Below are 121,557 nucleotides of genomic sequence, written 5' to 3'. Positions count from 1 at the left end.
ATGCAGACCGGCTGGCTTCTTGCCAGCTCAGAATGTCATTTTCTAAGGCTATTATAAAGGGATTTGACAAGATGCTGGGGACTATTGGTAATTTAATGTGGATTCATACCATTAGTGACGCTGCATTGAGAGGCTTTGCTTAATTACAATGTAAGCCGTTAAACACATCCACTCAGATAGACTGCATTAACATTAATACTTAATTGTGATAAACATAATCAGCTGAGACTCAGCCACATGAGACCCCCCTCCCCCCCATTGCATTTCTAGTCATGTCATACCCCGCTCATCTCCCATTTTAGGAGCTATGCATCTGCAAGGCCTGTTAGAACAAAACCAGGTACGCAATGGGGCTTATTCTCATTGGTTACTAGTTGTCTCACAGCCTCAACTATCAGGGAAGATAAATGCAATTCTTGTAAGTGAGGGGTGTTGTAACAGCAGAGGAATAAATTGGACATGGTTGGCTAAATTCAGGCCTGTGTGCAAGTGCTCAGCTCCCATTGACCTCAGTTAGGAGTTGGAAATTGGTCCAAAATATCAGTGCTTCAGTGTGCTCTACATAGGTTTATTGCATGAATGCTACAATACTTAGGACCTAATTCACCTTCCATTTACGCTGGTGTAACTCCATTCACTTCAGCAGTTTTAATCCTGATTTACTCTGGAGCAGAATAAGGCCCATAATGATAGATGGAGCTGGTTAGTGCCATCTAACATTAAGGTTGCCAGATACTTCCCATTGTAAGACCCTGCCTTCAGCTGTTTATAACTTTGCCAAAATGGGATTGGCTGGACAAGGAGACCGGGACTGAGAACTGAGTGGGGCATGGGGAAGGAGAGATGGGGAGTGGAGACTGAGCTGACAAAGAGTTGGTGTGCAGGGCAAGAACTGAGACTGGCTGGGCAAGGAGACTGGGCCAGGAAGCTGGGGTGGAGGGCACTGAGGTTGGAAGAGGAGCCTGGGTAGGGAGATCAGGGCTGGGAGACAGTGAGGATGGGGAACATGGGCATTGGGGGCATGAGTGGAGGCCTGGGGGGGGGCATGAGTGGAGGCCTGGGGGGGGCTCAGGTGGAGGAAACTGGGAATGTTAGCAAATATCTGTGAAACCCACTGGCAGAGTGGCTCATACCCTGCTAATGCTGGTTTACACAGGGGCGGCTCTAGGCACCAGCAAAGCAAGCACCTGCTTGGGGCAGCCCATTTGCAGGGGCAGCATGGGAACCAACAGGGGGCTCTGGGAGTTGTAGTTCCTTGGTTAGCTCCCTACCTATAGAGCCAGCCCTGGAGCAGGGAAAGAACTACATTTCCCAGCATTCCCTTGGCCACTACCAACTGGAAAGGAAGGAGGGGGACCTCATGTGGCAGCCTGCTGTGAGTGCTGTGAATGGTAAGGAGACCATATTTTAACATTAAAAAAACAGGACACTCCAGGGGGAGGGTAGCTCCACCCTGCCACCATCCACTCCCTCCGACTGCCCCCCACAGAAACCCCAACCCATCCAACCCCCCCCCCCGCTCCCTGTCCCCTGATCACCCCCTCCCGGGACCCCTGCTCCTAACTGCCCCCCAGGACCCCACCCTCTATCTAAGCACCGCTGGTCCTTGTCCCCTGATTGCCCCCTTCCGGGACCCCTGCCCCTTGGGACCCCACCCACTATCTAAGCACTGTTGGTCCTTGTCCCCTGATTGCCCCCTCCCGGGACCCCTACCCCTAACTGCCCCCCGGGACCCCACCTCCTAGCTAAGCCTCCCTTCTCCTTGTCCCCAACTTCCCCCTCCTGAGACCCCCCCAACTTCCCCCCAAGACCCCACCCCCTACCTGTCCCCTGACAAACCCCTGGGACTCCCATGCGTATCCAACCGCTGCCTCTCCCCTGACTGCCCCCCGAACCTCTGCCCCATCCACCCCCCCTGCTCCCTGTCCCTTGACTGCCCCCCTGGAACCCCCTACCCCTTCTCCAACTCCCCATCCCCCTTACCGTGCCACTCAGACCAGCGTGTCAGGCTCCGCGCAGCTCCAGACACGCTGCTTCATACATGTTGCCGTGCTCCCCTGTGGAGCCACAGCCCCCCCAGCACTTGCCTTCCAGATTTGAACACCTCAAAATTCAGGAGTGCTCAAGCTCAGTTTGGGCAGCTGTTACTTCATTTCTCCCAAATCAAATATACTGATCCACTGTAACTTGCTGTAGAAAAAGTAGGATAAAATTGAGCAAGAAATGCTTCCCAGTGGTTATTAGGACTGGAATTGCTATTTTCAACAGCCATTGCCTTTTTTGTTTGTTTGTTTGATTAAAAGGAAGACAGTGATATTGCACTGGCAAATTCCCCATAGAAAGAAAGAGTGGAACAAAAGAATAATAAAGGCACCTCAACTTTTCCTCATTTATGGAGGACAGTCTTATAATATGCATCCAGATATCCTCCAGTCACACGAGCTGAAAATTGTTCCACTTTACTGCAGCTCTTTAACCATATGGGAACCAATCCTGTCTGTGTTTTGTGCACATCCAAAATTCCTGCTGAATGACCCACCCTCGGAATGAGTTACCAGTGACCCAGGGCTGCGGCGGGAGGGTGCAGGTAGGGGGGGGAGAGCCCAGGGCTGGGGTGGCAGGAGGTGTGTTGGGGGGGCACTGGTGGAGGGGAGGGGGGAGCCCAGGGCTGGGGCGGCAGCGGGGTGGGGAGAGGGCACTGGTGGGGTGAAAAGGGGGAAGCCCAGCGCTGGGGCGGCAGGGGGTGTGGGTGTGGGGGAGAGCCCAGGGCTGAGGCAGCAGGAGGGTAGGGTGTGGGGGGAGCCCAGGGCTGGGACGGGGGGCAGCCAAAATTTGTTTTGCTTGGAGCAGCAAAAATCCTAGAGCCGGCCCTGGGTTTACATACAGGATGACAACCTACTACAGCTCATTAAGTGAGCGCTTGTCCATCCTGTGCACTGACTGAGTCCCAATCCTGTGTAAAATACAGTATGTATTTATGTAATTATTAAAGACAGTATCATAAGGCATATGCTTGGGCTTGGTCAACCTTCATTCTGGCATTTCCTAACTTTGATTGCTTGACTTTGCAGCCTTAATAACGGGAGGTGGGGTGTTAACACCATTTGTGTGTGTGTGTGTGTGTGTGTGTGTGTGTGTGTGTGTGTGTGTGTGTGTGTGTGTGTGTGTGTGTGTGTGTGTGTGTGTGTGTGTGTGTGTGTGTGTGTGTGTGTGAGTGAGTGAGTGATATTTTTTGAATAGACTCCGACCTGGCTATATTTCCCAACTAGTTTGCGTCTTCCCATTGGGTTCTCCTGTCAGACTTGCTGTGCACTATTTCAAAGCTGCCACCTTCCACCACAGAGAAGGGGCTCATCGTTCTTCCTTATGAGACATGAAACTGAGCTCCTGGCCACTTGTGGTTATTAAAGAGGATTATCAGTGTGGTTTACTGTACTGTTGTATTACTTATAAGACGTGCAAGGCGCTGCACAGACATACAGGAAGCCACAAGTGCTTGCACACACAAACTAGCTGCTGTGGATTTCTGCATGCTTAATTCTGAAAATCTAGCTCTCTGCCTCTCCTTGCTCATCTATTTTTAAAGGGAAGGAAAAGTCTGCTCCTGTGCTGGCCATTAGTTTACCTCCTCCTTTAGGCTGTGGTTATCTACTGGCCTTACATTTTAGGATCCACGGAGATCTGGAATAGGTAGGTGGTAAATGATGAGTTTAGGTCTCCACACACTTATGTCTCTCAGACTCGGATCATTTCCAAACCACCATCCTATTTTGGATTTAGCTAAATTACAGGCTAGATCCATGGAGTTGTCTATGAAATAACCCTCTACACCTAATAATCAGCACAATAACTCAGATTTATGGCACAATATGTCTGAGTCCCACCTTCTCGCCTTAGCCTAATATTTTGTGTGTGTGTGTGTTGAGGAGGGAATGAGGGAGTGACCCAATGAATTAGTAATCCCCCCTGTGGAACTCCCATTGAAGCCAATGGGAATTTTTCATACAAACTGACGGCAGGATCAGGCCCTCTGTTTTTCATCTGAGGCAATGCTGGCTGGATTGAGGCTCTTGCAGAGCAGAGAAGGCTTAAATCAAAGTGCCCTCAGAGCTTGCTAGAAAAGAAAGTGAAAATGAAGTGAAGGGAGAGGAAAAGTCAAACCTAAAGCATCCGCTTGTGGAGCCAGGGCCTGATCTCTCCCTTGTGATCCGTGCACCAAAGTGAAGGGGAGGTTCAGGTTTGTGTAAATGTGTGCAAGGCTGGTTGATGTGCTTCCCTGAACTACCATTGGTGCAGCATTTATACAAACCGAGTCTCACAGGTTCAGGAACATAGAGCCTCATATTTCGTGTTTCTGCTTTGCCACAGGCTTCCTGTGTGATCTCTGGTAAGCTCCTTAGGGTTTGACTAGATGAATGGATAGGTTGTGGTAAGCTGGAGTGTAAACCCACCTTGCACTAGTCTGCTGCACACTCACTGTCTGTGTGGACCCTGCTACCACGCACAAAAAATTCCCTAGTGTGCATTGACCTCCTTTGCTTTGGAACGGCAGTAGATCAAAGTGCATTAGGGAACTGTGGGGAGCAGGGAACTTGTGCGGCAGGCTAGTGTGAGGTAGATTTATACTCCAGCATGCTGCACACTTTGTCTAGACAAGCCCTCACTCTCTCTGTGCTTCAACGTCCCACCTGTGAAACGGGGATAACAACACAGCCTTTCTCTCACTCTTTGTCTGCCTTGTCTGCTGAGATTGTAAGTTCTTCAGAGCTGTCCCTGTCTCTAACCATGTGTATGTACAGCGCCTAGCACAGTGGGGCTCTGATCTTGGTGGAGGCTTCTAATTTTCTACTGTCATATATAATAGTTAAATCATAGTAATGATCCTTTCCTCCACTTGTGTGAAACAATCATCCCAAGATTGTGACAGTGAAAAATGCAAAGCACCCCTCTTACCATCACATAGTTCCTATTAGTAGACATGCATTTTGCTGCCCAGTGACTTTCAGAACAAGCACAAATTATATAGTTAACCAGACTAACAGAGTTGTTATGCACGGCTGATTTTTTCCCTACATGGCACCGCCATTTGGTTTTTCCCAGGCCCTGACCTTTCTGTCAGGGCAGTGAGCAGCTGTTTGAATGAAAGTTGTGTTGTTCCGATAGTGCTTGGCCGCAGCTGAAAGTATGTGCTGAAGGGCCTGAGTCAGCACTTTGCGACTGCTGCTGTTACCCGTGTTTGTCACCACAGAGCTGGGTCAAGACAGAGCACGTTCTGCCTTTGTTTACCCTGGCCTTTGGCCACAGTCAAGTAAAGGCAGAGATGCAACTCAGCTGGCTATGAAGTGGGAAAAGAGAAAGAGAGGCAACCGAGTGGCTCAGAATGGCAGTTGTCTGAAGGCTCTCATCTCTCACTGAGACGCACGCCATTGTAGATCAGAACGCAGCTCAGAGAAACACCTCTGGTGACAAAGGCCTGGTTCAGTGAGCTGACTGCTAACTCTGCAGAGTGTTCATAGAAAGGTGGAGAGGGGGTGGACAGTATTGTCTTCAACCTACCCAGTACGGCGGCGGTGTGATCTCTTCTTCGGACTTGCATCCGAAGAAGTGGGTATTCACCCACGAAAGCTCATGCTGCAAAACGTCTGTTAGTCTATAAGGTGCCACAGGATTCTTTGCTGCTTCTACAGAACCAGACTAACACGGCTACCCCTCTGATACTTCCCTCCCTCGCCACCTTCTCTGGCTGGGAGAACCATGTGTTCCCTACCCTCTGACTAGGAGCATTGCCCCTCCTTTAGCTAGTGGCAATAACCCTCTAGTCTGGACAGGTGTTCCTCCTTCTGCCGTCTAGTTAACAGTATCAGCCTTTCCCTGAGTAGATGCCCTTTCCTGTCTAGCAGCATCCCCTCCCCTTTGGCTCGAAATACTCGATGGTAATTAAACCCACTCCGTCAAATTCTGCTCTCGTTTATAATGGCCCAAATCTGGTGTAACTTCCCTGACTTTATGGAGGTACTTTCCATTTACACCATGGTAAACTGAGAGCAGAATTAGGCCCACTGTTTCCAGTAGCGAGTGAGCAAAAGGGTGCTTTTCCACAAGATACTGAGTCCAATTCTGATCCCACTTACGCTGGCATAAAACTGGGGTGAGCACTGAAACAGGCCCATTGTCTTTTCAGTTTGACACTGGGAAGTAACTATTGGCAACCAGAAACCTGATGCACGGAATTGCATGAAAGGTGGACATTTCCACACATTGGAATGCGGCTCAGTGTATGCAAGGGGCTGAATTCACTGATTTAAAGCTGGAGTAAAGTTATTGACTCTCATGTGGTTATTCCAGATTTACCACGATGATTTACCCAAGAACCTCGGTGTCAGTCACAGCTACAGTTTTGTTTTCTTTATTACATTTTCAAGGTGAAAAGAATCTGGGATCCTGAAACATTGTCATCGGAACATCCAGGCTGAGCTCCTGTTCTTACTGAACGAATGCACCACAAGGGGAAAAAATGCTAGGAAAAGTTCTGCCAAAATTCTCATGGAATGTCACAAAACGCATAGTCTCCCTATGGGCCCAATTCAAAGCTTGGTGAAGTGTGTGGAAAGACTTCCATTGCCTTCAGTGGGCTTTGGATCAGGCCCCATAAAATCAAATGCAGACAGCATTCACTGTAAATCAGAGAAGCATGGGATATATCTTAACTGCCACTAATGATCCTGCCTCCAGCTCTGCTGGGGATGAATCAGTCTACACTGGATCAGTGTTTTCATTCTCACTCTGCCAGCTGCAGTGGAGGTGGCCACGTATACCCAGGACCGCTGTGGTGCACAAGCAAAAACTGCATATGCACCCACACTTGTAATTGCCTTGTTGCAAATCAGCTCCTTTTGTGCCTGGCTGCCCATTTGCACAGACATTTTTGTGGGCACATGGAGGCTGCAGCTGAGGCTGGTGGAAAATTTGGCTCTGATCATTTCTTCTACGAGAATTATTTGGCATTGATTGCTCCATTTCTAGATGGGAAGAAGATCAGGGGTTTTCCTAGCTGCTGCCATTTTAAGACACAAAAGAAGACCAACATGCAATTTGACTACAATAAATATGGCACAATCTCTCTGCCATTGTAAACTGGCATTGTGTTGCCCCAAAAACCCGGAGAGGAGAGATGATCTTGTGGTGAAGGCTCTGGACTAGGACACAGAATAGCTGAATTTAATTCCCGGGTGCGTCACAGACTTCCTGGGGTAGTTCACTTAACCTCTCTGTGCTTCACTTTTCCCTTTGAAAAATGGGGCTAATACTACTGCTTTGTCTAGTCTATTTTGATTGTAAACTCCCCAGACCAGGGACTCTCTCTTATTATCTATACACTGCTTAACATAGTGGGGACGTTCTCAGCAAGCAGCTGTCAGCTGTGGAATTGTTCCATCCAAGGGGGTGTTCCCCTTCAGGGTATACCACAAGGCCCAAGTCAGTCTTGAGGCAGTGGTGTGAATGAGATGAGTTCTTTTTAAGCAGATATTTATCACTTTTTGGTGATACTGTTGTATGACTGTCCAAATGCCCAGAGATGGTTGATGGCTGCATATTTTACAGATCAAATAGATACTAGATAGAATCAGTGACCAGCCCTTGCACCTTCTCTACACCTAACTTCCAGCTGTCAGTTATGAGTAATTTGGATAAATAATGTTTTCGGGAAAACCAGAGTCTTTGATCCCTGCCACTTACCATACCAGAAATGGAAGGGGGAAGAGGATTTAATGGCTGTTTGTTTATCTTTTTTTCCAGACAATAACCTAGTAGGTAGGTCCAGGTTGTTTATATTGGGATCAGGCTGTACAGTGTCCTGTGAAAGGAAAATGACACATCTACCTCTGTTTGGATAGAAGTGTAAGAAAAACAGAGTTGGCCAAAGGATTGATCTCAGTGCAGAGACACCAGGGATGAATTTGATTGGATATATATTTTAGCACAGGCGCAGGCTTCCTCCGGGTCCCGGGTGCTCAACCCTCCACTCCGCCCACACCCACTCCCTATCCCCCAAGCCGGCCCCCACGCCCTGCCTCTTCCTGCCCCAGCTCCACCCCAGGCCCCGTCCCTAACCCACCCTTTCCTCCAAGACCCCACCCTGCCCTGCCTCTTCCCGCCCCCAATCTGCCCCCACCCTACCTCTTCCTGCCCAGTTCCGCCCCCTCCTCTGAGCGCACCCCCTGCTCCTCCCCGCACAGCACCTCCCGCATGCAGCAAAACAGTTGATCACGGCGGGTGGGTGGGAGGCACTGGGAGGGAGGAGGAAGAGTTAATTGGCAGGACTGACAGTGGATGGGATGCATTGGGTGGGGAGGGAGGGAGCTGGCTGCCGGTGGGTGCTAAGCACTCATTACTCTTTTTTCTGTGGGTCTCCCATGGAGTCAGAGCCTATGCACTTGAGGCCTGAACCCCCATTAAGTGCCAAGCCCGAGATGACAACGAATAAGAGGAGAGCTGTGTAACCTTGTTTTTCCCCATTTGCAGCATTAGGCTATTGGGGCAAACATGCAGGAAAGGTAGAGTTCGACCACAAGCCTGCATAGAATCATATGAGCTTTGACATCACCCACTTTCAACCTCCTCCCCCCTTCTGAGTGCATGTTTTTGTGGGCTGAAAGTCCTCTGAACACATCCAAGGAAATCTGGAGGCCCTGAGTCTAGTGGAAAAACAATGTAACCCAACCTGCCATCATCAATCTCAGTGGTGCCAAGAAGTCACCCCTTCCCCTTCCTCCCCTCCCCGTAAATGACATTGTTTCAGAACACACTGACAGTAAACCAGAAACCAATACCCATTTCCCATGCTATTCCAAGGACACATCACCAACAAGAATGGAGCAGGCAGGCAGAAAGACCCACACAAGTTTATATCACATGCCTCTAATACCAGGTGGTTCCAATACCTGATCTTCTACTCTTTCAGGATCTTGAGATCAACTTTACTTGAATCACTGAAGTACCTAAACATCATCAAGAGATATGGGCTTAACCTGCAAAATTCACTTCTGGATCCAGAGCTGAGTTCCCCCAATGCTCAAAGGTGTTTTGATCTTGGGTTTTGGGCTGATCCATCAGAGAGATAAGGCCCAGCAGTGAATTTTAGAGCCAGACCCAGACTGAGTTGCAAAGTTCAGCGTTGTTAATATAACAATATTAAAGTATCAGATGAGTGCTCTGTGTTAATGAATTAGGCCTTGGATCAGTTAGTCCACACCATTTATCTAACTGCCAACAATACTGTCTGAAAAGCCAGCTTGGTGATTATTCTTTGTGTCCCTCAGTTTGGGTCAATTAATTTTCTTTTTCTTTGCACATTAGTAGGTGCATCTGTTATCCTTTTATACTGTGGTATCGCTGGCCCCTGCGTCCTCGTGTTGGATGTAACCCCATTTTACTGCTCCCTCTAGCTTTTCTCCCCTGTTTTTCTTCATTCATCCTTCTGTAAATAAATATTTCCTTTTGTATATTCAGCCTACTATTCATTGTGGGTGTGGGTGTTTGATCCTGGGGGTTTGGCACAGGTACCCCTGGGTTAGAAGGGAGTTTCCCTGCTGCATTCCTGCGCGTGCCTTGTCTTGGCCAGAAGCCCCACTCCATCTTAGCCACAAGGTCGCTACAGTTTCCCTTGAAAACAAAAGCTGGTTTGTTTTGTTAATGAACCTCCCCCCCATTTCATTTAAATCAGACATTTCCTGTGGAAATTGACCCCCCAAAAGCCATTTTTTGCCAAAAAAAAAAGTTGTGAATGAAAAATCTCAATCCACCCTAATTGCCTCTCCTGTGCTATTGTGCAGTTTAAAAGCTGCTGCTGCTGCTGCTGCTGCTGCTGCAGTGAGCCTCAGAGATGGCTCATTTCAGAGGTGCATGAAGAGATGTGCATATGCTCTGTGTGTGTGTAAACTCATTAACCAGTGTGAGGACTATTTTGGGAGCTTTGGATATAAGGAACTATATATATATGTGTGTCACTATCATTTATCTGTCTTGTTTAGTTGACAGACAGAGAATCAGCTCATCACAAATTTTCGCATCACAAAGCTGCCTCCAGGTCCTTGCTGCGTAGAAGGGTGTTGCTAGCACTGTAAACAGTGCACTACTGTAAGGGGAATATATAACTGCTCCCTTTGTCCTCTCTCATTCATGTTATTGCTTTTCTTTCCATGCTGCTCCCTACACTTAAAACAGCCTGTCACTTCCCTATGCCCAGTGTTCACCCTCTCTTACTCCCATTCCCCCCCTCAAATCCTGCATGTTCTATAAAGGCTTTGTCTATGCCACTTTTCTCACTCACAAGGATCCTGGATTTTTCCCATGCTGTCACTGAAATCTTATGGCATTGTATTTGCCTCAGTAAAGACTGATCTTTGTGGCAGGTGGCATGTCTCTGTGTACCTTGGAAAGCGATGTGTGTGTATTTATGATGCTAAACAATAACAATAAGTTGCATTATCCATTCAGAGACACAATTGCTGCATTCCCCCCCACCCAGGGCAGCCCCGCCTACCCAGAGTTGTGAGTTCAATCCTTGAGGGGGCCACTTAGGGATCTGGGGCAAAAATCTGACTGGGGATTGGTCCTGCTTTGAGGAGGGGGTTGGACTAGATGATCTCCTGAGGTCCCTCCCAATCCAGATACTCTATGACCTATACAACATGTGTGAACAGACCTTGTGATGGGGATAATCAGCCTTATTACATTCTGTAGTTATTTATCCTGGGATTTTAGAGGTGTCTCAGGGAGCGAGATACCCAACCCAGATCACATTGAATTCCAATGGGAGATGGGTTCATAACTCCCAGAGGGTCCTTTGAAAATCCCAGCTTTAGTGGAGATGAGCCTGAATCCAAGCCCTAGATCTGAACACCCTGCACAGACCAAGAATAATGTTTTTAAAAGCCCCCAAATGACCTAGGAGCTTAAGTTTCATTTTCAAAAGTGACTTAGGCACTTAGGAGCCCAAGTCCTATTTTGTCATTTAGGTGCTTTTGGAAATTGTACCCCAGATTTTGAAGGGTGATCCTATTTTTAGGTTTGAAAATAAAAGGGGAAGCACTCCCCTCTTCCCTGTCCCTATCAGACTGCCTTTATTGAGCTCCATTTTGGTGTCATAGTAGGTGAGTCAGTCCTTGCTAGATCTATCAATACAAGTTCATGACCTGTTACTGCATTATGGGATTGCAGGGGATCTGCCTAGAAAACTCATAATAGAAACCAGCCTAGTTTTTGTGATTGGCATAACGAGATCAGACATTAAAATGCAGTGATGACATGTTCAGAGGATCAAAGTCTTATCTTTTTACTATCAGATTTGACAGCAGCGCATCACTGTTGATGCTTCAGAGTTTCCACTTACTCGGTCTCAGTGCTAGAATAAAATATTTTAATTTTGGTAGCAAGTGCTACTGACATATAAAGGGGATCTGGAAAATCACACACACACACACACACACAAAGATGCTATAGATTTAGTAGAGATGGGCCCCTCATGGAGAAGTTCAGCCCTGAAAGTGGTTCTAACTGCAAACGTTCTCAAACTTTTTGGGTCTTTGGAGTCTGGTCTGGTTTGGCCAATTAACAGAGAATTGGTAAGTTTGGATCATCGTGAAACTTTACAAAATATCTTTCTGTCTTGCCACGGTCTATTGTGAAGCCCAGAATTTTCTCCCAGAGATAGTGGGCTACTGAGAGGCTGTTCTTATCACTGTCTTCTCTCTCCCTCTTCCCAACATTCAAAATGGCAGGAACAAGATTTCTGGCGTTGTCCTAAGGAGACATTGTTACAGCACACTGCTTTCAACTCAGGTTTATTCCTGAGCCACCTGAGCACCTGATTCTCTTCTCACAGATGCTAATGTGTGCTATTGACTTCAGCGCACAGGCTCCTGATTTAAACCAGTGCGAGCTGGAGGAGAATCAGTGTTTGTGTGTCTGGGGAATCACCAATGCGAGCAGTAAGAGCAGGATCGGGCCCTCTCATTGACTTCAGCAGGAACAGGTTTGAGCCATCACTGCCTATGATGCATTTCAGCATTCATCGTTTATCTACAGTGTATAAGAATCAAGAACTTTTTCTGCTTAAAAACAGACATATACCTTCCATTTCCCCAGGCAAAAATACCAGCCCTTTCCCATTCATCTCCAGGAGCAGGTGAGGAGGTTACTAGGACTTGAGAGAAGTTTCCTTGTTAGAGGCCTGAGAAAAGTATGACCTATTTCTGTGTATTTCTGGTTCCTCTCCTTAGCTCTTAGACTGGCTATGACAATTACCTCACTGGTAACAGGGACTGCAGGGAAATTCAAGCAGAAGAAATGCCCAGTAGTGAGCAGAGGCTGGTGAGTGAAAGATTCTTGATAGCAACAGTCACTTGCAACTGTTTCTTTCTTATATAGTTAATTCTGATGTTATTAGTGGCTTTTCTATATGGTTACCTGTTCAGCAAGGATCTGGACTGAGAACAGCTAACTCATTTCACCCAAGCTGCTGAAGAAGATAACAGCTTTCTGTGCCTAACCACCTACATTGTGTGATACCCGGAGCTTTGAAATTGGGAGATCTTTGTTTCCTGTCCTGCATTTAAAACATTCTGTTTGCAGAGACAATAGCCACTTTCTTGTTTTACGCCCCATCCTCATCACCCAAATTCTTGTTATGTTTCTCCTTAGGCAAGGGCAGCCATGTGCTTTCCCTCCAAATGGCTCTCTTTTAGATTAAAGAAAACAACAGCACTAAAAAACATCTTCATGGGAGACAGCACAGTGTTTGGGTTTCCTTTGCAAGTGGCTGCTGCGAGTTGGAGGACAAAATGGCTGCTTTCTCTGTGCACAGGCAGAGTGCTTAGAGTTTAAAGGTGGAGTACATCAAAAACAAAGGCATCACAGTTCCATAGCTACTATGTCCTTGTTTTCCATATGTGGTAATAGAGACTGTGCCTTTAAGGAAATTGAACATCACGCTTCTGGGAATGTTCTAGAATTAGAACATGACAGTCATTGGACATCATGTCAAATGGCAGACTCAGGTACTTGCATACCTAGCAGAGTCTGGTATTTTTCCAGGGATCTTTGAATGGTGTGGCAAGTGGTGTTTCCCACACCTGAAACGTCTCTCTCTGTGTTATTTACCTACTAAGTCTCAGGTGATTTAGAAGAGAAAGCTCCATTGTCTCTGATCCTTTATGAAAATATCTAATCCCGGCTCCTCAGGATGGCCTGGCTCAGTATTAAAAATAAAAATGGTTTTCTCAGACCAGCTGAACGCCATCCTGTGAAGACTGCTGCACAACTGGCTGAAGAGCATGTGCCCCTTTCCAATTTATAAATCACACTGGTTTATAAATCCTTCAGATTTGTATATGGCGCTATAACACAGAAACACTAACAGCAGATTAGAATAAACAGATGTAAGAACTGTGCTGGATGGGGCTTCCAGACAGTAGGGCTGCACAGGAGACTGTTCAGCCCTAGACTCTCACAGTTTCATCAGTCTGGGCAGAGAGAGAATGCAGGAGACAGAAAGAGACCTGTATGATTAATGATGAAATCATACATGCAGGCAGTAGTTGTGAGTTTAGCTGCATAAATAGCCAGGCGTAATATGGAATGGGATGACTGATTAATCTATGGACTATTCTAAAATGCAATATGCAGTAGATATTTTTTCCTAATGGAGCTCCTGTTGAAACCCTGACCAAAGTTTGGGCAACAATTCATACCCATGAGGGTGGGGTGGGATGGGGAGAGGGTGTCCAAGTTCAGGATCCTAATTTGGTATCAGATTTCTGCATCCAGATTTAAGATCCAAGTTCTGCATCCAAATTTTGGATCCTGTGTTATCCACATTTTGGATCCAAGTTTGGAATCTGAGTTCTGGGGCTAAATCTGAGTGTCAAGATCTGAATCTAAACTGAGCAGGACCCTGATTCTGCTAACACAGTGGAGTAACTTTTTGCCCCTCTAGCACTGCCATGTGTGACGTTACTCAGGCCCAGATCCACAAAGCTGCCTGGGCTCCTTACCGCCGTTCATTTCAATTGACGTTAGAAGCCCAAATACCTTTGTGGATCTGGGCCCCTGTATCCACAGGCTTGTGGCCTAAATTTAGGTATCTAAGTTCGAGATCCAGACTTAAGATCTGAATTCTGGATCTGAATTTGGAGTCCAAGTTCAATCTTCTGCTTCTCTCATGACAAACCTGGCAGTGCTGCACAGAGGGAAACACTCAGCCCTGATGATGGGAGACAAACGGGAGCGACGTATTGCTCTCCAGTGGACCCATGGAATAGCACTGAGGGGCAGCACCCTGCTTGTAGGACTGTCCTGGCCTCACACATCCACTGAGGAGTCTGGGAGCCATGGTGCAGGGGAGGGGAAAGGGTGGGAAAGAAAGACAATATTCTTCTGTGCTTATATATTTCCCCTCATATTAATTACTGACATTGAAAAGCAGGATGCGCCCACCTGGAGCTCATGATGCTTTCTTTCCCCCACACAAATACTTACCTGGTCAGAATGCAAAAACAAACCCTGCTACTAAAAATACTCCACCAATCAGAGTTAAGGGGAGAGATTTTCCAAAGCACAGATTGTTCCGGAAATTCGTAATCCCATTATAGTTACTTTGGGGGCAGTACTGCTTGTTATATTTAAGGAGACCATGAACAATGCAAATAACAAATGCGATTCCATCCCCTCCTGAATACTGTCACCCTTCGGAGAGTCCATCAATAACCCTGCAACTGCCGGCTCCCCAACCAGACGGAGCAAAAACAGGATTTTCTTATCGGCGCAACAGGAAATTCTATTTTTACTTTATGTTTGAATTAAAAATACAGGAGAAAGACACAAGCACACGTGCTCGCGTAAGGGTTGTGCTAAAATTAAACCATTCTGCTTGTTCCTGGTGTCGTCCTCCATGAGCAACCGGTGCTGCACTACAAGGAGAATTGTACTGCAAATTAACACTGCTATGGTATTTCACCTGTTGTGCCTTTCCTCTGAGCATCTATTCTCAAAGTGCTTTATGAGCATGAATTAATTAAAATACCCCATACCCCTGTGAGGAGGGGAAGTATCATCATCATCCTACCATTGTAGGTGGAGACAATGATGACTTTCTAAGCCCATCCAGACAGCCACTAGCCAAGCTGGGAATAGAACCCAGGCCCGTGTTCTAAGATGGTCTACCACCTACCTTACTTATTGTCAATTGGCAGGTGGCAACTACTGGTTCTTCTTGGAGATATTCTAGTGAGGCCAGGCTGTGATTTTAAAGGTAGGCTAAGGCCTTCTCTAAAGCTGCAGGCTATGAGTTGGGTGCAAAGTCTCTAGGGTTTTGATGCTTCAGGACAAGCTAGAAGATGTTTTCCCTTCCCAACCCCCCAAAATCATTCAGACAGTAAATAGCCGCACAGCATTTCACTGTGCTAGGTGACCCCAATTCGGCCGGTTCAATTGAGTAATCCTGTGTACTCCAGTGCCAGCTTACTGAGCGCAAAAGAGATTTTGCTGGGGCAGGAGCTATTGTGGAGTTTTAGGGCACTGGGATTATGCTGGGACTGGCTGATATATTTGGGTCAGAATTGGGAGGGAGTTATGGAAAGGTTGGAGGGGAGGTTGCAAAGGTGGAAGTGGTGTTTGCCTCAACTCTCCTTCCAAGGGCGAGAGTTAGTCATTAAGAATTGAATTGCCTCTGTGTTGTGGCATCAGTGTATTGTTTTGGATTCCCCTCCACAAGTTTAGAAAAAGTTCAGAAGTTCCTTATGAATTTTTTCCGGGGTGGCCATCGTTGGCAGAGGCAAAGTATCTTGTATCTGCCCATTGTGGAAGGAGCTCAAGGTCTCATTGATCTTTTCACCAGAGTTACTTTTCGGTCACTGTCTTTGCAGCGCCTGTTGTTTGTGAATGAGCCTGTTCCTTGGAAGCAACTGGACTTTGCTTTTCTTCGGTGGGTGGGGGATTTGGGGGTTTTGATTGGGCTCTTTTTTGTTGGATCATGGGTGCCTCCATTTTGAGGTGTTACTCAGTTTTTATCAAACTCCTTTTAATGTTTGACGATTTTTAAAGTTGAGGCTTCAGGACAGGTGGCTTGCTGCAACTCCTTGTTTATAACCATGCTGTGAGGATTGGTAGTCTTGATTCTAGGAGTCTTGTCTCTTCCCTTATGGCAGCAGGTGTAACAAAACTGGTTCGTTTAATTGATTTTACTAATTTTACATGGGTCTCGGTGGCTAACTTGGCTGTCAAGCTTGGTTTTTATTCCATTCGCAGGGTTTCTTGTTTTTTATCAGAAGCGGAATCAGCCCTTCTTAGGGGCAGTATTGCCAGGCTGGCCAGTTGCTTCCTTGAGCGAGCCATTCCTGAATATACTAATGTTTCCATCTTCTTGCCTGTTGTTCCTGCTGAGGATTGGGATGTTGACAGGCCTTGTAGCTTACTTGCCCTTAATGGGTCCTCTTCATAGCGTAAGCCATAAGTCATTGTATATGCTTGTTGTAAAAGAGTCATCATTTTCAAATGCTTGTTGGTTATCCAGATATGATATGGAGGAGACAGTTGCTGGTAATGGGCTCCAGCCATCCAGCCTAGCGAACTGTGTGGTGTCCCTAGCCTCTGTTTGCCAGAAGCTGGGAATGGGTGACAGGGGATGGATCACTTGATGGTTACCTGTTCTGTTCATTCCTTCTGAGGCACCTGGCATTGGCCACTGTCGGAGGACAGAATACTGGGCTAGATGGACCTTTGGCTGTTCTTATGTTCTCACATGTGCAAGCCTCTGATTGCAAAGAGGATGGGTGATCTCCAATGGAGAATTCTTCACGAGGCTATTGCCATGAATGTGTTTGTGCATCATCTGACTCCGGAGGTGTCAGTGTCATGTCCTTTTTGTGACATGGAGGAGACTTCTTTTCATATGTTTCTTACTTATTTCAGGTTTCAGACATGATTTGTTTTATTTCAGGGTATTTTCTGGTTATTGTCCCTTCATTTTTCTCATACTGTGTTTATTTTTACTGTTAAGTATAGGGTCACAAATAGATCGCTGGTATGCCTTGCAAACTTTATCTGAGGCAAGCAAAGACAACCATTTTAAAAAGCAGATGATGTAAATTATTTGGTACTGAGGCTGCCGTTGTTCTTCAGTTTTGTAGGTTTTTATTGGTTTTACACCTTCATGTGGAGTTTAGATATTATACTCCTATAAGTGATTTGGATCAATTTATTCAGCAGTAGGCTATTGGAAAGGCACTTTGTACTGTTTGGGATGGGCAATTGTTTTGGATTTATAATTGATCTTGTTTTTACTGGGTTGCTATACTAATTTTGTGAAAAGTGTTTTAAATGTCAAAGTCTCTCTGTCTCTTTCTTACCCAATGATTATGTATTTATCCATAAAGGAACAGTTGGTGGGCCAGAGATCCCATTCATGGATGACTAAACAGAGATAGGTGTCTTCCTGCAGCATGGACTTAGGCACCTATGTCCGAGACAGGGGTGAGGCTAAGGACACACTCCTCTACTTGGGGTGTTGCAATGGTTATTGTAGGTGCTTTCCCCCTTGGATGCTGGCTTTTGTGGACTGCATTCTAGGACAGGTATCCCTCTCCATTCATTGCATAGTGAGCCTAGGCACCTAACCTGCCTTTCTGGAGTGCACTGTCGTTCCTGTGATTTTCTAGGCATTTAAAAGTTAGGGGCTGGGATACCCAGCGTTGCAATGCCAAAGTTTGTGGATCTGGGCCTTCCTTCTTGTGTGCCATCACTGGCAGCAAAAGTTCTGCAGACTATATTAAGCCCTCAGTGACACTTGTGCAATTTCATTAGCACCCATGGGTTTGCTCAGGTGTAACTAGTGGTACTTAGCAGGCAATTCTGTTGATCAGAGAGAAGAACAAAGTGAACCCAGATCATTCTCTCTCATTTGTGCTGACTCTGCAGGGCTATTAGGAGCAAAAAGCAGCTAAAACTTACTCACTAAAGTCAGTAGATGTGACTGATTACACCCAAGGGGCAAATCTGTTGAATGACTTATAAAATGCCATTTGTACATAATCTCTTTTTAGAGATCCCTGAAAGAATCACTTTAAAATGACTTTTGAATACAGAAAGGTTTTTAAAGGCCTCGGGGGGGGGAGGGGGTTGTCTGTGGTAAAACAGGATTTTCAGTCATGAATGAAAGATGGCTTAAACCTGCTGACCCTGTGAACAGTTGGCTGACTGGGCGCAGAAGTGGGGGAAGGGTCTCCCACACACATGACACTGATGAGTACAGCTCAGTTTAAAAGAAGGAGTTAAAGCAGAGAAGGGGGTGGGTGTTTTAGGAAAGTGAGTGTAAGCACAAAGTAGGTATTAGTTACATTAAAAGAGCCAGGAAAGTAATGAGTCAAAGAAGTGACTCAGAAAAAACAGGGTAGAGAGGGAATCACAAAAGGTTCAGATCTGATATACAGCAGGCACCAAAAAGTTTGGAGGCCCAAGTGAATGTGTTTGTCTATGTACTTGCATAGTCGTGTTGAACCCAAAGCAGATCATAGGTCTCTTCTGTCTGGAATGGCTTGATGACATCTTTACCCCCACATGATCTTAAAAACTTCTTAATGTAAGTTCAAACCAACAAATTGTTAACTGTTTTTTGTACTAACGGGGAAAAAAGAACATGGCTGAAGTGAAAGTGATAGTGGGCAAATTCTTTAATTTATTAAACTCAATGTGCTCACTCTTTTTTGTTCTTTAATGCATTACTAAATCTTGACTCTACCCTCTCATCTGGAAGCTCACTCATTCCATCTGTTTGCCATATGTGTTTAAAAACAATCCTGCACAGGCTGATGCGTAGCTTGTTCCCTTAACTTAAATTGGACTGGAAATCCTATGCTTTGTAGTGAGATTTCAGGTGGGACATAGACCTAGATGACCAGAAATGTCATGAGAGCAGCCTTTCTCCTTGCATTGGAGTATTTGCAGTCTTAACTAGAAAAGGCAAATGCAGAAACAAATGAAAATGACATGGGGACGGTTTTGGTCAACTAAAGTCTATCAAAAGTTTTGGCAGTAAGGTGGCTATGGTGCACAGAGAGATCTCCCTGTGGTTAGACACTAGTGCACAGAGCACTGGCCTTGGGAAGAGAGAGAGAAATTATGAATTCTGATTGGGTGGGAATAGAGCCTGAATTCTGTAATTACTGATCATCTAGCTGTTTGTTTGGCTACACTTGAGGGGAGAAAGCGGAAATCTATATCTGAAAATGATATGGATGATACAATACAAAGGCCCCTATTACTATCTGATCTTTTAAGATGCTTACTTTGCAACTTAATGGTATTGTTCATTTTATATATTTTTTCCCTCATACTTTGAATTAGGTATGTGCCAAGTGACTTCATCATAAATATGAAACTTTCAGTTACCAGAGCAAGCAAGAACTTGACTCACGCTAGGAAAACCCAGTCCATGCGCCTGGCCCATGGATGGAGAAGAATGAAAGCCTGCTACCAAATGAATGAAAATGAGAGTGCCCCAGCTACAGCATGTGAGTAGTTGCTTGCTTAGTCATGCACTACACAAAAATTCACAATTTATTTTAAAGGAGGAATAGAACAAAGTCTAATCTCTTCTGATTTAAAGAAGCACTAGTCAAAAGGGTGTTAAGACTTCCTTGGGGGACAACAGCAACTTAAAAATCAGGCTTCTGTCTGAAATATTTTAAATCTTCTGTGGTTAGAAATAAACCTAAAATCAGATATTTTCATTTCTTTTTAATTCATTTTGTTTACTTTTGTGCATTTGACCGCACTTTGTTGGCAGAGTCCCTGTTTCCCCTGTATATCCAAAAGAACTTCTTCTTTTTTTGCTTTTGTGGGTCTTTCATATAGCATCTGGGGAGAGAAAAACACAGAGGAAAATAGATACATAAACCCCACAAAACTTGGCTGGGTGACTCAGGGACAGGTGTAGTACCTGAAACTGCTCTTACCTCATTTCCAGCACTGGACTATATTTAAAACTGACTTTGTCCCTTTTAATGTATAACAGTTTAATGAGTTTATCTGGAAAATGTAATGGTTTAGTCTGATTGCCCCAGTATTTATTTTGATTTAAATAACTAAAAATACAACAATGTATTCAAAGAGAGGGAGGGTGGTCCCGTGGTTAGGGTACTAGTCTAGGCCTTAGCAGACTTTCGTTTGAGACTGCCTCACAGTGACGTTGTGAAGTAAATGCTTTAAAAATTGTGAGCGGCTCAGACACTATGGTAACACTGGGCCATAGATGTACTTGAGGCCAGGTCTACACTAAAAAGTTAGATCAATCCAGCTATGTTGCTCGGGGGTATGAAAAATCCACGCCTCTAAGTAATGTAGCTAAGCCAACCTAACCTCTGGTGTAGACCGTGTTAGCTTTTGTTCAACCTAGCTACCGCCCCTTGGGGAGATGGATCCACTGTCAAATGTACAAAGCTATGGCTGAAACAAAGTCCCCAGGATCTGATACATGCACCTCCTGAGACGTACCTATTCTGTTGAAGGAAGGGCACTTGAAGTGCTTCTTTCTCTGGGAGAAGGGGCTATCCCTGGTAGATGCTCAATCTGTCAGTCACTTTTTCTCTACGAGGACACAGAAGACAAGAGATGCAAATCCTAAACCTTTTTCCCTGGAGCACTCAATGAGAGCCCCCTCAGGACCAGAGGAAGGTGCCTACTGGGCCTGAACAGGCTTCATCTGTCAGCAGGGCCGGCTCCAGACCCCAGCGCGCCAAGCGCACGCTTGGGGCGGTATTTTGCCGGCAGGGCGGCAGGCGGCTCCAGCGGACCTTCCGCAGTCATGCCTGCGGGAGGTCCACCAGAGCCGCGGGACCAGCAGACCTCCCGCAGGCATGACTGCGGAGGGTCCGCTGGTCCCGCGGCTGTAGTCGACCTTCTGCAGGCATGACTGCGGACGGATCGCTGGTCCCGCGGCTCGGGTGGACCTCCCGCAGGCATGACTGCGGATGCTCCACCGGAGCCACGGACCAGCGAACCCTCCGCAGCTGCGGGAGGTCCACTGGAGCCGCGGGACCAGCGAACCCTCCGCAGTCATGCGTGCGGGAGGTCCGCTGGTCCTGCGGCTCCGGTGCACCTCCCGCAGGCATGACTGCTTGGGGCGGCCAAATTCCTAGAGCCGCCCCTGTCTGTCAATGTTCCTGTGAACTACTGCCCAGCTCTCAGGCCTGCTCTTCAAAAGCACCTTCATCCACAGAAACTGGCAGAGCACCTATGTCATCCTCCACCCAGTTATCTGAAAGGAGTGGGAAGGAACATCATTCCCACAGTAAGCACAGGCCTAGGTCACCCTCCTCAGGACTTAGTTAAAGAACGCATAGATGTCTTCAGGCTACTCAGCCAAAGGGTAATGGCCCAAATCGGGTCCTTCAGAGACCAGGTTTTGACAAGGTGTCAGAGCACATATGGTACTGTCACAGGCCAAGATCCGCACTTCAGCTGGCACTGACTTCTTGTTACCAACATTTGTGCACCCCAATGCCCTTGGTGCCCATGATTCCAGTGTTGACCCCTATGATACAGATGGTCTCCGCACTGACTTTCTTGGCATCAAAGTTATTTTTGGTACCAAGTGGTGACCATGTGGCCTAAATCACCATTACTATCCTTAGCTGTGAGAGTGCCTGTAGCAGGGTCCACTCAGCGCAAGAAGTCTCCTCTTGGCCAGGCGTGGCAGAGTGGGTAATTCCTATACAGCTCCCCCTGCCGATGGTCACTTCATCACTGTAAATGGCCTCTCTTCCTGTAATTCACAGTGCTGCCTCTTCCTGACTCAGCCCTCCGGCTAAGTTGCTACATGGTCCCCACTTCTGGGGTTTCAAAGTCTGGCTGGACCAGCTGTTTGGATGGTGCCTCAGGCTGACCTATGCCACTTCCCAGTGGCTGGCAGGGGAACCCAGGCCCTCCCACTACCCTGGGTTTCAGCCCAGGGGCTCTATAATCAGCAGGCAAAGGCTACACAATCTGCTTCCTTGCTGCTGTTTCCCTGGCGTCTTCCTACCCTGCCTTCTCAGGCTTTCATTCTCCACAACTTGTCTGGGTTTGACCCTTTTTCCATGGCCAGGATCCCAGGGCTTATTCTCCCCCTGCTCGGGTTTCCCCCTCCCCCCTTCTCTGCTCTCAGTGAGAGACAGGGGACTCTCCCCCTGCAGCTCCTCCTGTTTATATTCCTTACCTAGCTGGGCTTCGTCAACAATGAGTATTTGTAAATTCCTGGGCCTCCCCTCAAATGCAACTGTGAAGGTTAATTGGCCTCTTCTGGGCCACCTTAATCCCTTCAGGGCTGGTGTGGGGTGAACACCCCATCACTGTGCCCTGTATAGCACGGACAACTAATACTATCGCAGTATCAGTCACCTCTTCAGTTACAGTAGTGGCGGACTTAACCTCACCTTAGGAGTTCCTGCCTGAGTGCAGGGGATGGACTCACTAGATGACCTCTCCAGGTCCCTTCCCGGCCTACATTTCTATGATTCTGTGAAATAAAAAATTGGGCTCTTAAGGAAATAGAGATCAGTAGGTGACAAATGTAGGATCTACAGGCCATCCGCATTCTAAATCCATTCACTGGAATGTGTGATGGACCTGAATCGAGAACTTCTTACCTCTTCCTGAATTGTCCTGGTGGTCTGTGTATTTAGACTCAATTCTTAATTGAGACTTAACAAACCCAAATTAGTACATGTGGCATGAAAGGAATATGGGGGAGAAAAATACCTAGTGGTGACTCTTGCTGTCCTCTCTCAGAAGTCTGAGGGAGTCAATTATTTTAAAAAACCTCAAAACAGGAAACTCTTATCAGCTCAGCAGGAAGTTCTATTGCTTTGTGGAAGTGTTACTTTAGGGTCATTGCTACTTTAAGGAGCTGTTTGTGAGTAATTTATGGTCTGAGATAGGCGTCAAGCCTTCCATGAGCAGGAGGAGTGGCTCTTTGCCTGGGAGGGGTAGTGGCAGAGGGGTGGAGGAAGGGGGAAATGACAAGGGAAATAGCTTGTATTATCTTACAATGTACATTCACATTGATAATATTTTCATTGTCCTTTATGGTAAATTACGATCCTGTTTTTGTTCCATATTCAGATACAGGAAGCAGGGAACCTGTGTCTTTTAAAAAATACACACTTAGCCTTTTTGTACATTATTATTCAATAGAAATCAGTATGTATAGAATGTGGGATCTGGAGGGATGCAGGAAGATATAAAATTCTCTGGAAGAGCATCTGCTAAACTCTTAGCATATAAAATAATGTGCCTGTCTGTGTGCTCCAAACCCAAAATATGTGTATGTGTATATATACTGTGTATATGTATAAATATATATATGTATATCAAAATATATAATGGCTAAGATTTTCATAAAGGACTGACAAGTACTTTTGGGCACCTCAATTTTGAAATGTCCAACATGAGACTGCTTAAAGGGGCCTGACTTTTAGAGGCTGAGTGCGATGTATTCTTTGGGTTTGGAGTGTACCTAATAATTCTTACTGAACAGGCAGCACTGGCTCACTACCCAATATTAGATCCCTTTTGTTATATTTGTTTGACTATTTTGGATTGTTCTCATCACTGTGGTCAAGCCTATTATGAATATCTTTACAATGGAATTATTTGCAAACTGTGTTGTGCATGTGTAATAAAAAGAAGAGACCCTATTAATAGCATCCAGTTGCTCAGTTACCATTTTCAAAGCTCTGAGTGGCGAGCAAAGTGTCTGTACATTGTTTGTTCATCTTATATTATCATTAAGCCTGGGAAATCTGTTTGTGTTAAAAATATGAGCTGACTCTTTTTATTGAGGTTTTAAAGGTTTGGTTAAGTGATTTGGGCTTTTTAGGGTTTTTTATTCATATGGGCCCAAAGTAGTATTCCAGATCCAATTTGCCATATTTCAGCACTTTCAGAAAGTGAATATTCAGAGCCAGCTTCCCCTCCCCAGCTCCATATGAACTCAATGCAGCTGAGGCTTTATCCCATTCACTTTAAGTAGCTACTTCCAACCATGACACTTCAACTACATGTTTCAGAGTGACAGACGTGTTAGTCTGTATCAGCAAAAAGTACAAGGAGTACTTGTGGTACCTTAGAGATTAAAAAATTGAGTTGAGCATAAGCTTTTGTGGGCTACAGCTCACTTCATTGGATGCATGCAGTGGAAAATACAGTAGGAAGGTAGGGGTGTGTGTGTGTGTGTGTACGTACACAAACGTGTGTGTGTGTGTGTGTGTGTGTGTACGTACACAAACACACACACACAGAGGACATGAAAAAATGGGTGTTGCCATACTAACTATAATGAGTAATCAGCTAAAGTGGGCTATTAGCAGGAGGAAAAAAAAACTTTTGTAGTGATAATCAGGATGGCCTATTTCCAACAGTTGACAAGAAGGTGTGAGTAACAGTAGAGGGGGGGAAATTAGCATGGGCAAATAGGTTTTACTTTGTGTAATGACTCATCCACTCCTAGTCTTTATTCAAGCCTAATTTAATGGTGTCAAGTTTGCAGAGGGGCTTTACTGGCACATATCACTTTTTTTTTAAAAAAAATAATTGGAGATATACCTATCTCCTAGAACTGGAAGGGACCTTGAAAGGTCATCAAGTCCAGCCCCCTGCCTTCACTAGTAGGACCAAGTACTGATTTTTGCCCCAGATCCCTAAATGGCCCCCTCAAGGATTGAACTCACAACTCTGGGGTTAGCAGGCCAATGCTCAAACCACTGAGCTATCCCTCCCCCCATTAGTATATGTACAGGTGATCGCACCTCTGATAGTATGGCTGATGTGATTAGGTCCTATGGTGGTCTCATTCACCTGCACATCTACCAATGTGATATATGCCATCATGTGCCAGCAATGCCCCTCTGCCATCCAAACCAGACATTCTCTACGCAAAAGAATAAATGGACACAAATCAGACGTCAAGAATTATAACATTCAAAAACCAGTCGGAGAACACTTCAACCTCCCTGGTCACTCAATTACAGACCTCAAAGTCGCAATACTCCAACAACAAAACTTCAAAAACAGACTCCAATGAGAAACTGCAGAATTGAAATCGATTTGCAAACTTGACACCATTAAATTCGGTTTTACTTTGTGTAATGACCCATCCACTCCCAGTCTTTAGTAAAGCCTATTTCCCCATGCTAATTTTTTCCCCTACTGTTACTCACACTTCTTGTCAACTGTTGGAAATGGACCACCCTGATTATCACTACAAACCTTTTTTCTCCTGCTAATAATAGCCCAGCTTAACTGATTACTCTCGTTATAGTTAGTATGATAACACCCATTTTTTCATGTCCTCTGTGTGTGTGTGTATATATATCTTCCTGCTGTATTTTCCACTGCATGCATCCGATGAAGTGGGTTTTAGCCCACGGAAGCTTATGGTCAAACACATTTATTAGTCTCTAAGGTGCCACAAGTACTCCTTGTTCTTTTTGCCTTCAAATACAGTAATCCCACCAGGGGATATTATTTCTCTTCCACTGGATGTCTCATGTCCAATGTTCTGATGATTCTCACATGAATCCTTTGGAGTTGGTCTCCGTCACCATCTTAACTGGGGACCTTTCTAGCTGAGTTCCCCAGACGAGTAGTAAAACTTACTACCTCCTGTCCCAATAGTACGATTTACTTGGAGAAAAATTACTGAGCAGAAATGATTTAGTACAGGAGTTTGCCAACTTTGTCATAGTGTGGAACACATCCTAATAGGGAGAGTGTCTTGTGAACACCTCCTCTTTCACTGTAAATTGTACAGTCCACCTCTTCTCTCATTGGTGTTTGAATATCATCTGTGGGGATTCCTCACTTTTGAGTGCAGGCCACCTATATAGGTGCCTAAATATGGATTTTGGAGCCTAATTATAGTCTAAACTTTGGGTTGTTCAGAATCTTGGCTTATGTGTTTTTAAATAAGTTGTTGATACAAAAAAATGTGCAGCATAAAAATTCCCATTGTATGTGCATCTTCTGCTTACCTCTATACTAGGCTTTTTGAAGAAACATATCTCAGGCTTAGTAAACACAGCTAATGGCTTTTTTTGTCCTTGGATTAGATAAGAGGTTTCCAGTTGTACTTATCTAGGAAGTAAATAGCTTTTTGCTGGGGCTGTAAAATCACTCTTCCTCTCCCTGTGCCTCAGGGCTTTTTCCTCTGTCAAGTGTCAAGTGCTGCTTTTCTGAGTAAACAATTGAATAAGAATGATTCAAAGGGTGTAACTTCTCAAGTAGCAGCTCTCCAGATATGAACATGCAAAACAAAAGGTTGTGATGACCTATCTATGTGGGAAATGGTCTCTCTCCCAATGACATACCACCACAGTTGTGGTCAGCATTGATGTCTAAGCTGGAGCTTTATTGGTATGAGAGAGGGTTGGCTGGCAGGCCATTCTCTACAAAGGCTCCAGACCTCCAGAGCTCACTTCCCCTTGTGCATAATAGCTTGAGTATATTAGTCCTCAGGGTGCATGACTGGATCCAACTTTTCTCCCCTGCCCTTGAGGGTAAGGATGTTGGGTTGGGCTGGGTAGAGATTTTGTGTGGCAGCAGATTCAGATGGCTATGATATAGCTGTGGTGGTGCATAGAATGGACTTTTAAGTTGAATTGTCCCTTGCAAGACTTCTTCCTTTGACAATATGGAAGGCTTCTTAAATCCTTCAGAATTGCATCTTCTAACCTTGTTCATGATCATCCTCCTGCTCTGCTTCCTTCAACCTCCGCTCTATACACCTTCTATAAAAGCATACCTTCTTCTGCATGTGGGACATGACTCTGCCATTGCAGCTGTGCTATTCTCAGCTGGTGCTAGACTGTAACTTGCCAGGATCTTCTGTGTATCTCCTTGTTTGTGACAAAATCAAACCGACATGCTAAGAATACAGCATAACTTTTGACACTGAAAACTGTTTCGTTTCCTCTCCTCAGTTGTTTTTAACAGCCATACTTCTGCTCCATGTAACAGGGTTGTCATCATTATCACGCTGAACAGTTCTATCCTAGTTGTCACATAGACATCCTGCCGCCCAAACAGAGGCCTTTGAAGACTCTGAAATGCCATTGAAGCAAGACTGAATTAACGTGTAAGTTCTGCAATTATAGAACCGCCTGTTGTCAACCAACCACCCAGATAGATAAAACTATTCACCCCATTCAATGTCATTGCCATCTACATGCAGCATCAGCAGGTCATTCATTTCCATTTTATAGGAGGCATGCGTAGCTTTGCTTTTGTCACCACTGATCTTAACGCCCATAGATTCTTCTTTTCTTTTCTTTTCTTTTCTTTTCCTGCAGCTATTCCAGCATTAGCTGTAGTTGGTCAGTAGTCTCTCCAAGTAAGTCAATATCATCCTCATACTTAAGATCCTGTAAAGATGATTCTTAAATTTCACACCACCTACTTTCTTTGGCTTCATTCACCTTTGTCCTCAGCTAGTATAGTAGAATGCTAAATAACATAGATCAGAGTATACGTCTCTGGCATACCCTTGATTCTACTGAAAGTCAGTCTGCAAGACAACCATTGTCCTTCACATGGCTAAATTTACCACAACACAATTCTTCCACTAGGTGTGCTCAGTCGTCAGGCACCCTGTACTGGAATAGCAGTATCCACTGTGCTGATCAATGTACTGAGTCAAAAGTGGCTGCAGAGTCTATAAATGCAGTGTTACCTTCCTTTTGTTGCTCCGGTTGTTTTTCAGTAACATTCCACAGAGCATATATAGCATGGATTGTAGAACAACCTGTACAGAAACCACACTGGTTATCTCATTTTAGGGTTGAGACAGTATTTCAGTTGGTTCAGAAGTATGATCATAAACACCTTCCTTGGGACTGACAGTAGTGTAATTCCCCTATAACTTGAGTAAGCTGAGTGTGCTCCTTTTTTGGGGAAAGAAGGGATGATGCAGCCCCCTTTCCAGTCTTCTAAGATAATGCTATGAAGCCAGTGAACTAAGTCCAGGCTTCCATGTTTCAGCAGGTCTGATGAAATATTGTCAAGACCAGATGCGTTACCATTTTGTAACTGTTTGACCTCTAATGTCACCGGTCTTTTTCCTGCTGGGTAGGTTCATTTTTGGATGAAGCTGTAGTTTGCAGCTAGTTGTGCATGGAGGTTATGTTTATGCTGGGGCTGGGTTATTTGTTTTGAATTTATCTGGGATAAGTGACACTTCTGATTGTTTGTTTGTGAATTTTTAGAAGACTGTCCGGGGTGCTCTGATCATTACAGAGTAGTAACAATCACATAAATCATTAAATAATTAAGAATTGACTGTGAACATGAAAGACCAGTCTGAACAGCCCCATACTTGAGGGAACTCCAGATCTGAATGTCCCTGTGCCGACTTCATCCCCAATTCTATAATGAATGAAACCAAACACATGAGCCCTGAATGCTCTGACTTTCTGGAGCACTGGCTGCAGATCTGAACTCTGAGGTTCATGCTTGTCTCTAGTGAGAATCTAATAAACTACATTTCTGCTGCATGGGATCTCAGGGGTTTTTGCAGACTGCATGGAGAGTGCTTGCTTGCTTCCTTCACCTGTGGGATATTCTAAAGCAATCTAAACCTGGAAGGGAATAATATCCCAGGTTTTATTCCTAACCATGCATGAAAAGGAGGCAGTGAAAAAATACTGCCCCTTTTTAATCTAGCTGTAAGAATTGTAGAAATGCAGCTAGAAATATACATGCTATTAAAGGAGCTACAGGGTTAAGGCAGGGACACTCAAGATGGATAAGAACCCTGGCAAAGAATCCTCACTGTCATGTTGGGTGCTTTTCTTCCCACACTCCAAACCCAACTACTTCCTCTCCTGTGAGGAGGGCTGACCCTTTTCTCATGACAGGACGCAGCCACTCAAAAAGGCCTGGTCCTGGCAGAGACTCTTTAGGGCTGTGTGAAATGCCTGAGTCTGCGTGAGTGGTTCACTGATGAACTGTGTCTCAGCCAACTTTCACAGGTTCACAAGCCACCCCTCCATTCTCCACTAGCTGCCTTTGACATCTCCAGTGGACCTCTCTGAGTTTTGGTCTGAGAAGCCACCTCTGCCACATCCCAAGCCCTTCTGGGCATGCCAGCTGGCTGCTTTCCCACAGGTGGGCACTCTGAGGGGTCACTTGGTGAGGACCACTGCTTCTGCCAAGCCTAAGGGGTCTCCTGTGGGACAGGATGCACACCTCTCTTGTCTCACCACATCTGCTGGCGGGGAATGTTTGTGTCACTACACTTCTACCATAGAAAGAAGTAAAAAGAGACCAGAAAGGTGTTCAACCTGGGGGTATATAGGGAAGATTTTTTTTAAAAAAGGTGTCCATGGTCACATTTGAGGTGCCCCATCCCATCAGGGTGCTCTGCTTCCACTCCAACAGCCTTTTTTTTTTTCCCCTGAAGCAGAAATTTCTTTGTATAGCTGTGCTGGAGGCTGACATCAGTGGCAATGCCAAGGAAGCAGCTGCAGATAAAGAACTAGAGCAATGGTTTTCAACCTGTGGTCTGTGGATCCCTGGGGGTCTGCAGACTCTGTCTAAGATTTCTAAAGGAGTCTGCACCTCCATTTGAAATTTTTGGGGGGGTCTGCAAGTGGCAGAGTGCTTTCCCGAAAGGTGGCTGCATTTCAGTGGTCGTCTTGATTAGAAATGCCCCCCCCCCCAAATTCAAACGTTTATTCAAATAAAAACCTCAGATTCATTTCAATGGTGTGACAATTTGGAGAATCTCTGTTCCACTTATGAATTTCAGTTTGATTTTATGGAGTGTCTGTATTCATATATCTTACAAGAGTCTTTTACTGTGTACTGCCTCATGTCCGTTGTGCTAATGAATAGGGGAATGCTGCCTACAAATCTGTCTTTGAAAGAGATAGTGGTTCAGGGCTATCAACTAGTGAACTGATCTGGCCCACAGAGAACAATAGGAAGGATGAAGTCTGGGGGAAGTCAGTTTTCTCAAATTTCCCTGCAGGGGGTTTGGACAGAGCAATGGAATTTCCCAGCAGCGGACAAAGGAACCAGGTATTAGTGACAGGACTTACAAACTCGAGCGACTCTCAGGGCAAGGGAGAGAGGAAGCCTTTGACACAAGATAGGAACAAAACGGCATGTTTTTGTATCATGGAGGACTGGTTTTGATGGAGGAACTAGCCAAGACCAAAGGAAGCTAATTTGGAGGAGGGAGAGAAAGAGACTCCATGATTCAGAGGAGAAGTCATGAACTGTAGGGCAAGGATCTTGAACAATCTAGAGGACTCTGACCTAAGCCCAGATAATGCTCCAGAGTGGTGAGGAAACTGAGGTAGGGAAATGTCTGTAGGTGTGTTTATTATTTTTGTCTGGCTCTGTATATATTTTGTGTTATATAAGGTAAAGAATGATTGTGTTTAGAAACCTTTGCAAAACCATTGGGTCTATTCGCTTCAATGATCACGTCATAGAATCATAAGGTTAGAAGGGACCACAAGGGTCATCTAGTCCAACGCCCTGAATGTCCTTAATGTCCCTGGAGAGGTGAACTGTAAACCCAGAGTACCCACAAGGTTAGAGTTCTGGGAAAGGCTGTGCTCCCAAGCTACTGGAAGGTTTTTTTTTTTGTTTGGTTTTTTTTGGTGTGGGGGCAGGGGCAGCTCTAGATATTTCGCCGCCCCAAGCGGGGCGGCATGCCACGGGGGGCACTCTGCCGGTTGCCGGTCCCGCGGCCCCGGTGGATCTCCCGCAGGCGTCCCTGCGGAGGGTCCGCTGGTCCCACGGCTCCACCGGACCCTCCTCAGGGACGCCTATGGGAGGTCCACCGGAGCCGCCTGCTGCCCTCCCGGTGACCGGCAGAGCGCCCCCTGCGGCATGCCGCCCCAAGCACGTGCTTGGCGTGCTGAGGTCTGGAGCCGTCCCTGTGTGGGGGCAGCATTGGTCCTGGAGACCGAGGGTAGTTGGTTTATAGGGCCTGGTTTCTGTGAAGGGGTAATGGAGAGCCTGTGCCTGGGGAAGGGTACCACAGAGGCCAAGGGGAGAGACAACACTGCCGCCTACTCAGATCAAGAGATGCTTAAGAGCATACGGGCCCCGTGTGTGAGGCCCAAACACAGCAGGCAGGTGAGTATCCAGCCGAGGGGTGCTCAGTCAGGGCTGTGGGTGACAAAGGGTGTCGGCAACCCCTTTAGTCCCTTTCTATAAATGTTCTTGTCAGTACATTTTTGTTCACAAGAATATTCACAGAAACAAAGCAGCAGCTGGCACCCATCCTGAGAGCTCATGCAAATGTTGTACTTGCACCATACAGGTCTGGCAGCTATCTTGGAAGTGTTTTGTGGGTTTGGGAATCATCCAATAGGGAGCAGAGACATTATCCTGTGACTGCTGTCCAATCACACAGCACAAAGGGTGCCCATTCAAGCAAATACTCAAGGAGTATTGCTAATTTTGCTAGTGTAGAGGGCCTAAGGCTCAGAGGGTTTGGCCCATTATGTCAGTATTTTATTTAGGGCTCACTGTGACATCTGGTGGTAACAGTCCACCAATTTCAAGAAGTCTAGTTCTATAGGTACTCCTTTCCAGCCACATGTGTATTAGTGAGCCTCTGAGATTTCATTTTAAATTACTAGCGATCCTCCGTAGCAGGTGCTCTGTTAGCATCAGAATTAGGACATTTTACTCCAACCCAGAAGCAGACACTTACAGCTCAAAAGCCATAGACTGAGACTCAAGGATCAAAATTAACACTGCTTGGGGTCCCGGAGATTTTCCTTAAAGCATTAGACACTGAGTTGTTGTGTGTCAAAAAGAAAAGATCATATATATGACTTTAAAAAAAAAAGGAAGGGGTCAATGAATGCCCACAGCTAGCAGATCCTGGCACCTGCTAATAAGAAAGCTTGGATGAGTTAGATAATTTTTATGGCTGAACTTACAAGCTGTGACTGCCAGAGAATTATCACCACTGTCCTTTTGTTTGCTGACTTTACAGATACTTTTGTTATGCTAGATTTAGATGGATGCATAAAATGTGCATTGGATGTAACATTACCGTAGCGTTTCAGGGTGTACAGAGAAACAGAATGTCCTACCAGGAAGAGAAAAATTAACTTGCAGACTGAGGAAATCTGTACCTGGCTATATGTGCCTTCCGTCAAAATTTTGGGTCAGTTACATTCAAGCTCTTGAGAGTCTTACACAGTGGGACTGGAACAATTTGCATAATGGGTGGGGGGTGGAAGAGCCATTGAACCAAACTGTAAACCCTGTATATGATGGAAACCACTTCAAGCCAGGGGGTACAGCACAGGGCCACCCAGAGGGGGGGGCAAAAGGGCAATTTGCCCCGGGCTCCGCAGGGGCCCCCAAGAGAACAGCTGAGGCTCCCGCCTCCGCCCCTCTCCTGGAGCCCTAGTGCATCAAGCGGCATCCTCAGACAGCGCCGCAGCGTGTCTCCGCCGGGGCCCCTGAGCCCCGCCCCGCTCAGAGCCGCGTGGTGAGGGGGCGGGGCTGCGAGCTCCGGGCTGAGCTCAGCTCCCTCCGCTCGGCGTGGAGCTCGCAGCCCCGCCCCCCTCACCACGCGGCTCGGGGCGGGGCGGGGCTCAGGGGCCCCGGCGGAGACACGCTGCAGCTGTTCTGCGAGGCGCTGAGACTCCGGGTGAGGAGGGAGCCGGGGGTAAGAGGCTGGGGCCGGGGGGGTTGGCTAAGGGGCAGGGAGTCCTGGGGACAGTCAGGGCACAGGGAGGGGGCAGAGGTTGGGGGAGCGGTCAGGGGGCAGGGAAGGGGGGGGTTTGGATTGTGGGTGTTCTGGGGGGGGTGGATAGGGTCAGGGCCACCCAGAGGGGGCGGGGCAAGAGGGCGCAGGAGCTTCTTCGCTCCCGGTCTTCGCCGACGGGGGGTCCTTCTGCTCCGGGGCGGAAGGACACCCCACTGGCGAATTACCACCAAAGCGGGACCCGCCACCGACGTGCAGCCCGGTCTTCGGCGGTAATTCGGCAGCGGGGGGCCCTTCCGTTCCGGGACCCACCGCCGAAGTGCCCCGAAGACCCGCGGCGGGGACCCCCCCCCGCCGCCGAATTACCGCCGAAGACCAGGCTGCACTTCGGCAGCGGGTCCCGCTTCGGCGGTAATTCGGTGGCGGGGGGCTCCCGCCGCGGGTCTTCGGGGCACTTCGGCCGCGGGTCCTGGAATGGAAGGGCCCCCCGCCGCCGAAGACCCCGGGCCCCTGGAATCCTCTGGGCGGCCCTGGTACAGCAGCACCTCTAGTTCCAGCCCCTGTGGTCTTACATATCTGGAATTTGAGAGTCCACTGACATAGTTAGGGTATAGATTAGAGATGGGCCCAAGCTACAAGCCTGAGATGTAAACTTTGAGGGTGTTTGTATCTGAACAATTCCCTCCGCTGTATCTGTGAATCTTTTAAATAACACAGATGCAGATGGATCTGACTTTTATTCCTGCTTTGTATCTTTATTTCCAAAGAGTTTAAAATTCTTGACTTCAGAAATAATAGTGTCCAAGTCAGTGGAAAGCTAGTGAGATAGCTTAATCCTATCCCTCCGAGTGACTGCAATTTCTTTCCCTACATGTGCTATATTTGTAGGCGCCTATTTCATTCTCATCTTACTGGTAAGGACATAGTTTCATAGGCCAAGTAGTGTGTACAAAGCTATAGATAGAAAATCTCCACTTAGCATTAGTGTTGCAATCAATTTAGGGCTAAGGCTGAGGAGAGGAATTTTACACTCAGACCCTACAGCTGATTTAATGCAGTGTTCACTACGACGGGGGTAAGAGACCGACAGAAACCACACACACACACACAGAGGACTATTCCTAAAAATGCCTCCTGTGGTTTGTGGCAATAAGACCATTTAAAATATGCTACTGGAGCCTTTTATTCTAATTTCTTTACATGACATATTGTTAGGTAGAAATGGGCCTGATCTAAAACCCTGGAAACTTTTGCAGCGTTCTTAGGCCCATGCCAGCCAAGGGACCAGTACAATATAATAAAGCCCAGAGGAGGCAGGTCACATTCACAGGGGATTTACTTCTCCCTAGGCAGAGATTAGCTGTTTTAGGAACACTGCGTCTCCCTTGAACGAGCAGATTCATTGTTCCATTTGACCTGCCTGCAGGAATAGGAAAATGACATGCTGAGTGAATTGCCCACGTTAGCCTTGAACTTTCTCTGTGTGCAGAGTTCCCAAACTAAACTCTGGTCTGAACATCCCCAGTCCAGCCTTGAGAAGGGAAAGACGGAGGGAGAGACTTGGAAGCACAAGGAAGGAAAGGGAAAGACCAAAAATAACAGATGCATGCTGTATTATGAAAGCATCATAAAAAATAACCCGCGAGGTTACTGTCCGGCTATTCCTGTGTAACAATTCAGTATCCTCCTCCTCACCACAATTCTTTCCTAGCACAGAAACTCCAAACTTAGCAATCCTGAGGCTGGGGAAAGATTTCACTGGGTCTGCAATGTTCTCTTGACCTGCCAAAGCCCAGATAAATAGCCACACAATCTCCCTTCCCACAGCTAGCCCCATAATAAGGGAAGCCATGAAATAATAGTGGAGGAGACAACTGGAAAAGCGTCAGAATGTGTAGCACTCGCCTAGATGAGTTTTGCAGACACTCCGTCCGGTATTCCCCCAGTGCTGTATTGTGGGTGGTGCAGATCATGGTCTATGTAAAGTCAGGTCACCCACAGCTCTATGCAAAGGCAAAACGTTTAGGCATAAGAACGGGAGTTACCAGAGGGCAGTTTTCAGCCTTAACGCTGAATTTCTTGGTTGTATGCAGTTTATGCCAGTTAGTTAATATGATGTAATACAGGTTCTGACTGTTTTTTTGATTAAAGATCCACTGCAGTGTAGGAATGTTGACCTCACTGACAAAGCACCAGGTTGGCTAATTAACTGCATTCTGCCAACCTAAATGCACCCTAAAGTTTTAATGGAACAATTTATTCCATTTATTTACATTTTCTTCTCCCGAAACAACTTGTTGTGTAGTGGTGTCGGTACGAAGTGGCTGTCTTACCCTAGCGATACCTCCAGCAACCCTAAAATGCAGCTATCATCCATAGGGCCAGATAGTCCCCTCTGAGAGATGTCCAGAGAGGAATGGAAGTAGAGGGAAAACCCATTACAATGGCTAAAAATGGGAGCAATAGGAGTAGAGCCAAATAGCATCTTATCATCCCCTCCTTCTGAGTTTGTGGAACATTCCTCTGTCTGCTTGGGGCGCCTCAGATTTAGGAGGGCATGACTGGAGCAGAGAGGAGAGTGGCTGAGTATGGTGGTAGAAGCATTCCCCTGCTTGGGATCATCTTCCAACAAACCAGAATGAACGAATGAATGCTGAGCCCTCCACAGAAATTCTTGGGGTCTTCTTGCCCCACTCTGGCAAACATCTCCTGGAAAGAGGAAGTGGGGACAGGTACAGATAGGGAGGCAATGGCAGCATGGCTCAGGCTGGAGAAGAACTGCCAAGGAGACCTGGGGCTTGGAGTAGCATGAGTGTTGAGCTCCATGAGACTGCCTAGTGGGTTTTGAGGCAGTCATAGGTTTGGGTGGGGGCCACTCCACCTACTCAGTGGTAGAGCTGGTCAAAAACATTTGCAAGAATTATTTTTGAAAAGTCTTTTTCCTGTTTTTCATCCAATTTACAGCTTGGCCAGACTTTTTCAAATAGCCAAAATTTCAACACTTTATTTTAAAAGTTTTCAATTTTTATTTATTTTTGACTGGCTCTATTTACCAGAGAGGTTTGTATGTACTTTATGTATGCAGACGTGTGGGGTTTAAGCATCTTTTTACCCTCCAAGGGGTTTGTTCTGTCTCATAGTTTGCAGGGCATTTTGGAACCCATGAGGATGAAATGTAACATGTAAATGCAATTTAGTATTATTTGTACATGGATTTCTTTTTATTTGTAACTTTCCTGTTTGGCATCCTGCCCTTTCATACCGTCACATTTTCATTGAATGCTGAGGGTGCTTCACCTCTTCTGTCTTGTTGTTAAACCATAATGCATAATAAATCAGATCTCAAAGCAACTAAACTCACGTCTGTTTAGTTTTTCTTCTCCAAATGGCCTGAAAAGTTACATTTGAACCAAGCAAAGTGGTTTTTGCGTTACAACCTACAAATCTTCTGTGTTTTGGGCACTTGTAACAGTTGGTAGAGCTCTTCTGTGGACCCCTCCTGTTAGCATTTTTAAATGAGAGCTGATGAAAGCTACCAGATTGGCTATCATGGAGACTGAAGTCCTCTGTATATCCAGACAGTGGATACAGGATGGGCAGTGGCCATGCCGCATGCCAGTCTGCTGACTTGTCCTCAGTTGGGGACAAAATCTGTCTGTGCTGCCAGCCTGTTCAATCCTTGGCTTCTTTTTCGGAAACTGCTAAGATCAAGTGGCCAAACATGGTGTGATGGTTTTTGTAATGTGGACAGAAACCACTGACTAATTTCATATGGACAGCTCAGCAACTGAAGCCGCTAATGATGTTTCAGTCAGTACAAGGCTGGACTGAGTTGATCCAGAATGGAAGGCTTTGTATCGCTGGAGCCCTCCAGTCCCCACTAGAGTGAAATTTATGGCTAACCTCAATACTCCTGCCAGTGGAACTTTATACTGAAAGAAATGTTGATAGACACTCTGCTTTTAGCAGCAAAAATCCCAGGTCCCAACATCAAAAAGCTAATGTGTCACAACTTCACCACAAGCCCTTCCAGATTAGAGCCCTCCTCTAGAGCCAGTCCCCAGAACTCTGAACCAGCCTGGAGGTGGGAATGTCATTAAGGAGTGACACAAGGTGCTTCCCTCTCTTTCCCAGCCAGCCCCAGCCCCTGTTGAAATCTAACAGAAACTCGGGGTTTGGAGTTAAGTGAATGCAGCTTCCTTGGAGGAAACTAGTAACATGCAGCCGACATGTGAATTGCAATGCAAGTTAATTGGAGAACAGTTGTTACTGACAAAATAGTGGAGCCTGATAATGGAGTGGGAAAGCAGACACAGCCTACTTTAGCATATAACCTTGTGTTAATTGCTGTTCTGTTTACACTACCCCCACAGGCTATATCTACTGTGATCCCCAGCTTGCGCATGTATACTCGCATGCGCTGGCTGAGAGCTAGCTGGTGTACAAATAGCAGCGAAGGCAGCAGAGGCACGGCCTTGCTGGGCCATGTACATACAGACAGGGTTCTGGGCCATGTACATACAGACAGGGTTCAGGTGGGTTTGTACGTGGCTTGGCTAAGACATGCTGCGGCTGCCTGCGCTCCTGTGGCTACACTGCTATTTATACTCATGCTAGCCCGCATTGAGCTAGTGCGACTATACATATACACGCTGGGAATTACCCTAGCTCATGGTGTCGGGACAACATTAGATATACTCACTGAATGCTAAATCTGTGCTGTGTTACTGCTTACACCCACTTTCTACACGTTACCAGCATTACACCAGCACTCAGATGGGCCCTCACTGTGTTATTACCTGGGATAAAGGTCACTCAAATGAAGTATCACATCTCACAGTGGTCGATTGTAATGCAAGCTCAGAAGAATATGTGAGTGGCTGTGGGACTATGTGGTTTGGTTCATTTCCGGTCCCTGTGAAGCTGTGGAGCTTTGGCACCTTCTCCTTCCATGACTGGCAGGAAAGAAATTACTTGGGACCATTCCTGCTGCTCCTGAAGCTAGTGGCAAAACTTCAACTGAGCTGAGCAGAAATCAGCTTATTTGGGTTCTACCCTTCCCAGATATTGAGCTAAATTAATCCTGGGTGCAATTTCACTGGCTCCAGTGATGCTGCACCTGTGATTACGATTAGATTCCCAGAAAGTAGCAGGAAATTTTAATGCAGATATTAACCAATCATGACCCAACACAAGCCCAATAAGGCTGTTCTCTACACAGGCAATACAGATGGTACCTGGGATGGTTTGCTTCTATTGTAGCCTCCAGGCAGGAACAGGGGGTCTCTTTAAGAAACCACCGATATTTTATTCCGTTATATAAGGGAACAGAGAAAGAAACAGTCCTGATTTTTACTTTTTTAATAATGTTTTAGGACCAGGGTACAAAAAGGTTAATGCGTTAATTTGTAAAAGATAAATGCACTGCAGTAAGCACATCCTACATACATGGAATATATTTCTCTATATAATATCAACACAGATATAAAATAAGTTATGCTTGTCTTGTTTTTTTCATCACAGTAGGAGCTCAGCATATATCAAGTGACAACAAGAAGTGGAGCCATACCCCGTCCCAAATGAAAAAAATAAAAGGGGCGAGGGGGAAAACAAACCTAAAATGGAGGGATTATTACCCAAGTAAAATCCCAGGAAACCAGAAATGTCATAGTGAATGAAAGGAAGAGTTGAACATTTCTTGGCTCAGGATGGAAGTTCTGGATGGAATAAAGAGTAATTGTGTGAGGGCTAAGCAAGGGCTCATTGCCGGTCTCCAGGCTATTGCTCACAAGGACACAGAAAATACAGCAAGCCCTTCCTACTGCTACATGGTGCCTCTGTACTCATGATAATAGATGATTCATCTGACAGTGTTGGATTTTTTTTTTTTATAAGATAAGAACATGAGCTTGCGGTTTTCATTGTACACACTTCTGTGATAACAGGTAAACATATCACTTTCTAGGAAGGATAAATACCATCCATTGTCCAGAAAGCTTTCAGAAGGGGAAAATACTGAGCAGTTCCATATGACACATTCAGTGGATTATTTGAGGATGATGAAGCAGGGAAAATTCCTCCCCTCTAAACCATCTGATCTCTGCCTCTAAACATTCAACTATTTCCATGCCTTTGTCCCCTCCTTCTCTTTGTTTTCCTGTGGGTTGTATTATCATTTGCTTGGCCATGCCCTGAGTCGGAATCTCCCACTGGTGTCAATGGGAGATAAAGGTGCTCAGTAGCTTGTTGGATCTGACCCACTGTGGTTAGAGGAATTCAAACTGCCAAATTCAGATCCAGATGTCAAAAGCACTGAAGTTTGGGCGTATTCAGATGTGCTGTTTTTGGCTGAGCCCGCCCTAACGACAGGGGCCACTTGGAAAATTCAGAACTAGATCTGGATCCAGATTGCAGACACCTCTATAGACCCTGTCCATGAGGGCTTTTATCTGGGGTTCCAGTGGGGGCTCATCACTAACGGGTGATGTGCTCTTTTACTTTGATCTGCAGCTCAGGGACTTTTGAGTCGCTTCTCCTTTCCCACCAGGAATTTCACAAATCTCAGGCTGCATCTGAAGCCAACTAAATAGCGTGGATGAAGTTCAGGACTGATTCTGGAGATTATCCTCAGATAACTTGCGCCTAATCCAACCCCAGAAGACACAGCCTACTTGATACTTCCCTCCACCCCCTTCTGTCAGCTTCTGCCACTGTCTCCAAGCCTTTCCTTTCCCTTCATCTTTACAGACTACACATTAGGAAGCAAGGATATTACATAGGAAGAGTTAGTTGCATGTTAGGATGAGAAAGGGCTGGGCTTTTTTGTTTTGCTTTAGGTTTTCCTTTGTACATTAAAATTGTTATAAATCCAAAGGTGACCTCACATCTAAAGGTATAATTTAAATAAACATGTCTCTGGGTTGTCTCTCTTTCCCCCTCCTCCCTCGTGTCTCTCTGGTGACCTTCTTTTCACTCTGTCAGTTTCCTCTTGGATGGAGGGAGGAGATGGGAAGGAAGTTCATTTGGGAGCTCGTGACCTTCCAACTTGACCTTAATGAGATGATTAGCCAAGGCAAATTCCTCATCATCCAGCATCCCGTCCTTGTCGATGTCAGCTAGTTTCCATATCTTGCCCAGCACGGTGTTGGGCAGCTTGGATCTCACCATCTCCCTCTTGGCGTTGGCCCCAGTTATTTTACCATCGACGGGTGACAGTGTGTAAAAGATCTCATCATACATGGGCTTGTCTCTGGCCACCACCCACTCTGCATCATCGATTCCTTCTCCCGCTCCTTCGCCGTAGCCGTGTCCGAATGGGCCATGTAGGGTGCCCTCAAAGGCACCTCCCTTCACCATCTGCATGGGCCTTTGGGACTCCTCCTGGCGTACCAGCACCATGAGCTGTGCAATGTCATTGGCCAGCATGTCTTCCACTGTCTCCAGGAGTTTACTCTTCAGTGGCTGGAATTTGCTGAAATCTTGACCCTGCAGCTGATCCTTAAAGCAGGACAACAACAAAGAGAGGGTAAGCTGCAAGCATTAGTGAGACTTAGCTGGGCTGCCGGGCAGGAGGTGACACAACAGCAGCGCTCAGTATGCCTCTTTTCTGCCACAGATCCCAAAGCACTTTCATAAAGGGGTGTGTGTAAAGATCAGGGACTTGAGTAAGGGGGACCACGGGAGAACACGGCTCCCTCTCCTCTAGGGTGACCAGATGTCCTGATTTTATAAGGACAGTCCCAATTTTTGGGTCTTTTTCTTATTTAGGCTCCTATTACCCCCCCCCCCCCCATCCCCATCCCAATTTTTCACACTTGCTGTCTGGTCACCCTACCCTCCTTTGCCAAAAGCAAAGGGAGAGCTCTCTTGTCCCCTTGGCTGGTACTGCTAATGCAGTAGGTAGACAGACCCCTTCCTTCCTGGCTGATGTGGCAAAAGCTCTCACTCCTGCTTCATCAACTTTAACCCTTGGTAAAGATTATTATCCCCGTTTTATAGATGGGGAGAGACAGGGTGCAGAGAGGATCAGAGACTTACATAAGGACCAGGAATAGAACCTTCTTGCCAAAAGCAGGCACAAGTAGTACTATGCAGAGCACCCTCGCCGCAAGCCAAGACTGCTTGACCCATTCAGCCCACGTCTGCCTCTGTGTCTCAGAGCACTTCTGCATGGCTTGCTACACCCCAGCTGGTCTCTCTGATGCTCTGCACGGCAGAGCTCCCTCACCCATGCTCCACAGAGGAGGGAGGCCACCGCTGGGACATAAGAATTGTTTATTTATATGGCTTTGATTTTTGCCACCATGAACCACAATTTCAAGACATGAAAAAGAGGCCAGTACTTTATGGCGTGTACTACGGAATTACTACTCCATATTACTGTGTGGGAACATACAACCCTAGTATTGCAGGGGAATGTACTATCTCATATTACAATAAAGAGAGGCACGGTTCAATCTACATCCAAATAGTTTTAGAAGCAACTGCGACATTTCAGGAGTAATCCTTCCTTTAAAAATGCACGAGTGCCCCTCTCCATTATCTTATGGAGCAAACTGAGGGCGTGCCTGGCGTGAGCTATAATTTCATTCTACCCCTTGTATTTCAGGGCATAAACTGATTGCCCATGAGAATAAGGAGAGGGGGGGTTCCCCTTAAGTGCAGCATTGTACAAATGGCTGAGTGTATACTTGTTTTCCTCTGAAACATCAGATACCAGTCACTCTCTACACCTGCGTTCTGGCCTGGAACTTATCTGATGTGACAAACTCCACTGGCCTGACTTTTCACAGCCAAGTAAAAGTGCTTAGAGCAAGTGTTACTAGTTCATCCTCTACTGAGAGAAGCTAAGTGACATACATCTTTATCCCCAACCTCCACTTCCTTCTTAAATAGCATCCATTTACTCATAACAGTGGTATAAAATTCACATCTTAGCAACTAATGAACTAGATCCTCCAGCTGGAAACAGGCTGCAACCTGGATTGAAGCCAGTCACTGGTTTGAACATCTCCAACATGGTTAGCATACACTATATGAGGTCCTGATCCAGCACTCACTGAAGTCAGTGGAAAGGCTCCCATTGACTTACATGGCCGTTGGCGCAGTCCCCAAATGTGTAGCACAGAAAACCTGCTTGTCCTTTTAAAAACAAAGAGGGATACTTTAATTGTCACATCCACTTTCTCTACAGGAGTCTTTCTTTGCCAGAAATAAACAAGCAAGGGAGCAGAGAGCAAAAAAATAGCCCCTATTTGAATACAGAATATTATAAATATTACATCAGTAGTATTTGTGAGGCCAGGCTGGTCCTGAAAGCTGTAAGCCTGAGGTCTGAAATAAAAGACAGAAGGAGCTAAGTAACTCACTGTAAGAGCTGTTTGTGCCATAGACTCGAGTGAAGGAATCTTCCCTCTCTTGTGAGGGCGTTAACCTGCCATTGTTGAAATATCTATGTCTAAATATAGCCTGGACATAACACAGGTTTCATTTCTGCCTTACAAAAGTCCTGACACACTTGTAACAGCATCAGTTCAGCGTTGCTTCTGACCGACTCCCTACAGCTGCTATAATGCTCTTGTCTTGGTCAATTATCCGGCCTTGTTATTCCAGCGCTTACCTGCATCTTTCTGAGATTCGGGAAGTCTCCTGGTGAGATCTGATGCTCCCGTTCGATGCGGCTATAAATCTCCCCCAAATTGTTCACAAGCTCCTTCTTCTTATTGTCTTTACCAAACACTGATGGCATTTCCTTCTTCAGGGAGCTAATGATGTAGGCGTGGACCTGACGGGCATAAGAAAGAGATGGGAAAGAAGACCAAGAGGAGCATTAATGGGTACATCTGAGTATTATCTTCAGCAGATGGTACTCATGCATCCAAGCTTTGGAGTAAACCCTATCCTCTCTCCCTTCCCCTTCACTGAGCTCTTCCTCTCTGCCTGCTCTTGCTGGTTATCACTACTGCACAACACATACCATTCTGAATTGTGCACCCTGATTGGTCTGACACAAGAACACTGTGCATGCTGGGAGATGTTTGAAAGTCACCTGTCACAGGGAATTGTTTTGTTTCATTTTATACCTCCCTTCAGGACAAAGCATCCTTCCAGCTAGCGATGCCAATTGGGATAGCAGATACCATGCACTTTGGATCTAGTTAGAGTTTAATCTTAAGGTTCATATTTTCTGTGTGGCCGACTTTAATATGAATACATAAAATGAATATCTTATGTGCAAGGATTCTGCCGATCCAGAGGAACTAATTCCACTGATGTCAACTTATATCAATGTGACTAAGGGCAGAATCTGTCCCAGTGCCTCCATTGCTAACCTGACCTACAGTATTGGGTGAGGCCATCCTTCTATTTCCTCCCCTAATAGTATGGTGTGTTATGCTGGTCCAGATAGGATACAAAAGCCTGAAGTATCACCTGGTCCCTCTTTTCAGCCAGAGCAGGACTGTAACCTACCATATATTTTCAAGAGCTACTTCGGCCCAGTTCAAATAGTTCCAGTGAGGGGGTTTCCACCACTTGCTTTGAGCAACACTTCCACAGGGTGCTACTAAGCTCACAGTATGGTTTAGCAGTTTCAGTGAATTGCACTGTATCTCCTTCTCCGGTGTGCATTGTTCTCGTGGGTCTCCTCTGAGCCAGATTTGCTCTGTTAAGACTATTCAGAATTGGAAGCCAAAGGCCCAGAGCTGCCCAAGCGCCGGTGTGTGTTGTTAAGTCTGGTGATCTGGGGTGAATTTTAAAGTTGCTACTTTAAAGCAAAGAGACTGTAAGGGATGGTGTCCATCGCCTGCCACTTCCTGTGCTGACAGCCTCCCTGATATGATTGCTTTTGCTTCACCCTACTCCCACCCACATTATTATAACAGTACCTCTGGGTACAGCAACAAGGGCTAGTCGCTGCTAGGACATTTGTTTTTTCATATACACAGTGCCCCTCCCCACCCACAGTGCAACATGATGGACAATGGCTATGACCCAGTGAGCTGAAATAGCCAAGACCTCTCCTTCATCCTCCCCACCATAAACTCTACAAGGCTGAGTTTCTCTGGCAAGACCCACCTTGGCCAGCCGTGCCCGCTTGATGAGATCGTTCAGCTTCCGCAGGGCTGCATTGCGGGGCAGGCTTTGAATATCCCTGAACAGGTCCTGTTCCTCGGCCTCAAACAGCTTGCGGTTGTCAGGGATCAGCAGCGGATGGGACCAGAAGGAGCCGATATAGACCCTGATCACCTCGGGCGTGTTGACAATCTTCCCCAGGGACCACATGAGGGCGCCATATACGCGCATCAGCTGCTGGGTCTCAATTTGGTCAGCCTTGTTGAGCACCACCCTCATCTTGTCCTCGTGGTTCTTCAGCGCCTTGATGACGTCAGAGAACTCGTCCGAGATGTCCAGCTTGTGGGCATCGAAGAGGAGAATGATGCGGTCGACCCGCTCTGCAAACCACTCCAACACGGCTGCAAAGTCATAACCTAATGGGGGAGGAGGAAGAGCAGAGAGACACATGGGAGACGAGAGAGGCAATGCGGTGCCGTATTCATTGACAGGCTGAGAAAGAATAGGCAACATGCTGCAGGTTGTGCAGAGCACTGTGGGAGCCAGATAAGAAAGGCACTGGAGACATCACTCTCCTCTCCACCATATCCCTGACTCCAAGGTGTGTTCTTCCCACACCTCATTCTGACCAACACTGGTTCACCGAAGACATGCACAGTTTCTTTTACAGACAATAGTCCTCTCCTCTGGACTGGCTATAGGGGAGCACTCAGACAAATCTTAAAAGTCACACACAGAAGAAACTGCCATGTTCAGAATGCAAACTGGTATATCCAGTCACATGACAGGAAAGTCTAGCCTCTTAATTACTTTTCATCAAGGTAACCCACGAAGGCTGCAGGGTTCTGGATAATTATAACCTGTACCCTGCCTGCTCTGAGGTGTATTTCTTTCACCATATTAACAATACTTAGCCGGGGCAAAATTCAGTTTGTATTTTTTTTATATATATATACAATTTTGAGGGATAATATGGATGTTTACTTTTAAACATTTTTTTTTTTAGATTTTTATCCATGTTCATAGTTGCAGGAAATTATAGGAGGGTATCAGACAATAATTTAATGATAACAGATGCTGAGATTCAAAAAGTTAAAGCTTTCTAACTAGTAAAACAAAAACTGCCAACATCACATGTCAAAATATACAAATATATAAATATCCTTAAATCAAACTCTAATTTAAAGTTCTCAAACAGCATTTCTCTTATGTTGCCTATCTGTAAATGTTGATTATCAGTGGAAATATTTTTTCAGCGGTTTGTGTGTGTACGACGTTTACTGACATTTAATGACCTTGTCAGGACCCAAATGAAGGGAGTAGCTATAGCATCAACTCGGTCATTTCTGCAGCCAGCCTTGGTTACATACCCATCTCCCCTTTTCCTTTTCACAGATCGTCCTGTGCTGTAGAGTGCAGGATTTCCCACCCGTCTCTTTTCCTCCTCTCTAAACTCTTTTGTCATTTTTTTTAAAATCTCCCCCCACCTGCGTGCGTTTTCCTTCTGCGTCTAGCTGTGCCTGTCAGTGCACATGACTACAGGGAGGACTGGAATGCAGCACTGGTGCACGCTAGAGGGCTATTTATCACTCTGCTTGGCACAAATAGGAGCTGTGCTCATAAATTCCTTTGAGTGTCAAATGCAATGCAACACAGCTGAGTAGAATGTAATTCCTTTGGGCTTTCCATGGCCTGCTTGAGTTCGTGAGTCTCGTGGTGCTGATTGCTGGGACTTCACTGGCAAAACGTAGCAAGAGATATAAGCAGATGCCCTGCCCCAGGCATTTACTCTAGTGCTGAAATCACATTCCCTTGCCGCTACGTAAGACTCGAGCATGAATGGAAAATGAGTCCCGACAGTGGAAGGGGAAGCAGACAAGATAAACAGGAAAACTATTTGCTTCCATCAGATGTTTCTTCTTGGGACAGGTTTCCTTCTGCTAGCTTGAGAGGCAGTCAACAGATTTATCCCAGCTCCAGGACTGACAAGCATTTCAAATCGGCAAGTCTGATGGGATTTTTCATAGGGCGGACTAAATTTAAAGATCAGAGGGGTAGCCGTGTTAGTCTGGTTCTGTAGAAGCAGCAAAGAATCCTGTGGCAACTTATAGACTAACAGACGTTTTGCAGCATGAGCTTTCGTGGGTGAATACCCACTTCTTCGGATGCATCCGAAGAAGTGGGTATTCACCCACGAAAGCTCATGCTGCAAAACGTCTGTTAGTCTATAAGGTGCCACAGGATTCTTTGCTGCTTCTAAATTTAAAGAGATACAGGTCCTGTTGTGAACACCTCCGTGGCCAGCCCCAGCTCCACACTCTCTGTGGCACTTGATCTTATTTCCCCATGTAACTAAGCTCTAAGAGGGGATAAAATAGACAAGCCATTTATTCACCCCAAGTTGCCTTTCGTAGTCAGCAGCCTCCACTGTGCTAAACAGTGCAGCTTCCTGAGCTGTTTGGCTCCGTCCACCAGTGTTTTGGTGACTTCCACCCCTGCACACCTCAGATTTTGGTGTTGCCTGCAAATTTGAATCTGGCCACTGAATTTATACCAATGAAAACCGTAAGGAAGTGAGATTGCATCTTCCATCCATGGAGAGATTGGTTCTGAGTCAAAAAGCTCCTCCTGGATACCTAAGGACATCCTACACTGGGCTACAAACCCGTGGGGCGTATCATGACTTGAATACTAATAGGCTCAACTGCTGTGACAGTATATCAGCTCTGGGGAACACCTGGGATTGCTCTGTAGGTCAGTCTTCAGCACTAGTCTAGGCCCTTTTGCATTTTGTACTGGCACTGCCCATGCTAACGCCAAATGAGTTCCTACCAGGCAACCTAAGCCTGTTTCCATCAGCCTACTTTGGAGTAATCCCTTCATTGCATCCCCCTCCGCCTGTGATCTTATCAGATGTCACCAGGTAGGAGGGATCGGTCCTAAATAATAATAATACTTGGCACCTCTAAAGCAAGGATTTCAATGCATTTCCAAAAATTAATGAACTGAGTCTCATAACATCCCAGGAAGGGAGAGACGTTTTATCATGCCCGGTTTACAGATGCGAACACTGAGGGACAGAAAGGTTAAGTGACTTGCCCAAGGCTGCACAGTTAGTCAGTTGCAGAGTCAGAGAGGGGCACATGAGCACTGTTGAAGGAGCGGAGATGATGGTCAGGAGAGGGAGCAGCCACATGAAGTGATCAGAGTTTAGTGAGAAGATTGAGTGAGTACCCACTTTGGTCAGGGAGATGATCTAGGGTTTGAAATCAAATGAGGTGGTGAGGAGGCAGGATCTAATGGATCAGACAGGACATCAACCTGGGAGCCGAAACCACCAGGGTTGAGGGCAGGAAACGGGGCAGCGGAAGGCGAGGCAAGAGGCTGTGTTGGAGAAGTGGGCAGGGAGTCAGGTGGGTGTAAGTGATGGCTACATGGCGGGGCAAATGGAGAAGAGCTGGATGGAGAGTTCTTCAGAGAAGAAGGAGTGAGAAGGGGAAGAGGAAGGGCCTAGAGGTGGAAACAGGAGGAGCCCTGTGCCCTTGCCATGGCTCTTTGTCATGAACCAAGGTAGGGAGTGTGCAAAAATGCTGCGGAGACAGTAGCCGCAGGGACATGGGAATCTAGGTTTCAGCCGGAGCCAGGAGAGGGAGGGAGAGCTGAGGAGGTCATGGAGGGTGGTGATCGTCTCTGAGGTGGAGTGGCTGTTCCAGCTGGAACAAAGGGTGGAGGCATGGGGGTGAAGTCTGAAAGGGAGGAGACAAAGGTGAGAAGGAGGGCAGGAGGGCAAAGGCTTGGGCAGATGCCTCTCGAGATGAGGATAAGTGGATTTATGGGGAGAAGATAGGGTGAGGAGTATAGTTAGAGCTGGGGGGAGCAGCAGCAACAGGAGGGCAAAAGGGAAGATGAAAACAGAAGGAGACATGATGGATCCTATATTCTTCTTCACATCTTGTCCTAACCTATTGTTTTAAACAGCTGCTCTGTTCCTCCACAGAGGTGGCTGCATTTCAGTGATGGGTAAAGATATTTCTCTCTCCCTCTCTAGATGTACTTGTAGAGTGCATAGGAACTCTTCAGGATGAAAAGGCTTATATGAATGTAACATGTCATCGTTCTCAGAGCAGGGCTCATCATGATACTTCCACCCTTCCCTGTGTTTAAGGAAATAATCCAACACAGAGCTAGCAATTTAAAGCACTAACAGTGCATGAAAAATGGCGGGTGGGTGGATGTGTGTGTGTTAGAGAGAGAGCGAGAGAGAGAGAGAGAGAAGAAAAAAAAACCTGGGTAGTGGAAACCTCTCACACATCTTGGATATGTAAATGTTTCCAAAGCAAAGGTACAAGTGACCACACTGCAGTGCAAGTCTCACTGCTTTCTCAGTCAGGAATGATGTGTTAACGTGAACTTTATAACACTAACATTTACATTAACAAGTATCTGGAATGGAACAGAGCAATCTCTGCTTTTGAGGTGTTTATTGTAGTGGCTTCAGGGCTAAAAAGAGACCAGGGGCCTGATTCTGTTCTCACAGGGTAAATCAAGAATAATTTCAACAACAGCATTTGAGTCAGATGGGTGTAAAACTTGGGGGAGATGAGCCAGTTCTCATGTTTCTAAACCGAACCCACATTCCTGGCAACAATCTGTTTATTTCTACACAAAATATAATTGCTACTTTCTTTAAGTGTTCTATCTCATCGTTTGTACCAGACAGACTAAGCATTTCTTGGTACTTGGAACCACATTTTGAAAAGAGTTCAAAGTGAGATTTTTAGTGCTCAGCACCCACAACTGGGACCAAATTTTCAGAAGAACGAATTTCCCATTTAGGCACATAAATAAGGTCCAGATTTTCAAAAGCGCTCAGCATCCAGCAGCTCCTAGTGTGACACTTGTGGCCAGATCTCTTTTGAAAATCTGATCCCATTTACGAATATTGACTTCTGAAAATCTGGCCCCAACTGAGAGTGCTGAGGCCTTGGAAAAATCTAGCCCTTAATGACCATCTGCAGTAGGAACCTTCACTCATCCAGCCACAGCTACTGACAACTTCAAAATACCTTCACCATCAATCATTATTCAGTGCATTGAAAGAAAAAGTGATCTGCTTAAATACTATGAATTGATTTCAAATCTGATTCATAAATATGGTAGAACATTCCCTGATTAATAAATGAGACACTTATAGATGTTTTCTAAGTCACTATGGTTATAAAAATAAAATAGCTCACAGAAACCTATTAGGAATTAAAATGTTGCTTTATTTAAAAAATGCAACATTTGCCTCTCCGCTGTTGGTGGAAACACAACACAACTGCAGCATTTCCATCACTGAGCATTCAAAATTCATGCGTAAGGCCGTGAAAAAAATCACGAGACTGGCTTAAAAATTATGAGACATTAAAAATAAATCTTGGGTTCTTTTTATTTGTTCTGGTTTCTGAGCCTTTAGTGTCACATTTTCAAGCATTTCTCTGCAACCAGGATGGTTACAACTTGCTTTTTAAAAAAGAAACCTGAGTTTCATGTAATCATATGACTCCAGGAGCAGAGGCATTTGGTAAAACACCAAATATTGTGATAATATTACAAGAGCTGGCAATACTGTAACAGCATTGTGCTAATGGATGAGAATGAGGAAGTTGAAATTGACCAATATAGTTTCATCCTGGGAGTTGAATGAAATGCAAAATGTAAGCAAACAGCATGTGTGGTGAAGACTAGGCACAGGTTTAAAATTCTTCCCTTTTTAATTTTGGTTATCACACTGTTCTTGATATTACATAAGAACATAAAAACATCCCTACTAGGTCAGACCAAGGGTCCATCTAGCCCAGTATCCTGTCTTCCGACAGTGGCCAATGCCAGGTGCCCTAGAGGGAATGAACAGAACAGGTAATCATCAAGTGATCCATACTCTGTCGCTCATTCCCAGCTTCTGGCAAACAGAGGCTAGGGACACCATTCCTGCCCATCTTGGCTAATAGCCATTGATGGACCTATCCCCCATGAACTTATCTAGTTCTTTATTGAATCCTGTTATGCCTTCACAACATCCTCTGGCAAGGAGTTCCACAGGTTGACTGTGCATTGTGTGAAGAAATATTTCTTTTTATTTGTTTTAAAACTGCTGCCTATTAATTTCATTCGGTGACCCCTAGTTCTTGTGATACGAGAAAGATTAAACAACACTTCCTTATCTACTTTCTCTATACCAGTCATTATTTTATAGACCTCTATCATATCCTCCCTTAGTAGTCTCTTTTCCAAGCTGAAAAGTCCCAGTCTTATTAATCTCTCCTCATGCAGAAGCTGTTCCATACCCCTAATCATTTTTGTTGCCTTTTTCTGAACCTTTTCCAATTCCAATATAACTCTTTTGAGATGGGGTGACCACATCTGCACACAGTATTCAAGATGTGGGCGTACCATGGATTTATATAGAGGCTATATGATATTTTCTGTCCTATTATCTATCCCTTTCTTAATTATTCCCAGCATTCTGCTTTTGTGACTGCTGCTGCACATTGAGTGGATGTTTTCAGAGAACTATCCATGACTCCAAGATCTCTTTCTTGAGTGGTAACAGCTAATTTAGACCCCATCATTTTATATGTATAGTTGGGATTATGTTTTCCAATGTGCATTACTTTGCATTTATCAACATTAAATTTAATCTGCCATTTTGTTGCCCAATCACCCAGTTTTGAGAGATCCTTTTGTAGCTCTTTGCAGTCCACCTGGGTCTTAACTATCTTGAGTAGTTTTGTATCATATTGGTAAAGAAACTTTTTGTAAAATTAGTTCCATGTTGATAGTGTCCATTTAACTTAATTTTTCATGCAGGATAGGAGGTGAAAAGCCCTCTGGCTTCTCTCCTTTCTGCTCCAAGCACAGCCATTACAGGCAGAACCTATCGGTGGGTTCTGTAGTCACATAAGATTGCTATTGATTTCAACTTTACACTGTACCATGAAAATGCATGACTCTCATGGACAGACTTGCTTCTAAAAAGAATGACTTTGCCCTGAATTTCTCATCACTGATGCTTATTCTTCATAAGAGAGACATCTGGGCTAGAATATACATTTCCTTGGCTGTGCAGAACCCTGGGCTGGACTTGAGCCAGTAAAAATGGACGTGGCTAAATGCATGTGTTGGAAATGAAACCTAAAGCCAATTTACCAGCTCTCATCCTTTATCTCCAGGCTAGGCTCTCAGGGCTTGTCTACATTACCCACAGGATGGACGGGCAGCGATCGTTCCAGCGGAGGGGGGCGGGGGGGGGGATTTATCGCCTCTAGTCTAGAGGCGATAAATCGATTGCGGAGCGCGCTCCCGTCGACTCCGGGGTACTCCACCAGAGTGAGAGGCGCAGGCGGAGTTGACAGGGGAGCATCAGCCGTCGACTCACCGCAGTGAAGACACTGCGGAGAGTAGATCTAAGTACATTGACTTCAGCTACGTTATTCACATAGCTGAAGTTGCGTAACTTAGATCGATCGCACCTTCTCCCCCTTCCCCCCCAAGTGGAGACCAGGCCTCACACTCAGCCGCTAGTGGGGGAAGAAAAGCAGACTGGCTTAAAGGATTTTCACTAGGAGAAGATTTAGTTCAAACAAGCACTCAGATTTCTGGATGTCTATTCAAACCTTACCTCAACCAGGAGCCCAATACAGCCCAGCCAGAACACCACTGCATTCAGTGGAATTCCATTTGCTTAGCCGAGGGCTATCTTTAGGCCAGTGTGAAGCTGTCAATCATTGGTTAGCAAAGTGTGCAATGCTTAGCCCTCCAGTGCTGCGCTGCTATAGCAGAGGATGAGTAATTGTTATCAGAGGATTATTGGCTTATTTAGGAGTGTTGTGCAGTTTACAGCTCCATGCAGGGCATCGCTGCAAAATAAACAGAGGCAGCATGGCCTAGTGATTTGCACATAGGGGCAAGGAGGCAGAAGCCTCTGACTCCCGGTCCCTACTCTGTTACCAAGTCGTTGTGTGACATGGCACAAGCTGCACCCTCCCCCCTTGTGTCACAGTTATTCACATTTTACAGGTGTGCATAAAACTCCCCTCCCAGGAGCGTGGTGAGGATTAGTTACGCAATATCTGAACAATGCTTTGAAGAGACAAAGTATTCAGTATTATTATCAAATGATCAAAGCGGCCAAGCCTACAAAACGACCGCTGCTTTGGTACGAATACCTCCATACAGGCATCTACGCAGACTGCTATAGCCCTCCTCTTGAGCTGGAGGAAATAAAAGAAAGGGGAAGGAAACGGAGTGAGAGACAGAGCTAGATAATGACAAACACTTTAAACGTGGACACCGACACCCATCTCAGCAAGGGAAAGAGAGAACAAATGACCACTCTTCTCATGCCCAGGAGAGTCCAGAGCAGTGAAGGGATGCCCTGTGCTGTGGCTTCCAGGCAACACTTCCCTCAGGTCCTTTAAATCAAGCCACCTTTTACCTCCCAGTGAGGTAGCTCCACCCCTGAAGCACAGCAGCATTGACCCTAGTGATCCCTAGGCAAGGAGCGTGCTATGCTCCAGGAGTGGAACAGGGCAGATTGCTATGGGCAACGCATCGGCAAAGTTCCACGCCATTCCTGATTTCACAGCCATCTACCTCCTGCTGTGTAATTTCCCTCTGGCACTCAGCCTTCTGACTCTGGCCCTGTTCTGCTTGGCAGCACGAGCGATGGAGTTCTTACTGCACACTTAGACGCCCCGGACCTTTGCACTGGCAGACAGTATGGGCCTTCAGCTCCTCAGCGTCCTGCGCCCGACTGTTCCTACATCCAGAATCTCATGGACTCTCAGGACTTTCTTTTGGTAGGGTGACCACTGGTAACGTTGGCAACTAGCTACAAGCCAATGCTCTTCCTTTCTGTTTACCCATAGCACAGCTGCAGCGTGGGCTGTGATACTGCACTCATGCATGCCTCATCCCTGCTTGGGAGGGGCCACCCCTAGGAGTGGGTGAGGTGCCTAATCTCCAGGCTCTCTCTACTGAGAGTGTCAGCAAGGGGGCAGTTAGTGCTAACATGTGCTGGTGTTCTGAGGGGTCACCTGCCTACTGGAAATGGACTGTGACCCCCCCCGCACACATTTGACAGTGGCTGTTCAGTAGCCTAGAAGACAGCAGTGAGTTTTGGTCAATGTGACCCTTCGCTGGGTTCAAATTAGTAAGAGGCTCCATACCTCACTCTCAGTCCCCTGGGCCACGCAGACCCCAACGTGAACTGATTCTGCCTTGAACCAGTGTGTCCCTGCGGCACCCAAGACTCCCTGAACCACTGGGACAGGGATTATTTCTATGCTTCTTTTCTGAGGACTAGTGGAAACACGCCAGGCCCCTGTGGGTTAATCCCCTTCAACACAGCATGCAGGAGTCTCCTAGTGTAGTTCTGTTCTCCGTTTTCCCATAATGTCCGCTCTGCATCAGTGGGAGAAGGAGATCTATAGATGCCAGGTTGATGTTACTAGCTGGAAGGAGAGCCCCTAGCTTTAAGGGTTTTTTAAAAAAAATAAAATGCTGGTTTAGTTCAATCAAGGGGAGAAATAAATCAGCTGCATCCTACGTATTTCACCACCTTTATTATCAGCCTTATTTTCCCCTTCAAATAGTTTTCAAATATTGGATCCATGGAAGCTGCCCCTTCAGGATCCTACACCACAGGTATGCTGGGGTGAGGAAAGCAAGGCTTCATAGTCGTTACAAGCGAGCTCCCCGAACGAAAGCCATTCCTTCCCTGCTCCTAGCTATTTCGATGTCCCAGCTAAGACACTTCAAGGTCTCCACTGGGAAACATCTGCCAGACATTTGTCTCAAATAGGTGCCCAAGTGAAATCTCAGTGAGTGTGGGGAAAGCATTTTGCTATGTCAGCAATTCCTGGCACTTTCCCATTCTCTTTCCAGAAACCTACACTGCTACTCCACCTGCCTCTGACACCAGCTTGCCAATGAGAGCAACTGGCTAGCCAGGTGGGTGGGGCCAGCCTCCCCACCTCTTCTTGTTTCTTCTCCATCATACTTGGGAGTTAAAATTCCCCTTTTCAAAGATGGCTTCCTTGAGAAGTGCTGTGCATCACAGAATATCAGCGTTGGAAGGGACCTCAGGAGGTCATCTAGTCCAACCCCCTACTCAAAGCAGGACCAACCCCAACTAAATCATCCCAGCCAGGGCTTTGTCAAGCCTGACCTTAAAAACCTCTAAGGAAGGAGATTCCACCACCTCCCTAGGTAACCCATTCCAGTGCCCTCCTAGTGAAAAAGTTTTTCCTGTGGGCAGCCTCTTCCCTCATGTGTCACACCCTTTAGACCCTTTCTGTGCTGTAAAGCAGATCCTTTGGTGGTGCAAGTCACCATAATGGCATTGATTTCAAGAGAGCTACACTTATTTGCACTAGTGGAGGATCTAATCCTACAACCCTACCCAGGTCATTGTACAACGTGCTACAAGATGAATGTAGACACAACCCAGCCACATACCCATAATTTGGCTGAAGCCTCAGATGGTCCTGGATTTTAATTCAGTTATGGGAACATTAGGTCTCTTCTACACCGTACCCTTTGATTGGGTGGTGGTCAGGGGACAACCACGCTGTCACTGCTTCCCTTGACTGGTTACAATTTTAGTGTAGAAAGGGCTTTGGCATGTGGGACAATTAGCTGCTCAAACAGCAGCAGATGGCCACGTTCTTCCTTACACAAACTGTGTGGCAGGCGGTTGTTGGTGATCCAAGATGCAACTGGAGCAGTACCCTTGATTTTTTACTTCAAGTCACAGGCCCAATCCATCACCACCTGACTGCATTAGAGTCAATAGAGTCAAGGGAAGAACTGGGTCCCATGTGCTGAAGCAGTCCTCCAGCCTGTAATCTGCAAACGGGTACTGTGTGAAGAACTCACACAATGCTCCAAGCAAGAGAGCTCCCATTATGCTGCCTGCCATAGCTAAGATGGGGGGATAGGACACAGGGTACTCTGCAATCAGAGTAACCCATGCTAGCTGTACCCTAGCTAGCGCCGATAATCCTGGGCAGCATGGGCTAGCTACTCGAGTACATACACAGGCTCCTGGGTGGGGTTGTACAGCCTGCACTGTCATGGTTTTACTGCTGTCATTATTCAAGCTAGATAGATCCAAGCTAGCTTGGAAATAGCCACAATACTGCAGTCACGTCTCTGATTGCAGCATAGACACACCCTCAGAGGCACATAGAAAAGCTGTGGGGAAATTTACAGCAGAGATTGCAGAAAACACTGGTCCATTTTGCTACAGGATATTGTCTGTGTATCTTATACCTCTGTTGGTTTTTCAACTGAGAACTTGCTACTGGGTGTCAGCAAAAAGCATTAAACCTTGTTCATTGCAGAGTTGGTTACTCAATGACAAGAGAAAGTGAAATGCACAAGAAAAGCCCTATTTATGGGATGGAGACGAGTGTAATACTAGAAAAGGCATTCAGGGCATCAGAAACATTAGGGGAAGGGCATGCATTAAGGTGAGGGAGAGGGATTAGCAAGACCTGCAGAGCGATTTAATTAGCAAGCATTAAAACATGACTTTCACAAACATTTATTTTTTCAGACCTGTGTTTGGGGTTGTCGGTATTGCTTACTAGGTTATTCATCCTAGTGCCTGCATAGCGCTTTCTGTCATCAAGACACTCTGCAGACATGAACTGCTGTATCACCATAATCTCAGGAAATGCAAGTGTCACCAATCCCACTTGACAGATGAAGAAACAGATTCCGAGATGTTATGGCCAAAACATTGAAGGCTAGCCACAATTTTTGGGTGCCTAAGATGAGGCATCTGCATGTCTCAAGCTGGGCTCCCAGAAATGGAGACACCCAAAATGAGTGGACACTTTTGCCATTTCTGTCCTAAATGATTCCCCCAAGAGCACATACCAAGGGGTAGAGAAGCAGAGCTGGGGTTAGCACTAAAGAGTCCTGAATACCACTAAACCGCATTGCTCTCTTGCCACTCTCTGCTTTGAGTCAGGTCAGACACCTGTCAGTTACAGCCCGCACTCCTGCTGAATGCCCACCCAGAACCTGCAGTGCAGAAAATTAAATAAAATTTTAAAAAATGGTGAGGAAATTACCAGGCGACCAGACCTTCTCAAGCCGCAGAAAAGTTCAGCTTAGGTTCCAGGTCAATGCTTATTCCATTTGTATAGGTTCTCCCATCTCTGCTTGGGTGAGATGCAATTAATTCAGTCCCTGTTGGCAGCCCATTCTGGGACCATTTCCGGTACCGTATAGGATACTGCACACTAAGTCCAATATTAGATCAATATGACCAGAAGGTAACTCTGAAGACTCCCATTATGGTTACCTACCTCTTGAGTTTTAATAGTTTGAAAAGAAACTCTGAATACTGGTCTCTATTTGTGTCTCCAAGCCAGAAGATGGCCTAGCCCTTACCTCGGCTAATTCTTTGCTTCTCTCCTGAAAGGATCCCCGGAGTATCGATCACACTGATGCTTTCTAGAACTGGGTTGGGCAGCTGGGCACATACAAATCTGTGTAAAAAGAAGAGGAAAAAAATCTGGTGAGAAATTGATACCTCAGGATGGATGTATAACTCAGCTCCTGGTCTCATTTACACTGCGGTAAATCCAGAACTCTGTTGTCATCAATGGAGTTCCTCTGGATTTACACAGGTAGAAATGAAGCCAGAATCTAGTCCCTTCTATGCTTATTTGGCGCTTCTGGAAAATATTTTTATGTTCACTCTGTTGGCATGCGGCACTTTTTCCATGTGGGCCCCAAATGTAGATTGCTAAAGAAAAACAAACAATGTGTGAATTCCAACGTGGAGAAAACTATTTTCTTTTGTTGTTTAGCTTGCAGTGAGAAAGGATTGTTGTTTTTCTTCCTGTAAACATTCCCCTGCAGGGTTCTGGACTCAACTGAGCTGAAACAGCAACACATCTGAAAAAGCAACAGCGTAGTGCTAATGCCAGGAAACCCAAAAGCAAAGCTGGCTATAAACGGAAACCAAAACTGACCATTCTAACCTCACTGATGAGAAAGCCAAAAGAAGACCAAACGCATACACTGTTATTTATCTTGTTGGCCCATGGTAGCATTGCATGGGTGCCCCTTTTGCAATCATATCACAAGGGAGGGGAGTTGTGTGTGGGGCAAAGCGGAAGGCAGTGGAAGTTGGCATGAAAAGTAACAGCCATGCATTGTCATGGAAGGAAGCAGCAGCACCAGGAGAACTTTTGGCCCAACCCAGAAGTAAATTTGGCACACCAGATGGCTGGGTGCAGTCAGGATGGGGGAACACAGTCCAACAGTGCTGCTGAAGTCACCGTGGCATCTGGACAAACTAGTGCCATTGCTATAGGTTGTTTCTTCAACACCTTTTCACTCTGAAGTATGACCCAGCTGTTTTTTATAGGAATGAGCTTAGTCATCTGGCAATGGGAGTCCCACAAACTTCTGCCCCACACTATTAGAGATTTCAGTTCAAACACTAACCCAGCTTGGCAAGTGAGCATTCCTCATTGCATGATTGTTAGCTAACAAAACTGGAGTATTCAGCAGCATTTCTGGCATGGCTTTCTCACTGCATAGCTTATGTATCAACTGTGCAGTCAGAGCTAGAAAGACCCATTAGGACATGTCAGGGCTAGTTTTAAATGACCCATATAATGGGACTTTCAGCACTTTCCTTGGGGAAGCTATTCCACAGAGGAGATCGGATCTGAGGCCAGAAGAAGGGGATTTAATAGAATGCCAGTACATGTAATTGCATCCTGGCGGCTCTTGCAATCCTGTCGTTGTGTCCAGTGGGGTAAGTTATGCCTCACTAAAACGTTGTGTGGGCAGCTGTTCTGTGCCAGCAATATGTTCCACTGCAGAGATGGTTGTGTCTCAGTAGTTATGTAGCTGGGAGGGAGGGGTTGAGCTGAATTTTACTTACTAGCACACTCACCTCAGGTACCGCTTTCTCAAAAAAAAAAAAAAAAGCAGGCCTGTCTATTAAATATTATCGGTTTTCTGCATCACTTGGAGGTAGCCACAATGTATTTTCCACAGTGTAGTTGCTATGATTCCACTGCTAAAGTGATCAATGAAACCAGAGTTTAAAATGTGGTTATACCAGGGAAAGGAACCACATACAAGTGACACCTTCTTACTCCACAGATAATGCTTGATTAGTTGTGCTAAGCACTTCACTTGCTTAATGAGACATAGCTCCAGCCCACCCAGAGCATACAATCTAATACCCATCGTTGTAGAAACCAGGATGGGGTTAAACACTTTCTCTGGGCAAGCAATGTTGCTAGATCTGGCGGAAAGGGCTGGCAGGTGTGGCTTGTCAGACTTTGAGACTGAGAGGAGCAACTGACAGCTGTGCTAGGGTGGGTGTGAAGCAGCCCGTAAAAGGGAAGCAGTGGGGTGTGAGGAGGAGAAAGGAGTTTCTCCTCAGGCAGTGGCTGTCATAGTCCTAGGCTGAGAGGAGAATAACTGTGGATGTTAAGACCTTCTAAGACCCAGGAGGCTCAGATTATCATGGCAAGACTATTTCTGTTTTGTTTGGACACAGCGGTGAGGTGGAAGGCAGCTGCCCTGCAATTGGTTCATGCTTTGGGACCTAAGGTTAGGAGGAACCATGCCTGGGCTGGGCTGTTTTCTCAGGACTGAGTCTGTAATGTTTCTTTTGGTTCCTTGCTGTTTCCCTGCTGGGTTTTGATCTGCCTTTCAGAGGGTGTGACTGTGACTCCATCTGCTACCCCCTCTCTATCCAGAGAGTAAGAACACCCCTCTGATGGTGGAGGAAGAAAGGGAGGGCTGGATTCTCTTCTGGCCCAGGCATTGTTAGCTAAATTCCAGATGCAGGACCAAACCTAGGTGAAGACGGTAGGGATTGCATAATTGTATCATATGTAGGGGGCAGACTAGCTTCCAGAGTGTCTCTTACTGCTGACAATACACAAACAAGGAGACCCAGTTTGGCCAATGGTGCAAACTTGGTGTGAAAGTGATAGGCCGGATTTTTGGTCCTGCTCCATTCCCTTTGTGCCATTCAAGTGCCCTAGGTGTGGGCACTACCTATACCTTCTCTGCTGGGGATACTTCCAAGAGTCTGGGAGCCCCAGCTGATGCAGAGTGCATGTGTGTATGTGTGTCCCTCACTTCAGCCCCCATGGCATGTCATGGTCAAGGAGGGGCCAGAGCATGATGTTGCCTCAGTGATTACCAGCTGGTGGAGGGTCCTGCAGCTGGTGCTCTGTAGAAACTGAGAGCAACAGTTGTTACCTGCTTACCCTGTCTCTGCTGTGGGAGCTGAATGCAGCAGAAAACCTGGCCCAATACAACAACAAAAATGAACCCCTATGACAGTGGTCCCCAAACTTTTTACCTCATGTACCCCCTTGCCTCTGTCATGGCTCTGGCTTGGGGGGAGGGGGAAAAGGATGTGGTAAGGGGGCTGAATCTGGCCTGGACCCTTCCTTTTGGGGGCTGGCCTGGCCAGCTGTGGGGCCCCCCCAAGCATTTCTCTTCGCTTCCCACAGCTTGGGGACCTCTGCCCTATGCTGTCATGTGGATACCACTTTTCAGAATCGAACTTCACTATAAGGTGAAATGAAATGGCACCAGGATCTTCATCCAGGAAAAATTCCAAGCACATTACGCAGCTACAGCCCTGAAATGCAAGGGCAAAGGAGAGGTAGTCCGATCTTCGTGGTGATTGGCTGACATTTATGATTGACTAGTCCGATGACTCATTCACTAGACCAAGTTATATTTGCTACCTTCTTTAACAGGCTGGTGAAATTCTTGTCTTAGTTAGAAATTCCACCCACTTCAGACATGGGTTGATTCTCTTAACTTGCTTAAAGAATGTTACCATGGGGAAAAGGGGGGAAAAAATAGTATCATTGGGCAAGAGTTCTACAGGCAACTGATCATATGTGGCAGAATGATGGCTTAAAATCAGGGCCGGCTCCAGACCCCAGCGCGCCAAGCAGGCGCGTGGGGCGGCATTTTCCCGGCAGGGCGGCATTTGGCTCCGGCGGACCTTCCGCAGTCATGCCTGCGGGAGCTCCACCGGAACCCCGGGACGAGCGGACCTGCCGCAGGCATGACTGCGGCGGGTGCGCTGGTCCCGCGGCTCGGACGGAGCTCCCGCAGGCATGCCTGCGGATGCTCCACCGGAGCCGCGGGACCAGCGCACCCGCCGCAGACGCTTCTGCCCCGGCCGCGGGACCAGGGAAGGGCGGCGAGCGCGCCGCCCTGCTTGGGGCGGTGTAATTTCTAGAGCCGCCCCTGCTTAAAATAACCAGCCACAGTTCACTACAAATACAGGGGATTGCCAGGGATGCACTATGAAATTTGGTTCAACAATAGAAATACATGCAGGACAGAATATAATCTTTCCCAGTCTTGACTGGGACTTTTGGGTGCCGCTGCAATATGGCTGAACAATCACAGCCATCCGGTGGTAGCCACTACTTGCCTGGGTTGGATTTGAACTCCAAGAGGCTCTGTATCTGCATACCGTTCTCCTTAGATTGAACATACTGAACCAAATTCACCTTGGTGTTACTAGGTTGGCAGAATTAGCCAAGCAGGGTGGTATTTGGCTCTCTGTTTCCCCCGCTTTCACTATTCATGGCCGGACTGTCAGAATGTAAGGTATGTTCTTTCCAGAAGTGTGTTTACTGAAATCCTGAAAGGCTAATGAACTGAGCAGTACGTTGATTCTCTGGAATGACCCATGGAACACAATGCAAAGGGATGGAGCAGCCAATGCCTCCCTGGATGATGACAGCCCCATCTCCCCTGCATATGCAGATCCTGCAGGTGTTCACTGGCAGAGAGATATGTACCAAAAGCAGGATATTCCCCAACTGTAGCACTTGCTGCACTTGGAAAATTAGCTTCCTACTTCTTTTAGGGACCCTGCCTCTCTCTGGCGTGTGGGCCAGATCCTCAGCTGGTGTATACTGGTATAACTGTTCACTTCACTGAGGATCTGGCCCATGGCCTCTTGCGGATAAAGCAGCAGGACAATTCTTTTGGGTACTTATCTTCAGAAGCAGCTGGCTGTTACTTTATATAGTTGTATGCACTAGGCGAAATGCACCTTCACCTCTGCCATGTGCACTGTACCAGACTACCCCCTTTGAAGTCTCTACAGCCAGCAGTTCAGAAAACACTGCCCCTTTCTATTTACTGCATGGTGTTGGCAAAGAGGGGTTAATCACATTTCTTGGCTACTCCCTGAATTAACTGCAGGACCTGTGCTTCTCCTCCTGTCACTGAATCACTGGTACAGACAAATGCCCCCATGCACCCCACATGCACACATCCAGCTCCTTCAGCACAGAAGGATGATAGAGAACAGAGCACAGTGTAATGAGATGAGCTAGTCCGCTGGAAGCTTAGTACAAACCATGACTCTTCACATTGTTGCTAGGTCATCAGCATAAGTCAAGCAGCCAAAGTAAGGTGGCATTTGTATTTCACACTTTGTGTAGCCTCCTTATTACTGCTCCTGTCCTCTACCCTGAATGTTTCTGGCAGCAAGGGCTCTCCTGCATTGTCTTTCTGTGGTGAGGAAGCTTCTGCAACTCTTTTTTGAGCTGCTCTTAATGGTGCTTTTTTGATCCAATGCCTCTGAGCCCTAAGCAGGGGATCTGTTGTTTCCACAGTGCAAACCACCCCCTATCCTGGAGGAAAGCGTGGGTTGGCACAAGTCCCAGTCATTGGCTGGATGCAGATGTTCTGGGCCCTGTGGGACACTGAAAACAGCTGGAAATCTCTCTGGAACTAGTGCCACATCACATTGGCATTGTCAGAGTGCTGTGATCAAATGTCACTTTCACAGTCAACCAAAGGCATAGCGAGGCTCTTTGCAAACTGACACCTATAGGAATCCATCTAACTCTCTGTGTCACAGGACACCTCTCCCCCCCTGCCCTGTATGCCCACAATATCTCCTGCCCAGCTGCAGCAATACTCCCATGTTTCTCTCCTAGTGGCAACACTGCTGCTTTTTGATTACCTTCACGGCCTGGGAGCCAGGAGTGGAGCCAAAGTGCAATGCTGCAGAACATGTGGCAGAGTGTCTGCGTACCAGGAACCATCAGGGAAAGTGAGGAAGGGCAGTTAGAAAACTCAGTTTCTGCTGCCAATGCTAGCACTGGAGTCAGTCAAGGCCATAGGAAAGGCTGGGACTGGTGCTCTGTCTGGATTAGGGTTTGTGTGTTGCTGGGCCCCTGGGGTGTGGAAGGTCTGTGTGGCTGCCTAGACCTAACGCTCACACTGGCTGTCTTGGGCCTGGAGAAATGAGCCCAAACCAAGGACCTTGAATTTTGGAGCAGTTAAGATCTGAACAGCACAGCTTAGGGCCCCCGTCTAGCTGTGACACAGCATAGATCCCTCCTTGCAGAGGTTGTCCCAGGGGAAGTTGGAACCCTAGTCAGTTTGTATCTGTAACCAGTGCAACAGAAGGGAGAGATCCATATACTGTTTCAAGTCATGCTCAAGCAATGCTGAAATCCAGAGATGAAACATGAACACATTGGGCCAGTTTCATAAGAACGGCCATACTGGGTAAGACCAAAGGTGCATTCAGCCCAGTATCCTGTCTACCGACAGTGGCCAATGCCAGGTGCCCCAGAGGGAGTGAACCTAACAGGTAATGATCAAGTGATCTCTCTCCTGCCGTCCATCACCACCCTCTGACGAACAGAGGCTAGGGACACCATTCCTTACCCATCCTGGCTAATAGCCATTAATGGACTTGACTTCCATGAATGTATCCAGTTCTCTTTTAAACCCTGTTATAGCCCTAGCCTTCACAACCTCCTCAGGCAAGGAGTTCCACAAGTTGACTGTGCGCTGTGTGAAGAAGAACTTCCTTTTATTTGTTTTAAACCTGCTGCCCATTAATTTCATTTGGTGGCCCATTGTTCTTATATTATGGGAACAAGTAAATAACTTTTCCTTATTCACTTTCTCCACGTCACTCATGATTTTATATAACTCTATCATATCCCCCCATAGTCTCCTCTTTTCCAAGCTGAAAAGCCCTAGCCTCTTTAATCTCTCCTCATATGGGACCCATTCCAAACCCCTAATCATTTTAGTTGCCCTTCTCTGAACCTTTCTAATGCCAATATATCTTTTTTGAGATGAGGAGACCACATCTGTACGCAGTATTCAAGATGTGGGCGTACCATGGATTTATATAAGGGCAATAAGATATTCTCCGTCTTATTATCTATCCCCTTTTTAATGATTCCGAACATCCTGTTTGCTTTTTTCACTGCCGCTGCACACTGCATGGACGTCTTCAGAGAACTATCCACGATGACTCCAAGATATTTTTCCTGATTAGTTGTAGCTAAATTAGCCCCCATCATATTGTATGTATAGTTGGGTTTGTTTTTCCCAATGTGCATTACTTTACATTTATCCACATTAAATTTCATTTGCCATTTTGTTGCCCAAACACGTAGTTTTGTGAGATCTTTTTGAAGTTCTTCAGTCTGCTTTGGTCTTAACTATCTTGAGCAGTTTAGTATCATCTGTAAACTTTGCCACCTCACTTTTTACCCCTTTCTCCAGATCATTTATGAATAAGTTGAATAGGATTGGTCCTAGGACTGACCCTTGGGGAACACCACTAGTTACCCCTCTCCATTCTGAAAATTTAACATTTATTCCTACCCTTTGTTCCCTGTCTTTTAACCAGTTCTCAATCCATGAAAGGATCATCCCTCTTATCCCATGACAATTTAATTTATGTAAGAGCCTTTGGTGAGGGACCTTGTCAAAGGCTTTCTGGAAATCTAAGTACACTATGTCCACTGGATCCCCCTTGTCCACATGTTTGACCCCGTCAAAGAACTCTAATAGATGAATAAGACGTGATTTCCCTTTACAGAAACCATGTTGACTTTTGCCCAACAAGTTTTCTTCTATATGTGTCTGACAATTTTGTTCTTTATGACTGTTTCAACTAATTTGCCCAGTACTGACGTTAGACTTACCTGTCTGTAATTGCCGGGATCACCTCTAGAGCCCTTTTTAAATATTGGCGTTACATTAGCTATCTTCCAGTCATTGGGTACAGAAGCTGATTTAAAGGGCAAGTTATAAACCATAGTTAGTAGTTCTGCAATTTCACATTGGAGTTTCTTCAGAACTCTTGGGTGAATGCCATCTGGTCCCAGTGACTTGTTAATGTTAAGTTTATCAATTAATTCCAAAACCATCTCTAGTGACACCTCAATCTGTGACAATTCCTCCGATTTGTCACCTACAAAAGCCAGCTAAGGTTTGGGAATCTCCCTAACATCCTCAGCCATGAAAACTGAAGCAAAGAATTAATTTAGTTTCTCTGCAATGACTTTATCATCTTTCACTTCTGATATTTTTCCGCCGGCTTCAGTGGAGTTACACCAGAGCCTAATTTGGCCAAGGAACTGAAGTGATTGCGTAGTAGAGAACTCTAGGAACATAAAATCAGGGGAGAGCAGAGTGGTATGCAGTGATCCTTCAACCTTGTTAGTTTCAAGGCAGTATATGACACAAGGCAAGTTTGGTGTCCTCAGGTCTCTGTAGTGAATGCTTGTTCGTGTTACAAAACAGCTCAGCCCAGGCCATTATGCTTGGTGGTCTGGCCCATGACAAGGCATTGTAAGGCAGGAGTGCTGCCCAGTGTGACTGGGGTGGCTTCACAACAATGCAATGTGGGGAGAAGCTTGGGTGATGTTTTACCCCCATGACACTCATCGTACTGTTCGCCAGGGACTCATTATGACACTGCAGAGCAGCTCTACCTTGGTGTATAAGAGCAATACACTGACCTGTTCAAAAAGGCATTGCCAAAAGCATTGAGTTTCCTGAAGGGTTTTTTCGGATCCACCACCAGTGCATTACCAGGAATGATCCCCTCCACGTCCCCCTGCATCACTGCGATGAAGGAGTCAGTCGTAGGCTCTGGTCCAATTCTCATCCCTGGGAAATCCTGTTCCAGCAGGTACCTTGAGAGAGAAAACAGGGCAGGATGATGCGTGAGATCTGAGCTGTTGAATTCCTATCAGAGCTGCTGCTGAGGTGCACGGTGCAGCCCCTTGAGACTATTTTTAGCACTGGAAATCTGCAAATGCAATGGTAGGTTTTCACTTGGGATCTCAGAGCTATGGCTGCCTCAGCATAATCAGATGAAGAAACTGAGAGAATGTCAGATGCTGTGAAGAGATTCTCATCATTATTAGTCATTCTGTAAGTCTGTGTCACAACCCCTTAGAAGTTTAGAACCGATCTTTCTTTATCAAAGAAAAGCGTAAAAAGCCCCATTCATTGCAAGCGGGGCTGTTAACTCTGAAACCTAACAACATTCAATATTAACATTACTTCACTGCTGATCATTTTAGCAGAAGTGTTCAGCTAATGGGCTCAGCCCACAATCCAGAACTGCTTCTCAGATGCTGAAAGCCACAACTATCCCATACTCTGCTGTCAAAATCTCTCTTCCCTTCCTCCATGACAGCTTCTACAATGCAGTTCTTGTTACAATAGCACACTGAACATTAAAAGGATAGGGGGCAGTGTTACAAAACCTATGTAGAGGGGAGGTAAGTCCGTTTACTTACCACTTCTGTGCTACAGAACATTCCTCAATAAAACCCTCAGGTTTTTTTTTTAATGTAGACAAAGCTGGAACGCTGCAAAAATTAGGGCAAGTTTGTCACAGTATATGGGGCATTAATTATAAGGCTGCTGGTGAATACAGGGCTGCACATACTGACTTGGCATTGCCTAGTTTGTGAGTACTGGATTGCTACAGGTGATAGAGTGCTGGACTGTGCACATTTAGTTTAATATTGTATTGATCATCAAAGCCGGGTAGCTGGTACTTTGTTTTTTCCCGTTGCTTAAAGCACACCATTGAACCTTGTCATGAGGTGGGGAAAATACATATTGTATGGACTTTGCAAGTCAATACAGCGAAAAAATAGGCTGCATTTTGAGATTACTGTCTTTAACAGCTAGTGGAGAGACGAGGAGGAGGAGGTTATAGCTTTTCACAGCTATGTTGTTTTAATATGGGATGAGTTTTATGAAGGAGGGTGATACTGGGCATGCCACCATAATCCATCCTCCATGTGAGAGCCTATGGGCCAATCGTTTGGGTGAATTCTCATCTTCTCATCACCTTAATGAATGTCATCTCATCCAGCAAAACCATATAGACATATTAGGAATGGCAACCTTTATGCTCATCTGGATACACTGTACTCCTGGGACCTGGGCTGGAGCTGCATTTTCCACTCTCGCTGAGCAAGGAGGAACTACAGTACAGACGAGTATAAGATTTAAAAGCCAATTGAAAGGCCATGTGGCAAGGAAGCATGCAAGATTGATGGCTATTGATCCTGTAAGGGATTAATTAACAAACAGTGCAGCTACAGCAGCATTAACTCTCTAGCGGTGAGCCTCCAGTTTCCAGCAGGAGCAGGTCTTGCCCTGCTTCTCCTGTCACAATCATTTTGTCTTGCATGCCTTTCATCCCAGTGCTTTCGAAGCTCTGTACGGACTAGAAAGATTCACCTACTGCTGAAATATAAGGAGCTTTGGGGTGAAATGTGGAAACTGCTTAACAGTTCCCAGCAACACTAAATAATTTAGGACAGGAAGAGAAGAAAATACAACAGCCCAATAGCTCCTAGATGAGGCTACCTGAAATTCCTGAGCAGTTGACTATTGCAGAGGTTCTCAAACTTCTCCAGAATAGTAGAACCTCAGCGTTACGAACACTTCGGGAACGGAGGTTGTTCATAACTCTGAGCAAAATGTTAGGGTTGCTCTTTCAAAAGTTTACAACTGAACGTTGCCTTAATACAGCTTTGAAACTTTACTCTGCAGAAGAAAAATGCTGCTTTTAACCAATTTAAATGAAACAAGCACAGAAAGTTTCCTTACCTTGTCAAAAAAAAAATGAAACTTTCCCTTTATTTTTTAGCAATTTACATTTAACACAGTGTACTTGTATTTGCCTTTTTTTTTTGGTCTCTGCTGCTGCCTGATTGCATATTTACAGTTCCAAATAAGGTGTGTGGTTGGCTGGTCAGTTCGTAACTCTGAGGTTCTACTGTAGATGGGCCACATCTTAAAAGAGAGATTATCTCATGGGCTCAGCTCCCCTCTCATTCATGATCGTATGAGCCACCTCCCTTCCTGATCATGATCACAGAGGTTCTCTGTGGCAGTTACAGCAGCTCTTTACGTACAAGAATATTAGGAAAACATGGATGTATGTTTTACTATCTCTACTGGGATTTAGCAGCACTAGATGACCAGTCAACTTTCTACCACCAAGTGCTTCATGGACCTGGATTCAATTCCTTGGGCCTATCTCTCTGCGCCAGGAAGGGCTAGCTCACTTCTTGGAAAGCTCATTTTAGCATCCCTGTTAGACAGTTCGGAAGCTGTACTGATGGATTCTAGAAACTGAACATAAACTTCCTGTGTGGCAGGGCAGAGCTCTAGCCCCTAGACCAAATGTAGGCAACCTATGGCACATGTGCCAAAGGCGGCACATGAGCTGATTTTCAGTGGCACTCACACTGCCCAGGTCCTGGCCGCCAGTCTGTGGGGGGTTCTGCATTTTAATTTAATTTTAAATGAAGCTTCTTAAACATTTAAAAACCCTCGTTTACTTTACATATAACAAGAGTTTAATTATATATTATAGACTTATAGAAAGAGACCTTCTAAAAATGTTAAAATGTATTACTGGCATGTGAAAGCTTAAATTAGAGTGAATAAATGAAGACTCGGCACAGCACTTCTGAAAGGTTGCCGATCCCTGCCCTAGACCAATAGCATAGCCCTAAGATACTTTTATTTCTATTGGCTTTCCTCTGATCTTTTTGCAATGTTTTTTATCTGAGCCAATATACACAAAAGCTCTCCCCACACAGACCTAGATTGAATCCAGAGAGTTAGATATTTTAGAATTCCTACTTTAAAATGCGACAGGAAAATAGATATTATAGTCTGAGGAGAAAAGGCACAAAGAGGAGTTAGGCGCCTTTTGAAGACCTCCACCCTGGCCTTTAACTTTGTAATAAAATCATTTTTACACTCCTTTCTGTGATGCACAAGCACCATGACAACATGCAACTATTGTGTGAATACAGACTTTAAAAAAGCCTGTGGTTTCACCTTTCAGTTATAGACAAGACCTCTAAGAGAGAAGAAGCAAATAATGATCCTCTTCTAATCACCTGGAATGGATGCATTTTATCACATCCCCACTCATCTAGTAATCCCCCCAACTGTTTTTGTTTGTTATATAAAACACTTTTAAAAAAACCCAAGCACTCAAACAGCTACAAAAGAAGTTACAAGTTAAAGCTAATTGATGTACAACAAGTGGTATGAAATCAAACCGACAAGTGGATTCTAAGATACTTAAGAATTTACACTGCCCAGGGAGAACTCTCCGGGAGTGGGCGCATTGTACAGCAGGGCAACTCAAGGGTTCTGCTATGCTGTGGGCAAACACAAGGTGATCTATTGAAGTGCTGCGTACACTCGTCTGATGGGCTGATGGTCAGTGAAGCAAGGGGCCTGCACTGAAAGAAGAAAACCAAAGCACACTTGTGGGGGTGGGAATCCTATAAATACACAGGCACAGTGAATGTAATGGCTTGTAAAAGGTGCTGGGTGACAGCACCAGCGTTCTCGACCCCTTGAGACTGGGCAGCTGCAGTGCAAGCTTCCCCCAGCAGCCACTGTGCCTTAACCCTCAGCTGTGAGACCCCCTGCTAGGGATAAAAGGGAAGACAAATCTCCACTGCCCAGTGGTCTATCAGGTCCAGACTGTCTTGGCAGCCTCTCCAAGGTATGCTTGCAGGCTCCTCTGTTCTAACCCCAAGACATTGCTGCCTCCTGCTAGAAAGGGCAGAAGTGCTGATCTTCATGCAAGGATAGGGTGACCAGACTGCAAGTGTGAAAAATTGGGACAAGGGGTGGGGGGGTAATAGGAGCCTATATAAGAAAAAGACCCAAAAATCGGGACTGTCCCTGTAAAATCGGGACATCTGGTCACCCTATGCAAGGATGCTGCAGGATGTGTGTGGGGAGAGGAGGGTTGCTTTAGCGATGAGTCAGGCAGGATGCTGTGGAGAGGCAGAGATGATGTAGTGGTTGTAGAGGGGAGGTGGGGAGCAGTGGCTGGAGCAGCAGCTTGGAACTGGCCTGGGGAGCAGAGCATGAGAATGTTTGGAGTGAGGAGATGGCTGCACCAAAAGCAACCTGTGCTGACCGACAGCAGGGCTCTAGCCCCTCGTTTATTTTATTAACAGGGAGGCTGGAGCCAGGCCAGAGCTATTTTTAGCAGAGACTACAGCCCACTAATTAATTAAAATAGTAACATCCTGCCCTGCTGTCCCCTCCCCAAGCAGGAAACATAAAAGGTAATAATGTTGCAGAGCCAGACTCTGATGGGATCCTGCCGTCACTGCTAACATCAGACTGGGCTGCTAGTGGTTAAAGGAAGCATTTTTAACTTCCCAGGTAAAAGTGCCAGCTCACTGCGTCTCTTTGGGCACGTATGCCCTTTCTGTGGATCTGGAAATTCTGCCAAGGCAACCTTGGAAGGGAATGGGAGGAGTGAGTGATGGGAGGGTTGAAATGTACAAGCTGAAATTCAGGACCGTACATCTTTCACCTAGCAAAATAAGGCTCGGTCCCCTGCGTCTCCAAAGGCAGACAAGAGAACAGTCTGGTTCCACCAAAACCAAAGGGAGAATTTCAGTCTTGCTTCACCGACTTCCAAACACGCAGCAAGCCTCCTCCCTGCCGGGCTGCTAGAAATATTTCACAGATGACCTTGATTGTCTTGTTTCTACCCCCCACCTCCAGATACAGCAGGAGTCTGATCACAAGATGCTGCCGCTTAGCCCTCGAGAGAGAGACACCCCTTAACATTTCATCTGGATCTAAACCTTGGCTATAGATGGCCCCCTTTAGCTTTCAGGGAAGAGGCTTGGGGTCCAAACCCAAATTTTGTGGCTTAGGTCCTGTTTGTCGCCGGGAGCTCCTTAAATCAGCGCTCTGAGACTCAATGGTCAGGTATCTGAGTTTTATTGATCATATTTGCACTGCACAACAGGACTGAGGAATCTCTCCAAGCCCTGCCCTGAAGCACACAGAGCTCAATGTAAAGATAAGATGGATTCTCTGGGGGGCAGCCTGTCCTTTCATTGTTCCAGAGTCGCGCTCAAAAATCTGGAGGGGAATATCCCCAGGATGGGTCAGAGCCATTGCTAGCTTCATCCTAATGCTGAGGCAGAGGAGGAGTCTCTTACTTCTCTGCTGTTGTGGTTAGCTTCTGATGCTTTTATCCAGACTATCTGGACCCACAGGGTCTGCGAGCTCGGGCTGGAAACCTCTCAAAAGCTTCCTGGCATTTCCTGCTTCTGACAGGCTGGAACTACCTGGAGACCAGCCTCTTACGTTATTTTATGTGTTTGTATCCAGTCCCAGCACCCCTACATCCCCCCGAATTACACCCACCACCCACTGGTACATGCAGAGGGACAGACACACTTCGAAAGGCCCACTCATCCATCTTGGTGGAGCTGCTCCCGGGAAGAAACAGGCTGGCCTCTTCTGCTCTGCCCAGGGCTCCCACGTGTGTTCATCACATCTGTGTCCACAGCAGGAGCGGAAAGCAGAGCAGCCAGGCATGGGGTAACTAATGAGAACTTGCTGCTTCAGGAGAGAAAGCCGACTCACCAAACAAGTGCGTCAATCCAAGAGATGAGGGGATGCTACCTCCCCAGGCCACTAGTTACCCCATAGCGGTTGTGGAGTCTCACTTGTGTCACCTGGGCGTACTCACCTAGTGAGCAGCCCAGCTCTCAGGCCAAGAGAGAAGAGCGGGATTGAGTGGGAGAGGGGATCTAGAAGGGAAGGCAGGTAGGTGGTGGTGAGTCTTGTGCTGCTGGGGTTAGTGATGGAAGTAGGGGAGAGTGTGGGGGGGAAGCCAGTGGGGGCTGCAGAGACCAGGGAGGAAGCACTGGGTATACATAGGGGCTGAGAGGCAAAGGGAGGGAGTGGATGTGCAGGTAGCGAGCTTAGAGTGGAAGAATTAATGACCTCCCCAAATCTGGAGTCAGCTCCACTCTGAAGTGTGGCTGAGGATGAAAATGAGGAGGGATCCAACATGTGACCCCACCACACCTTTCAGATCTTCCAAGAAGTCCAAAGCAGAGTTTAAGAACAAAGATTCAAGTCAGGTGTGTGGAGAAGGGGAGGGCAGGGTTAGCTCTGCCAGCCCGGCTTCACTTTATGCAGGGCAATTCCCTCCCCGCACCTAACCCATCTTTAAAAATAACTTCATGAGACCAAGCAAGACCCCTGCAGTGTCTGCTTTCTAGCACACAGGGGTCGTGCGCCAGCCAGGTAGCTGGCTGGGCATTGCAAATTCATTCTGTGTCTAGCTCTTGGTTACAGCATTAGGTTGCAGGAATATTAGAACAGGTAAAAACACCTGCATTCCACAAGGTCATTCAGGCACAGCCAGTTTCACTGGCCCTCTCCTATTCTCCCCACACTCTCGTTCAAATGTTGGTACAAAGTAAAGCTTCCTCCCAGGTAGATAAAGGGCTGGCCTCACCTCTGGCTTACTGTGGTTTTATGCCCGTGTTACTCCTTTGATTTCAATGCAGTTACCCCAGCATCACACTAGAGATACTCAGTGGTGAATCTGACCCAAGATATTCATCTTGTGAATCCAGAGAGGAAATGGAGAAGATGCAGCCCAAGTATGATCTGAGGAGTGAGGATACTGGGAGCTGACCTGGGGTTAGTATCACTGCTGAGGTATATAAGTGGTGCATCTGAATTGACCTGCAATCAAGACCAGCTCATCCTGAGATTGTGAAATATGTTTAACCCTCCCTCTGCTGGTCTTCCACCAGACCTGCTATCTGCCATTAACCTTCCACTGAAATCAGTTCACCTTTAGGATGTACCTGACACCTGCAGCAGCACAGTCAGTACATAGGTGCTAGATGGATCTGAAACAGGTAGGAGGGGCTGCTTTTAGAGCCTTGAAGTTTGACCATCCTTTTTCACACCCACCCCCTCACCCTCCCACCCTTCTTCATAGGGGCACCCCAGGGCACTATACAAAGAAAAAACAATCCTAAAATAACTTAAAAAATATAAATCCCAAAGAACCCACAATAAGTTTTATCCAGGACTTGTCAGTTGGGAAATAAATGAATTCCTTGAGAGAGAAATGTCCACTGTTCCACCACCTTCCAAAAGCCAGGGGGATATTCGATAGTAAGGCCACATTAGGGGTCACGCTTACCATGCACCGAAGCGTAAATGTTTTGCATACCTAATAAAAAGGTGTCAATGCAACTTATTTCTTGTGGGTGATGCCCTAACTCTCCAGCACTTTTGCTGTGGGTCATTTGGTCCTGATCTGAGAATTGTACATTCCTGCCATGTTAGAATTTGACTTACCCGTTATTTTAAAGAAACAGCTCAGAGAATTTCCTATGAAGCAGCCTTTTTGTAAGTCATTGGTGGCTGGCACCACAGGAGATGAATGAAAGAGAACCAGGGCTGCCCTTACCCTCAAACATAAGCAAAAGAATACAATTGGCCAAAATCTGCCTTGGGAGAGACATGTACCACCCCCATTGACAGTGATGGGAATTGTATGTGTGTATCAGACAGCAAAACTGGCTTCTTCCACCCCAGCAAAATTTTCCACCCCTCAAATAAATAGGCCAAGTTATTACCTGATAAAGGTGGTCTTCCCAGTGGAATACTGTCCCACCAGCAGCACCATTGGCTTATTATCAAAGTCAGCATCTTCCAGGGCTGGCGAATGAAACTCGTGGAATTTGTAGTAGTCTTCCAAAGGGAGCAGCTTGGTTTTGTAGAGCCTTTTGAGACCCTCGCTCACCGTCTGGAACACTTCAGGGTCTTTCCTCCTCCTGTCATCGGTACCCAACCAGCTGAACATGATGGAATGGCCGGAGAGGGGCTTGGCTTTCCGTGCTCTCTCCTTTTCAATGAAGCTTGGTCTTCAAAGCACAGAGCAGAAGAGGTATATAGCTCAGCCGGAGCTCTTTCTGGGGAAGGTTCCAGGGAGCAATTCCTAAATTTAGTCTCTGTATATTTGTTTATGTTAAAGCAGCAAATTTCTGTTTATCTCCAGAGGTTGCTGGTTATCCTCTAGGAAAGAACATTCTCTATAATGCAAAGCAAGACACTAGAGCAGGATGCAGTGGAGAGGGGGGATGAAATACCCGTAGTGGCTGCAAAACAACGTCCTTTTTGCATCAATGGAAGATGAGATGACTCCCCTTGATTTCCTCCAGGATCGCTTGTTATCCGCAACTGGAGTTTTGATTGTTTTGCTGTTTTAAATCTGCAGTAGGTAGGCTTTTTTAAGCATTTGCATAAAAACTCATCTTGAATTGCAATTATAATGCAAAATGAAAAAGCCTCCCCCACTAGCCCGGTTTGCAAGGCAGTTAAATGCTAAACTTCATTCACTCTCTCCTTTCAGATCGTAGAGGTGGGACTGAGGCGCTGATTTGCTCCCGGAGGGTGCATGCTGCAGCTCTGGAGAAGCGGTGGCTGAATCACAGCAGCATCCTCCCCTGGTGCCGCAGCTGGTGTTTAAATGCCAGCCTTTCAGGAAATTGACGAGCGACGGAAGTCACCAGCTCCTGGCAAGGTCTGGCCGTTCTCGCGGGCAGGGTGAGGCTGAGCAGGGAAGCACCATGTTTGGAGGAGGAGCTGGCTTTGCTCCTGCTCAGGATTTGCTGCAGTGGCTGGGTATGGTCAGATTGCAAGCTGCGATCAAGGACAAAGTCATCTCTGGGGTGGGAGAGGATCAGGCCACAGCGCCCTCTGGAGGGAGACGCAAGGATCTCGATTAGCAGGTTACACACAGACACAGTTTATTGATTTAAAATACTTCGTTTTTCATTTTTAATCTGGCATACTCTGGCATAGCTCCACTGACTGCAAGGGTGATGTGAAGAGGCAGGCCAGGTTAGAATCTGGACTGTGATGTATGTGTATTATGGTGCTTGTTATCCCAAAGAATCTAGAATGACAGAGCTCTTTAACTGTACAGGTCTGTCTCATTTTACGCTGGGGTTACGTGCCGCAGTCCGCGCGTAAAGCGAAAATCGCGTATAGTCAAAATTACATTGAGTGTAATGGCAGGTGGAATCGCCCGCACTACAGAAACAGTATTTAAATTGTTGTTGTTCTCTTTTTTTGTTGTGTTTTTCTTGTTTTTGCTGACCACGTAAAGCTGAAATCGCGCATGTTAAATGCGCCTAAGATGCGACAGACCTGTATATTTGTGCGTGTGTGAGAGAGTAGCCTTATGATCTTTCATACTGCCCCCAAAATGTACCTCTATTCTGACCTCGGGTCGAGAGGGTAGTTCAGTTTCTAAGGCCTGTTTGGGCTTTGATGTCTTCGCAGAACCTGCCAGCAAGGTTGTATTGTGGTGGATTTCATTTTTATATGTAAAAAGAACAGGAGTACTTGTGACACCTTAGAGACTAACAAATTTATTTGAGCATAAGCTTTCATGGGCTACAGCCCACTTATTGGCTGCATAGACTGGAACATACAGCAAGAAGATATTTATACATACAGAGAATATGAAAAGGTGGACGTAGCCATACCAACTGTAAGAGGCCAATCAATTGAGATGAGCTATCATCAGCAGGAGAAAAAAAAACTTTTGAAGTGATAATCGAGATGACCCGTAGAAGGTGTGAGGATACGTAACATGGGGAAATATATTCAATTAGCGTAATGGCCCAACCATTCCCAGTCTCTGTTCAAAGTTAATTGTATCTAATAGCACCCAGGAGATGATGACGGCTAGCAGTCATAATGCAGCATCTTCTGCTGAGCACCCAGGAGCTGACGATGGCTAGCAGTCGAAGTGCACCATCTGCTGCCACCCTAAAGATGTAAAAGATAGATGGAGTGGATCAAAATAAGAAATAGACCCAATTTGTTTTGTATTCATTTGCTTCCTTCCTCCCTCCCTCCGTCAGAGCAACATCAGACAATTGTTTCGTGCAAAACCGGGTGAGGAGGCGACGGCAGTGCAGTGACAAGAGGGACATGGTCATAGACTTCTCACAAAGTATGGGCCGGGCAATGTGCCCTGGCAATGTGCACATCATGCTGATGAGCTCTGCATGAGCTCTGCAAACATGCTGGCCAAACAGGAAATGAAATTCAAAAGTTCGCAGGCCTCCCAGAGGCCAAAACAGTGTCGCAGGTGATTCTGGGTACATGTCATCAGCCCCGCCCCCCCATGAAAGCAACGGCAGACGATCATTTTGTGCCTTTTTCCCTGCGTTACCTGTGCAGACGCCATACCACGGCAAAGCATGGAGCCCGCACAGCTGACCATCACCTTAAGTCTCCTGGGTGCTGGCAGACGTGGGACTCCATTGCTACACAGCAGCAGCTCATTGCCTTTTGGCAGCAGACAGTGCGTTATGACTGGTAGCTGTCGTCATATTCCCGGGTGCTCTTTTAACTGACCTCGGTGAGGTCAGTCAGGGGTGCCTGGGCAGACATGGGAGTGACTCTGCCAGGTCATTCCCATCTTCTGCCGAGCACCCAGGAGATGATGACGGCTAGCAGTCATAATGCAGCATCTTCTGCCGAGCACCCAGGAGCTGACGATGGCTAGTAGTCAAAGTGCACTGTCTGCTGCCACCCTAAAGATGTAAAAGATAGATGGAGTGGATCAAAATAAGAAATAGACCCAATTTGTTTTGTATTCATTTGCTTCCTCCCTCCCTCCCTCCCTCCGTGAAATCAACGGCCTGCTAAACCCAGAGTTTTGAGTTCGATCCTTGAGGGGGCCATTCTGTGTGTGATGGTTGTTTGTGTTTCTTCTTGATGCAAAGCCACTCCCTTTGTGGACTGTAATTCCCTGTAAGCCATGCCGTCAGTCGCCCCTCCCTCCGTCAGAGCAGACAATAGTTTTGTGCCTTTTTTCAGCCCAGACACCATAGCACTGGGATCATGGAGCCCGCTCAGATTTCTGCAGCAATTATGAGCACTGTAAACACCACGCGCAGAATCCTGGAGTATGCGCAGAACCAGAACCTGCCAAAGCAAAACCAGGCAAGGAGGCGACAGCAGCGTGGTGACGAGACTGATGAGGACATAGACATGGACGTAGACTTCTCGCAAAGTACGGGCCCCAGCAATGTGCACATCATGGTGTTAATGGGGCAGGTTCATGCTGTGGAACGCCGATTCTGGGCCTGGAAAGTAAGCACAGACTGGTGAGACCGCATAGTTTTGCAGGTCTGAGACGATTCCCAGTGGCTGCGAAACTTTCGCATGCGGAAGGGCACTTTCATGGAATTTTGTGACTTACTTTCCCCTGCCCTGAAGCACCAGAATACCAACATGCGAGCAGCCCTCACAGTTGAGAAGCGAGTGGCGATAGCCCTGTGGAAGCTTGCAACGCCAGACAGCTATCAGTCAGTTGGGAATCAATTTGGAGTAGGCAAATCTACTGTGGGGGCTGCTGTGATCCAAGTAGCCCACGCAATAAAAGATCTGCTGATATCAAGGGTAGTGACTCTGCGAAATGTGCACGTCATAGTCGATGGCTTTGCTGCAATGGGATTCCCTAACTGTGGTGGAGCAATAGACGGAACCATGTCTTTATCTTGGCACCGGAACACCAAGCCAGCGAGTACATAAACTGAAAGGGGTACTTTTCAATGGCGCTGCAAGCATTGGTGGACCACAAGAGACTTTTCACCAACATCAACGTGGGATGGCCGGGAAAGGTACATGACGCTCACGTCTTCAGGAACTCTGGTCTGTTTCAAAAGCTGCAGGAAGGGACTTTCTTCCCAGACCAGAAAATAACCGTTGGGGATATTGAAATGCCTATAGTTATCCTTGGGGACCCAGCCTACCCCTTAATGCCCTGGCTCATGAAGCCATACACAGGCAGCCTGGACAGTAGTCAAGAGCTGTTCAATTGTAGGCTGAGCAAGTGCAGAATGGTGGTAGAATGTGCATTTGGATGTTTAAAAGCACGCTGGTGCAGTTTATTGACTTGGATAGACCTCAGCGAAAGCAATATTCCCATTGTTATTACTGCTTGTTGTGCAGTCCACAATATCTGTGAGAGTAAAGGGGAGACGTTTATGGTGGGGTGGGAGGTTGAGGCAAATCGCCTGGCCACTGATTACGCGCAGCCAGACACCAGGGTGGTTAGAAGAGCACAGCAGGATGCGCTGTGCATCAGAGAAGCTTTGAAAACCAGTTTCATGACTGGCCAGGCTATGGTGTGAAAGTTCTGTTTGTTTCTCCTTGATGAACCCTCCCATCCCCCCTTGGTTCACTCTACTTCCCTGTAAGCTAAACACCCTCCCCCCCCCCTTCGATCACCGCTTGCAGAGGCAATAAAGTCATTGTTGCTTCACATTCATGCATTCTTTATTAATTCATCACACAAATAGGGGGATAACTGGCAAGGTAGCCTGGGATGGGTGGGAGCGGAGGGAAGCGCCGGGTGGGATGGGGGAGGAGGGAAGGACAAGGCCACACCGCACTTTAAAACTTACACTTAAAAACTTTAACACTTATTGAAGGCCAGCCTTCTGTTGCTTGGGCAATCCTCTGGGGTGGAGTGGCTGGGTGACTGGAGGCCCCCCCCACCGCATTGTTGGGCATCTGGGTGAGGAGGCTATGGAACTTGGGGAGGAGGGCGTTTGGTTACAGAGGGGCTGTAGCGGCAGTCTGTGCTCCTGCTGCCTTTCCTGCAGCTCAACCATACACTGGAGCATATCAGTTTGATGCTCCAGCATCGACTCTTGCCTTCTGTCAGCAAGCAGATGCCACCTATCCTCTTCAGCCCACCACCTCTCCTTGTGTTCCTGTTGTGCTTTCCTGCACTCTGACATCGTCTGCCTCCATGCATTCTGGTGTGCTCTGTTAGTGTGGGAGGACAGCAGTAGCTCTGAGAACATCTCATCCCGAGTGTGGTTTTTTCACCTTCTAATCTTTGCTAGCCTCTGTGAAGGAGAAACATTTGCAGCTAATGGGGGGAAAAGGGAGATTGGTAGTAAAAAAGACACATTTTAGAGAACAATAGGATCACTCTTTCCCGTTAAACATTGCTGTTCACATTACACAGCACATATGCTTTCAGTACAAGATAGCATTTTGCCTCTTATATTGAGGGCCTGCTGGTGTGGTGTGAGAGATCACTCACGCAGTGCCAGGCAACAGAATTTGGCTTGCAGGCAGCCATGGTAAGCCACAGTCTTTTGGCTTCTTTAACCTTCATAACATGTGGGAATGGTTTCAAACAGCAGTGCCCTCATTTCCCATACCAAGCGGCCGTTGGGTTGGCCATTTCAAATGGGTTTGCAATTTAAAAGGAGGGGCTGCAGTTTGTGGGTTAGCGTGCAGCACAAACCCAGATAACCCCCCCCCACACACTATTCTCTGGGATGATCACTTCACCCCTCCCCCCACCGCGGGGCTAACAACGGGGAACATTTCTGTTCAGCCACAGCCAAACAGCCGAGCAGGAACGGGCACCTCTGAATGTCCCCTAATAAAAGCACCCTATTTCAACCAGGTGACCGTGAATGATATCACTCTCCTGAGGCTAATACAGAGATAAGGAATGGATGTTGTCTGAATGGCAGCGAACACCGGGATTTCTGCTCCATCCCCATACACCTTAACAGACTTTTGCAGTAGCTGCACTGGCCATGAATGCCAGGGCAGATTAATCATTAAACACGCTTGCTTTTAAACCATGTGTAATATTTACAAAGGTACACTCACCAGAGGTTCCTTCTCCGCCTCCAGGGTCCGTGAGCATGCCTTGGGTGGGTTCGGGGGGTACTGGCTCCAGGTCCGGGGTGAAAAACATATCTTGGCTGTTGGGGAAACCGGTTTCTCTGCTTCCTTGCTGTGAGCTATCTTCAATCTCTTCATCATCATCTTCCTCGTCCCCAAAACCCGATTCCTTGTTGCGTGATTCTCCATTGACGGAGTCAAAGCACAGCGTTGGGGTAGTGGTGGCTGCACCCCCTAGCATGGCATGCAGCTCAGCGTAGAAGCAGCATGTCTGCGGCTCAGCCCCAGACCTTCTGTTTGCCTCTCTGGTTTTGTGGTAGGGTTGCCTTAGCTCCTTAATTTTCACATAGCACTGCTCTGCGTCCCTGTTATGGCCTCTGTCCTTCATGCCCTTTGAGACTTTTTCTAATGTTTTGGCATTTTGTTTACTGCAACGGAGTTCAGGTAGCACGGATTCGTCTCCCCATATGGTGAGCAGATCCCATACCTCCTGTTCGGTTCATGCTGGAGCTCTTTTGCGATCCTGGGACTCCATCATGGTCACCTCTGCTGATGAGATCTGCACTCACCTGCACCTTGCCATGCTGGCTAAACAGGAAATGAGATTCAAAAGTTCGTGGGCCTTTTCCTGTCTACCTGGCCAGTGCATCTGAGTTGAGAGCGCTGTCCAGAGCGGTCACAATGGAGCACTCTGGGATAGCTCCCGGAGGCCAATACCATCGAATTGCATCCACACTACCCCAAGTTCGACCCAGCAAAGCCAATTTCAGCGCTAATCCCCTCGTCAGAGGTGGAGTAAAGAAATTGATATAAAGAGCTCTTTAAGTCGAAAAAAAGGGCTTTGTCGTGTGGACGGGTCCAGGCTTAAATCGAGGTAACGCTGCTAAATTCGACCTAAAATAGTAGTGTAGACCAGGCCTCTGTTAAATTCTGCTTCTGGTATTATTACATCTTACCAACCTAAATTCCCCTTGCTCTTTCAAATGGATACTGTTTTCTTTGTTTCCTGTTTAAACCTGTTCCTTGTGTTGATGTTAAACAGCTACAAGGCTCCACTCCAGGGTGGCTATATTTTAGTGCTGGGTGAAGTGATCATTATTTGTATGTATCCTTTGTCTATCCCACAGGGACATACATCTAATATCCATGAGATTAGTGGATGAAAAATGCTAGGAAAATACTAATTCTTTGGGTCTAACAGCCAATATGATTGTCTCTATTTCTATCTTAAAAGTATAGACATTAAATAATGGCCACAAACTTTCTGTGTCATTACATTTTTCAGGTAGATGGACATATCATACCTGAGGAGAGAAAACATACTGGAAGTCAAGCATTTGGCATTCTCTCCCCGGCTTGACCCTGCCCCCCGGCTCCTTCGTAGTACATGGAGTCTGGCCAGGCAGCTCTGTGCGCTGCCCCATCCGCAGGTGCACCCCGCAGCTCCCATTGGCCGCGGTTCCCAGTCAATGAGAGCTTCAGGGGTGGCGCCTGGTCGCACCTCAGAGCTGGAGAGGGGACATGCTTCTGGGAGCTGCTTGTGGTAGGTGCTGCCCAGAGCCTGCACCTGAGCCTCCCAGTGCCCCAATCTCCTGCCACAGCCCTGATCCCCCTCCTGCCCTCCGAATGCCTCAATCCCAGCCCAGAGTCCTCTCTTGTCCCTCATCCCCAGCCTCACCCCAGAGCCCGCACCCCTAGCCAGAGCCCTCACCCCCCCATGCCCCAACAGCCTGCCCCATCCCTGAACCCCCTCCCACCCTCTGAACCCATTGGTCCCAGCCCACAGCACCCTCCTGCACCCCAAACCCCTCATCCCTAGCCCCACCCCAGAGCCTGCACCCCCAGCTGGAGCCCTCACACCCCTCCCCCATACCCCAACCCCCTGCCCCAGCCCTGATTCCCTCTCCAATCCTCTGAACCCCTTGGTCCCAGCCTGGAACCCACTACTGCACCCCAAACCCCTCATCCCCAGCCCCACCCCAGAGCCCTCACCCCCTGCACCCCAACCCAGAGCCCCCTCCCGCGCCTTGAACTCCTCATTTCTGGCCCCACCCCGGAGCCCTCACCCCAAGCGAGAGCCCTCACCCCCTTCTGCAGCCCTACCTCCAATTTCGTGAGCATTCATGGCCCACCATACAATTTCCATACCCCAATGTGGCCCTCAGGCCAAAAAGTTTGCCCACCCCTGGTCTGGTGGATAGAGTTTGAGACTAGGAGACGGGAGATGTGTTCTATTTCTGGCTCTGCCACTGACTTGCTTGTGTGATCTTGGGCAATTCACTTTACCACTCTGTGCCTTGGTTTCCCCTCCAAGTTTTTGTGTTTTAGATTGTAAATTCATTAGGTCAGGGACTGTCTCTCTCTGTGTTTGTACAGCACCAAGCACAGTGAGTCCCTGATTTCTAATGGCCCCATAGGGGCTTTACATAATACAAATGGTAATAATAATTACAATATTTTGCTCAAACAGTTCTACACAAACACTACCTCACCTTTCTGGAAGTGGTGTCAATATAAAAGCCTGTTCTCTTTCCTACTTTCTGGGCAGCTTGTGGAGCAGTCTGCTTGAAAACTGACAGATAAATACAGCTGCCATATAAAACAAGTCATATGATCAATGGTGACATGAACCTTTGTGGGCTATCTATAACTGTTATTGATTCCTCTCTTTATATACCTATATTGTACAGTCATGTTATTTTAATAGGATATGTCCTTAAAAATCACTATCAGGCTTTCGTGGCAGCTTGCCATATTAAAGTGACTAGGCAGTGTCTGAAACTAAAGTTAAGCTATACAGTGGCAAAAAGATGTTAAAACTGTTGTTGTTAACAGGGTTAGTGTGGCTAAGTGGCTCCAAAATAGAGCTGGACAGAAACTGGAATTTCCATTTTTTCAAGATATTCGGTGATTTCAACATTTGATTTTGTTCTGAATTGGGACAACTAGAAAGAATTTGGAAAATTCCCACAATGAATTTTTTTTTCAGAAAATATTTTGGGTCATTCAAAACTAAAAATTTATTTTGAAACAAAAAATCAAAATGTTCCATTCTAAAAATGTCAAATGAAAACATTAAGATGTTATCAAAATGCTTTTTTCATTTTTTTTCCAAAGTGAAATTTCATTGAAATTGACACATTTCCATGAATAAATTCAGTTTCAACAATACAGCATTTTCCAATGGAAAAACAATCTATAGAAAAGTTTTCAATCAGCTCTACTTCCAGGCTTTGTTATTCTGCACTGTGCAATACAATCTGCCTCTAACGAACAATATGCTCTTTTAACATGTACATTGTCCTCAATAGCTTTGATGTTGATGAAAGCGATATTGTTAAGGGAACTTCAATAAATAGTAGAAGAGAGAGCAAGAGAGTTATTGCAGAGTGTTTACAGAGATTATTAGTATAAATTGATCAATACAATGCAGCCAGATTTTGCTCTGTTACCCAGGTGTAAATCCACATAAGTACATTGAAGTCAGCAGTCTGTAACAGAATTACACTGGCTTTACTCTGATGTATCAGAGCAGAATCGAGCTCACAGCATTTATTTTGGGTGTTTTTACTTATTGGATTGATGCTAACTTTTAACCATTACTATAGTTGTTCAGAACAATTCCATCAAAATATTTAAAAAACAAAAACAACTTCATAAGTTTTGTTTTTGTTTTTCTGCCCAGTCCTAACTAACCACAAGAGAGAGTCTAGTTAAAAGTGCATGCAAAACAAATTAAAGTGATTAATTAAGAGACTAGTCATCCAGGTATAACATATTATGTACATACAGTATTTGCAGAACCTCAAGATGATAACATTACCTGCCTAGTGCTGGTCAGATGTTTGACCTACTTCACTAGTATCTTGAACCGTAGTCAAGACATGAAATATGCATTTTGCAGTTCATGTTTAGTATAGCTGAAAAGATCTGACAATCTTCCAAACAGGGAGAATGTGAACATGTCATCTGCTAGTGTTATTAGGAAAGTCAAGGTAGAAAATTTGGTTGAATTGTGCTTATCGGATACTGCCCGAAGTTTCCAATCTTGCAACTGTCAGTGTCTGTGAGCCATGAATTGCAGGACAGGGGTTTAAGACTTTTGTTGTGAAAGTTAAGCTAACTAACCACTATAGCTGGGAAGTAGTCAGACACTTACAAAAGGAGCTTTATATTAACCACTAAGCTAATCACAGATGTCACAGGCCAAACAATAAGAAACAAAATGCACATCCTTTTCTTTTATGAACAGAAAGTTCCCCAGTTTGGGTCTTTATTTCAGCAAAATGAGCCCACAGCCTCACAATTTTTTCAGACATTTTTGAAAAGTGTCTACCCCCCAGTCTTTACAAAGGTTTAAAAAAATGGCTTTCTTGTTAACTCCTTCCAGGAGGGAGACAGTCTCCCAAAGTCTCCTCACCCTGTGGAAAGTAGAGCGAGTTGAAAAATAAGGCAGAAAAAAAGTGAGAAAAATGTCAGAATAATTTTTGTTTAATTTTCCCACCTATTCATTGAAAAGTTTAATCCAGTTTTTATTGTTTATTGTTGTTAATCTTTTGAAACAGGACATTTTCAGAGGTGATTATGTTGTTCAGGTTAGTCATATGGTGAGAAAAATTATATTAAAAATGTGTACAAATAATTTTTGAGAATGACTTATTTTAAGAAAGATTTTAAACTTGATAAAAGTTTCCAAAAAACAATGAGTTTTCATGAAAAATGTCAGTGTTGAGAACAGGGCCGTTTTCAATAAAACGGTTTGATCAGTACTAGTGGTAAGGTCACAATTTATATACTCCCTTAGTAACCCACTAGTCAGTCCATGTTGTGTGTCCCAGATACAGAGGGGATGTCAGTCTATTATAGCGCCCAGCTGCTGAGGTTGGTTTTTCAGATGAAGCTGTAGCAGCTGATGCTTTTAGCTCTATAGGTCCCTGGTTCAATCTCTCCTGTCAAGATGATGACCATCACATAAATGGGGAAGCTGTCTAGGTTTGCTAGATAAGGTACTTGTTTGTATGAAGAAGGGTGGTGGAATCAGGCCCTTAGTTTTCTTAATCTTATAACACCCACATTCCTATAAATTAGGAAGGAGGTGAGTCTTTGGGTTTAAACACAACATTGTCGAGATTCAGCTAGTTTCACTTAAGGTCACGTCGATGCACAGTGTCGATGACACAGTGTTTTGGGATTTTGTTTTTTGCCTGCTTCCCTGTTGTATTGGAAGGTGTGTCTTCTGTTGACTCCATCTGAGGTCGAGGTAAGGTGAGCAGGGCACCTCGCTTTGAAAACAAATGGTGATTCAGTCAGTCCCATAAACTCCTGGCTTTTTGTCTCTTTTCCAGGAGGTTTGAGGAAGGAATGTATTCAGAAAAAACCCACTTTCTATCAGAACAGTCACAGAGGCATTGAGGCCTGTTCATTACTAAGCATTAATGCCTAATGAAAAGTGTCAAAGAGTTCAGGTAGCAATGGGTACAGAATGAGCAGGGGCTAGGCAGGGGTGCTGGAACAATTTGTATAGTGGGGGTGCTGAGAGCCATTGAACCAAACTGTAAACCCTGTATATAATGGAGTGTCACTTCAAGCCAGGTGGTGTGGCAGCACCCCCAGGACCCCTACTTCCAGCACTTCTGGGGCTAGGTGGGAGGTGAGGGGTAATAGGGTTCCCCAATGTTAAACCAGTCATTAATTTAATATATAAATGGGAAGGAGAGGTTCCCTTGCTGCATTTTTACCTATGGACCAAGCCTCTCAATATCCCAGTATTGGGAGTAATGGAGGGAGAAACATAAAGTATCTGAGGTGGAATGGAAGAGAAGACGCGATGAGGGCAATAGATGGAAGGGAGGGAGATTTTTGAGTTGCAATGGAGAGACAGAAGAAGTGTGTGTCTAAGTGGAGACAATTTCCTTTTAGGGTGTCCAGAGCCCACATAGCAAATGTCCCTCTACCCTTTCTCTCTCCACTGCTCTGCCCTTCTACTGTCTCACTCCATTGTTCCATATGTTCCTACATCCTCTTTGCTTCAGGTGGAGGCGGTTTCTAGACAGTCCCAGCAGCCCCTTTCCCCAGACTATGGGCCCTTCTCTGTGCTGGTGGCAGGATGTGTAAGCAGGTTGGCCTGGGCCTGTCCAAGGTGTGGAAGAGTCAGAGGAGCACTAACAGGCAGGAAGGTCAAGGTCTCAGTGAGCCATGGAATCTGAATTCCCCTTTGGCCTTGGAGGTGGCCTCTGTTGCAGAACATTGGTGGGTGGGGCAATGTGGAGAAAGCTGCACTGCTGCTGTTTGTGCTGTACCTACTACTTCTTCCCACCTGTCAAGCCAACACATTTCTAAAGCACCAAGGAAACCCTGAGCAGCCTATTTTCTCTTGCAGAGATTGTCCTGTCTGGCTAGGAATTAATATTGCATTCAGTGGTATATTCATATGATAAATAATTGAATTATAATTCATTTTTAAAAAACAGAGCAATAAAAAGACTGGTAAGATAAGATGGTTTAATACTTGTAAAGAGACAATTTGTAGCTATGATAATCTCAGCCCAGCTTCTACTGGCTTGGTTTGCAGGAGACTTCTATTGGAACAGCTGTCTAGATTGCCAGTATGAACATTGGCTACCATAATATGCTGGATACGTGCACTGCAGCATGTGGATAAGTAACACTGTTAACTGGTAAAGTCAAGGATGTGTAGTTGGCAAACAAAGCCAGATGGCCTCTTCCTGCTTGTTAATATCTTAGTATCACTTATATCATTGGACCTGAAGACCACTTTGGGCTAGACACTGTACATACACAAGTGTGAGAGAGCCCCTGCCCCAAGAGCTTAGAATCTGAATAGTATGTATTATTAACCCCGTGTTACACAGGGGTGACAGAGGCACGGAGACATTGAGTTACTTGCCAAAGGTCTCACACAGTGAGTTTGCAGAAGAGTTGCCCGAGCTCCATGCCACAAGACAGACCCTCTTTTAGCCACAAGACCATCCCTTTTGTCTAGAGAGCTGACAGGGTTTGACCATAGCTATTGAATAATTCTGATGATTTGTATGGTGGTACCAGAAGGTCATATCCCTGAAATTTCCATTTTTTCAGAAACCACACTTGTCTTAATCATCAACGTAACACAATTCTAAACACTGTACAGGCTCAATCCACTCTGAGCTGGATTCCCTTCCTGAAAACATAAATCAAGTGTAAATGCATGTGGACGGAGTCAAATAAACCCACTCATCATGCATTATCAGCGGGGTGTGAACAGTGTCACCTGTTTCATCTTTGAGATTCCGTAGAAAAGCAACTTTACAAACAAGGAAACTGCCTTCCATTTAAAGAATGAATGTGTCAGTTTCTGGTAAAGGTGACGGACTGACGTGTTCTTTCACGTCCACCAGTGGGACCAGGACGTTGCCTCCTGGGCAGGTCTCCAGAAAATGCCTATTATTGCTCAATACCACTAAACCTATTTTCTTTCCCCTCTCTTATGCTTGACTACGTGTCAGATTTGCATAAACAGGATATACCACATGCATATGTATACAGTGTATATATAAAAACAGGTGCCATTGGAGTATTGTTGACAGTGGAACGTTACTGTTTCTTGTGAGGAAGCAAAGCCACCTGGAAGAAGGTAGGACACTTAAACTGTAAGTGATAGTTGGAGTGATTTGGTGCTGAAGTTCAGAGGATGTCTGGTGCCTGCATACACTCATGAAGATTAGGATTTTCCAAGTGGAGGAGAGGCGCGCAGCTGGTGCTGCTGTAGTTACTTTTCTTTTATCATGCTTGGATGAAGTTCTTTTAGCAGCTCAAATGGGCATATTTGCAACATGTTGCGACTAGCTGTACTGAACAGAGAAGCTGTTGCTGTTGTTCGCTCTTTAATGGGAAAGAAAGAGAAGTTGGGGTATTTTCATATCGGATCATTTCAAACAAGAGAACAGGCACAATCAATGTTAGATTAACAACGAGACCGACTCGATCAAATGATCTGGGTGCCACACATCAAAGGCTCTTGCCCACCAAATTCCTGGGAATGGGGGGGGGGAGGTGAGTGGGTGACTAATGTACACATTGTGCCCCCTTCCATTTCAAGATCAAGAGCTATGCATTTCGGAGACATTAGGCTACATTTGGCCACAACGCATATGGCAGAGATTAGAAAGGCCCATTGACTACATTGGAGTTATATGTGCTCGGCACCTCTGATAATCACGACAGTTATTAAGGTGCCTAAATATAGATTCAGGTGCTTAACTATGAACACTACAGGCCAGATCTTCTGCAGGTGTAAATGGCTTATTGTCATGGGTTTCCATGGGGCTCAGGTGGCATCTGATGATCTGAATGGTAATTTGAAAATTTCAGCCAAGGTGCTTAAAAGCTGCTATGTGAATCTCAGCATATAGACCAGGGGTCGGCAACCTTTCAAAAGTGGTGTGCCAAGTCTTCATTTATTCACTCTAATTTAAGGTTTCGTGTGCCAGTAATACATTTTAAAGTTTTTAGAAGGTCTCTTTCTATAAGTCTATAATATAGAACGAAACTATTGTTGTATGTAAAGTAAATAAGGTTTTTAAAATGTTTAAGAAGCTTCATTTAAAATTAAAATGCAGAGCCCCTTGGACCAGTGGCCAGGATCTGAGCAGTGAGAGTGCCACTGAAAATCAGCTCACATGCTGCCTTTGGCATGCGTGCCATAGGTTGCCTACCCCTGATCTAGACTGATAGGCTGAGATTTTCAGAACTGTGCAGGCAATTCAGCCAGGCATGTTTTATTAAGATCAATAGAAGCCTATGGCCAAATCCCTGGCACTGCTTTGAAAATCTCGACAATAACAGATGTCACTTTTAACCCTTTAGGGCAATGGTTTAAGCACTGAGGATTTGGAGGAACATAATACCTAACATTCTGCTATGACGAATGACCAGCTATAAAAGATAGGACTATTGCATTGTCCACTAAATTCACCTTTTATCACAGAGACGTTTGTTACACTCCTATCAGCTACAGGCTTAGGGGCAGATCATTAGCCAGTGTAAAGATTTGAATGGAGCTAGGCTGGTTTACGTCAGCTGAGGATCTGGCCCCTGAAAACAACCTGCTTCAGGATTTGCTGGCATAAGTGCACTCAGAGGGCGAAGAGGAAGAGAGAGGCTTTCAGAGAGTTACTTTGTACGCTGACTGCTTTTACTACATGCAAAAGCTTTGCCTGTGGGTTGTTGAGACACTCATTCCCAGCGCCTGGCAGCTCCAGAGCATCTAACAGTGTGTGAGAGGTCAGGCAAGGTCACATACTGCTAATCTATAGTGCCGAGGTATAAGTCAGATGACACACTGCTTCCAGTAGTAAACATACCAGAGGAGGTGCGAAAAGAGAACAGGGCCAGATCTAGCCAGCCTTCTCATTCACAGCTTTCAGTTAAAGCACTTATCCTCTGTCTGTTACCCACAGCTGCTTGTCCTTAGAAACTGCACTTACTGAAAAGGAAGACACATACCATACTCCACCCCCAGAACAGGAGGTGGCATAAGTAGTGTATGCTCAGAGCCACATTCAGTAACATTACTGACGGACATACACGCAGGCTTCTGTATATACTGTACTTTGCGCATCTTCAGCCCCTTCCTCCCAAGGCTCTGAGACTGTTGGGAAAGAAGAAGATTAAAACAAGTGGGGAAAGGATCCTGTAGCCATCTGAGTAATAATTGCCCATGGCGTAAGTAATTAGGTGTTGCATTACTTTTAACTTACATGTCATCTGTCATCCAAAGATCTCAAAGCAATTTGGCAAAGATGCTCAAAATTAGGTGCCTACAATTAGATTCCTAGGGGGAAATTTTCAAAGGTACGCAAGAAGGGTAACCAGACGTCCCGATAAAATCGGGACCGTCCTGATATTTGGGTGTTTGTCCCGCGCCCTGACCGATCTTTGGTCGGGATGCAATTTGTCCCAGTATTTCGCTCTGCCGCCAGCACTGGGGGTTTTTTGTTTTGTTTTTTTCTTGGGCTCCGTCAGCTGCGCTCGGCTTTTTTTTTTTTCCTCCACCAGCGGACCCCCCCACAATGTGTCCCAATATTTTCTTCATCTCACCTGGTCACCCTATGCGAAAGGTATTTAGGAACACAAATGTCATTGACTTTCAGTGGGTCCTACTGGAGTCACTAGGAGTTGGTGGATCAGCACGTTTGAAAATTTAGGCCATTTATTTAGGCACCTAAATGTGGATCTAGGAATCTAATTTTAGGCACCCCTTTTTGAATGTCTTAGCGTTTATAATTAATAAGCTTCAAAACACGCCTGTAAAGTGTGGGTATTTTACAAATGTAATGAATTGGTAAACTGAGGCACAGAGAAAGGTAGGGCTGCAAATGATTTAATATGGCATTGTGGGTGCTCTGGGCATCTGAAAAATCAGTCCCCATGTGTCAGCTCCTCGGTGGGTGTAACTCAGCATAGCTCCACTGCAGTCAATGGCTGGTAATCACGATACAGGAAAAAACCCATAACAGTTAAAATAAGAGAGGCCTCTCTTTTCACCTCAGGCCCTTTGGCACCAGCCACACACACTGCAGCCTCTGGGTCACATTCTGCCCTCCATTTTTTTGTGTTAAAACTCCTGTCTGTGCCAGTGGAATGAAGGTAGAATATAGCACTTTGGCTGGCTTCTGAATCTTGAGGCGCTATCAATGGGGAAAGCAGCTCAACTTGAGTTCCTTGATGAGAGCCACATTTGAGCCTGGAATGTCTGATTCCAAGTGAGTACAATTTCTGAGGTTACTGTGACGCAATGAAATTTAATTTTGCAGAGTATCTGTTGCAGAAAAGCATCCCAAATGCTCACCCTCTCATTACTGCCTGGGAGCTACTTTTCTTTCAAAACAAATTCATTTTTTCAGTCTATACTGTAGTAGCATAACCAGGGTCCCTTAGGAACTTCCTGGTTATCACTAAGATGTGCACCTGGGCTGTATGGAAATTCCCAATCACAGCAGGAATAGAACTTGGATTCTCTTGCTCCATGCACTGGGGACTCTGCCACTTGAGCTAAAGGATGTTGTTCTGTTAGCTTTTAGCATGGCTGCTAAAGAAAATCCAACAGGCATGTGGCATAAAAAATATGTGCAAGATCGTTGTTAACACTTGTGATGTGGGTCACAGCACATAAGAGGAGAGGAGAAATTCTTGTCTTGACTTGAATGTAAACGGAAGAGAAACCTCGGTGTGATTTCTATAATGGGTGTGTTGCATTCAGCAGGGTGGAATGGCTATTAGAATAGGAGGATTTACCATCTAACAAAACTTAGAAAGGGGAAGAAAACTCAGCAGAGGAAATCCAAAAGCAGATTATGAGTAATGGCTTTCTGTTTTCTCTAGCTGGTATTATTCTTTGATTTGTGGTTGTACAGTGAATGGTTCTTGTATAAAGAGATTTTTAAGATCGATAGCTAGCAACATTATATGTTGGCATGGAACAACCTACTCCTAGGTCTTCATTTAGTTATGCCACCAGAGATGGGCATTTTGTTAGTAATGTTTGTGTGACTCCAGGTGACTGGAATCAAGGTGTTACTAAGATTGTGGCATGACAGGAAAAGGTCTTAGAAGGGATTTAGAATAGTCTACTGCGCCGGGGAGGTAATTTGGGGAGAGACAGAATATCCTTGTGTGTTGCTTAAAATGAGTTATCAAGGTCTTGCATTTAAGGCCCAATTCAATGTCCATTGAAGTCAATGAGAGTCCTTCCTTTGACTTCAAAGTGTGTTGGATCAGGTCTACAGAGTTCAAGACTCAGATACCACAGTGTTGGGTGCAATGGTAGAACCTATGCTAGATAGATGGTAAGATGCCCACTCTGCTTTTGAGATTCATCCCTCCCTGCTGGTTATTCTTGAAAAATGCACAAACCAGTTATGACTAAACTTGCTTGTTACAATTACTTTAACAGCCAGGAACTCTACTGAAGGAGACACTTTTCCACACAAAGAAGGTCGAGAGAGTCCTCCGGCATTGTGTAGTGACAAGACCCCTAAAGTATCACTAGCTGGGAATTTCTCCTACCACCCCCATGGCCTTGCTCTCATTCCTGAGACGAGGGAAATCAAAGCCACGGGTGCCTTCATGCAAGGGAGCCTTTCAAAAACCCAACAAACTTCTTCATCAGAACTACGAGACCTTGCTGGAGACATGCTTGAAGAATAAATGCCTGTTCAAGGATGAGAACTTCCCAGCTGACCTTCGTTCCATTGGAATGGGATCATTGCTGCAGAAACTGCCCCCAAAGCTACAGTGGAAGAGGCCACATGTAAGTGATGTTCAGTGAATGGCTCTTATGTGAGGGATTGTTTACGCAGGATAGCCATTAATGTTCCATGTTAGTACGGAACAACCTACTAATAGGTCTTTGAAACCGGGCTGAAGATCCTAGGGCAAGTTAACGCTGGTTACAGAACGAGTCCCACCTGAGGGGAATCAGGCAATTTCCTATAAGGAGGAGAAAGTGGCTACAGTAAGGGGGAAGCTCAGGGGGATGTACTGAGACTGCAGAGAGAGCAAGAGTCTCCTGCAGGAAAGACCCTGAGGTTGGGGAATTGCTTCAGCTCGGGAGGGCTAAGGCGGGAAGGACTTTGACCAGACCAGGGGAGTTTCTGCTGTACCCAGCTGAAGGCTGGAGGGAACACTATCGTGTCTAGTTTTGAACTTCAAGTTAATAAATCAGCAGAGCTGGTGTGATTTAACTGGAAAAACCCTATGTGGGATATATTTGGGGACCCAAGAAAGGAAAATGAGGTGAGAGGCTGCCTGCAGGGCTGCCCTGGGGCCACCAGGTATGTTGTCAGGTGGCCACTCATCTACAGTCTTCATTTAATTATGTCTTAAAGCAGGGGTGGGCAAACTACAGCCCACGGGCCACATCTGGCCCGCAGGACCGTCCTGCCTGGCCCCCGAGCTCCTGGCCTGGGAAGCTAGCCCTGACCCCTCCGCCGCTGTCCCTCTCCCCCACAGCCTCAGCTTGCTTGCTCCGCCACCTGTGCAATCAGGGCCAGTGCAAGGATGTTTCACGCCTTAGGCGAAACTTTCACCTTGCGCCCTCCTCCATCCCTGAGCCACCGTCCTGAGGCGACCCCCCCTCGCGGCAGCTCCTTCCCTCCGCCCTGAGGCACCCCCCCGCCTCAGCTCACCCCTGCCCCGCCTCCTCCCCAAGCACGCCATCGCTGCTTCACTTCTCCCGCCTCCCAGGCTTGCGGCACCAATCAGCTTACGCGCCGCAAGCCTGGGAAGCGGGAGAAGTGAAGCAGCCACAGCATGCTCGGGGAGGAGGCGGGGCAGGGGTGAGCTGGGGTGGGGAGTTCCCCTGTGTGCCGCCTCCCCCCTTACTTGCTGCAGGCGGCCCCTCCCCATGCTTCCCTGCCCCAGCTCCTTCCACCTAAATGCCGGCGGCGACCGGGGCGGCCGAAGATCCGGCTGCTGCAGTCGCTGCTGAAGAAAATGCTGCCCCCCCCATAAATCCTAGTGCCCTAGGCGACCGCCTAGGTCGCCTAAATGGTTGCACCAGCCCTGTGTGCAATGCTCTGGGCGGCAGGGCTGTGAGCTCCTGGGGCTGTGAGCTCCTGGGGCAGCGCAGACCTGGTCTCTGTGCTGCATGATGGCGGTGGTGGCGTGGCCCTTCTTCAGCCGGATGGTGTGGCTGTAGTGCCGCCAGCCCCTGGTGCTCCAGGCAGCATGGTAAGGGGAGCAGGGAGCGGGGGAGGGGGGGTGTTGGATAGAGGGCAGGGAAGTTCAGGGTGGTGGTAAGGGGGCAGGAGTGTGGATGGTGGTTGGGGGGGAAACAGGGTTGAATGGGGGTGGGATCCTGGGGGGCAGTCAGGAAGTGGGGGGTTGGATGGAGTGGCAGGGGGCAGTCAGGGATCAGGGAGAAGGGGTGGTTGGATGGGGCGGTGGTCCCGGGGGGGCATCAGGAATGAGAGGAGAGGTTGGATGGGACAGCGGGGGTCTAGGGGTAGTCAGGGGACAGGGGTCCCAGAGGGGCCCTCAGGGAATGGGGTGGTTGGATGGGGCAGGAGTCCCGGGTGGTTTGTGGGGAGATTTATGGTAGAAAAGAATTTCCCCATACTCTGATTCTCCAGAACTACTTGCTAGATTTATTTGACATTTTTATGGCCCATGACACTATGGAGCATTTGTAATGTTCAGACATCGCTGAGTAAAATATCATCTTGACTCGATGGAGAGTGACATATGCAGAGAATGTCTGTGCACTGAAAAAAATATACCACAGTCCATCCATCTGTCTAATATAACCTTTCTGCTCATCACCATAGGCGCAGTAATAAAGTAACATAGTGGCAGGATTGAATGGATGGGGCAATGTGGGCCCTGTGCTCTGGAAGAGCCTCCACATTTTGTATTTCTACCTGTATACCCTGGAAGTACCTGCACAGGTTTGAGGCCTTTTGCTCTGAAATCCCCATGCTGCTGACAGCCACAGGTTTTTAATTGCAGGGCAGACATACTCTGTGACTGTTCACATAAGTACAGGCTGAGCGGTTTCGTCTGGGGTAAGGGTTAGAATTTAATTACTCTAAGTGTCTTTTGAGTGCTTGGCATTTCTCTGCCACCCTTGATGGGGAAGACGACAGTGTGAAAATTAAATTGAGCAATTTGTGGATCATAATAGTGAAAGAGAAGTATGGCATTTATTTTATGAATTTGCCCGGAGAGGTAATAATATGTCTTCTTTCTGAACTATTACTCACAGAGTTTTTGCGGCCACAGAAAGTTCTTCAGCAGCTATCAGTTAGGTTTTTTTCTTCATTGTCTAGCCCAGGGCTGGTCTACACTAGGGGGGGTATCGATTGTGAATAGCGTAGCTGAAGTCGAAGTATCTTAGATCGATTTACCTTGGGTCCTCACGGCGCAGGATCGATGTCCGCGGCTCCTCCGCTACTGCCGCTCGCTCTGGTGGAGTTCCGGAGTCGACAGGAGCACATTCGGGGATCGATATATTGTGTCTAGATGAGACGCGATATATCGATCCCCGAAAAATCGATCGCTACCCACCGATACGGCGGGTAGTCTGGACGTACCCCCAGTTATTAGTCATAGCTGTTGAAGACTTGACAGGAGGTAGCCTCTGTTGTGAATTATATAATTGGAATCTCAGTACTAAGAGTAAAAGAATGAGCAGCAGCATAGAATTCCAAGACAAGAAACTCTGTTAAAGTTAAGTTTTAATATACATGTTAGTAACCCAAGAGTGAAAAACCTTACAGGGATTGTTTTAATTATCTCCAAATCAGGCATTTCAAACTCAGGAAATTCAAAGTTAAGGCTACACCTAAAAGAAATCCAAACATGTTAAGGTAATAAATGCACAGTTATGGCACTGAAACAATCTCAACTCTGCTGTGTATTTATACTATGAGAGAAACAAAGGGAGAAAAAATCCCTAAGGTATCTTTAAAAATCAGTTTACTCTGGAACCACAAACAATGTCTTGGTGATAATCGTATAGTTATTTCATGGCATCAGTACAGGATCTGAAACCCGACCTGCTCAGCAGCAGGAGTAGCTCTGTTAGGAATAGAGCTGGGTAAAATTTTTCAGTCCAAACACTCTTTTTGGTGATAAATGCTGATTTGGCAATACTGTTGTTTTGCAAATTTGTGTCAGTTTCACCAAATTGTTCATTTCAAACATTATTTCACTGTAACATTTTCAAAATGAAACGTTTTTGGTTTTTCGGTTTCGCAGTTTCCACTCATATTGTTAAAAAAAAATCATGAAATCGTTCAAAGTGAGACAAAACATTTTGGTCAACCCAGAATGATTTTTTTTCTGACTTTTTGAAATTGCCAGCAAAGCAAAAAATCCCTGATTTGTCCAGGAGTCAGAAAGGAGTGAGGTGACTTCCCTACACCCTCTTCTAGACACATGACAGAGACCTCCAGACGCAATGTCAGAGACCTTAGACTCCTCAGAAACTCACTCCATTAGTGGTGAAGTGGCTTCAGAAGAAGCCATTCAGTCCTCAAGGTTTTGCAGGACTTCTGCAATGATTTGACATTCTCTCTCTCTCTCTTTCTTTTGGTCTTGTACCTTCCAGGAGCTGCATAAAACTCCAATATTTTATACTGCAAACACAAGACGGCTTGATCTCTGCCAAGGATTGGTTGGTACGGCTGCTTTCTCTTTTGTATATATAGCTATACACAGAGCAATTTGAGCTTAATTAGAACTGTGTAAGACTGCATATAAAGGGTGTTGATTTCAATATCCTTCCAGCTCTGCATAAGATGGATTAGGTAATTATGTAATATGCTCAACAAAGAAGCTAATGTTCTAGGCTAAGATGTGATCCAAAGAGGTGGGAAGTGTCCCAACTAGTTGAAAGCTCCACTGTATGCCATAAACATGACTTTTATTAATGTTGGTGCTGGAACATGAACTGACCTTATCTTCATACTTGTCTATAAAGTGCCATGCATCCTACGCAAATGATAACAATAGGAGCTTTATCACTGTGCCTAGTCACTAGAGCATGTAATATATTTCATATCACATAGACAGCAGAAGGGCCTGTGACTACTGCGATATGTGTATTGGGCACAAAGCAGGCTTTGTGTCCACCTTGACTTGCATCTGTTATGAAGTGAGAAGAGGAAGGGTGAGTAACTTAGTGAAGGTGTGTAAGACTTGTCCTCTTCTAAACGGGAGTGTGGTCTAGTGGTTAGAGCAGAACTGCCAAGTTCTATTCTCAACTCCACCACTGACTTATTGGTTGGACAAGTCATATTTGTGCTTCAGTTTACCTAGGTTAAAAGGGTAACAGATGGTCTTAGGCTTCATTACATTTGTAAAGTACTTCAAGATCCTCAGACACAAGGTATAATAAACGCAGATCATTACTGTTAGAGCTGGTCAGGAAATGATTTTTTCCCTGTGAAAAATTTCAAGTTTTTGTAGAAACCCCCCCAACAGTTTGGGGGTTTGGGCAATTCTGGTTGTTGAAACAGGAAAAAAAAAGGTTTGTTTTTTTTAATGAAAACTTAAATATTTTCACTGCAAACTTTTTTTGTGAAATTCCAAATTCATTTGTACTCCATTCCAAATGAAAAGGCTATGAGAGGACAGTAAAGCACTAAACCTGTTTTGTCTTAATAAAACACAAATCTAGCGCATCCCCATTTTTTTTGGTGTAGTTATAACTTAAAAGCATCGAACATGCTGCCTCCTCCAAAAATATTTGTCAATGACAGCAATCATTCTGTCTTGATTCCACCCCAGTGTAATTGCTCATTCTTTTGGTACAGAAAACTGCTGGTTCCTGGCCGCGTTGGAAGCGCTGACGTTCCACCAAGACATCTTGGCCGTGGTCGTGCCGCAAAACCAAAGCTTTGATAGGAAGTACGCTGGCATTTTCCATTTCCGGGTGAGTGTTCTTCCCCCTAGCACTGGAGGTCCTCAAAAATTATTCCTTATACTTGACGGTGCCGTGACTAAGATCGTGTTCTCAGATAGTCCATGAGCAATTCCCGCTGCCCTCAGTGAGCGATCTGAATAGGTAACTAAGTCAGGAAGTGGGTGTCGTCCCAACCCCTCTTTAAATGAAGTGACACACTCAGAGTCAAAATAAAGTCACCCCTTTTGGTGAATATAAAAAGTTTATGCTCAATCCTTCTATCCAGCTTTGGCTGCCCCTATGGTTACCTTACTCCAGCCTAAGGGTACGTCTTCACTACCCGCCATATCGGCGGGTAGCAATCGATTTCTCGGAGTTCGATATATCGCGTCTCATCTAGACGCGATATATTGAGCTCCGAACGCGCGCCCGTCGACTCCGGAACTCCACCACCACGAACGGCGGTGGCGGAGTCAACGGGGGAGCCGTGGTCGTCGATCCCGCGCTGTGAGGACGGGTAAGTAATTCGAACTAAGGTACTTCAACTTCAGCTACGCTATTCGCGTAGCTGAAGTTGCGTACCTTAGATCGAACCCCCCCCAGTGTAGACCAGACCTAAGTCTTCACCACTCCTACACCCCCCAGCATGGCTGCCCTCAGGACCCACTTGTTCCAAATCTTTACACACTTGGTCTCTCTTTTAGCCTGAGACCTACTCCCATTTCTCTTTACCCCACCCATGTATAAAAACTAGCTGCACCTGTGAGGCAGCAGAACCCACTGACCACAATAGAATCATCACCCTCTAACAGGTTACATGTTACTCTGACAGCCTGTTACAGCCCATAGCTAATAGATGGGTCCTTTTCTATTGATGAAGAGCGGGTTACTTCCCAGTGAAATATTTGCTCGTTCCTGTCCCCTTGCAGTTTTGGCACTTTGGCGAATGGGTTGATGTGGTGGTCGATGACCGACTGCCAGTGAACGAGGCTGGTCAGCTGGTTTTTCTCTCCTCCGTTTGTAAGAATCTCTTCTGGGGAGCCCTTTTGGAGAAGGCGTATGCCAAGTAAGTGAATCGTTGTGCTTTATGCAGATAATCTCTATCTACAATTTGTTGCCTCCTGCATATGCAGTTATTTCTCTCTAACAAATAGGCATTGTAAAATTTGCAATATCTAGAATATTGTGTGTGGTTCTGATCTCTATACTTTAAAAATTAAAAGCTACCAAATCTAGCTTTTTTTTTTGGTGTAGTGATAATTACATGATAATTAGCCCCAGTTAGAACCCTTGTATAGGAGCCTAAGAAGCAGTGGTCATGGAGACAGAAATACACTCACCCTGGGAGAAGGTTCTTCTAGGGTAGGCTTGAAATGGTTGGTGGGGTGGGGAAGTTTACATTGCCACTGTAAACACTACTTATTCTGTGACTCGTATAGTTCTTTAGGCCAAGATTTGCAAAAAATGACTGGTGATTTGGGGTGCCTCAATTTTTTGGCTATCCAAATTGAGACACCTTAGAGGGGCCTCATTTTCAGACAGGGCTGAGCAGCCACCCTCTAAATATCAGGCCCTTTTAAGATAACTCCAGTTGGGCACCCAAAAATTGAAGGACTCGCTTTGAACCACTCCACAAAGTCACGTTTGAACACTCCAGTCCCATTCCTCCAGGGCTGTTAATCCAGCTCCATTCATCAACATTAAAAAAGAGACAACACTGAGAAGAGCAAATTAGATGATACATGACCTTCATAATCTTACAAGGAGACACTGAAGGAGCTTAATGTATTTGGTCTGAAAAACGATCCCAAGAATGGGAGAGAATTCTAAATAAATATTAGATGGGAGACAATATGAAAGAGGGAAAATTAATAAAATTTCACTGGACACTAGCCTTCTGTCAATGAGAGACTAGCTAAAATTTGAGACAATTCCATTTGGCTTTGCTATTTTGAAATAATATGTTAATGGTGAGGAAAATCAGACAGTGGACTAAAGTCTTAAGATGCAGTAGATATTCAGAAGAAACTAGCTAAGATATGATTATGAAAGGAATAGTGTAGGAGATCCTTTCAGTACTTCTTAGTGAAGGGGCTTAGACTAGAAACAGAGGAAACCAGAAGTTCCTTCCAAACCCAAAATCCATTATGTGTTTGCTCCTCCTCCTGAACGTTGAGGATTCATATAAAATGAATCATTGATTTCCACCTTCACTTTGGTTTTGCAAGCCCATCCTGGAGTTTGCCCCTCTCTAATATCATAGATTATTAGGGTTGGAAGGGACCTCAGGAGATCATTTAGTCCAACCTCCTGCTCAAAGCAGGACCAATCCCCAAATTGCCCCCTCAAGGATTGAACTCACAACCTTGGGTTTAGCAGGCCAATGCTCAAACCACTGAGCTAGCCCTCCCTCCTATTAGCTATGTTTGTACCACAAATTAATAGCAGATAAACTGATATCTCTCTTGCTAGGCTCTATGGCTCCTATGAAGATCTGCAGATTGGACAAGTGTCGGAAGCGCTGGTGGATTTTACAGGCGGAGTTAATATGACAATAAAACTGGCAGAGGCTTCTCCTGAACTGTGGGATATACTGACAAGAGCAACCTACAGCAGATCTCTCATGGGTTGCCAGACGCATTTAGGGGTGAGGCCTAGTCTGATGTCAAATGGATGGATGGGCTAACACCAGCCCCATCTTTCCTGGGAATATTCCCTCCACCAAGCTGAGCAGCAGTTTATTATACATCTGTCTCTATCATTTTTCGATAGCTGCCATCCCTGTGGTATCTAAGATGATGCACATTAGCATGTTTCACATTCTTTATTTTAAAATCACAGGTTTCTTTTTAAGTTTGCATGTCTTTTCTAAACTGCCCTTGGTGTTCCACATTTCTTACAGTCAGAGATGGGTCTGGGCTTTGGGGTAGGGAGTGGAGTTGAACTGCAAACCTACGTCTGAGATTTGCAAATGGCTCCCGTCTTGTAATGGGCTCAACTAAACCCCCCATTCTAAATGCCTTGCCATCAAGGCGGCGTTGGAGCCCAGATCAGAATTTTGCAGCTGGAGCCAGGGGTGAAAGTAACTTAACCAGAAGAGGTGTAACTTCAGCCGGAAGAGGCGGGACCTTCAAGATTTAAAGGCCCTCGGGCTCTGGCTGTGGCTGGGAGCCCCAGGGCCTTTAAATCACCCCAGAGCTACCAGCTGCAGAGGCGCCAGGGAGCCCCAGGGCTAAGGGGTGAATTAAAGGGCCTGGGGCGCTGGCTGCTGCAGCGTTCCGGGCCCTTTAAATCACCGTGGGAGCCCTGCCGCCATTACCCCGGGGTGGCAGGGCTCGGGCTAGGGCTGGGGTAGCGGTAGCAGGGCTCCAGTGGTGATTTAAGGGGCCCAGGGCTCCAGCAGCCGCGCTCGGGCGGGGATTTAAAGGGCTCGGTGCTCCTGCCACGGTGGGGAGCTCCGGGCCCTTTAAATCACGCTGGAGCCCTGCCGCCCCTGGGGTAGCGGTGGCAGGGCTCCAGCAGCAATTTAAAGGACCAGAGGCTCCGGCCGCTGCGGGGAGCCCTGGACCCTTTAAAGTGCTGCCGGAGCTCCGGTAGCAGGGCTCAGGTGGCGCTTTAAAGGTCCCGGGGCTCCTCGCAGGGGCCAGAGCCTCTGGCCCTTTAAATCCCTGCCCAAGCCCGGCTGCCGGAGCTCCGGTGGTAATTTAAAGGGCCTGGTGCTCCCCGCAGTGGCTGGAGCCCTGGGCCCTTTAAATCACCGCCGGAGAAGCTGGTCCAGTCCGGCACTGTGTACCAGCTCTTGCCGGTACGCCGTACCAGGACCATACTGGCTTACTTTCACCTCTGGCTGGAGCCAGTCTGTAGTTACAATGGGCCAAATTCCATCTTCATGTATAGCTCCCTTTGGCTCCACTGGGAGCTGCATCCACAGAACTGAGGGCAATATTGGGCTCAGCTGTTGCTTTATTAATACATTTGCTGCAGCTTTTTCTCTTTTTCTTCCCTGTATGCAGACAGCCAGGGTCCTAGAGAACGGGCTGGTGGCTGGCCATGCCTACACAGTCACTGGTATTAGAAAGGTAAGGGCAACTCTGATTCTCTAGCTCCAAACTTGTCTCTAATGCCAGCAGCATTCCCTGCTGCAGCCTTTGGTCAGACCGTGAGCAGGCCGTGTGCTGTGCTGGGGGAGCCTCATGCCCCATCCACTCCCTTTTAAGTGATGTCCGGGTGGCTTGAAAATGAGGAGTGCTTCAGACAGGTTTCCTTTCAAAACTGCCTTCTTTTTACCAGCAGGACTAAAACATAGGCGACACTGACTCGACCTCAGGGTAAATCTCAGGCTGTAATTGACTCACGGGCTCTGCTGACGGTATAACCTACAAGAGCATGCTAAGCCGAGCTGTCTAAATTCCCTTTATCTTAAAATGAAAGGGGCTGGCCTATTTGAATTCTGGGCAGGTGGGCCTAAGCCTACCTAGGACACCCGTGCAACCGAGTGAGAGGCCACAGAGCCCAGAAGCCATCTGAATGCATGGTACGGAAAATGAAAACCAGGAATAGGAATGTGGGGGCATAGGTTTAAAATGAAGAAACTGGATGGGGACACAAAGCACAGAACCCCAGACAGCGCCCACTGTTCCACTAAGGAGTTCGAAGAGATGGTGGAAACTGCCCAGAGGAACTCTGCCCAGATACATGTTGTGAGCAAGTTACGGGAATAGTCTCCACAATCACAGAGCACCTTCCCCTCAAGCTTCCTCCTTGGTCATGACTGGGACATGGGTGGTTGGACCTAGTGGTTGGAATAGGAGTCAGGCCTAGAGGTCAGAAGAGGAATCAGAAGCCAGGAGACAGGCTGGGTCAGGATGCCAGGATATCAGAGGCCAAGACAGCCTAGAGGGCAGACCAAGAGTCAGGCATCAGGAAACAGGCAGGGTGAGATTACCAGGAGATCTGAGTCAGGCAATAGGAGCAGGTAGCACAGGGGGGGCAGTCCTCAGCGGGGAAAATCTACTTGCACAGTTGACTTCTTGTTTCTCTGCTTTGTTTAAATAGAAGCAAGGAACCAGTCAGGATCCCTGGTGTTCCACCATTCAGATCCCAGGGCTCTGTCAGACTTGAGCTTCGAGTGCTGGTGATTGTTAAGAGGTCACTGAGTGGTGGGTTGGAATATACAGGCTCCTAAGAGCCCTGTGGACTGGGGTTTGAGACCCGCAGCACTTGGCATCCTTCTGGACTGATGGCTGGCTATCTTGTCCAGCACCAGGAGAAGACTGCCAAGGAGGCTCTGTGACTTTGTGGGCCACAGGCATGGAATGCATAAAGGGACAGATGTGGGGAAAAGTGCAGCCATAATCCCAGCAAGAGGTGCTGCAGCCTGGTGCACTCTGGATAGATCTGTGCCAGGGTATGCTGCAGAAGGTGCAGGCATTAGGGGTGTCTGTGGATGGCACCAACCACAGGCTTATGCTCACAGCTCCATGAGGAGCCTCCAGTTAACATCTCTGGTTGGCTGTGGGACCACTGTGGAGCAAAGGCTGGCCCACTGGGGTTGCTCACCTTCACTAAGTGGTAGAATGTCCCACCATTTAGTGTCACAGCAGGATACAAAGGTTAAGGGAAAAGCACCGAAGAAGCCCTGTCCAAGCCTGCAACTGATCAGACAGCCTGGCCTCCGGATTGGATCAGTTCAGTTCGTCGGGGGGAGGGATTAGCGGAAGAGAGAGTCAGTAGATAGAGCATCGGACCCAAAGCCAGTTGGATGGGATGGAGCATGGGTGGGAAGAGCTCTCGTTGCTGTTATTGGTGCAGAAAAGGCCATCAAACAGATGGCTTGGCAAGCCACTGCCTACCTCAGGTCTCCCAGATCCTGGGCATGAGGCAAACGTAGAGTAAAAGATCATCTTAGAGATCAGCATCCTATTTATTCATTAGCAGGTGCACAAACGGGGGGGGGGCAAGTCTCCTCACTCCTCACCCTGCTCATTGGGCTCATCCCTGACCCAAAGGTTCAACCTCCGCTGGTAAAGAGGAGTTAACCTCCCTGGCCCCCATTTATTTCTTGGTGTCTTGGCTGAGATGAGAGCCAGTTCTGGTAGTGGTTTGTGTGATGATCACTGTTTGGAAATGGACTGAGACTCAGGCCACCAAACGGCTGTCTGTAACAACAGCGTTAGGTAATTGCTGACATGAGGTGTCTTCGGAACGAGAGGTGAAAAGGCTCAGTGAGAATCCCATTCACAAGGTGCAGAGTGCCTGACTCCAGCATGCCTCGTGGCTGGGGACCACGGCCCCGTTGTGTCTGGGAGGGCTAGCAGCAGCAGCAGCACTTGCCTTGTAACAGTCTTTCCATGCAGGAGAGCACAAGCGCGGCTGCTGTGCCTAGAACCTGCGCAAAGACACAAGAAGGCGAGTGTGGAGAGAGGAAACTCCTTTCACCCTCTCTCCGCCCCCTAGGCCAGGCACAGTGCCCCTCCCCTCCATTCCCCCAGTTACATTCAACTTCAGGAAGTGCTAAAATTAAGATTCTTGTAGCAATGTTCTAGGCTGCCTTGGATTATTCGTCCTACTGATAGAATTAGTCTTCATGGCCCGGCCCTGCCCTCGGCTATGCAGGCACTACTCCAGGTTGATTGCTAGGGAGTTACACAGATGTTGTAGTGTGAGGATGGTTTTATTGTTAAGACCCTGAACTAGGACTCTGGAGCTTTGGGCTCTATTCCTGGCTCAGCCACAGGCTTTCTGCATGACCGTGGGCAAGACACTTAATCACTCCGGGCCTCAGTTCAGAGTTCCGCATTGAGCAGAGTAACTAAAAAGAATAGCGCGAGTTGACACTCAGTAAAAGGAGAGGAGTCACCATGGCATATTATGCAAATATAAACCAGACAAAGGCTGCAGAGACCCTGGTAAACTCAATGTTATTTGTTTTGTGCAGGTGACTTGCAAATATGGACCGGAAAATTTAGTGAGACTGAGAAATCCATGGGGGAAAACTGAATGGAAAGGAGACTGGAGCGATAGGTGAGTGAAACAGGGAAGGGCTAGTGCTGAGGAGAGGTTTGGGTGGATGAAATGATGCTGCCACCTGCAGGCATAAATTAGTGCTGATGACATCCGCATTAATAGAACAGGTGGGGCTGCTTTCAGATACCCTTTGGTTTCAAGGCAATGACTTCATGGAGGTATTTTGCTAGATCAGCCAGTGCTAATGCAGTTCGACTAACTTAGTTATTTCACACATGCTGCTTCCGAGCATTTAAAACACAGAGCTTTGGTTCTGCTTTTTTTTGTCAAAGGACACATAATGTAAAGGGGGTTCTTCATAATGCAAAATAATGAACACGGCGGGATCTAGCATCAGACACAGGTGTTTTCTGATTACCAGCGAGGCTGCTCCCAGGACAGCTAGAATAGTAAGGTGATCTGCCATCCTATATCAGAACATTCACCCCTTTGTCTGCAGCTCATGCAAGACCTTCTATATACTGCAACTTCTGGGATTCTGAGATTAGAGTGGGGCAGGGCCTGAGCTACCTGCTCTTCAGGGAAGTAGGCATCAGGCTGGCTCTGAATATGACAAAGTGGAAGGCACAAGTAGAGATGGCAAGGGAAGTGGTGGAAGAGCCCCTGAATCTGTGTTTACATGGATGCAGTGGCTGGGAACTTCCTTTTCCCCTACAGAGGGCATAGTAAGTATAGTAGCCACTGCCCCTCAGTCGCAGAGGGACCGTGGCTGCTATTCCAGCTCAGAGGCTGGAGTGACAGCTGCAAAAGCACTGTGCTGTAGCGCTGCAACCTACCCTCATTTTAGGTTGGGGCGGATTCCTTCTTTGGCAGCTCCAGTTAGTTCCCTGCACAAATCCTCTTCGCTCAGATTTTATGAAGGGGTGTTGTGAACATGTCTGGATTTTGCCTTGTATGAAGAGAGAGTAACTTTCCTCTGATCTGCGTCCGTCACATGATAACATGAAAGCTGGCCACACTGAAGAAAGAATGAAGAGCATACCTAGGCCTGACTTATAAATCACTTCCAGCTGCCTCTGGTACTTGATGCAGAATATTCTTCTGATTACGTGTCCTTTGACACAGAATTGACAAACAAAATAGAACCGAAGGTCTATATTTTAAACATTTGGAAGTAGCATGTATAATCTAATGAACTGGCCAGTAGAGCCGGTTGGGAATTTTCTGACATGTTTTTCTTTGGAAAATGCTGATTAGTTGAAACCAAAACTGTTTTCAGGAGAGGGCCTGTTTCGATGAACTTCCCATTCAAAAAAAAAATGAAAAAAAAAAGTTTCTAAATTGTTGAAATGTTCCATTTTGAAAATATCAAAATGAAAAAGTTCAACTTTTCAGGTCAAAATGACTTTCTTTAGAAACATAAGTGAATTTATAGTAAAAATGTATATAATTTCTTTTTTAGATTTTGACATTTCATTCTTTCAAGACAGGAAAAAAATTCAAAATCTCAAAAATTCTCATGGAATGGGACAACCCCAGTGTGCGATCCAACATTAGTGCTCTCTACAGAAGAAAATCAGAACTGCTCAGCTGTTTTACATAGGACCTCTATGGCTAGCAGCTAATGGAGATTTGCCTCTAGATCAAGCCTATGCTTTAGGTCTAGAGGGATTTAGGTTCTAGCCCTGCTTCTGCCATGCCATTCTGAGTGTCCATGGTGCAGAGTCTAGTGCGAACGGTGAACTGCTTGGGGCCAGAGATTTGTTACAGTGGGAACTGATCTTATGGCAGACTTCTGTATTGAGCTTCTTGAACTTGAAGATAGATTTGGAGCATTTATTTAGTTATCGCTTCAAAATCAGCTGCCTTGTTTCTGTCCCTAGCTCTGGGAACTGGGAGCTGCTCAGCCCGAAGGAGAAGATTTTGCTGCGGAGAAACCAAGATGATGGAGAATTCTGGTAATGGAACTGTGAATATCTGAGCTCCGCTCCTCCTCCACCCAGCGCCAAGGCCACAGCTAATGCTGAAGCTAAACCTGCTGTCTCTCTGCTGCGCTCTAAGATGAGATCTGTGCATGATGCTTTATAGCAATTGGAACGCTTTTTGTTTTTTAACGAAACAAAGGGAGAAATTACATGAGGCTACTACATTCCCATTTGGTGGTAAAGGGACATGAGAAACAGCCTGTATGATTCAAGCGCGGTTCTGTGTGACGTCAAGAGCGCTTTTAAGAGCAGAGGAAGAATCTTTGTCAGTCCCTTCTGCCCTTAAAGTCTATTTTTGTCATTATATTTTCAACACAAACCCAGGCAAAGCTTTGGTCAGGCAAACAGTGTTTGTTCAACTGCTTCCCAGTCCCATATATTTTTGCCACTAGGTGGCAATGTTGCATCCGGTTTCATTATACTTGTTCTTTTGCTTGTATTCTCATAATAATCTCTCTCTGCTGCTGTCCTTGTTGGGCCTTTAGTTATGCATTCACCACTGCTGCATGTTGCTGTGGGAGCAAACATTAACTTCTTTACTAGCTAATAATATGTAAGGGTTGCCATATGTAACCCAGAAAGGGGCAGTGCTGGGGATATCCAGCCTCTACTTTTTAACCCCACGGATTGGCTGCTGACTAAGCATCTTGTGGCGGTCTTTTCACAGGATGTCTCTGCACGATTTTAGGACCCACTTCGTAGATCTGATGATCTGTAAATTAACTCCCGACCTGATGAGCCCGGAGGATGGAAAGAAGTGGATGTATTCTCTGCAGATTGGGAGATGGGTCAAAGGAAGCACGGCAGGCGGCAGGATGAGGCCCTACAAAGGTGAATGGCACTTTAATGGCACTTTAGGGGATCCGGCTTTAGAACTTTTCTGTGTAAATAGTAAAGAAAGGAACTTGTTCAAGCAAAGCAAAGTTTGGCTCAAGACCCAAAGCCCAGTGTTACCCTGTCATAACCAGAATTCGACACCTTTTAAAAAAGGTTAGAAAGCCTGGCAATGAACAGGCAAGGGAGCCAGCTTATTCTCCATTACCACTGAAATCAGGTTGTTTCCTAAGGAAAGATAGGATGGTCTTGTGGTTATGGGCCTATTGCGGCACTTAGAAGAGGTGGTTTCAATTCCTGACTCTGTGACTTGGGCAAACCGCTTAAGATTTGACTTTTCAGGGATGTAGAGCATCCACTAGTCCAGTTGAAGTCAATAAGAACCACAGGTGCTCAGCACCACTGGCAATTGGTGCCCCAGTGATTCAGTTCTCACTAAAGTGAGGGGAAATAATTTTTCCTTCCTCCCACCCTTTGTCTTGTCTTCTTAGACTGTGAGTTCTTCCATGGCAGGGCCTCTCTCTCACTATATGTTTGTGTATTATCTAGCACAGTAGGGCTCTGACCTTGGTCGGGGCCTCTGGGGATTATAAATGAGCTGCTTCCCCCACTCAGCCTGAAGCCAGGTATCACGTGGAAACACGACGACAAAATGTGTGATGGAAAACGTGGCCAGAAGGTCTTTATGTTTTGCTTCTCAGACACGTTTTGGATGAATCCCCAGTACTGGCTGGAAGTTTTGCAGGGTGACGGCAGCAAAAGGTCCCTGCATTCCTGCAGTGTGCTGGTGTCCCTGATCCAGAAACCCAGCAGCAAACACCGAAACCGGGCCCCTCACCTCTCCATAGGGTTTTCCATCTTCAAGGTGGGTAGAAATCTGGTCTGTGGTGGAATAAATGGGTTGCCCTGCCGAGCGTGAGAAACTGCCTAATCCTCCGAACCAAGTGAGAGCTCTGCAGATCCTCAGAGTTACATATCCTGCAAAGCCCAACGGGCTCTGTGTTCTCACCTCCCTGTCTGCATGTGGCTCCCATTCATCCAAGAATCTTCTCTTGAATCGGCGGGGTTGGGCCCCTTCAGACACAGCTTTCCTTGAGCTTTTCATCAAGCTCAGGATGTGATCTGTGTTTGCATAGTCTTTGTCAGACTGCAGGGCTGTAAAGGAGCTCCTGCTACCCCAGTGTGTACCGTGTCCAGCTGTGTGTGTGTTTGTCAGGGCTGAGGGAAGGGCTAGGAGCCTCCTGAGAAAACGCTGGATACAGAGTCCTTCTCAGGCTACCATCCATAATGGCAAAATCACCCCACAAAGGGTGGGGAGGGGCAGGGAGCTGGCCCTGGGTGTGATGTTGCAGCCATGTGTAACACCCTGGTGAATGAGTGCTATAGGTTCCCCCTCTGTTCCCCAGCCATAGAGGATTTAATCAATGACAGCTCCTGCTGGTGAGGTTTAGCTCAAGATGGCGCAGATCCTGCTTTTAGCTCTGGAGGTCCCCGGTTCAAGCCCTGATGCGGCAGCCATCACATTTGGAAGGAGTGTGGCCCATAGCGTCAATTCCTCTGTGCTCCCAGCAGTTTGGGGGAATGTGCAGCCTCAGAGATTGTGTGCAGCCCCAGCTCCCGCAGACTGCAGCTGGAGTTGTGAGTGCTCAGCTGTTCTGAAAACTAGGGCCACTGTGCCTTAGTCAGGTACAAAGCCTCCCGCATTTCCCGCTGGGGCATTGTGCTCCTCCAGCCGCAGCACCAAAGTCCTATGGGCCACATTAGCAAGGGACCCCCTTCCGTAGGGAGCCTCCTTCCTGACTGTTGAAAGTGCTGAGGGTCCTGTTGCCACCACATGTTTCAGCAACCCCAGCTTTACTGACCCAGCCTGGTGAATGGGCTGTGGATGGCCTGGGAAAGGTTTTCGAAGGGAGGAATCCGGGCTTTTTAGGCTAAGGAGCCCTTCATTGATTCTCCTCCAGTTGTTAAACTACATCTGCTGTTAGCTGTGAGCCAAAGGGCTCTGAACTCCCTGACTGATGGATGCTCTCTCTTTCTTCCTCTTTAGGTGGGCCCAGAGGTAAGTCTCTCGCTGCCTTCCCTTGGCATCACATGGGGGCCATTCAGACTCTATGTCACCACCTGTGGAGCTGCGAGTGCCTTTGTTTCTTGACCCACCGATCAAAATGCCTTAATACAAGCTTTAGAAGGCGTTACAAGAAATCACCATTAATACAGAGCTATTACTAGAGGAGTGTACCTCAGTTCAGCATTAAGGCCCTGCTCCTGGGCTGCATCTGAGCTGTGCTCTGAGCAGCGATGGGGCAAGGGGAAGGGAAAGGTGGCATACTACTCTCCCACTCTTGGGATCAGCCAAGGTCTGGGATGGTGCCCAGCATTAGTTAGAGGAGTCTCAAGGTAATTCACCCTCCCACCAGCTCATTGTTGGGGATCTCCCAGAGAAAAGACTGCAGGTGTCTTCTGCCACCTGGGCTTTGCCAACCATTACAGGATGTTCTTAACTCTTTCACCTCCTCATGGAACTCTGGGACCTGAGCTGGGCTTCTGGGAGTTAAAAACTGAGGAGTGAGTTTGCCCTGACTTACATCCCTTGATCTGAAAGGGGCTATAGCAGGTATAAGCCAGGGCAGGATCTAGCTCTGATCTTGTATCTAGGAATCCTGCACCTACTGCCCTGCTAACCACTTAACTCACTTCCAAAATCAGTGTCCCCAGGAACTTGGATTGGTAAAGAACTAACTTTAGCAAACAGTCACCCCAGCATGTTTGCAATGTTAATTACCTTGTGTTAGAAACAATAGCCCTAGATATGGGCTCTTTCTGAACTACTATGTTAGGGCACCATTAGGAATACGAGATTAAATTTGCTAGCACACGTGGGCCTGACACGGATTAGGAGAACACCGCAGCACTGTCTGTGCTGCATCCGTGCTAATGGGGAGACCAGGGATGATGATGGTGGGGAGTTCAGTTTCAGGTTTGTATTGAACACTGAGATTAATGCTGAGAGATGTAAAACCGAGACCGTTTTTGGAATTGGAACTACAGTGAATCACGGTATTGACAGGGCCATAAAAGCTATGAATGTAATATATGATGCCTGGTAAGGGGCAGCCCCACGCCCCTGTAGAGGAGAGATTGCCGCATTAGCATGAGAGAAATATGGACAAAGAGAGAAGAATAGGAACTCCATCATTCTGCAAGAGAGTGAAATGTCTGAGCGGTTTTGTGGCACACCCCATATAAGGAGGCTGCAGTATTTTGGCCTGCAGAATAAAAATAATGTGTAAGAGCAAAGAGTGCTGCATCCTTGTGTAGGACATGGGGTATCGGGGATACATACACACACAGGGATACATACACACACACAGGCCTGGTAGCTGTAGCAAAGACGTAAGGTGGAATTCTCCCCTCACCCCACTAAGGTTCTGGAGCACTTTGTCCTGGTGTAGACACAGTGTAGGACCACCACCATAGGTGACCCTATAAGTCCACAGCCCCCGTTCCCCCCCCCCCAAAACCCCTCTTGTGCATGGGGCATGCTGGGGCAGGGCTGTGGCACATGAGGAAAAAGCTGAGGAGGTAGCCCTCAACATAGGGCGTTCTGTGCTGCTCTGGGTAGTGCAGTGCTCAGAAGGCTGCTGGAGTTTAGGGCAGCTCCTGGCTGTTATAACTTTCACTGGGGGCTGAAATGACCCCTGCAGCAGCCCAGAATAAGAAGGGTGCAAAGGTGACCTAAGGCCACTCTTGCCCCGTTCCCCCCTCAAGTTCTGGGCTGCCGTTCTTAGTGAGATCTGAGTAGGCTGCAGAGGGACTTGGGTGGAAGCCCCATTGCTTGGTGACTTTTAAAACGGGACAATGAGAATGTACCATAAGGACAATCTGGCAGGAGGACAGACAGGAGATTGGTCTTTCAGCTCTCTGATTAGATTTCTGATGTCTGCCTCTTTTGCTTGTGGATTATGGAAACTGGATGTGCTATGGTAGGTTTTCTTTAAGCATGCCCCTGGGTTCTCTGCATGACTTTCACCTGAAACCAGTGGGAATTTCCTTTGTTTCTTCCCTGGACAGTACCACAAAAGCAACAAAAGGCTGGCACCAGTGTTCTTTGCCAGGAACCCCTCCGTCAATCAAAGGCATCTCTTCCTGAATGAGCGGGAAGTGACTCAGGATTTCCGGCTGCAGCCTGGGGTCTATGTCATCGTCCCCTCCACCGCGGAACCCCAGCAGGAGTCCGAGTTCATCCTGCGGGTCTTCTCCAGGAAACACGTCCTTCGGTGAGACGACGCCATTCCCTTGCTTGTACTGTTTTCTTGGTGCTCCTGGGATAGTTGTGCCTTTCCACCGGGATGGTGGAGTCACAGGTCAGTGCTGTCTACTACTGGGCTGGATGAAGCTTAGGATAAGTACCTGCTTCATAGCCTAAACAATGCTATTAGTCCTAGTCTTTCCAGGAAAGTGCAACAGGACAAGGCACTGAACTAGGAGCACTGGAGACACTGTGCATACTGTATGGGGAGACGCAGCACGCTGGCCTTGTCTACACTAGGATATTTCTCTTTACATTTTCCACCATTGCTACGACTGGTTCATCACCATGACTGGTAGCAATCGTGAAAGCTCTAATGCAGACTAGGCCCAACCAGCCACTGGCCTTCTTTCCACCACATCCAGGTGACCTGTTCTGTGCAGGGTTAGCTGATATAGTGCTTAAAATGCCAGCAGCTGCCTGGAGCCATATTGACACTACTGCTTCCACTAATGGCGTTGCAATGGTGGGGAAGATCCCTATTGTAGACACAGCAGCTGTGTGTGGGCAGGTTGGGGCCCCTGCATGGGAAGCAGAGGAAGGCATTTTGCTTGGCAGGTGGAGAATCACATGTGATAAGGGAGACACCGTCTAACATTTCCATTGTTTTCCATTTTCAGTGAAATGGGCGGAAATTCAAGTTTCATCCTTTCCAAGGTTAGTTGGAACGAGGGAGGTGGACTGTCGGAAGCTGTGTTTCAGATCAGGACTTTGGCTTTTCTCCTGTGGCAGTGCTGTTCTGGGGCAGCAATGGGTCGGGGTTGAGTTGGAATGTGAGACCTCATGTTACAGCACTTTAAGAATGAGACGCCATGTCTTGTTCTATAGATAGAATCTCTTGTACCATGAAGGTGAACATGGTATAAACGCCCAGAACAAGACAGACAAACCAAAAGACACAGATGCTTTTTCACAGCTGTCTAAACCATTCTTTTTGGCGAGATCATCACAATTCATCTTCACTCTTTCTTTTCCATCTGCCTGCAGAGGGTCTCCCTTTTATTTACTTGTGTTCCTCCCCACTCTTCTCCTTTTGTGTACTAGCAAAGTTGAAACCACAATGGGAGCTGGACAAGTAATTGCAGTGGTGATGGCAGGACAGGGAATGCAGTGAAATTTGGGAAGAATGTGATCGTATGTTGGATACTCCTGCTTCTGTTTCTTCAGTTAACATTGACTTTTTTGTTCCCTAAAGGAAATAATTGATAAACATGAAGGCAAGATTTGGGAGGATTTCTTCAATAAGCATTTTGAACAAGTAAGCGTACACATTAACTACCAAAGGAAATTCTTCAAGGCCAGCTGCTTGCGCTGCCAGAGCAATTGTGCAAAGAAAAGTCAGAATGCACTGGGGAAATTGGGAGCTGGAGTGTGCTGGAAACTGGTGGGGAACGTAGGAGATCGGCATGAGGGTACAGCGTGAACATCACTCAAGGAGTTGTGCAATACATAAGCAGTCGAGAAACATGCCAGTTAGTGAAAAGCACTCTTCATTAAATTCACAAGCACTCAGCTCACGTTGGGTCTGCTTAGGCTTCTGAAAGCCACTAATTTACTCTCGATGTGCTCAGAAAGTTAACATAGGCATTAGCAAAGCCGTTCCCATCATCTGATATGTATGGGGAACAATTATTTAATAGTGGGCTCTTCAGTCTAACAGAGAAAGATATAACACAATCGTTCAAGGTAGACAAATTCAGACTGGAAATAAGGCATAACTTTTTAATGATGAGAGTAATTAACCGCTAGAACAATTTAGCACAGTGGTGGATTCTCCATCACTGACAATTTTTAAGTCAAGATGGGATGTTTTTCTAAAAGCTCTGCTCTTAGAATTATTTTGGGGAAGTTCTGTGGCCTGTGTTCTATAGGAGGTCACACTAGATGACCACAATGGACCCCAGAATCTATTAAATGATTAATAGTCTTGCTCGTAGAGAAACAATATTTATTCTTACAGATTGTTAATTATTATTATTATGGACCTGATTTTCAGAGGTGCTGAGTGCTGGCAGTTCCCATTGATACCAGCTGTAGTTGTTCAGCTTGTCTGAAGATCAGGCCCTGTTTAACTCTGAGAATTAGAGCTGGTCAAAATTTTGTGCATAATTTTGCCCATAAGTTTTTTTGCACATAAAAAACAGCATATGTTCACAAATGAAAATTTCCACAAAAACTTTTTGGTTCTGACAACATTTTTTGGTTGTAAACATTTTTGAAAAATTTTGAGGCTTTATTTTTCATGGAAAAAAAATTGAGATTTTTTTTCAGGTTTTTCAAAATTATTTTCATTTTGTGTGTAACTTTTGATTGTTGTCATGGGGTGTTTTCTTGACTCTGGTTGGATGAGTGTGCACATAAATACTTGCTACACTCATTCCAACTGTCTTTCACAGGGGGTTTCTCTGTGGTTTGGACAGGTTTTGGTTTCAGCAACTGAAGTTTTTCAGCAATCAAAAATTTCCAGAAAATTCAATTTCAGTTTTTGGAAACCATGACAAAATTGATAAAACAAACAAAATTCTGTGTTGAAAACTGAAATGGAAATATTTTTTAAATTTTCCATCTTTGCTGACGATGTGCTTGATGTGACAGATGACACAAAAGAGAAAGAGGGTCTTTTGAAAATAATGGGCCAGATTTTTAGCTGGTGTAAATAACTGTAAATGCATGAATGTCTGTGGAGCTTCGACCATTTTATACCAGATGAGAATGTGCTTTTAACAATCTACAGGTCTAATTGAACACCCCCAGAGTCAATGGGTGTCTTTCTGTGGGAGTTGGACTGGGGTTGAAAAGGCAGATAGTGAAGACAGGACATGCTGGGAAATCCAGAGGAGGGGAAATTTATTACAATAATATTTGTCTCCCCTAGCATCCTGAAATAAACGCTGTGCAACTCCAGAGGATCCTGAATAACGTTGCCTGGACACGTAAGTGCTAGGAGATAATAGTTTAATAACATTAATTAGGTACTAATTAGAGATGAGCCTGAAGTGGACCCATAACTCCCAAACTCCCTCCCTGAGTTCTGGGAGTAGAGGAGCTGGTTTGAAACCCTGGATTTGAACCTTTTCTGATAATTTAGGTTCCAAATTGGATTCCAAACTGGCAAGGATCAGTTCTCAGGATTTGGTACAGATGTGGCCCAAAACCACAATGCCTGAAAAGTTTGAGCAATACGTTGGCTGAGTCCCTTTATACTTATGCAGCTAGGGGCTGATGTAGGCATGGGAGGGTAATGAGTAGAACTGGGTGGGAAATGGCTTTCTCATGCCATAAACTTTTGAGACTTCAACAAATTTTCCCATAAAAAATGGGAATGAAAAGTCGAAATCTCAAATATTTTCACAAACTGAAAGTTTGAAAAAAAACGGGATTCAGTTAGCTGAAATATTTATTTTCAATTTTGACTTTTTATTATAATTAGCTTAAATTAAAGACAAAAGTTGCTTAAGAACATAAGATTGGCCATACTGGTCAGGCCAATGGTCCATCCAGCCCACTATCCTGTCTTCTGACAGCGACCAGTGCCAGGTGCTTCAGAGGGAATGAACAGAACAGGTAGTCATCAAGTGATCCATCTTCAATCCAGCTTCAAACCAGAAAACCAGAATTCTATGTTAGAAAATATCAAAATTAAAATTTTTGACAATTTCAAAACTTTTTTTCCTAAATTTTTTCAAGTAAAAAAATTTGTCAAAACGGATCCTTTCCCATGAAAAGTTTTGGTTTGACAAATTGGCATTAGCAGACAATAGAATTCTAATCAGTTCTAATAATCGGCTTTACCAGCACTAGTCTCTTTCATTGCACTTGTCTCTGGGTAGATAAAACATCTGAAGGGTTGGAAGTTCCTTTAATTTTCTCAAGGGTGAATGAAGATTGCTTTTTTATCTTCATGTCAGTATCTTTCGAAAGTGACCCATTGGGTGTTGTGAAATCTGTAATGAAACTCACCAAGCCAGGTGGAGTGTCTTTACTCTTCATAGGCAATCAGTTTGAAGACATTTGTTTCAAAACTTTTACTGTGTGTGATGCATATTTAATAAACACAGCTATAATGAGATTACAGCATCTTCGCTTTCTGTAGAGTAGTGATCTGTGAGTTATGGCATCTGCTCCGTGGAAGCCTACAGGCAATCAATAATCATGAGTTGCAACAAGATTAGTTTCTTTCTGTTTCTTTTCACGTAACTCATGTATGGCCCAGTAATGCTCAGAATTAGGCTTTCAATGATGCTTGTGAGTTTAAAAGCTGCCTGTCTGTAAGAGAGACAGAGAGAAACACTAAGCACAAGGGTTTCAATTCATTGTGGCTAGTGAAGCTGCACCACAGATGAATTAGGCCTAAGGAGATCAAGTGACTGCTCCAGGTCACCCAGTAAATCGTATTTGGGGTGCTCTTTTACTGCTATTTCCTGTATTAGCTACAGGTAATGGGTCATATACCGCTCTTCATCACATGGCTGCAGGGAGCTCCCATTGGCTTCCATGGGAATTACACCCATGCTGCTGAAAGTAGAATCTGGCCCACTGTCTCACATTTGTCCCTTGCCCAGGTTGAATCACAAGTGATGAAACTTGTAAATCAGAGGAACGGTGTCACAAAAGGTTTGGGGGGGCCCAATCCTATCCCCAGTGAAATGAATGGCAGTTTCACCATTGAGTTTTGAGGGCAGCAGGCTCAGGCCCTGGGAGTCTATTTTTCTGAACAGTGTTCAGTGATTCACCAGAACAATCCTCTCTTTTCCAGATCTCCAGAGCTTTCGGCTGAGGTTTAGTCTGGATGCCTGCCAAGGTATCCTGGCACTGCTGGATGTATCCTTTAGCTTGGGCTGTATATTTATTTGACGCACCTAATACCTTACCTGAGCTTTATTCTTCATGGGGGAGGGACTTACATTGTGATTTCTACATCATCGGGGCATTGCCCTGCTCACTTATTTCCTAACTCCCAATAACAACAATTCAGTCAGGAAGAAATGGGGTTTGTTCTGTAAAGGACCAGATTGTGCTCTCATTGAAATCAGTAGCAAAACACTCATTGATTTCAGTGGGCGCAGGAGCCGGCCCATAGTGAAGGGGGAACTTCCCAGAATCAGCGTCACCACCATCATAAAATTATATTGACTGACTTTTTTTTTTCTCTCAATTTTGGAGTCTCTGCCCCTTTACCAAGACATCATCGACCTTAACTCCTCCACTAAGCTTAATGCCACTGGCACACTGAGTATTCAGGAATTCAGGGTCCTGTGGAAGAGGCTGATTTTCTATCTGGTACAAAAATATTTTACTTGCCTCCCTGTATACTTCTCAATCGGTGTTGGCTAGGAAACAGTTAAATCCCAAGAAACCAGTCTGATCCCTGGGTAGCTATGAAGACTCATGAGGATGTGAACTGGATGGAAAAGTTGCCTGCTTGTCAAGACACAGGGAAATACTTAGTCTTAAGCAGGGCAGTCGCCGAAGGTGAGGGAGGATCCAGCGAGAATGGAGCTAGCCAGGAAAGATCAGTGCTGGTGCAGCATTGGTTTCACCGAGGTGCCTGCTTTTAAAACCCAATTGACCTGCTGTCTGTGACTGACGCACCAGAAAGTCAGGGGCTAGGATCCACAAAGGGATTGAGGCATCCAGCTCCAGGAGACCATTTATGGCTGTGAATCCTGAGCAGATATAGGCACCTCTCTCTGGCCTGGAGTTATGCACCGAACTACTCCTGGGGGCAGAGCTAAGGCCTTGCTCCTCTCCCCAGCATTTTGTGTTGGCTAGTTTAGGCAACTCTCCACTCAGCTTGCTGGCTTCTGAGAATCCCATTCTTAGGCGCCTAACTCTCTCGGTTCATTGGTATAGGGAGCCTGGGCGTCTAACTCAGGGCTGTGAATTCCACCTGGCAGCAGAGCACTAGAAGTTAGGCATTGCAACGCATAAGTCCCTTCATGGATCTGGCCCCAACTGATTTAGGGAAAGGTTCCACAGTGAGTCACTGGTTCATCTGGGATCAGAACTCTGGACCCTGCGAACTTTAGTCAGGGCGTATTCTTGCAAGTGGGAACACGGTATCCCTGAATAGGTGCTTCACCTGCACATTGCAAACAGATTTCTTGGGCCCAAATTCTGCCCTGACTTTACCCCCTGTGAAATCCCGCTGGAGTCAGATTGTAAATAAAGACAGACTTTTGACCTTAACTTTTCCAGGTACAAGTCCCAACTCTGTGGCTGCTTTGCAGCGTAAGTTAATAGAGATTCCTGGAAAAATCTACTACTTTCTAAGTATATGAATTGCTTTGACACCTCCACGTTGATGAGCCCCACACATAGCAAAGTGGGGTTGGTGTGTCAATGCTGCTGACCAACAGATCTTCCCTTCTAAGATGCTCAGATTCACTTTTGTTTCTTTCACTTGTTTGATTTATTTAAAAAAAAACAGGAAGTTTTCCAGAAGAAAGATGTTGATAGATCAGGAAATCTGGACTTAGTGGAATTGCATGCAGCTGTGCAGGAGACAGGTAAGCAGGTCACCGACTTTTGGCAAGTAACCACATCCTCAGAAAAGCTGGAAAATCCCCCCAGCTGGGAAAGAACTAGAAGACTGTACCAAATGCCAGTAAGAGGGGCAAACACACAGAACCCCCTTCTCCCCCCTAACCGTAGCTACTTCTGCTACTCCCTCTAGCTTCTCTCCCAACCACTTTCCCAGCAGTCAGGTTAACCATACTTTATCAGTGTCACAAAGACCCTAGACCTTGGCTTCTGAAAGTGATTTGCAGCGTGACGTTTCACTTTAGCTCTGTGTACAGTATATCCATGTCTCATTGACAGCTCTCTGCTGGGGTAGGAAGGCAACCACTCCATAGTTAACTCTCCATTATAAGCCCTATTTTGAAACCTATACGCTCCCCACAGAGTCATAACTAACTTTACCTTAACCAATTGGTTGTGTGTGTGTGTGGGGGGGGGCATATATTTGTGAGCCAGATCCTGAGCTGGTACAAATCAGTCCAGCCCCATGAAAGTCAGTGGTGCTAATGCTGATTTACAGCTGCTGAGGATCTGGCCCTCTCTGTCAGCTAGACAAGCACACAAGCAGTAGCAGTGTCAGACTTTATTCCTTTAAGATCTTTGCCCCAATCCTGCCAGGAGAACCAGACAGGTGGACCCCTGCATCCGGGCAGAGCCACGCTGACTTCAGTGAGGCTCTGCGTGGGAGAAAGGATTCACTCACGCAGTTCTTTTAAGGATCAAGGCTTTTAAATGCTCAGGATTTATTGGCAGTTTGCCTCCATCTGGTTAATTAAAGTCATTTTGCTTGGCAACATTCAAAACTGTAGCTATAATAAAGAGATGAAAGATAACCTCCAAATCCAGGTATTGCTGTTATTTACATTAAATCATAAGGGTTGTGTTTTCCAGGCACAAATACTGAAAGACACTAGGGGTGAATTCCCCTGCATTTATTTGTGAGACAAAAAAACAACCACCTGGACTTGGAGAGATATCCAGACCCTGAAAATGGCGTGGGGATAATTTTCCCCACTAGTTTCAGCTGGATATTCTTCTTCACCTCTTTTCCTAAATTCTTGGGTTATATGGTGCTAAACAATTTCTGTGCCTTACCCCAGAGGTGGCTGCATTGCAGTGGCGGGTAGAGGGATCTGTTATATTACTTGCGCTACCTCCCATGGATATTGTGAGTAGAGATGATCCAGATTTTGAACCACTCAAAGTTTGGGGGTTACATTTGGATCTGAGGGCCTGGTTTGGGTCAATCCCTCATTTGAGGCATAGTTATTGTCTATCAAGCACTTTGAGATCCTCACATGAAAGATGCTGGGGAAGGGTAAAGTCCTGTTAGTTTTGCAATTATCCTGTGATGCTCTGAATGGCTGCAAGGTGCCCTATCATTCCCTTTCTTCCTTTCTATAGGTATTTCGCTCAGCAACGAAGTCTGTAACCTAATGGCGATTAGATACGGCAACCCTGACCTGAAAATCAGCTTTGAGAGCTTCGTCTGCTTCATGCTGCGAGTGGAGATCATGGGGGGTATGGAAGTTATTCAGCATGTCACTGATGCTGGACTCCAGAGCAAGTCTGGGGTCCCTTGCAAAGCCATTCAGCTCAGTCCCCGGGGCTGTAAGAGCCAAGATATGGGGCTTGGTTCTCTTCTCAGATAAACTAGTGTAGAGCAAGAGTAACCCCACTGAAATCATGGAGTGAATTAGAGGAGAATCAGGCCCTAAGTCTCTTTCCCACACTCCTAGGTCAGGCAACCTGGAGAGGTTTGGTTCTGTGGAGAGAGCAGGTCTTGTATCTGGCACTGCAGTGTTTGCTTGTGCAAGGAGTTAAGGGAATAAGAGATGTTCCTATTATGCAGGAAGCAGGAGGACCTGTGATGTGTCCCAGCCAGAGCTGCCACAGAGAGGGAAACCTTCTGATTTCCCCGGGAGTCAAATGATCGCAGCACCATGAGGCAGCTCATACTGCACCCCACATGTCACTGGCGAATGTCTCATATGCCCCACACAGGCATTTCGAACTATCCTGGATGGGGTGGGGTCCCCCATGAACTGCTAGAGGCTCCGCATTTCAGTTCACTCCTGGGCTGGCGAGTCTGAGTTGTCCTTGTCCCCGTTGGCCATCGAATTAATTTTCCTCATTCTGTTTCTTCACAGAGGCCTTTCGGAACTTAACTACAGACGGCAAAGGGATATATCTCCAGGAAGCTGAGGTAAGGCCATGCACTTGCCCATTCCTTGAAATACAGCCTGAGACCTCTTTGCCTGCTGTAGTAAAAGGCTTATTAGAACAACAGGGCCTGACTCAGCACTGCCATGCTCCTATGCACGGTCGTTTGCACCTGTGCCTAGTGACTGTAAAATGCTACCGTCATTAACCAGGCCTCACAACACCCGTATGAGGTAGGGAAGTGTTAGTTATCGCCATTTTATACATGGGGGAAACTGAATCATGGAGCGACTACAGTCACGCAGCAATTAATGCGGAGAACTCCCGAGTCCCAAACCTTTGCATTAGCCACAAGATCATCTGCCCACCAATAAAATGCAAGAGATCAAACTTTCTTGGAGGGCTAATTGGGGCCATAGAATGTAGCGAATGTGTGCATGTGGTCACATCGCTATCTGCTGCTGGATGGAATCGATACTACACAGGCTCCAGTGTGCATAGGTTCCTGGTAGTAATGGAGCTGCTTCTCTTGCACCCTTGGGGTGGGTTATGTGTTTTGGGATCTGAAGAGCACAGATCTTAGTTCCTGCTCTGTGGGCCTAATTGTGATCCCACTGTAGTCAATGGTAAAGCCCCCATTGACGCTAATGTGAGCAGGATTGGACCATATGTGAGGTCCTCATACTGTGTCGCCACAGACAGAGAATCCACAACCCTCCCATTCAATTGTGAATGTTACTGCAGTCCAGTTGGATGTGCTCGTTCAAACCACTTTCCCTGTTATTTTACAGTGGATGATGATGACTCTCTATTCCTAAAGCAAAGCAGCGGAGGAGGAAGGAGTTGGACTTAGACACACTGGCTCCTCCCAGGACATGGAGGGTTGTTCCTTATCAACTTGTTATACATGCTGGATACTTTGGGCCAATCCTGCAATCCCCACTCATGTGAGCAGTCCTCGGTCAGCCAGTGGGGTGGCTTAAATGCGTTAGGACAACCGAAGTGATTACAGGTTGCTGGATCAGGCTCTTTCCATATGGATAGATTTTATCCCATGAGGATCTACTTTTATGAATAGGTTGGATCTAAAGACCCGAGATGCGGTGAAATGAAGATTGGCTTTTATTTTTAATGCATCATTTCAAACACCTCTGAGAATCCGCTCTTAGAATGGGACTACAGAGTTGTGGATTCACTGAGAGACCAGAGTGACACGTAGTTCTTATAACTAGCGAAGCTACCAGGATGAAAAGTCCCATATTGGATGCCCTGAATCTGTAAGGCTCCCCATAGTTTTCAGGTTGATTGTAGTTGGACACTTACAATTAGTAATAGATGTGTATATTGTGGTAATGCCCAAAGGCTCCAGCTAGGACTGAGCCCACACTATGCTGGGTGATGGACAAACCTAGAAAAGAGACGATCCCTGCCCCAAATGGCTTATGTGCTAAAGATGCAAACACATTCAAATTCCACAACCCCTCCAGGTCCCTTCCTCCCTCCAAGGGTAGAAAGACTCACTGAAAACTATCAATGAGTTTGGAAGCTGAAGTCTAAGCTTTAGGGCCAGATCCTCAGGTGGAAATTGAAGTCAATTGACCTATGCTCATTATGCCAGTTGATGATCTGGCCCCCTTATTGGTTGTTTAGGGCTGAGACATCATTGTTTGCATAAGAAGGTGGGTAATGACAGGACTTTTTGTTGCTTTGGGCAAGTTACTGATCTTCTCTATGTCTCAATATCCCCATTTGTAATAACTCATCCACCTTGCTTAAAAGCACTTTAAGATTCTTGATGGAAGACATTGTATGCATGCAATCAGTTATCACATATACCACCATCGCAGTTTTCATATACAATGACACAGTAACAGACTCTAAGGTCCGGAAACAGGTTTTTCTTCATGAGAAGACTTTCATTAGTAACGAATAATAATATCTCCATGAATTACACAAAGCACCACTAGATGGTGCTCCATCCTTACAGGGAAGACTGCCAGTCTTACAAACACAACCAAAGAAGTATGAGATCCTGAGAAAAATGTTTTCCCTTAGGAAATACAGCTGGCTGGCTGGCTGGATATTTAAAATGACAAGGTATAAGGTATCCTTTTCCTTTTGCAGCTTAGGAAAAGTCAGCTGTGGGGTGGATCAAGAGCCCGGTGATGGGATATGAAATACAATATTGCCAAACCCAAACATTCGTAAGGGCCAGCTCCCCCAAAATCATGATTGGCTTAAAATTCATGAGATTTTAAAAATAGTAAAAGTTGGGTCCTTTTAATTTCTTTTTGGGTCTTGGGGCCTTAAGGGTCACTGCCTCCACAATGAGGGATAGAAACTTCCTTGGTTTGAAAAATGAAAGTTGCAATTCTCCCATAAAATGACATCAGGAGCTGGGGCTTTAGGAACAACACCCAATAGCACAAGATTTTCAATAAAATCGCATGAGTTGGCAACGCTGGGCCTCATTGCATTTCTGAGGATCACCCGTTTGAATCCTGCCCAGGCTGGTACTGAATGGCCGTCACTGCTATAGACACCACAAAGCAGAACCCCTTTGCTCCCATAAAGTGCTCCAGGGCTGTCC

General features: G+C 46.2%; 2 protein-coding genes across 2 annotated transcripts; one reads left to right on the top strand and one right to left on the bottom strand.

The window, feature by feature from the left end:
• Positions 1-18,280: 18,280 nt before the first annotated feature.
• On the top strand, positions 18,281-121,334 carry CAPN14 (calpain 14). The gene is made up of 23 exons (XM_045010072.1): positions 18,281-18,634; positions 19,399-19,565; positions 90,735-91,091; positions 94,893-94,962; positions 96,100-96,218; positions 97,118-97,254; positions 98,661-98,835; positions 100,202-100,267; positions 103,126-103,211; positions 105,038-105,112; positions 105,807-105,970; positions 106,675-106,838; positions 108,021-108,032; positions 110,045-110,250; positions 110,903-110,939; positions 111,478-111,540; positions 113,158-113,215; positions 115,039-115,103; positions 115,494-115,562; positions 116,713-116,791; positions 118,209-118,325; positions 118,955-119,010; positions 119,759-121,334. Exons 3-23 carry the CDS (start codon positions 90,855-90,857, stop codon positions 119,783-119,785), a joined length of 2,082 nt encoding a protein of 693 aa, XP_044866007.1. The 5' UTR covers positions 18,281-18,634; positions 19,399-19,565; positions 90,735-90,854; the 3' UTR covers positions 119,786-121,334.
• EHD3 (EH domain containing 3) lies at positions 38,120-73,640 on the bottom strand. Its single transcript, XM_045010071.1, has 6 exons — positions 72,679-73,640; positions 64,711-64,887; positions 56,297-56,394; positions 43,850-44,262; positions 42,393-42,557; positions 38,120-40,270 (listed from the first exon to the last, which is right to left on the bottom strand). Exons 1-6 carry the CDS (start codon positions 72,903-72,905, stop codon positions 39,743-39,745), a joined length of 1,608 nt encoding a protein of 535 aa, XP_044866006.1. The 5' UTR covers positions 72,906-73,640; the 3' UTR covers positions 38,120-39,742.
• Positions 121,335-121,557: the final 223 nt, after the last annotated feature.

This window comes from Mauremys mutica, chromosome 3, assembly GCF_020497125.1.
Source record: "Mauremys mutica isolate MM-2020 ecotype Southern chromosome 3, ASM2049712v1, whole genome shotgun sequence".
NCBI classification, from domain to species: domain Eukaryota; kingdom Metazoa; phylum Chordata; order Testudines; family Geoemydidae; genus Mauremys; species Mauremys mutica.
The sequence above is the reverse complement of the archived record's forward strand: the minus strand, read 5'-3'. Positions and strand labels throughout refer to the sequence as shown.

What these genes read in the sequence shown, in the direction of transcription:
- EHD3 (XM_045010071.1), bottom strand. Translation starts at nt 72,905, where the DNA reads ATGTTCAGCTGGTTGGGTACCGATGACAGGAGGAGGAAAGACCCTGAA. An exon ending in GGGAAGACCACCTTTATCAG is followed by an intron (nt 64,888 to 72,678) that starts GTAATAACTTGG and finishes TTCTCTCTCAAG; the next exon opens with GTACCTGCTGGAACAGGATT. An exon ending in GGCAATGCCTTTTTGAACAG is followed by an intron (nt 56,395 to 64,710) that starts GTCAGTGTATTG and finishes CTTTTTACACAG; the next exon opens with ATTTGTATGTGCCCAGCTGC.
- CAPN14 (XM_045010072.1), top strand. Translation starts at nt 90,855, where the DNA reads ATGGCCTTGCTCTCATTCCTGAGACGAGGGAAATCAAAGCCACGGGTG. An exon ending in CAGGATGAGGCCCTACAAAG is followed by an intron (nt 105,971 to 106,674) that starts GTGAATGGCACT and finishes TTTGCTTCTCAG; the next exon opens with ACACGTTTTGGATGAATCCC. An exon ending in AGAGGCTGATTTTCTATCTG is followed by an intron (nt 115,563 to 116,712) that starts GTACAAAAATAT and finishes AAAAAAAAACAG; the next exon opens with GAAGTTTTCCAGAAGAAAGA.